A 128,301-nucleotide genomic window follows, 5' to 3' on the forward strand; every position below is an offset into this window, starting at 1 on the left:
AATAGAAAAATGAATTTTTTTTTTAATTTTTCTCTTCTTTTGCAAATTTAACACGAAATAGGTTCAGAAATTTCTTTCCGTACAAGTGCTACTTGGAGAAACAAATCAAAAGCTCTTACCACCTAGAAGAATATTTGTAACGAGGGTTAAGAGAAAAGGCATTTTCAAGTTTTCTTCAATTTAGAAAGTGTCACGACCCGAACTCAGCACCTGGGTCCGGTACGCGACCGGCCGCATGAGCCCTAGAGCAGTGCCCTAAAGATCATGCAAGGCCTAAGATGAACAAAAATCCGATAATTCCACAGTTAATCACTTAATTCAAATAGATAAATCCAACATGTCCAGATAATCAATTTGGTTCAATTACAAGATTTTCAAATGCTCATGACATCAAAGAAAGATAAACTAACTAACAAGCTAATGATTTTGATACTCGCGCTCCGCGCCCAACCCATCCATGTCTATGCATCCTGCAACTCTAAAAAGAGAGAGAAAAAGGGGGGTGAGCTTTACAGCCCAGTAAGAATCCCTACACATCCATACCAACACAATAGTAATATGAATTCGAAAAATCACGATAAATCGATGCACATTTCATGAAATCATAAACGATTTCCAAAAGGCTCAAATAATCAATATGAGTATGTATGTCAAACATCAATGAAAGTCCAGCCACACAAGAATGATATAGCATATGATAACTCATAAATCTTCATTACTGTTTTCAATGCTTTTTCTTTTCATTCTATGTTAACTTGATCCGGATCAATTATCTTTCCGACTTTGGGCTACATCCCGGTCACGTTTCCGGCCCGTGATGGGGCAATCGATAGTATCACATTTCCAGCCTGTGACGGGGCAATCGATAGTATCACATTTCCAGCCTGTGATGGGGCAATCGATAGTATCACATTTTCAGCCTGTGATGGGGCAATCAATAATAACGAAATAAGCCCAAAGTCCCTGTTCATTTAATCAATTCACAAACCCACATCCATTCTCTTTTCCACTTTATTTCCGACCTAGACTAACCATGGTCACGTTTCCAGCCCGTGACAGGGCAATCAATATAACATGGTTAGTCAATACCACCACATCCATAAATTCAATTATGCAGATATAGGTTACACACACACATGCTCCATCATAATACCAATCACAAGCCAACACGATCAAAATATAATTTAATATAAAACTACTTTTGCTTTGTCTGGATCATAGCATATCAATATATATGGTGCAAAAATATTTATATCATGCAGGATTAGCGTATAAGGATTCTTACTCTTTATTGAAAACTCAGACAACTAATCACCCGCCCTCACGGCGATCTATGAACCGAAATGCGCAGGACTCTGCTCAGCGTCCTCTCGTCCAATAGATTGTTCCCCTACAAAACCAAGTCATTATTAAAATTTATCAAAGATATATGATGATCTAGAATCCCTGTTTGATCCTATAAAGGGTCCTCTAAAATCTAGCATCCCTAGACTATCTAGAGTCCTTAAAGCCATGATCTCTCCGGATCCAAGTGTAAAGAGAGCACCCAACTAGAGACAAAAACAAAAAAATATAATAAGAGGAAGGGAATGGGAAGACCCTTTCCCTTTCTCTCTTCTTCCTTCTTTCCGATGGAAAGGGGAAAAGGGCGCTCGGCAGCAGGCGGCCCACGGCCGGCAACGCCCCCTGGTCGTCGACCTGCGGCGGTGCCACGCCCGGCGATGGCCGGCCGGAACGAGAGAGAAGAAGGCCGAACATGGCTCGGCTTTCCCCCATCAGTCCGGTGGCTTGCCGGCCGGATTCCAAGGAGTCGGTGGCCCAAAGACAAAGAAGAAGGAGGAGAGGGTGCTCACCTTACCTCCGGCGAGTTCCTCCGGCAAGATCGGCGGCGAACAACCCAAGTTTCTCACAGATCCCTTTTTTTTTCTTTCTTTTTTCTTTTGAACGGCACCCGGTTGATGCCCTAGAATGAGGAGAAAGGGATCTTTTATAGATAGAGATTGATGCAAATTAGGTAGGATTTGATCTCCCTTTTCCTCTGTGCTTTTTTTTCCTCTCTTCCGATGGATTCGGGAAGCAATTGAAACAGGGGAGGGAAGACTCTGTTCGGGAGTCTCCCTCCCGTTTCATGTGTCAGGCCGACCCAGGCCTCCCCCCAAAAATGTGGGTCCTCACAGAAAGATATTAGCAAAGACCCTCATGCCTTCTGGAACTGTACGACCTTTATATTAGAAAATAAAAGAGACATTAGATTTCGGCAGGATACATACTATACCTCTAGCCCAGTTATTCGGGGACCTCTTCTCCATGGCAGTCCAATCAATTGTCTGTGTTGCATCCTAATGGAGTTGGAGGACTCCTGGGTGGGAAATTATATTACGTGGCCTGCTTTCCCAACCTCAAATGGCGCAATTTCAGAATCGGATTAATCTTCTCCCCCATACAAGACAATCAGGGATCACTGATACTCCCATCTAGAAGCTTAACAGTAACGGGTCCTTTACTGTGGATTCCTACCATAAATTCATGAACAACGGAGGGCTTCTTTGCTAGTATTATAAAGTTATTTGGAAAGCGGCTGTCCTGGAGAAGATTTAACTTTTAATTATGTGGCTTGCTTTGAAAAATCAAACAAAGTCTGGGTGATGAATGTGGGCTATCCTCTCTGGGACTGTAACGTGGAGACAGTATCATATCTACTTCTAAGATTTCCTTCTGTCAGAAGCATTTGGACCCCTATCAAGTCTTGTCTCAATATTAGAGGATGACCATTAAACATGCATGCTTTGTGGGCAATTTGGAGGAGGAAAAAATTCCAACCTAGTGCAAGAAAAGCTTGAGATCAATTTCCGATTGTAATGTTTTCGCATATCTAGCTTGAAAGTGATGGCAGGATCTTCAATGTTCAGCCTTTCTATTCTGCAAAAAATCTCCCAGATATATAATTGTGGGAGTACTTGGGATCAGAGAAGGTGACCAAGGGACAACTCGGAGTGGCCATCGTAGGATGTCTTTTGTCTTTTCAAGTTGTAGAGACTGGGTTCTGTTTGCAAATCTTCCATTGTTTCTTGTCCTTGCTGTACTTCTTGTCATACTCGTTAATTCATCTTTAATTCAATAAATTGGGGAAATAACTTACTTCCTCCTTAGGAGCTAAAACGAAACAAGTACGTAGTAGCAAAAAGCTAGATGGTTATAGGGTGCTATCGGACACGACATCGAAGCATCTTTTTAGGAGCTAAAACTCATCATCAACTGTGGCCATGGCTTATGCAACCAACCGACCGGAACGCTGGTGGCAAGTGCGACACAGACCTTTCGTGTAGTACAAGTGAAACCAGCTAGGTTTGATACGGGCGAGAGTGACAGAGATCTAGTCTCGTGCTGAACTTCTGGTAAACCTAGACAAAGTTCAAACAAAGGTTATGTCGGGAATTCACAGAGAGAGAACAAAAAAAGGGAAAAAATGGTTGGGTTTGGGACTCAGGGTTGGCAATTCCATCGCATGGTCCTGTCCTCTTTATTTAGCAACGCATATACCGGGCTGCCAATATATATGCCATGTTCCAAGGATAGTTTATTATAACTTTAAATATAATGGAAAAAGAGTAGGTACCCACCTTCCTCTAGCTGTAAAACGACCAACTTTGAGCAATCATTGTTTATCAGTTGAACAATATTTTCTTAACTTAAAAAAAGAACTTCATGAATTGATTAAACGATAATGAGGTGATCATAGGCTTTCTTTGATCGAGAATGAATACACTCAATGAAGCACGCTAAAAAAAAATTAAAAATAAAAGTGAATGATAAACTTGCAGGACTGAAATAGTATATATCAGAAAAAATCCAGATGTTTGTAAGTGATTGTTTTTCAATCTTCAATTGGAATACTTACAACAAGTCAGCGAGGTAAGTGACAATATGTGGCAGAACTACTTCTTTCTTGCCCACCCATATGGATGCATGGTTGGTTCTATCCAAAGAAACCTTAGAATAAATAGCGTCTTCTACTGAATTATTTTGGCTTCTAAAAAAACACTACTTTGGCTTTTCCAGGATGAGACTTTTTCAAAACCACTATTAATTTCCAGAATTGAACTGAGACAAGATCCCCAGCTGCTGAAACTATTCACTCTAATTTTCAGATTAATTCTCTTCATGTGTGTTAATTCTTAAGACACACTAATGGGGCATTCACATAATGGCCACGGTAGCAGCTTTAGAACGATACGGAAGCACGTAAATTATACTAGTACAGCCTATAGATGTCCTCAAACTCTATTTAAATTAAAAAAATGAATGGCTCTCTTGGTTCATTTGAAGGAGGAAACATCTGAATCTCCTATACAACTCCATAAAAAAACATCAAAGCAGAAGTAAGTCCCCACCATTTTGTCCTCATTCCTCACATGGCCAAGGGTATTTTATATGAATCGGTAAACATACATCCATACAAACAAGTGAATCCAAAAGGCTTGCTCTCTCTCTAATCTCTTCAGAAAGTCTGAAGACACATATGGATGATGACATCAACTGATGAAAATGTTGCCCTGACATGATGGGCTGGCTAGGCTCATACCAACGCTGCACCGAGCTCCCTTACCCTTCAAAACGAGCAGCAGCAGCAGCAGCAGCAGCAGCAGCAGCAGGAGCTCTCATGGACCTTGTTCTAATTCACCCTCCAGACAAGTCAATAGTATAAAGGCATCCAAGGTCACCAAAACGATCGTACACTCTTCTTCTACCCTCATCTCGCTTCCTGCACTTCTCTAGGTTGCACTCAAATTGGCTCTGGATTCAGCAACTGGCATCAGTTGGCACTACTTGAAGGTGGTCCAGTTGTTCTTGGTCAGAAGGCTCACGTGGTTGCTCTCGTGACCAGCAGGCCATTCTTTTTCTGGGGTCTTGTGCAGTGACCGAGAATGCAGAGCCTTTGAGTGCACCAAAGTCCTGTGAGCAGCTTTTCTTTTCTTTTCTTTTTCTTTAGTAAACTAGATCTGGGTATACGGCCTCTAAAGAACCCGGGACACACAGCATCTTTGTCATCTAGTTGCCTAAGACTTCGAGCTGGGGACTCCTCTTCCCTTCTGGATTCTCTGATATCAGGAACATTGGAGTGGAGATTGCGGGGGTTTCAGAGGGAAGTCACTGCCTTGAAATCAAGAGCTGTTGTTCGAACCAGGTCTCAAGACAATGTTGGTAAGCAATGGGGTCTTCTATCCTATTCTGGGCCTTGCATCTTGTGTGGCTTTCATATACTTGTCCTTTGGGGACTTGGAGTTCCAGTTCCATTTCCATTTCATGGAGCCCAAGATGAGCTTTGTGTAGAGGAAGGGGGCTCAGTTCACTGTGGATGGGAGGGCATTCTATGTGAATGGTTGGAACTCCTATTGGCTGATGGATCAGGCTGTGGAGGAGTACAGCAGGCCTAGGGTGAGGGCAATGTTCCAGAATGGGGCAAAGATGGGGCTTACGGTTTGCAGGACTTGGGCCTTCAATGATGGCGCATACAATGCCTTGCAAGTTTCGCCAGGCCGATTCGATGAACGTGTCTTCAAGGTAATCAGATTCTTTTTTTTGTTAAAAAAAAAAATCTCATTTACTATGTGAGCTTCACCAGCTTTTGTAATGGATGTAAGTAATTTCTTGATAAATTATATCAGATATTTGGAGTAGTCTGCTTTCTACCTCTGAAGATCCAATAGTAATATCAGATATATCATAAACATTTCTAGGTGTTTATACTTGATTACTTGTATTATTGTCTTGATTTCGAGTTGTTTCTTTTGATCAAAATTATATGTTTAATGGGTTCTCCGTATTTTCTGGGGCAATTGTTATTAACTTGAGCTCTAAGAGTTTTAAATAACCGAACGATTATTTGATTTGCTCTCTTGGAGATGAAAGGAAAAATCTATTCTCTTATACCTGCTTCTGTCATGTATTCTACTTCTTTATTGATAATTGCATGATAAACCATCTGTTCTGTTTCTTACTGTAAGTTTTTTTTTTTTTTTATAATACCGATTAGCATCCAATATTGATAAGTGTGGAGATGCAGGCATTGGATCGAGTCATTGTGCAGGCACGAAGACATGGCATCAGGCTACTACTAAGTTTGGCAAACAATTTAGAAGCTTATGGTGGCAAGACACAGTACGTTAAATTGGCATGGGAGGAGGGCATTGGATGGAGCTCCTCCAATGATTCCTTCTTCTATGATCCATCCATTCGTAGTTATTTCAAGACTTACCTGAAGGTAATGTATGCTCCTTGTCAGGTATCTTAATATCGGCGGTTCCTCTCGATGGCTTTTCTCCCCTGCTGATAGATAACTATTATTTGAATTTTGGTAACTCCACAAAACGTAAAGAGCTATTTAGAAGGACATGGATTGGTCTCTGATTGTATCTGCATGTAGTGGAATCACAGCTAAACTTCATGTGGTTATGTTTTGGTCGTACAATTTCTGAATTTGTTGATATGTGGCCTTTATCTGCTCTATTACGTTTTTTTTCCTTTGCTGTTTTCTTTGTAGACTATACTGACAAGGAAGAATCACTTGAACGGAATTCAATATAAAGATGATCCTACCATCTTTGCATGGGAGTTGATGAACGAACCACGATGTATGTCTGATACAACTGGAGACACTCTCCAAGTAAGGCTACTTTTGCCATCCATTGTTCATGCGGATGCATTAACAGTACTATGAGCATAAGTTGGGATATTGTGTAGAGTCAAAAATTACAGAGTGAAATCTGTTGTTGCTGGAAATTAGATCCGGGGGTGATCGCAAACCAGGAGGAGGAGCTTCTGGTGCAGACGGTGGCGGACGGCTGTCTCCGGCAGACCTGCAAGAAGCCCAGGCCGGAGGATCCGACGAAGGCCCTCCCGATGCTTAAGTCAGAGAGGATTTTTTTAGATATTTTAATGGAGAAATCTTTTTGTAGAGGAGGACACTACAAGAAAATTGGGCATTAGCGACGCTTTTTTTGGCCATTAGCGACGCTTTTAAGCATCGGTAAAAACCATCCCGACGCTTTCCCAAGCGTCGGTAAAGCGTCGCCTATGCTACAGTGGACAAAACATTTTCCGACGCTTTCAAAAGCATCGGTCATTAGCGACACTTTTTAGTGTCGGTAACGAGCGACGCGTTATAACGTCGTTAAAGTCCAACTTACCAACGCTTTAAAGCGTCGCTAATTGATAACATCCATGATTTTAACGACGCTTTAAAGCGTCGTTAGAGTATAATTTTTTTTAAAAAAAAATTAAAAAAATTTTAAAACTCTGTTTACAAAATCAAAAGCATACAAATGATAAGTGCTAAATAATGCATAAATTAATATTTTATTCATAGCACTTATCATCATTTTAATTCACATATTTTAAATATTTAACTAAAAAATTGTGTTACCTTCATCATTGCATTTTAATAAATTAAAGGTAATTAGTGTTTTACTTATTTATTTACTGATCAAAATTAATGTGTGCAGGTCAAATCGAACTAATTGGGATGATGTCTAAACTAATGTGTGCAGGTCACGTTTACAGCTGAACCCATGTCCACGTCACCCTTTAAATGCTTAAGAGAACAAGCTTCCACGTCATCCCTTTCCTCCCCTGTTTTAAGCTTCAAAATAGAGTCCAGTTTTCCCAACGTCCCAAGTTCATCTCGCGTCCGCGACTGTTCCACGTCACCTCCCAGCTTCTTCAACTTCATCCGGATTCATCCCAGCATCCACAGCTCCCGTATCCCTTCTATCCGCAAGAATTCTCCCAGCTTCTTCAAACCCATCCTCATCCTTCCCACGCTCACTCCTAACCATTTCATCTCAGCTTTCTCTCTTCCATCCTTATCCCAAACCACTTCTCCCAGCAAAGCATTATCTTCCCGTTCCGGTATCCATCTTCTTTCAACCCCTGTGATCCCAGCCGAGATCCTCTCGGTTCATGGATTGTATTCCATCTCTCAACCGAGATCCCCACGTTCACGTGCTCTTCCCCTGTTTCGGAACCAATGCCAGCTCCAACCGCTCCCGCGTCCGAATCTTCCGCGGCCAACCAATCCCAGCTCATCTTCCCCGCGTCCGTGAATCATTCTTCCCCTGTTTCAGCAACAAAACAGAGCCACGGTTAATTCCAAAGATCTTCTCCCACGGATCATTCCATCCCACGATTGTTTTCAATTTGACTCCATCTCCTAACTCCTTTCGGTTCCCAGCTCAGCTCCTCCCAATGTCCAAGCTGTTCTTCCGGATTATTCCCAGACCTATCCACGGACGAGTTCATGTGTCCGCGTTCCATTCTTCCGATTCTTCTTCCCAGACTTCACGGAAACAACATCCTCCCAGCTTATAGATTTGTTTCCTTATCCCTTCTTCGGAATAAATCCCAACTTCTCTTCCCTGATTTCTTCAACCGTTCAAATCAAGCCGAGTCCCAACATCCTTCTCATCCGAATGCCCATCCCAGCTCACGGCTCTTCACTCCTTCCCAGCCGAATCAACCAAACTTCTCCGGATTCCACGAACAAAACCAATCCATCCGTTCCCAACCTCAAATCCCAACGTCCGAGTACTCTGCGATCATCCTTATCCAGCCATCTTCCATTCCCCTGTTTTGGATTAATCTCTTCCGAAATCAATCCCAGCCATTCCGTCGTCCACAACCTCTTCCTCCGAAATCTTCTCAAACGCTCACAGGATAAGATCAAATCCCAGCTTCTCTTCCGGTTCGATCCCATGAAATCGCTAACGTCTCAGCTCATCTTCCCACGCGTCCGGCTTCACGCGTTCTTCCCAGCTCTACAACAACCATTCCGAGCTTCACGGATCGTAGCCCAGCGAATCCCTGACGGCAAAAGTCTATCCTTATCCTTCATTCAGAACAGAGGAGAGAGGGGGAGCTTACAGCCTATAAAAGGAGGGGACGTCTCTTCCTTGGGGGCATCTCATCACAGGCGGAGTCCCACGGAAACAGAGAAGGGAGAGAGGAGTTTTGGTCATTCTGGGAATGATTTCCCAAAGAAAAAAAATAAAGAAAGAGGGAGAGATGGGAGCCTGCTGCTGTGCTGCTGCTGCCGTCTCCAACTCTATGCAGGGCTGATCTCTTCTCCAGGGTCGGATGTAGTCCTAACAAAAGGGCCAAGGGTTTTTATATTTTTAATTTCTATTCTTGGAGTTGTATAAACCTTATTCTGCTTCTAATGAATATTTTATTTCATTTCATATTTAATTTCTGTGATTTTAAATATGAAGTTTATACAACTGCTCTTCATGATCATTGAAGTAAAAATAAGATAGTTCATGCTTAAGGAAGATGCGATGTGCTACCACCTTAGATTAGGGTAGACATTTCATGCTAAACTAAAGATGGATTATGCCTAAATTACTTCTGTGAAATTTAATTCGAATGCTTATTAGGCTTGTAGCCAATTTGCATGTTAATCCAAGAATAAATTAAAATATAAATAACCCTTGTTCCGATGTTAGTGGTGAATTCCTTGCCCTAGGTTCTCCTAAACTGATATCCTTTTAATTGCATTTTCTTTTATTAAATTGCTTAGTTTAATAGTCTTCACAAATTCTCTTTTTCAAATATTTTTATTTTTAAAGAAAAACAATTATACCCCAATCCCTGTGGATCGATACCCGTAATCACTATCCTACCAGATACGTGCTATTGCGTGGTCTTTAAAGTTGACTATCAATTTTTGGCGCCGTTGCCGGGGATTGGTAGCATAGTTGTTTTTCTTTTTATTAAAAAAATTTTCAAAAAAATTTTGAAAAATAAAAAAAAATAAATAATAATAATAAAAAAAATAAAATAAAAATAGTTTCTATTTTTACTTTCCTTATCTCCTTCTCCTCTCCTACTAATTTTTGATTTTTCTTGGTATCATTTGATCAGGAACCAAAGAGGAAGTTTGGGACATTCAGAAAGGGAACTATTGGTAAAGGAATGCTGTAAAGGTTTGCTTTAAAAATTGCTGGAGAAATTTCCTTTGGTAACCTCTAAACCTTTCTTATTTAAATTCCTTTTTGTGATGATTGTTTGATTTTAAATTCAGCAAAAGTGTGAATGCATGCTTGATACACATACACCAATTAATCCGCACATAGTAAGGGCAATCACCCCAACAAGATAAGAACTGGATTTCATCACCAGATTCTTGCCCAAATTAGGGAATCAATTCTCACATAGCTATCACATAAATTAAAATCAATTAGACGTTGGCCCCTAGGGACATTCGAGCTCAATAGGAAGAAGATCACCGAAAGTTGCACCAATTTCGCTCTGTGGCTTAGTTGATGTCTAGGCAAGCTTTGTCCCTTTAAGGGAGACAGTTCATCTGTTCGAGGCAAGTGGTTTTTAAGTGGGACCTTTGCAAAGCATCGTGACCCCCCCACTTACCTGGGAGCTTACCTGGTCAGCTCAGTCATTAGACCGGATTGGAGGCTTAGGTGCCCTCTTCAAACCAGTTAGGAGCTGTCTAGTGATTTTAGGGTGAACATAAGGAATTGTGTTTTTCTTTTTAGTGCATGCTTGACTGTATTGATCAGAGGAGTCTTAGTGTATGCTAGGGTGTCGTTCCAAATCTCCCGAATTAGTACCTTTTGACCCTGAAATAGAGCGTTCTATTAGGACCCTTCGAGCCGAAATCCGGACCTATAGAACCATAGGATCTACACCACTTGTCGAGATGGCTGAAGAGCAACCCAAACTGTTAAAGGAGTACTTCACTCCTTCCATTTATACCTCTCCATCTTGTATTCGACTACCTGATACCACTGCTGCTATGCAATTTGAAATTAAGTCTAGTGTCATCCAAATGCTTCCCTCTTTTTATGGACTCAATAATGAAGACCCATACAAACATTTAGATGAGTTCCTTGAGATTTGTACCACTGTCAAAATTCAGAACTTCACTGATGATGCTCTGAAACTTAGGCTGTTTCCTTTTTCCCTTAAGGATAGAGCTAAGCAGTGGCTCCATTCATTAGAAGCTAATTCCATTCTTTCATGGGCTCAAATGCAACATGAATTTCTGAAAAAATATTTTCCCATAGGAAGAACGAACCAATTTAGGCGTGCTATCACGAGCTTCTCCCAATCTGACGGGGAAGAATTTCATGAAACATGGAAGAAATTTAGAGATTTACTCCGGAAATGCCCGCATCATCAAATACCCAAATGGCAATAATGCAATGTTTTTATGACGGATTGTCTGAACGAAACCGTCAAATGGTTGATGCCTCTTGTGGGGGTACTTTCATGCTTAAAAGTGAACATGAGGCATGGCAATTATTTGAGAACCTTAATGAAAATTCCCTCCACCATGCCTCCTCCGCTCGTCAAGCACCACCGAGTTCTCAAAGAAAAGGAACCATATATGAAGTTAGCCAATCCATAGGTCTATCCGAGAAAGTAGATGCACTGTCCCGCAAATTGGACCAGCTAATGTCTAGAGAACAGTTTCCAAACTTTCCCCAAGCACAAATTTGTGCTCTTTGTTCTAGCCCGTCTCACCCTATTCATGAATGCCCTTCGGCAGCTCAATTCCCTGAATTTGTGCAAGAACAAGTAAATGCTGCCCAAACACAATTCCGACCGGGTAATGACCCATTTTCCAATACTTATAACCCGGGGTGGCGCAACCATCCAAACTTCTCTTGGAAGCAGCAAATTTCCAATACTTCCCAACCTTATTCCCAAAACTTTCAACCATTCCAGAATGTTCACCCAAACCGCCCTCCTACTCACTATTCACAATTTCAACATGTCCCTCCTCCAGCACCCCAAAGAGATATGGCTTTTGAGCAAAAGGTTTTAACTGCTCTTCAAGGACTCGAAGCCAATTCACAATTGTTGCACTCCCATACCCAGTCTATTGCTAAATTAGAAACCCAGCTAGGGCAGTTAGCGAGTGCACTAAATAAAAGAGAGGAAGGCAAGCTTCCAAGCCAACCAGTGAGTAACCCGAGAGGGCAATACATGGCTCAAGAGACTCAACCGAATAATGTTCACCATGAACAAGCCAATGCCATGACCACATTAAGAAGCGGACGCATAGTAGATAATAAGGTTGGAGAAAAAGAACAGAAAGAAAATGAAGATAAGAATATGACTGTGCCTAAAGAGAACGCGAACTCATCCGTATCACCATCTAGTCCAGTATCGACCACACCGTTTACACTGAAGGCTCCTTTCCCCCAGTGTCTGAATACACCTTCTGCCTTTGGCAAGAAAGGAACTTCGTTGGAAGAAATAATGGAGGTATTCAAACAAGTCAAAATCAACCTCCCTCTCCTTGATGCTATAAAACAAGTTCCATCTTATGCCAAATTTCTTAAAGACCTTTGTACACAGAAACGAAAATCTAGGACACATGTGCCTAAAAAGGTCTTCCTGACTGAACAAGTGAGCTCCATCCTTCAACACAAAACCCCTCCTAAGTTCAAGGATCCTGGTGCCCCTACCATCTCTTGTGTGGTGGGAGACAATCCTATTGATCGAGCATTATTAGATCTAGGGGCGAGTGTTAACCTCCTTCCTTATTCAGTTTACGAAAAGTTCGGATTAGGTGAATTGAAGCCTACCTCGGTGTCCCTACAGTTGGCTGATCGATCTGTTAAAATACCACGAGGAATAATTGAAGATGTCCTAGTCAAGGTCGACAAATTTTATTTCCCAGTCGATTTCATCGTCCTTGATATGGAACCTGTGCCCAATCTCAAGAAACAGATCCCCATGATTCTTGGTCGTCCCTTTCTAGCTACAGCCAATGCATGTATTAACTGTAGAACGGGGGTGATGGATATATCCTTTGGGAACATGAAAGTCAAACTGAATGTATTCCACGCCTCCGATCAACCTGCAAGGGAAGATGAGTGTTTTCTAGTAGACAGAATGGACGATCTTGTAGAAGAAGCCCTTCCCTATATTCTGGCAGATGATCCTCTAGAAGCATGTCTAGCCCATTTTGACATTGATAATCTTGATTTAAACAATGCCATAAAAGAAGTCAATGTCCTACTTGACAATCCGTCTCTCACAAATTCTCATTCTTGGCATGTCCGATATGAACCTCTTCCTACTCTTTCTAGTACACTACAGTGCCCCTCCATCGAGTCCCCTCCCAAACTTGAGTTAAAGCCACTTCCGGTAACCCTTAAGTATGCTTTTCTAGGACCCGAAGATACCCTACCTGTAATCATCGCAGCTGACCTATCTGACAAACAGGAGAGTCAACTTTTGAGTGTACTCGGAGAACACAAACATGCAATTGGATGGTCTGTAACTGATCTAAAGGGGATTGACCCATCTATTTGCATGCATCGCATTCACCTAGAAGAAAATGCAAAACCAACCCATGAAATGCAAAGGAGACTTAACCCTAACATGAAAGAGGTGGTCAAGAAAGAAGTAGTAAAGTTGCTAGATGCTGGAATCATTTATCCTATCTCTGATAGCAACTGGGTGAGTCCAACTCAAGTAGTACCAAAGAAGTCGGGCATTACTGTGGTTGAAAATGCAGAAGGAGAATTAATGCCTACACGCACGACCACTAGCTGGCGTGTTTGCATCGACTATAGAAAGCTTAACTCCATGACTAGGAAGGATCATTTTCCTTTGCCATTTATTGACCAAATATTGGAAAGATTAGCCGGTCAGGGTTTCTACTGTTTCTTAGATGGTTATTCTGGATATAACCAAGTGGCCGTGTATCCTGATGATCAAGAGAAAACCACTTTCACATGTCCATTCGGAACATTTGCATATAGAAGAATGCCATTTGGACTATGCAATGCACCTGCGACATTTCAACGATGCATGATGGCAATTTTTTCCGACATGGTAGAAAAATTTCTAGAAGTATTCATGGATGATTTTTCAGTTTTTGGCCCCTCATTCGATGATTGTCTCAGTAATTTAGCCCTGGTTCTGAAAAGATGTAAGGAAACTAATCTAGTGCTAAGTTGGGAAAAGAGCCATTTTATGGTTCAAGAGGGAATAGTTTTGGGACACATTGTGTCCAAAAGAGGGATTGAAGTAGATAAAGCTAAAGTTGATCTTATTTCTAATCTTTCTCCACCCAAATCTGTGAAACAAATTCGTTCTTTTCTTGGCCATGCTGGATTTTACCGTCGCTTCATTAAAGACTTTAGCAAAATCTCGAGGCCCTTGTGCAATCTCCTTGCCAAGGATACACCCTTTGTCTTTGATGAAGCATGTAAAGAGGCCTTTGAAAAACTCCGATCTTAGTTGTCTACAGCACCCATCATACAACCTCCCAATTGGACCCTTCCATTCGAACTTATGTGTGATGCTTCTGACTATGCCATTGGGGCAGTTTTAGGACAACGAGTAGAAAAGCTACCTCACGTCATCTACTACGCTAGTAAAACACTCTCAGATGCACAATTGAATTATACCACTACTGAGAAAGAATTACTAGCTGTAGTATTTGCCCTGGATAAGTTTCGGTCCTATCTCTTAGGGTCCAAGGTTATTGTGTTCACTGATCATTCTGCTCTCTGGTACCTCCTTTCAAAGAAAGATACCAAGCCTCGCCTAATTCGATGGATCCTATTGTTACAGGAATTCAATCTAGAAATTCGTGATAAGAAAGGCACCACAAACGTTGTAGCAGACCATTTGTCTAGGATCGTTCTCGAACCTCCTCATAACATTTCACCACTTCATGACTCCTTTCCCGATGAACAATTGTTTGAGGTACAACAAATGAAAGCACCTTGGTTCGCTAACATAGTGAACTATCTTGCCATAGGACAAATTCCCGATCACTGGTCCAAGCAGGACAAGGATCGATTCTTTTCGCAAGTTAAGTTCTACTTTTGGGATGATCCTGATCTATTTAAGTACTGCCCAGATCAAGTAATCCGTCGATGTGTGCCGGAATGTGAATTTCAGAGTATTCTTAATTTTTGTCATACCCAAGCCTGCGGAGGACATTTTGGTGGTAGAAAAACTGCAGCTAAAGTCTTACAGAGTGGATTTTATTGGCCTTCCTTGTTTAAGGATGCTCACAAATTTTGCCAAACTTGTGAGCGATGCCAGCGAATGGGTACAATCACTCGTAGAGATATGATGCCACTTAACCCCATTTTAATTATAGAAATTTTTGATGTATGGGGTATTGACTTCATGGGCCCTTTCCCGCGTTCTTTTGGTTTTGAGTACATTCTTGTCGGGGTTGACTATGTTTCAAAGTGGGTAGAAGCAGTTGCCACTAGGAGTAACGATCACAAGGTTGTGGTTAAGTTCTTACAAACAAACATATTTAGTCGCTTTGGCGTACCTCGAGCTATCATTAGTGATGGGGGATCACATTTCTGCAACCGATCTTTTGAAGCTTTGATTCGAAAATATTCAATCACCCACAAAGTTGCCACCCCGTACCATCCCCAAACAAGCGGACAAGTTGAAGTTTCTAATAGGGAGATAAAACACATCTTAGAGAAAACAATACGCCCTGATAGGAAGGATTGGTCTCAAAGATTAAATGATTCTCTCTGAGCTTATCGTACTGCCTATAAGACTCCTATTGGCATGTCTCCTTATCGACTGATTTTTGGAAAAGCTTGCCACTTACCCGTAGAACTCGAGTATAGAGCTTTTTGGGCCATTAAAAAGTTTAACTTTGATATGGCTGCAGCTGGTTCTAACCGGAAACTTCAACTTAATGAGCTTGAAGAGTTACGCAATGAAGCGTATGAAAATGCCAAAATATACAAGGCAAGGACTAAGGCTTTTCATGACAAATACATTAACCGCAAGTCTTTCGAGCCTAATCAAAAGGTTTGGTTATTCAATTCTAAATTGCGTCTCTTTCCTGGTAAACTTCGCTCTAGGTGGGATGGTCCCTTCTTAGTTAAGAAAGTTTTTTCTCATGGGGCAGTAGAAATTCAAAACCTCAGTGATGGTCGTATCCTAAACGTCAATGGTCAAAGATTGAAACCTTATATAGAATGTGTTGCAGATGGACAGTTGATTGAATCCTTTGATTTAATGGATCCTATTTATCAGGATGAATAAGGATGTACTGTGTCTGGCTGAAGACATTAAACTTAGCGCTTGTTGGGAGGCAACCCAATTTCCATAGATTATTTTTGCATATTTTCTTGTCGCATTTTTTTTTTAACAGGATCCCTCATATTACTGATGCAACTACGGTAAAATGCTTCTATCCTCCATATGCATCATATTTTCGTCCAAAATAAAAAAATTATATTAAACAATAAAAATAATAATATAATATTCAAAAAAAAACAAAAAAAAACATTGAGGACAATGTCTGATCTAGGTTGGGGGGTAATAGGATTTGAATTTTTAAAGGAATTTTTCGCATTTTCACATTTTTAAGTGAATTTCAAAAAAAAAAGTGAATTTAAAAAAAAAATAATAAAAAAAAACTAATTTCTATGCCTTAGTGCTGAAATGATAAACACACAAAGTATATAAAATCTAAAAAGCCCAATAACTAGTCAGGAGTAAGTCAATTTGAGTTCTTTTTATTAAAAGTTCTTTTAGTGAGTTGTAAGATAATTTTTACTTTGGAATTTCACAACACACATGGCCTACACTTCTAAGGGTTAGACATTATGTTGTTAAGTCTGGTAGCAACCTTGAGTCCTGATGAATCATACTTATCTAATTCACTTTTATCCAAAAAAAAAAGAAAAAAAAAATGAATTTAGTCAGGTACATCGAAAAGGGCTACCTATTGTCAAAGGTCAGCGGGCTTGTAATGAGGAACCCGAGCATAGGTCCGTAGGGGAGTCTTGATGCCCAACACCTTATGCCATATGGCGTGGGAGTATTGACTGAATGCTCGCTACATGGAGGAATCATTACAAGAGTAAAAGTGCATAATTTATTTATAAATACAAAATCAAAAAAAAAAATTCAAAATCAAAAAAAAATGAAAGAGAAAAAGAGAAAATAATATTGACCTTGAAAAAAGACGATAGTGTGAAAGCCGTCGTTGTAAAAATTCGAGTAAACTGGAATATTACAGATAAAGCCCATGAGGTATTAAAGTAAACATCCACAACTCTCGAAATCCTGCAAGGTAGGATGATTTTGAATCAGTGATTAGGTCTTATCTGACCAATTCTTGGAAGCTACTAGTTTTAGCAGTATTTTGAAGAATCTAAAGCCTTAGCTTGTGTATGGTCCAAACATCACCGAACACCCAAGTATAAATTAGCCTTACAACTCTCTAACGGAAACTTAATGACTTCTACTTAAGTTGCATCTTGACCTAGGATTTGGGCTGACTTAGTATTAAAACTTTGTGTGCTTTTGAAATTATTGGCACTTATGCATTTGAAATTAGATTTTATAAAACAATAAAATAAATTCTTTCGACAGCAGTTTGTGGGTATCTGAGCCGGAAACCCTCACGAGACAAAACTCGTCCACTAGGGCCACCTAGGGGTTTAAAGCCTTATTGCATACGGTAAATGCAATCGCGATTCCTGCGAAAGTGAGTTAGTTTTTATTTTGCTCGAGGACTAGCAAAATGTAGGTTGGGGGGTGTGATAAGTGCTAAATAATGCATAAATTAATATCTTATTCATAGCACTTATCATCATTTTAATTCACATATTTTAAATATTTAACTAAAAAATTGTGTTACCTTCATCATTGCATTTTAATAAATTAAAGGTAATTAGTGTTTTACTTATTTATTTACTGGTCAAAATTAATGTGTGCAGGTCAAATCGAACTAATTGGGATGATGTCTAAACTAATGTGTGCAGGTCACGTTTACAGCTGAACCCATGTCCACGTCACCCTTTAAATGCTCAAGAGAACAAGCTTCCACGTCATCCCTTTCCTCCCCTGTTTTAAGCTTCAAAATAGAGTCCAGTTTTCCCAACGTCCCAAGTTCATCTCGCGTCCGCGACTGTTCCACGTCACCTCCCAGCTTCTTCAACTTCATCCGGATTCATCCCAGCATCCACAGCTCCCGTATCCCTTCTATCCGCAAGAATTCTCCCAGCTTCTTCAAACCCATCCTCATCCTTCCCACGCTCACTCCTAACCATTTCATCTCAGCTTTCTCTCTTCCATCCTTATCCCAAACCACTTCTCCCAGCAAAGCATTATCTTCCCGTTCCGGTATCCATCTTCTTTCAACCCCTGTGATCCCAGCCGAGATCCTCTCGGTTCATGGATTGTATTCCATCTCTCAACCGAGATCCCCACGTTCACGTGCTCTTCCCCTGTTTCGGAACCAATGCCAGCTCCAACCGCTCCCGCGTCCGAATCTTCCGCGGCCAACCAATCCCAGCTCATCTTCCCCGCGTCCGTGAATCATTCTTCCCCTGTTTCAGCAACAAAACAGAGCCACGGTTAATTCCAAAGATCTTCTCCCACGGATCATTCCATCCCACGATTGTTTTCAATTTGACTCCATCTCCTAACTCCTTTCGGTTCCCAGCTCAGCTCCTCCCAATGTCCAAGCTGTTCTTCCGGATTATTCCCAGACCTATCCACGGACGAGTTCATGTGTCCGCGTTCCATTCTTCCGATTCTTCTTCCCAGACTTCACGGAAACAACATCCTCCCAGCTTATAGATTTGTTTCCTTATCCCTTCTTCGGAATAAATCCCAACTTCTCTTCCCTGATTTCTTCAACCGTTCAAATCAAGCCGAGTCCCAACATCCTTCTCATCCGAATGCCCATCCCAGCTCACGGCTCTTCACTCCTTCCCAGCCGAATCAACCAAACTTCTCCGGATTCCACGAACAAAACCAATCCATCCGTTCCCAACCTCAAATCCCAACGTCCGAGTACTCTGCGATCATCCTTATCCAGCCATCTTCCATTCCCCTGTTTTGGATTAATCTCTTCCGAAATCAATCCCAGCCATTCCGTCGTCCACAACCTCTTCCTCCGAAATCTTCTCAAACGCTCACAGGATAAGATCAAATCCCAGCTTCTCTTCCGGTTCGATCCCATGAAATCGCTAACGTCTCAGCTCATCTTCCCACGCGTCCGGCTTCACGCGTTCTTCCCAGCTCTACAACAACCATTCCGAGCTTCACGGATCGTAGCCCAGCGAATCCCTGACGGCAAAAGTCTATCCTTATCCTTCATTCAGAACAGAGGAGAGAGGGGGAGCTTACAGCCTATAAAAGGAGGGGACGTCTCTTCCTTGGGGGCATCTCATCACAGGCGGAGTCCCACGGAAACAGAGAAGGGAGAGAGGAGTTTTGGTCATTCTGGGAATGATTTCCCAAAGAAAAAAAATAAAGAAATAGGGAGAGATGGGAGCCTGCTGCTGTGCTGCTGCTGCCGTCTCCAACTTCATGCAGGGCTGATCTCTTCTCCAGGGCCGGATGTAGCCCTAACAAAAGGGCCAAGGGTTTTTATATTTTTAATTTCTATTCTTGGAGTTGTATAAACCTTATTCTGCTTCTAATGAATATTTTATTTTATTTCATATTTAAATTCTGTGATTTTAAATATGAAGTTTATACAACTGCTCTTCATGATCATTGAAGTAAAAATAAGATAGTTCATGCTTAAGGAAGATGCGATGTGCTACCACCTTAGATTAGGGTAGACATTTCATGCTAAACTAAAGATGGATTATGCCTAAATTACTTCTGTGAAATTTAATTCGAATGCTTACTAGGCTTGTAGCCAATTTGCATGTTAATTCAAGAATAAATTAAAATATAAATAACCCTTGTTCTGATGTTAGTGGTGAATTCCTTGCCCTAGGTTCTCCTAAACTGATATCCTTTTAATTGCATTTTCTTTTATTAAATTGCTTAGTTTAATAGTCTTCACAAATTCTCTTTTTCAAATATTTTTATTTTTAAAGAAAAACAATTATACCCCAATCCCTGTGGATCGATACCCGTAATCACTATCCTACCAGATACGTGCTATTGCGTGGTCTTTAAAGTTGACTATCAACACACTAAACGAGATTATACTCATGGCACAATCAAACATATTTATCTAAATATTCATATTGTCAAATTACATTCATACTGTCAATTTACATTTGCAATGTACTTCGAAAAGGATAAAAAAAATACATATAAAACTCCAAAATAAAAGCTTCAGGGATCGATGGGGTCACCATTTCTACGCGCAGATGAAGTATCAGGAACCTATAATAAAAAAACTTTAAGAAGTTAAGAATACAAAATTTATTAAGCTCTTCAAAAAAAAATATGATACTTATGTAAAATGTACAAGTAGATGTAGTAATTTACCTGAGGATGGACAAACTGATGCAATAAAGATGTAATCTGATTAATCTGATTCCTCAAAGATTGTATCTCTGTCTGGTGGCTCTGCTTCAACTCTTGTATCTCTGCCTTCAGATCCTTAACCTCTGCAGTGCTACTACTCTGTCTAGCATTTTGAGTATATCTACCCATTGCAGACAACTGAGTGGGGGTAACTCCAACGCCATAACCCCTCACTCGACCATAACGGTCCGAGCCCATCAATTCGGTAAACACCTGAGCTTCGACACCTCTGGTGTTGCCGATTGAAGATGACTCTCCGATACGCTCTGAAATAAGGGATGTAGCTCTGTCCTATATCTCTCAAAAACAATCAAATTAATTTTTGAAAAATTGAAATACATGAAAAATCATTGCACAAATTATTAATAAACACATATAACTATATCTCTCGACTCCTCTCGGACAAAGCTGCCATCTCGGTGGGTGTGAGTCATTTTATAGAACTCCACCTCACCAGGTTTCCTCCCATGGTCTTCCATCTACAACAAAAAGTTTATTGGAAGTGCTATATATCATGATACATGCTATATGATACAAGAGTTTCAAAGAGTTCAAAGAAATTTACGAATTCAGCTCTGAGCCTCGCATAACTCTTCGATCCTGATGTATGAGGAACTGTCTGAGATGCTCGTGCGGCTCGACCAATGTCAGAATATGTCTACCATAAAAAAAGTAAACATTGTAATATATTAAATGTATTAAACATTATATAAGGTATTGAGAGGGTATACACAGCCTGTCCTCTATCGGAAAACCAATAGTGAACAAGCTCCCTCCACTGATGATGGTATACATCAGGAGGACAAACACGAGCAACCTCCTCCTCTGTCATTCCCTCGCGCTTCCAGTCGGCCTTCAACTTCGACTTATATTCTTTCCATTTGCGGTTGAGGGACTTTAACACCCAATCATGGCTCTCTAGAGGGAGCACAAACTTTTTCTACACCAAAGTAAAGAATATTATAACAATATTAAATCAAAAAATCAAAATTGTAATAGTAAGCAAATTAACATACAGTACATATCAAATTAACCATATTAAATTCAATTCTTTACCTGTACAACTTTAAGAAGCTCAACTTTATAAGAAAGAAGCATATCATTCCACTTATGATAGTTGAGCGGGCATAACTGACCCCTACGCGCAACTGATCCTAGAAAACTTGATAAAAGGCTTCCAGCCCTCTTGATAGGCTGCCCTAGATCGTTGCATTCGACGACTATCTTCTCATCCTCACGAAGCTGCCACACATCCCGTGCTCGAGAGGAACCCCGTGTCATCCTCACTCTCCCCTGTTCATCTATAAAAAATAATAAAATATCCATTAAAACGTTGGAGGCAAATTAATTAAAATAATTAGATTGTAAATGAATCCAATATATGCACTTTAAATCAAATTATCCTAGATATGCAAGTCTTCAAAAACCTCCTGGCCTGGATTGTGCTGAGACTGGAACTCACGCTGAGACTCGGACTCGTGCTGCTGGGGCTGCTGGGATCGCATGGACTGAACAGAAGAAGATCTCATCTGAGACTGCTGGAACTCTACATCTCTGAATCGTTTTCCTCGGGGCATTTTGTTACCTAGTTTGCACGAAAATGAATCAATATCAGTTAAATAATAATTAAATACTAAATGAACTAGTAATAAAAAATGCATTATTCAATGTATACATCGTAAATTTTTCTTACCATTACGAAACTATACTCTCTCATTGTCCATCAGTCAGCACAATATTAAAAGACATACACTGTGTATAAGTCTCATTATCCTCCTCTTCCAACCCTTTTCCTATATCATACAAGTCCCTAGGTTTAGTCTTAATGACAAGAGACCAATCTTTATCTTTTGAGTCTTGTACAAAAAATACTTGTTGAGCTTGAGATGAAAAAATGAATGGGTCATCTTTCAATAGCACACCAGTATGTATCAACCTTGAAAAATTTACAAGTGTGAAACTATTTATGTCTTGTCTCAAACCTCTAGATGAGTTTATATCCACCCAATCACAACGAAATAGTACTACCTTAAAATTTCCATAATAGTTTAGCTCATAAATATCCTTCAGGGCACCGTAATAAGTTTTTCCGTCCGCCTCAACCATAACCCCACTGTTTTGGGTTTTTCTAAACTTCTCACGTTCTTTAGTATGAAATTTAAAACCATTTATAATGAACCCATCATATCTGTTGACAATATTGTTCGAACCTCGAGCAATGACTATTATTTCATCAGAATAATTTTTCTCCATCATCGTGGGTACCTAAAAAATTATAGAAGCAATAATTAATTATTTAATGACAATGTTCAAAAAAATTGAAAAAATACCTAATGTATTAAATGTCCAACCTGTTTGAATAGCCATTCAGGAAATAACTCAACCAACCATCTTTACTCAATTCTTGGGGTAGGACGAATGTTATTGTTGATGCTTCGCTGAGTTATTAAAAATTCTCTACACGATCAGAGTGTAGATGTTCCTCAACATGCATAAAATCAGTTGCTGTATGCTCATCACCTATTCCAGTTGTTTCTTGTCCTCCACTAAAATCTGTTAAATTTCTAATACTATGTCCAAGAGTATCTCTGAGTAAGCCCCTTATATCATCTTCTTCTACAGGATTTCTTTCTGTGTTACTGGATCCAAAACTAGAGGTGTCTTCTATATACGAGGGTTGGTTACATGGAGATGACAATATGAACTCTCCATGAAATATCCATTCAGTATAACCTCTCGTAAAACCATTCCACACCAAATGTTCTTCAACAATTTCTGGAGCGAGAGAAGAAGCATTTACACATTTTCGACATGGACATAAAATCTTCCCATTCATATTAGATTTCTTAAAAGATTAGATTTCTCAAAAGCAAATTTAATGAAATCCTGAACTCCATTCAAATATTCGTCACTGGATCTCGGCTTATTCATCCAACTTTTGTCCATTCTATTAAAATACTGCTTGAACTGCAAATTAACTAAAAAAGATATGGTGGCAATGTCACAATCCGTAGTTGAACCTAGAATAAAATATATAAAGAACAAAAGTTACTTTAGAGTTGAAAATTTAGGACATCTATGCATCCTTTTCAATAAAATCCATTGCAGTTAGGATAATAGTTAACTACTACAATCATCACAAACCACAATGGATGATTTACACTGGCTACCAGACATCAAATTGAAACCTAGTTGTACCTTTTCACCAAAAAACCTAGTTGTACCCAGACTTGCCATATAATGCAATGCTTTTTCTAGGATATGCATGCATATGAATTTCTCTAGACTCCCTGGAAGTTGGGCCTGGTGCGCTGTATTTTCATACATAACCTTGAATGACTTGGTATTTCTGTGCAGATGATCAGTGAATGACTTGGTATTTCTGTGCAGATGATCAGTGTCAAGAACATGGCAGCTATGTGGGCATGGGACAATGCAATCACCAATATAAAGAAAGCAAAAGGTCCTGCACAATGCCAGTAACTTGTAGATACTAAATTGATAAACAGACATCACAGACTGAGCAGAACAAACCAGTTGTTCATGAAACATTAGCAAACCAGTTGCGGTATCACAGAGAACACACAAAGATAAGCAAACATGATTTAATTAATGTAATTAAAAGAAGATAATCATGAATAAAAAAAACGTCTACAAGTAATTAATGGGATTCGTATTGTGGCATTAAGTACATTAATAAATAACGAAATTACTACCTATGTCAAAATTCTTGCATTGAGCACAGAAACAATTAAAACTAATAATTGAAAATTCTTTTTACTTTTCAGATGATCTATATCTTTCTCTTCACAAGAATTTTAGGGAAATATATATCTTTCTCTGCAGGCTCCAGACTTGCCATCCAGACTTGCATTGCACCCAACTTTCTGTTTTTATCAGATACATGCATCCAGGGAGTCATAGCAACAAATGAGAAAGTTTGATTGTAGAATATATGAACAAATGAGAAAGAGTGTGATCATTTTTTATTTTTTTGCCATACAGCCAGGGAGTCATTGTAATGTCCGGGCCCACAACCTACTAGGCCCAATAAGAAATGGGCCCAGTTAAGGGTTTGGGCCCAAATTTCACTGTGGGCAGTGCTGTATAAGGTTTAAAAAAAAAAAAAAAACGAAGGGATAAGACCGACAGGGGGGGGGTTACCGCGCCCCCCTGCTGGCAGCCGATGCCGGCGCGCCGGAGACAGGGGGGGCGGCGGCCAGTCCCGAAATATGGAGGAAAGGAGAGGATGGGACGTCTCAGACGAGGGTTTCATCCTCTAATCAAATATTTAAGCCTCTGCCGGCAACCCCAAATCACAGACCCCCCTAAACACCGAACGAGAGAAAGAGAGAGGGAGCCGAAGCCTAGAGCCGGAGGCAAAGAAACCCTGAAGCTCTGAGAAAGGAGGGACTACTAGGGAGGAAGCACTGCCCGACTGCAACTGACCAAGGTAAGGGTTTTTAAGGTTAGAGTTTAACAGAAGTAAAGAAACCCCTTTGTGGGGTGCTCTCCCCCTCTGTGTCAACAGTGAAACAGAGGGGAAGAGGCCGGCACAGGAGAGGGAGAAAAAACCACAAGCCCCAGGTCGGGCCGGACTCACAGGCCGCGTACTCGACGACCACCCGGGCCGAACCCAACTGGGCTCGGCCTGCGGACGAACCGGACACCGCGGCCTCGGCCGTGGGTACCCTGGGGTTCGGGGGGGCAGCCCCGGGCCGCCGGTGGGGCCGAGCCGGCAACCGGCGTGGCCACAGGGCCGCCAGCCCCGGCCGGACCACCACCTCCTCTCCGGCAAGAGGTGGTGGTGCCGGAGGGAAGGACCGAAAAAAAAAAAAAAAAAAAGAGAGAGGGGGTACTTACCGCGGACCACGGCCTTACCTCGCCGTAGTCGGAGCCGGAGAAGTTCTCCCGGAGGAGATCGGCCTCGATCCCACCTCCCGGCTCTTCTCCTCTCCTCCGGCACCACTTCGAAGGAGAGGGAAAGGGCCGGCCTCCCACCGTCGCCGCCCCGAAGGGGAAGCACCACTCCGGGCTGGTAGATCGGGAGCCTCGCCTCCCCGGCCGCCTGTGAGAGGAGGGGAAGGACCGGAAGGCGGCACCGGGAGAGAAGGAGGCCGGGGAGGGTTCGGTAAAGGTCGGAAGGAGGAGGAGGCCGTAGATCCGGCCGGAGGAGAAGAAGAAGGCCACAGATCTGGCCGGAGGAGAAGAAGGGGAGCCGGAGGGCCGGCCGGAGGCATGGGTTCGGTAGAGACAAAGGAGAGAACGAGAGAAGGAAGGAAAGAGAGGAGGAGGGGAGGAAGCTTCGGGAAGGAGAAGAAAAGAAGAAGGAAAAAAAAAAAAAGAGAAAAAAGAAGAAAAGAAGAAAAAGAAAAAGAAAAAGGGAAAGGGTTTAGCCAAATTTGACTAAACCCGAGCCCAATCAAATTGGGCTAAGTCTGGACGAGCCAGACTATAAATTTAACCAATTAAAGCCCAATTCAAGCCAATGTAATTAATTTGGGGGCCAAATTGATCCCGGATTGACCCTGACTCAGGCCCAAACGGGTCACAGTGACCCTAAACCGAAATTAAACCCAATTAAGCTGGGAATTAAGCTTAGTGGCCAATTGGAAGGCCAATTAAGACTTATGAGCCCAGCCAAGACCCCAATACAGAGGGATTAGGCTTGGGCTAAATTTCAGGTAGAAAAGGAAATAACATATTGTTATTATGACATGATTTTAGGTGATTGAGGATTAGTCACCTGAACTTGAGCAATTTGGAAAGCGAATTGAGGTAAGTAATCTGCCTTAATCTTATCGTAGATCCTGTATTACATCTTATAAGATGAACCAGTGTTTTTTATACAATTTGAATTGTATGCATGATTAGTGAAGAATGTAAGTAACCTGCCCTAATCTTTATGGATCATACATGAAATTTAACATGTTATGCATGTACTGTAGGCTAAGAATAATATGTGTATCTGACATGCTCTAGTTATACAAGATATGATGATATATGTTTTATATTCCGTTATGCCTACAAAATACTGGGATTACGTTACATGCTAAGATATGAGTTATGAAACATGAACATGAGTGGTACATGTCAGTCACATAATTCATAGTTGTGCACATATTATGTTTTCATAGCTCTTGTGATACATGCAAAATGAATGGAGTTCCATGTTATGATTTTTCTTAGCATGAGTGTAAAGAGTAATAATGATTTGCTCTAGCTGCATATTGCTTGTAAGGGGGTACCTAAGAACTACTAATGCTACGGGCCGAATGCAACTGAGCCGGCCTTGCCAGTGGCCGATAATGACTGAGCCAGCCCCGCCAGTGGCCGACTAATAACTGAGCAGGCCCCGCCAGTGACCATTAAAGAATTCGCCGTAGCATCTATGAGGTACTACCTATACTGAGCATTATTTATGAACTCTTAAGAGCTACTGACCCAATGTAACTGAGCCGGCCTTGCCAGTGGCCGAGAATGACTGAGCCAGCCCCGCCAGTGGCCGCCTAATAACTGAGCCGGTCCCGCCAGTGGCCAAGAATGACTTCGCAGTAGCATTTAAGAGCATGACCACGGTATGCCGGGGGCACGGTTTCATGTGCATGTTTTATGAAAATTTTGTGATTTGCAATACTGCTTTGTTTAAATTGCATACTTTATGAAAATGATATTTGAAGCATGATCATGAGGCTCGTTTCAGAGATTGGGTATATGAGGCGGGTGCTTCCAAATCCTGCAGATGTATTTTTGGGGAGAAGCAAAATCGGTGAGGGGTGAAGGACGCTTGCGTGAAGCCCCGGAACCGGCCAACATCTGGCAGGGGAGCCCCGTGTTTCCCCCTCATGTGGGCCCGATAGTCACGTGCCCTGCGCAGGCGGGCCGTGACATTTCTGAACGTGCTTGGCCAAAGCATACATGGTTTTACAACGGGTTTTTGTATATATCGTTATGAAATGTTGTATTTTGCTATAACCGCTATCTCCTTTAAATTGCATACATATTATGCCATGATGATGATTAGATAAATATGCATGTCAGCTTCTCAAACCCTGTATAAACATGGTTACCGTTATGTTCGATCCGGTAAGATTATGTATGATTACTTACTGAGCCGTGTAGCTCATATCTGTTCATTTACTTTTTCTTTCAGATCCTTACCACTGATAGCTGCCAGAGACACGTTAGTTTGGTATCAGGGCTTCTTTCTTTTGGGGTAAAGTAAGAATACTTTTGTGTACATAAACTACATAGAAGCTCTGTATTTGGGTACTGACCAGCATGTTGTACTATGAATGCTTTCATATGAAAAGATTCGGTTGGTTTGACTACCCTGTTACCCAGGTATGAGGCTGCGTGCTATTGTGGGCGGTAGTCGGCAATAGCACGGCCGTGTCACGGATCCGGGTCCGGGGCGTGACATTCTAGTGGTATCAGAGCAATAGGTTAATCATGAGTAAAAATTTTAAGTTTTAATAAGGGAATGGGTAGTTAAGTCTCATTCGGTGAGATTCCGCATAATTGGAAAGAAAGAAAAGATTTTATTAGTCGTATCATCGGTCAATCACGAAAATTGTTTGACACAAATATTTTGATAGGTGACAATGAGCAACAAAAAGAGAGAAGTTAGGGCTAATACACAACCATTCTAGGGGCATGATTGTGACTGGTATGGTATTAGAATTCAAGACTTAAGACTACTAAGGATTTTGGTATTTTGAATCAGAATGCTAGCAAGCCATGCCAAAATAAGAAAAAGCTATTTTGGAGATTTCTCGACGGAGTAATTTGTATTTTGGATTATGATTAAATTAGATTTTGACTGATGTTAAGTGGAATACTAGCCATGGAATATTAAAGTACATTGTGATTATTTATGTATCAGTATATAGGTGATATTGGAAGTTTAACTTGGTACTGGGTACTGTGGATGATACTTCTAGTTTGAAGTTAATTATTTTGATGACAAGATAGGGTTTATTCATAAGTTGTTTAATGCTTGGACGAGGAAAGGTTTTATATTCTTCGGGGATGAAATTTGTATGACAATTATGCATGAAACTATTATATAGAAAGAAAGTATATTTGAGAATGAGATTTAAGAGTTTCTCCTTGTTTACTTGGAATGTGAAATATTAGATCTTTGCAAATTATAATGCAAGATTAATATTTTGATTGGAAGTCATTTAGTAAATTCTGAGAATAATTTTCAATGTTGAAGAATATTTGAGGCATGTTTATGCATTTTAAATTATATGATGTCATTTATCATTTTCCAACCTATTTATGATGCTTAAGATTTATGAAAGAAAAAGAATAATGATTTATGAACTCTCAGATTGCTATGTACGGCCTTCGCCAGCGGGTTATAATAGCTCGGCAGACGGCCCTCGCTAGCGGGTTATAATAGCTCAGCATACGGCCCTCGCCAGCGGGTTATAGTAGCTTGGTGTAGACCCTGCCAACGGAAAATAATTGTTGGTAAAGATTATGGCCCTCGCCAGCGGGTTATAGTAGCTCGGCATACGGCCCTCGCCAGGGGGTTATAATTGCTTGGCTTAGACCCTGCCAATGGGGAATAATAGTTGGTAAAGATTATGGCCCTGTCACGGGTAATAATAGTGACCATAGCTGCACTATTATCTGAGAGCACGGATTTCAAAGCATGAATTATGACAAGCACGGATTTCAAAGCATGCATTATGACAAGTACGGATTTCAAAGCATGAATTATGATAAGTACGGATTTCAAAACATGAATAATGGCAAGAATTTTATATGATGCATATTCATATTTATGAACTTTCATTGCTTTATGACCTGATTTGTGTATATCATCAATTTTGATCTTAGATCTGGAATATGTTGATATAAACCTCCGTCCTCCTAAAATTGAAGCTTGAATTTCTTTAATTAATATCAATCCTTATTTGATTGAAAGAAATTGAGGTGGTCAATCGACTTTGATGAATATCCACCAAGGATGGATTAGAATTGTTATGATCTAATCTTGTGATAGATCGGTTAATCAAGAGAAGTTGATATTTTGATAAAGAAACTTGATCTTCTTATTCAGAATTGAGATGTAGATTTTTATGTATAAGAGAAAAGTTTGATTTAGATCACCTACCAAAAGAATCAAATCTGATAATGTTAGACCTTATTCTTTTGATAAAATCTAATGATGAAACCGTATCGATGAATAGAATTATCGAAAAATGTGAATTAGAATTCTACTGGAGAAAAGTATTGTTGATTCTCTGAATAACCTGGAGATAGCTATATAATTTCACTAGTGAGTTTTATTATTGTTGGCAATTCTTGGGAGATTTTGAACATCTTAAAATTAGTATTAACGGATTGATGGTGCTTTGGATGGGCTTAGACCTGGAATGTTCCTTACTCCTAGCTATAACATTTTCAATCTTTCTCTTCGAAAGGGGTTTGAGGTTTTGCTAGGATAAAGGTTGATCATTAAATTGTAGGCAAAGTTAAGAGAAGAAAGAGGATTATAGATTATGAAAAAGTATTTGATGCTAATGCTCTCACCTATTTCTGTTAAGCCGATTACGATCGTTGTGTGGACTTAATCGAGAGCAATTAATTTCTTGGGCCAAGAATCATAGCATTTAAAATCTAAGGTTGGAAGATTAGACCTCTTTTGAAAGAGATCAAAGAACTCCTACGTGTCATAGATGGAAAGGATCAAGTTTTGGAGATGCCATGACTTTGTAAGTCAAAATCTTGTCAGTAGGTACTCTGAGAGAAAGACTAACTGAATCTCGAGGATGACTCAATGGTTGACTACTTTAAAAAAAAAAAAAAAAACCAGAACCTAAAGTATGTTTAATTTCGAGGACGAAATTTATTTTAAGGAGGGTAGGATGTAATGTCCGGGCCCACAACCTACTAGGCCCAATAAGAAATGGGCCCAGTTAAGGGTTTGGGCCCAAATTTCACTGTGGGCAGTGCTGTATAAGGTTTAAAAAAAAAAAAAAAAAACGAAGGGATAAGACCGACAGGGGGGGTTACCGCGCCCCCCTGCTGGCAGCCGATGCCGGCGCGCCGGAGACAGGGGGGGCGGCGGCCAGTCCCGAAATATGGAGGAAAGGAGAGGATGGGACGTCTCAGACGAGGGTTTCATCCTCTAATCAAATATTTAAGCCTCTGCCGGCAACCCCAAATCACAGACCCCCCTAAACACCGAACGAGAGAAAGAGAGAGGGAGCCGAAGCCTAGAGCCGGAGGCAAAGAAACCCTGAAGCTCTGAGAAAGGAGGGACTACTAGGGAGGAAGCACTGCCCGACTGCAACTGACCAAGGTAAGGGTTTTTAAGGTTAGAGTTTAACAGAAGTAAAGAAACCCCTTTGTGGGGTGCTCTCCCCCTCTGTGTCAACAGTGAAACAGAGGGGAAGAGGCCGGCACAGGAGAGGGAGAAAAAACCACAAGCCCCAGGTCGGGCCGGACTCACAGGCCGCGTACTCGACGACCACCCGGGCCGAACCCAACTGGGCTCGGCCTGCGGACGAACCGGACACCGCGGCCTCGGCCGTGGGTACCCTGGGGTTCGGGGGGGCAGCCCCGGGCCGCCGGTGGGGCCGAGCCGGCAACCGGCGTGGCCACAGGGCCGCCAGCCCCGGCCGGACCACCACCTCCTCTCCGGCAAGAGGTGGTGGTGCCGGAGGGAAGGACCGAAAAAAAAAAAAAAAAAAAGAGAGAGGGGGTACTTACCGCGGACCACGGCCTTACCTCGCCGTAGTCGGAGCCGGAGAAGTTCTCCCGGAGGAGATCGGCCTCGATCCCACCTCCCGGCTCTTCTCCTCTCCTCCGGCACCACTTCGAAGGAGAGGGAAAGGGCCGGCCTCCCACCGTCGCCGCCCCGAAGGGGAAGCACCACTCCGGGCTGGTAGATCGGGAGCCTCGCCTCCCCGGCCGCCTGTGAGAGGAGGGGAAGGACCGGAAGGCGGCACCGGGAGAGAAGGAGGCCGGGGAGGGTTCGGTAAAGGTCGGAAGGAGGAGGAGGCCGTAGATCCGGCCGGAGGAGAAGAAGAAGGCCACAGATCTGGCCGGAGGAGAAGAAGGGGAGCCGGAGGGCCGGCCGGAGGCATGGGTTCGGTAGAGACAAAGGAGAGAACGAGAGAAGGAAGGAAAGAGAGGAGGAGGGGAGGAAGCTTCGGGAAGGAGAAGAAAAGAAGAAGGAAAAAAAAAAAAAGAGAAAAAAGAAGAAAAGAAGAAAAAGAAAAAGAAAAAGGGAAAGGGTTTAGCCAAATTTGACTAAACCCGAGCCCAATCAAATTGGGCTAAGTCTGGACGAGCCAGACTATAAATTTAACCAATTAAAGCCCAATTCAAGCCAATGTAATTAATTTGGGGGCCAAATTGATCCCGGATTGACCCTGACTCAGGCCCAAACGGGTCACAGTGACCCTAAACCGAAATTAAACCCAATTAAGCTGGGAATTAAGCTTAGTGGCCAATTGGAAGGCCAATTAAGACTTATGAGCCCAGCCAAGACCCCAATACAGAGGGATTAGGCTTGGGCTAAATTTCAGGTAGAAAAGGAAATAACATATTGTTATTATGACATGATTTTAGGTGATTGAGGATTAGTCACCTGGACTTGAGCAATTTGGAAAGCGAATTGAGGTAAGTAATCTGCCTTAATCTTATCGTAGATCCTGTATTACATCTTATAAGATGAACCAGTGTTTTTTATACAATTTGAATTGTATGCATGATTAGTGAAGAATGTAAGTAACCTGCCCTAATCTTTATGGATCATACATGAAATTTAACATGTTATGCATGTACTGTAGGCTAAGAATAATATGTGTATCTGACATGCTCTAGTTATACAAGATATGATGATATATGTTTTATATTCCGTTATGCCTACAAAATACTGGGATTACGTTACATGCTAAGATATGAGTTATGAAACATGAACATGAGTGGTACATGTCAGTCACATAATTCATAGTTGTGCACATATTATGTTTTCATAGCTCTTGTGATACATGCAAAATGAATGGAGTTCCATGTTATGATTTTTCTTAGCATGAGTGTAAAGAGTAATAATGATTTGCTCTAGCTGCATATTGCTTGTAAGGGGGTACCTAAGAACTACTAATGCTACGGGCCGAATGCAACTGAGCCGGCCTTGCCAGTGGCCGATAATGACTGAGCCAGCCCCGCCAGTGGCCGACTAATAACTGAGCAGGCCCCGCCAGTGACCATTAAAGAATTCGCCGTAGCATCTATGAGGTACTACCTATACTGAGCATTATTTATGAACTCTTAAGAGCTACTGACCCAATGTAACTGAGCCGGCCTTGCCAGTGGCCGAGAATGACTGAGCCAGCCCCGCCAGTGGCCGCCTAATAACTGAGCCGGTCCCGCCAGTGGCCAAGAATGACTTCGCAGTAGCATTTAAGAGCATGACCACGGTATGCCGGGGGCACGGTTTCATGTGCATGTTTTATGAAAATTTTGTGATTTGCAATACTGCTTTGTTTAAATTGCATACTTTATGAAAATGATATTTGAAGCATGATCATGAGGCTCGTTTCAGAGATTGGGTATATGAGGCGGGTGCTTCCAAATCCTGCAGATGTGTTTTTGGGGAGAAGCAAAATCGGTGAGGGGTGAAGGACGCTTGCGTGAAGCCCCGGAACCGGCCAACATCTGGCAGGAGAGCCCCGTGTTTCCCCCTCATGTGGGCCCGATAGTCACGTGCCCTGCGCAGGCGGGCCGTGACATTTCTGAACGTGCTTGGCCAAAGCATACATGGTTTTACAACGGGTTTTTGTATATATCGTTATGAAATGTTGTATTTTGCTATAACCGCTATCTCCTTTAAATTGCATACATATTATGCCATGATGATGATTAGATAAATATGCATGTCAGCTTCTCAAACCCTGTATAAACATGGTTACAGTTATGTTCGATCCGGTAAGATTATGTATGATTACTTACTGAGCCGTGTAGCTCATATCCGTTCATTTACTTTTTCTTTCAGATCCTTACCACTGATAGCTGCCAGAGACACGTTAGTTTGGTATCAGGGCTTCTTTCTTTTGGGGTAAAGTAAGAATACTTTTGTATACATAAACTACATAGAAGCTCTGTATTTGGGTACTGACCAGCATGTTGTACTATGAATGCTTTCATATGAAAAGATTCGGTTGGTTTGACTACCCTGTTACCCAGGTATGAGGCTGCGTGCTATTGTGGGCGGTAGTCGGCAATAGCACGGCCGTGTCACGGATCCGGGTCCGGGGCGTGACAGTCATAGCAACCCCTGAAAGAAACAAGAAACTGAAGCTTGTAAGTCCTACTTACTCCGGAGTTAGGGAGCATATAGTTCAAAGATTGCGAAGCTGACAGGACATACAAAAGATATAGTACAGAAAGTTTCAAAGCATTTAGTCCAGAGTTCGAAGCTGACAGGACTATGAGTCACAACTTTTCTATATCGATAGCTAGTCATTTTTTAAGCTCATTGGCAATAAAATTATATATAGTTTTAAAAAGCAAGATTTGTGACTTCATGCTAATATAAAGTTCATGTGGACTCAAAAGGCTTGGACTCTAACCTGAAATGGAGGATGAGTGGATCCTTACCCCCCACCTCCAAAGCAATAAGCACGGAAACCAAAGATTGAACCACTGAAGTTGTTGGGTATGAAAGGATATGCCCAAACATCCTAGATACTGCCTTATTTAGTCTCTAAATTTGGGTTCGAGGGAGATTCTAAATGCTATGTCCTCCAAAGAAGATCTAGATGTCTGAGTTACCATACTTATGATTTTATGTGCATGCTGAAACTAGAAAATGCAAATTTATAACATCAATACTATATTATACACTATCCAAATCACATATATAATATATAGATATTCATATTAATATTTGGAAAGTAATTAACTCTTTTTGTTGGAATTCTGTCTCAATATTTGCTAGATTTATTTTACTCAAACATTCCAGCATCTTTTTCCCCTCTGCGATCACCTCCTCAATCATTTAGCTTCTAATACATAATCTATGAGCAGTAATTTGAAAATATGCAGAAGAAAACCACCTTACCCTAGTTATACATCAACCAAAAGCACCAATAGTTCTTCAAATTTTAAAAAAAAAACAGAAGCTACGAACTAGTAGAAAGAAAAACACAACATATATATGGACTAGCATAGAAGAAATCCCAGTGACAATGTGAGCAAACCCATGAATGGCGCACCAACATGAGCTATAACCGACGGAGACGACGAGTACTTGTAGTAGTAAGGGTAGTAAGGGAGGATTGGATTGGGAGGGGGAGGCGCAGGGAAATTGCTATAAGGCAGAGGGTAGTAGTATGGTACATAACCTGCCGGTGGACGGTAGTATCCAGAATTCGGCGTCCCGGAACCTGATGGTGGAGGGTAGTATTCAGAATTCGGCGTCCCAGGTGGCGGAGGAGGATAGCTGCCCTCAGGCTCTGCCGGTGTGGATGGCGGTGGCAAGCACGAATTTAAAGATCCAGAACATCCAGAATTTAAAGATCGAAGCAAGAGAAGAAGATCCCAAACCTGGCCTTGTCCCTGTCCTTGCCGACTCCAAACTTCAAACGCCGCTTGAGTGCTCTGCGGCGGAGGAGGAGGGAGATGTCCACAGAGAGGAGGCCAACGGAGAGGGGGAGGAGGGGAAGGAGATGCGGTGGAGGAACGCGATTTGGGATCGCTCAGCAGAGGGGAATGGCTGAGATCGGCGGAGGGAGGGGGGAGTCGGTCGGCGTGAGCTAGCTAGGGATAGTAGGAATTTAGGGCTATGGAGGGAGAGGGTCGATCGGGTTTTGTTGTGGGAGGAATGAAGTCCGACGACGCTAATAAGCGTCGTCGCATTTATCCCTTATGTCGACGCTTATAAGCATCGGTGATTAAACAATGCGACGCTTATAAGCGTCGCTAATGGACCCAAGGCTCCGACGCTAGTAAAAGCGTCGGCGGAACGTTTTTTACCGATGCTTTTTAAAAGCATCGGCATTTACTGTCGCAAGAAAAAAAATTGCCGACGCTTTTATCTAGCATCGTCAATATAGAGTCGGCAAAAATCTTTTTTGTTGTAGTGGAAGAAAGTCCCCTCTCCCCCCAGAGTTCCCCTCTCTTTATAGGAGGGGGTGTGGCAGTTATTCATCATCGGATGTGAATGCGCAAATCTTGGGTTAAATAGGTTACCTTAGATGGCACGAAAATTCAGGTTAGCTGGCAGTTGGTTGAGATTGCAAAGATTCAGGTTTGACAGCTATTGTAGCGGAGACTGCGGAATTTGATCCCGAATATGGAGGATTTGGTGACCCCTTCTTTATGCAGACGCTCCGATTTAGAGATCGGCTTGACTTTCGGTGGAGTTGGGGTCGATCTTAGCGTTTGACTATGTCTTTCTTGGCCTCGAGGTCAATCAAGCTTTGCTTTGCCGAGACCGTGCTTACCGAGATCACGCTCGCCAAGACCATGCCGCCGAGACCATGCTTACCGAGATCACGCTCACCGAGACCATGCCCGCCGAGACCATGCTTACTGAGATCACGCTCGCCGAGACCAGGCCTGCCGAGATCACGTTCTCTGAGACCATGCTCGCCGAGACTAAGCTTGTCGGACTAGACTTACTGTCATATTCGAGTGCTTTAATTATATACGTTGGATGATCCACTTTTTCCCCCATCACTACCCCCCGACTTTCGAGTTTGAGCCGTTTTCGAGCTCGGGCGAAGGAAGTAGTCAGTTCTGTCATGTTGATGAGATTAGGCGGTTTCAAATTATTTTGCCGTTTCGAAAGAAGGGGAAAAGACACTTTTGGGTATTTTTAATGAAGGCACGAGGCGGTAGTTTTTTTGAGACGATTTTGAGCTGCGGCTTCATAATGGGACTTCAGTGCTCGAAAGGACAGCTGCCACTAATCCGCTTTTAAAGCAGCAATCCAGGTTGATATGACGGGCTGATTTCCGAGGCCGGCACATGGCGTAATCCAGGCGAGAGGCGCGGCTTGCTCTCGTTGATCTGATCCATTGGAAGAGTCTATATAAAGCCCAAACCAGCCCTAAGAACCTTCATTTGGTTGCCATAGTCTTCGTCTTCTCCTCTCTTCGTTTTCTCCTTGCCCTGATTGTTGTATAGTCTTCCCTAAAGGTGCTTTGGGGTGTTTTCTGGCAATTCTTCTCGATCCTTCATTTCTAGCCATTAGAATTTTCGGCGATGACCACGGTAGGTTTTCTTTTCACGTTTGCTCGGAGGCCTACTTTTTCTTCTCTCTCTATTTCTTCATCCTTCTTCCTCTTCTCTTTTTCTCTTCTTTTTTTTTTTTACTTCGTAAGTGGGACAATGTCGGGTGGTGCTTCATCTTATGCTGGGGCTCCTTCTCGTGGGAAAGAGGTCGAGCCAGAGGTGGGCCATGGCCCAAGCGGAGTCGGGTCAACCCTGACTAAGGAGGAATTGGGCATGATTCGAGCTCAATTTTTCTTTCCGTGCGAGTTCACTCTCGAGCTCGCGGGGCCGGAGGACCTGGTTACAAGACCCCCCCAAGGTCGGATCGGAGTGTACGTGGAAACACTCCGGACCGGTCTGAGATTCCCCCTGCACGGGTTCATGAGCGAGCTCCTAGCGATGTATTGTCTCATCCCAGTGCAGCTCGCTTCTAATTCATGGAGGATAATTATTGGTTTCTTGTCTCTTTGTCTTGCTCACGCAATACCAACCTCAGTAAATGTCTTCGGCGGGTGTTATATGCTGAAATCTAACCCGTAGATGGAAGGATAGTTATACTTTGCTCTTCGGGGAGGTAAGCCGTTCTTTCAAGGTGCTCCTTCCCCCATTCATGGGTGGAAGGAGAAGTTTTTCTTTCTCTCCTCTAAGCGTCCGTGGGGGTTCAACCCATCGTGGGACCTGCCACTACTCAAGGCCAATAACATGACCTCTAAACTCACCGTGAACGAGCAGAAAATTCTTGATGCTCTTTGCAGTCTAAAGGGGGACATTCTTCTGACCAACATCTTGAGCGAGGAGACTTTGATGAACGTCGGCCTAAGATCGGCGCATCCTGAGGGTAAGGACGGTTGTACTGCTCCTCCCTTCATTCCGTCGTCCTTCGTTTCATTTCTTCTTTCTTATTCTTTTTCTTCCCCCCTTTCTTTTTAGGGTTGGTCTGAGACTTTACTTGAGTTTTTTTTTCTTTTCAGAGATCACAGGGATGGTGTCCAGCAATGTTGCCCTCCTCGCTAGGTAAACAAAAGAGCAGCCGAAGCTGGCGGAGCTCGTCCCTTGCCTAGGAAGAGACCTAGGCCGGCCACGACTTCAACCCCTGCGGAGGCCGGGGACCTTGAGGCTGGGACTTCCAACCTCGTTCGGAAGAACAACAAAAAGAAGTTCGGGGAGTCTAGATCAGAAGAAGCTCCTCCCGGCAAGCACGCGGCTTCTACTGAGGCCGTAAAGGAGTCAGTGGCTCGTGCTTGCTCGACCTCGGGCTCTCGCAAGGTCGTTCGTCCGCGGCGCTCGAGACCTGAGCCGGGCAGCGGTCTCGGGGTCCCGAGTTCTTCGTGTGCACCCCCGCCAGGCTCTTCAAGACTTAACCCTCCGAGCTCTTCAGGGGTTGAGGGTCGTTCCGAGAAGAGGCCCTACTCCCCCGAGTGGCTAGTTTTTGAGGACGACTTGGCCCTCCATAACAGCGAAGTTGCTCGGGAGGTCGTTCGCTATGCACTGCTTCCAGCTTGCTGAGATACGTCTCGCGCGATGAGACAATCGCAGCAGAATACCGCATGGGGCGTCGTTCATCGTATGAACGTGCCAAAAATCATAGAGTTCAAAAATTTTTCTGGATCCAAATCCAGAAGATCCTCGAACTCAAGAGGGAGGAAGATTAGGATCTGAAGGAGGTTGATTAACATTCATGTAAATAGAAGCAAAATTTAGAGATAACGATTTGAAGATCTCATCTTCAAAATTTCTGTAGGTGTAGAACACCGCAGTCTGATGATCTTTATAGGTTCCTGGTTAAGCCGCACACGCGTTCGGCCTCTGCAGGTATTCACACGAGGATCTAATCATCTGATATAGGGTCTTACCGGAGTGCTAGCTCCTTGCAAAGACCTCCCATGACTATCAAATAGATTGGAAGATAAAAATCTGCAGCATACCTCTTTGAAGAAGAACCCTTTCTACTTCAATCTTGCTCGCGATGGAGGAAGGGAAGGATGATGCTTTTACCGTGGAACTTCCTTTCCTTGCACCCGTGGAAGAAGAGGATGAAGAACACCCCTTGCTGCCGTGGAGAAGGAGAAGAGGAAGAAGGGGCTGACATGAGGAAGAACACCTTCTTCCTTAGCATGATTTGATCTCTTCCTTTGCTTCTTCTTCTTCTTTTCTTTCCAACACTTGGAGGAAGAAGAACCCTTTCACCTTGCTGCCGTGAGGAGAGAAGAGGGCCTCCTCTTGCTGCCGTGGGAAAGGAAGAAGGGAAGAGGGTAGGAGGCGTGGAGAGGAAGAGGAGAACCAATACCTATAACGCCTCAAGGGTCCTTTAAATTGTTGGGAATTGTATCCTAAATGTCAATCGTCAGCATGTTAATGATTGAATTTTGTAAATGAATTGACAAATTAATAAAGTTTTTTTTGGCATTATTCATCATTTTACATCTTCAAATGAACTCGTATATGATGAAGTCCTTAGGACTTATTAATGATAAAGGAGGATTTATCATCGAGTCCTTAAACCAGTTCGCGACCAAATGATATGTTGTTACAAGAACGAAAACATTATCGAGATTAGATCGTTGTGTGACATATACATTGGTTGTCCTCTTAACCAAGGAGTGTGAAGACACTGGTATGCCACACAGGTGAAGTGTAGAAGTACATTTTACTGAACGTGACCAATTCCGGAACACTCTACTGTCGAGAGATGTTCCGAGTGGATATGGGTATAAGTATCCCTCAGACCTGAGATCACCAAAGTGATTAGCAAGCAACTCACTGTATTTTGGTATCGGATTACCTGAATTTCTAATTCAGTGACGGAAGGTCACTGGGTGCAGTCAAGTACTTGCGTAATCAGCTGTGAGTCAAGATGGAATTGACCCCTCCTGAAAACAGGAGATAATGTCTTGTGATTAATTCAGCAAAACCTTGGCCAGGATAATCCCAGTGAGGAGTCACGGGATATCTAAAGTTAATCAAATAATGGATGTACTAATTATAGGGTGGACAGTGAGCTCTAAGTCATCCTGGCATTAGGAGTCAAAGGGATAAATTATACAGTAACCATAGTCCAGACTCCAGGGTTCCAGAATATTTGCTTCGCATATATATTCGGCCTATCCGGACATCGGGTACCATTGCTAGATGGTTACATCGATTAGTGTAGGAAGTCATTCCTATACTACCGGCTTAGGGTCGAATCTATAAGGTCACACGCATAGAAGTTTCCTGATTGATCAAGAAGGCTGATGAATGATTAAGAATCATTCGAAGGATAATTTGGTCAATTTGATTGGCAAATTATCTTATAAAATAATTAAAGTAATTATTGAAGGATTAATTAGTAATTAAATTACTAATAAACTCAATTTGATTGAGTAATTGTGCTAAGGATGAGCCAAATTGAATTGGATTCAACTTTGGGCTTAATCAGGGTTTTGACGTGATTGGATTAGGTCAGAACCAAAAGGACTTAAGCTGATCAAATTAATTTTAAATTAATTTATGCTTAATTGGGGATTGACCTAATTAGATTAGGTCCAACACAAAGTAATTAATTCAATTTGATTGAGTTTGGATAAGCCAAAATTGAATTGGATTCAATTTGAGCTCAATCAGGGCATGACCTGATTAGATTGGGTTCAACCAAATTGCTTTGTTTTAATCCGGGTTTGACCAAATTTGATTAGGTGCAACCCAAGGGGATTAGGCTCAGATGATGTGGCAATTAGTGATGACATGTAATTGGATTTCATGAATTTTAAATAACCCAAAAATTAATGCATGGCGCATGAACCCATTGCTTGACACTTGACGACATTGCTTGGTGTTTGAATTTAAATTCAAATATTAAGCAATGTGCTAAATGATTTTAATCACTCAAACCATCAGCCAGGGTGGCGTATGAGTTTTTGAATGGATTAAATTCGAATTTCAAGAGGTGAGTTCGAAAATATGAAGTCTTTTGCCTTGCCGCATGGAATTCTGCATCACTGCCCCCTTGCGCATGTGTTTAAAGTTTGAATTTAAATCAAATTTGGTTGAGATCTGATTTGGGTTGTTCCTATTCCATTGCATGCGCCAACTAAAGGAGGATTTTAGGAGCTAATTTTTGAATTTTGAATGAAATTCGAATGCCATTAAAAGGGATCAAAAATGGGCGCCGGCTACACATTGCATTGCAGCCTTCTTCCTCACACGCCTCCTTCTCCCCTTCCTTCTCCATTTTAGCTAGGTTTTGCAGGGTGAATATATGGAAGATTTAAGATCAGATCTGAGTCCTCTACTTCCCCTACAAACCTCATCTCCATCTGCTTCAAGACGATTGATCAAGAGTTGATTGAATCCCGACGAGTGGATTTCAGCCTTCAAGTGTTCTGCAGCTGCTAGCACTGTTGCGGAAGAAGATCCTTCAGGGCTTCACGTGTACTTCTCGTAGAGGCCATTCGTGTGCGTGGCTACGAAGTCAAGGATCAGATCCACAACTTTCATCCATCATAAAAAGGTATTAATCTAGCATTAATCATTTATTATGGTGTCAAGGTCTAGGTCCGATTCTCCGAGGTTTTACCCTCTTTTGGGGCTCCTCACGAAGATATCTCCAGAATCCATTCGATGGATATTCGGAGATTAATTGGAATAGAGTTCTTAAGTTTCAGATTTGATAGTTAATCATGCATAAAAATTTTGGCATAATTGTTTAAATGATTCCGACATAATTCTATATGTTCTTAATATGTTGATTTCTAGATTTCATCTTGTAAGCATGCATGAATTAAATTGTTTGATTCATTTTTCCGCTGTATTTTTGAAACTTAAAAAGAACTACATGTGGCCTGATCCCCCTTGTGAAGGGGTACGTAGGCAACCCGATCAGGTTCAGCCATGGTTTTCGAAAAGAAAAAAAATTCAGCATGCTAAACACCGAAGAACCAAGGATTAACTTTCAGTGGTATCAGTGTTAGGGTCCCACATATGCCATAAAAATTTTGAAATAATTTTCAGATTGCAGCAGAAAAATCTATGCGGGATCTGTTCATCGTATGAACGTATTTTAAAATCTTTCGTTTGTAGATGGATTAGAATTAAATTATTTTAAACCATTTTAAAATCAATAAGAAGATCAGATCTTCACCTTGTGCGGGTAGATGGTCTCCGCAAATCTGATTTACGTGGTATTTGATCAAGGCTCAGTGGAAGCCGCACATGCATCCGGCCTCTACGGGTATCCACACGAAGTAATGAGTCGATCGAAGCCTTTGGATCTCTCCGGGGTGCTAGCTCCCTTGCAGAGAAGGCTATTGATGGCTGAAGTCCTTCTTTCCAATCAACTCTTGAATGCCTAAGGGAGGAGGAAGAAGAAGGATGGATTAAAGGAAGGAGACAAAAACCCGCAGCCTTTCCTTTTTTCCTTTGCGTTGGAACCGAGGAAGGAGATGAAGGAACCACGCTTCACAATGTTTTCTTCCCTTCTTCTTGTGGCTGAAAAGAGTTATGGAGAGGGGCTACTTGCTGCCGAAATCCCAAAGAAAATTGGCTTGAAGGAGGGGTCGAAATCCCTTCTTTTTTGAAGGCCAAATGGATAAGGATGAGCTCCTACATTTTAGGAGCTCATCCTTATCACTCTTTTGAAAAGAGAGGAGGGGCGTACACCCCTCCTTTTCTTCTCACGCAAGAAAGGGGAGGGGTGTACGCCCCTCCCTCTTCTCCCCTCTAATCCCACACCCTACTTAATCACATTAAGTGGGGTGGGTTTAGCCACATAGGCTGGGACCCAATCCTTTTGTAGAAAGAATTAGGTGAACTCAATCTTCCTTTTCATTTAAATCCTAATCTAATTGGGATTTAATTGAACCATGACTCAATTGAACTCTTCAATCCTAATCCAATTAGGAGTCATAAAATTAATTAGATTAAAATTAAAATTAATTAGGACTTAAGAAAATCCTAATCTAATCAGGACTTGTTGAAATTTCAGCCCTAAGACAATTAGGACTTTAGAAATCCTATTCCAAGTAGGACTCTAATTTAATTTAAAATTCTAATCCAATTAGGACTTCATGAATTCCACTCCAAGTAGGACTCATGATCAAGTCCAATTAGTTAAATCCAATTAATTAAATTAAATTGCAATCCGATTGCAATTATTCCTTCTTCTAACCACTAACTCTTAGCGGGTTAACCATTTATCAATCTAATTGATTATTTGTGATTCCTAATCACATTCAACCATCGGATCGGTCAATACCTCTAATGTGTGTGACCCCATAGGTTCTATTCTGACTGGTAGTGAGATATATTGCGATCTCTATCACAATATCATTGAAAACTCCTTTCAATGGGTTGAAACAATTTCAACTCAACTCACCAGGGATTATCGACCATCAAGATGATCTCTGTGAGTCTCACCATCCACCAGTGACACCTAGCAGTATGTAGTGGCCACCTAGCAGAATAGAATGATGAACCTCTAGGTGCAGTTATCGTATGATACAGTCCTTCTACAGACCGGAGGTCATGGATAACTCGTCAAACCCCGTCGTCTGTCATATGTCTAGATTTATTCGACTTGAGTCCGATAGTGAAAAACTCTTTCTGCATTGTATATTATTGCCCCGGCCAAGGTCTTAGAACTCAGTCTAATAAATTACATAGGATCTCTCCTCTTCTATCAAGATCGATAGATTCCACGTAGGTGCGTACCCTATTCCTACAGTGAACTTACTGCAGCCAATCTACACTACAAGGACCCATATGATTAGAGACCATGTGTATGTGCAGTCAAACTACAGTAACCTCGCTGTGAGTAGCCGAAGCACCGCAGGTCAAAGGACCAGTCAAACTACTGCAACATCAAGTAAGTCACTGACGAGTGGATAGACATTCAAGTGACTTCTTGTCTTGGTCACGCTCAGTACCCTTGTTCTCTAACAAGCACTTGCACTTTCACTTCAGTGTTCCTACACTGTGGACTCGAGTCTCGTCCATCCATAAGGAAAGCGATCTGTGCACCGATCGGATCGATCACCGTCCTCGTGATGATCCATTGATCAGGAGCATTTAGAAATTAATCACCAATGATACATGGCTCAAATTCTCAACTCTTGAGAATATGTATCATCATCTTATTAATTTCTTGGACGATTCATAGACACATAAACAATATGAATGTAAAGATGTCCATTTATTATTCAATAATAATAAAGTCAAGTTCAAATTTATGTCCCAGAATTAATAATGTGCCCGCCCGATTGGCTTCTAGGGCATACATCTAACAATCTCCCACTTGCACTAAAGTCAATCAGACATATATCTAAGTCCCATCTTCTCAAGGTGGGCTTCAGTCTTCTGCTGATTTAACTGCTTAGTGAGTGGGTCCGCCACGTTGTCCGTGGAGTCTACTCTCTGCACCTCGACATATTTCTTTTCGAGGTAGTCGCGTATGAGGTGAAAGTGCCGCTCTATGTGCTTGGACTTCTGATGAGACCTTGACTCCTTAGCGAGAGCTATGGCGCCATTATTATCGCAGTAGAGTGTGATGGCATCTGATGGCATTACATCTAGTTCTGCAATGAATTTCTTGAACCAGAAGGCTTCCTTTGCAGCTTCAGAGGCGGCGATATACTCAGCTTCCATGGTAGAATCAGCAATGATCGGTTGTTTGGAACTCTTCCAATTTACCGTACCACCATTGCACAAGAACACATATCCAGATGTAGACTTTCTATCATCAATATCAGTCATAAAATCTGAATCTGTATATCCTTCTATCTTTAACTCTGATGCTTCCCCAAAGACCAAGAACAAATCTTTAGTTCTTCTTAAGTACTTAAGAATATTCTTTACAGCTGTCCAGTGCTCTTCGCCTGAATTTGACTGATATCTGCTAGTGACACTCACAGCAAGGGCTATATCAGGTCGTGTACACAGCATGGCATACATGAGGCTCCCTATTGCAGAAGCATAAGGGATCCTGCTCATGCGTTGAATCTCTTCAGATGTGTTGGGGCACATTTTCTTGGAGAGATGAATCCCATGCCTAAGGGGTAATAGACCCCTCTTGGAGTTTTCCATACTGAACCTCTTCAGTACCTCCTCTATGTACATTTTCAGTGATAGGCCAAGCATCCTCTTAGATCTATCTCTATAGACCTTAATCTCCAAAATGTAGGATGCTTCCCCAAGGTCTTTCATGGAGAACTCTTTTGACAACCAGACCGTGACCGAGGTTAGCATGGGAACATCATTCCCAATCAAGAGGATGTCATCCACGTACAGTACGAGGAACACGACAGCACTCCCACTAACCTTATTGTAAACACACGGTTCTTCTTTGTTCTTGATGAAATCAAACGATTTGATCGCATCATTGAAACGAGTGTTCCAACTCCGAGATGCTTGCTTTAGTCCATAGATGGACCTTTGCAGCTTGCAGACCTTGTGATCTCCATCACTGGAAGTGAAACCCAAAGGCTGCTCCATATAGATATCTTCATCAAGATATCCATTCAGGAAAGCAGTTTTCACATCCATCTGCCATATTTCATAATCATGAAATGCTGCAATGGCAAGCAATGTTCGAATAGATTTTAGCATGGCTACAGGTGAAAAGGTCTCCTGATAGTCAATGCCTTCGCGCTGACTATACCCTTTCGCCACTAGCCTTGCCTTATAGGTCTCTACCTTTCTATCCGAACCTATCTTCCTTTTATATATCCATTTACATCCAATAGGTATTATATCTTCTGATGGATCTACTAAGGTCCAGACTTGGTTGGAATACATGGAGTCTATCTCTGACTTCATGGCTTCTAGCCATTTCTTGGAATCGATATCAGATATCGCCTCGTTGTAGGTATTGGAATCCTGTATATGTTTCCTATCTCCCATGAGGAATATTTTCTCGGTGTCCTCTACTAGTATACCTAAGTATCTATCGGAAGAATGGGAGACCCTACTAGATCTACGAGGTGGAGGAGGTACTATGTGTACTGGCTCTATATGAATAGATTCTATAGGATCCATTACTCGTTGCTTTTCAGAGACGTTCTCTTCAAGCTCAATTTTCCTCCCACTGCCTCTATCAAGGATAAACTGTTTTTCCAGAAAGACGGCATGTCGGCTCACAAACACATTGTGATCCTCTGAGATGTAAAAATTGTATCCTAATGACTCTTTAGGATATCCAATGAAACGAGCACTTATGGTCCTAGGCTCTAACTTATCCACCTGTTGTCGCTTGACATGGGCCGGACATCCCCAAATCTTGAGATGACCAAGACTCGGTTTCTTACCATGCCATATCTCATACGGTGTGGTAGGAACGGATTTAGAGGGAACTCTATTAAGTAAGTAAATTGCGGATAATAAGGCATCTCTCCAAAGAAACATAGGTAAATCAGTGAAGCTCATCATGGATCGGACCATATCTAATAGAGTCTGATTCCTCCTTTCTGACACCCCGTTGAGTTGAGGTGTGCCCGGAGGCGTCCATTGTGAGACTATGCCATTCTCCTTGAGATAGTCCCGGAATTTTCCATTAAGGTATTCCCCTCCTCGATCTGACCGAAGAGCCTTAAGGGTTTTTCCGGTCTGTTTTTCTACTTCATTTCTGAACTCTTTGAACTTTTCAAAAGACTCAGATTTGTATCTCATAAGATACACATACCCATATCGTGAATAGTCATCGGTAAAGATAATGAAGTACGAATAACGACCCCTGGCTGACACATCAAATGGGCCACACACATCAGTGTGTACCAGGATAAGTATTTCAGTGGTCCTCTCCCCATATCCTACAAAAGGTAATCTAGCCATTTTTTCTTGAAGACAGGACTCACAAACTGGATATGACTCAGAAGTCAATGGGCCGAGAAGCCCATCTTTCTCCATTTTGTTCATTTTGTCCTCTCCAAAATGGCCAAGCCTGAGGTGCCACAAATACTTCTGGTTTATCTCATCTCTGGATCTTTTAGATCCTATGGCACTCACTACTTGCTCAGACACATTCACAGACACATCAATATGCAAGTGATAGAGACTATCAATCATGAAACCACGTGCAACTAATTTATTTCTGAAATAAATAGAACAGCAGTCTTTGTCAAAGGTCAAAACATGACCATCCTGTGCTAAACATGAAATAGAAATCAAATTTCTGCTAGCAGCAGGGACATAATAACAGTCTCTAAGCAATAAACTAAATTCAGACGGTAATCGCAGAGGATAGGTGCCCACAGCTACAGCAGCAACTCTTGCCCCGTTGCCAATCCGAAGGGTTACTGCACCTTCCGCCAGCCTTCTACTTTCCTTTAGACCCTGCATAGTAGTGCATAAATGAGCACTAGAACCAGAATCTATAACCCAACTAGAAGTAGAAGAAACCGTAAGGTTAGTTTCAATTACGAGCAAGTCTAACATACCTTCAGAAGGTGTGTCCTTTTTGTTCTTCAGGCTCTCGAGGTATGAAGGGCTGTTCCTTTTCCAATGGCCGTTGACGTTGCAGTGGAAACATTTTCCTTTGTCATCAGCCTTTTTCTTATGAACTTCCTTCTTAGACTTCTTGTCTTTCTTTTGCTTCTTAGCAGGCTTCTTTTTCTTCCAAGTAGACTTTCTATTGGAACCAGAAGTCAGCTCAGCAGCCAGAACAGAGCCCCTTGAACCTTTCAAGGCTCCCTCAGCAGTTACCAACATATTCAGTAGTTCAGTCTTCGTGCATTCAATTTTATTCATATGGTAGTTTACTATAAACTGACCAAATGAATCAGAAAGGGATTGCAGGATCAGATCTATCTGCAGTTCCATGTGCATGGACATACCGAGCTTCTCAAGCTCCTCGAGGTCCTTGATCATAGTCAAACAGTGATCATGGACAAACTGCCCCTCGCGCATCTTTGCCTTGAAGAGCCTCTTGGACACTTCAAAGCGTGCAGTGCGGCTCTGCTCACCATACAACTCTTGCAGATGAGCCAGTATTTTCCTAGCAGTCTTCATGTTCTCATGCTGGCATTGAAGTTCATTAGTCATGGATGCTATGATGTAGCACTTGACCCTAATGTCGTCATCTGTCCACTTTTGATGCGTCTCATGCTGATCATCAGTAGGATGTGCTGGTAACCTAGGGATATCATTCTCGAGCACATACCCTAGTTTCTCAATTCAGAACAATTCTCAGGTTTCTAAGCCAGTCTTTATAGTTGGTTCCGGTCAGTCGGTTGGTCTCAAGGATACGGGTCAAAGGGTTTGAAGCTGACATTGTGATCTGTAGAGAGTAAAGATTCTAGTTAGACTTTGTACTTGAACTTAATTTATTCTAGGAACTTTTAGAATAAATGTGCTTGTACTATTTTCTCGAATCCCTCATACTCTCCTGATGGAGAAACAAAAATCCTACGCGACTAGGATTTCTAGTGGGTACTGCGGTCTCACCGATTTACATGCCGCCTCACCTAAGAGTATATAAATGGATGAGTATACAACTCTTGTACAATGCTTCTCAAGCAAATTGCAGTAGTACTTGGTCTCTAAGTCATGAAGACCTCACCTAACAGTTATTGGCCCCATTACTTAGTTAAGTCAAACCCACCGTATAACCGCAGAAATAAAGTCGTCATTGGGTCCTCACCTAACAGTTATTGGTGCCCAATCCCACCTTTACCCCGCAACATCTCATGTCTAATAGAGAGGTCCAGTCCTCCGATGCAACTTGCCCACTGTGTCCAGCCGAGACAAATCAACATCGAAAAGACCTTAGCAGCTCTACTACGGTGGAAAACCTATGGACTTAATATTGCATAATCAAGTCTTAGTGTTTGCAACTTGAGTTCTTCATAAGAGGTAATCGAACAATTGGCCAGGTAAGCAGGTGGGAGGCTCCCCTTACTCAGAGAGTAAGGTCCTAATTAAGTAACCACCTTATAGGCTTGCCTAGACACCAATTAGATCAATTAATCAAATATGACTAACTCATGTCGGTTCACCCTCGACTGATTAGGGAGGTTTCGATTTAGGTCTCACTCGATCGCGTATTCACATCTCATGTAAATATAAATCTACCCGCATAAACATAAGCATTAAACATCCAGGCATTTATCAAAAATAAAATTAAATGGTGATGATCATGGATCCAGGATGGGGTCATTTTACAAGCACATGCACGTCAATTGGTTTGATCGTCTTCAACTCTTGACTCGATCTTGATCCCTTAGGTCCAATTGTGATCAACTCCTTGATCCATCTTCAATCAACCCTTAATCTCGATCCGCGCATGTTGAGCTTGTTGATGTACATATCGATCAACCATCGACGTGCAACACACATCACAGATTACATCCCAGATTGCTTTAAAAATTCAAATAAAAATAAAGAATAAATTACAACCCTTTTCATGAGACACGCAGGTCTCTAATACATGAATTTAAGATGCACACAGGCATCTGAAAATTAAAATTACATGCATCACAGAACATCGCAGAATATTTCAGCACATTCAAAGGGTCCATCCATGATCATCACCATACGCATCACATGCATAAAAAATATTTTCAGATCTGTAATTTAATTGATTATTCCATCTCATGACTTGCTGATCATGCTAGATTTGATTCTAAACATTTGTAATCACATTATCAAAGCATTAGAATCATTAATCTAAGCATCTAAAAATTAGTATGCAGAAAAATCAGCAAGCTGAAAATTCTGCATACATAAATTTCAAAAAGCATAATCCCTTAAATTTCAGATCTAAAATGCCTTAAAAAATTTAATTCTAATCTTAATCTACATGACCATGGCTCTAATACCACTGTTAGGGTCCCACATATGCCATGAAAATTTTGAAATAATTTTCAGATTGCAGCGGAAAAATCTATGCGGGATCTGTTCATCGCATGAACGTATTTTAAAACCTTTAGTTTGTAGATGGATTAGAATTAAATTATTTTAAACCATTTTAAAATCATTAAGAAGATCAGATCTTCACCTTATGCGGGTAGATGGTCTCCGCAAATCTGATTTACGTGGTATTTGATCAAGACTCAGTGGAAGCCGCACACGCGTCCAGCCTCTACGGGTATCCACACGAAATAATGAGTCGATCGAAGCCTTTGGATCTCCCCGGGGTGCTAGCTCCCTTGTAGAGAAGGCTATTGATGGCTGAAGTCCTCCTTTCCAATCAACTCTTGAATGCCTAAGGGAGAATGAAGAAGAAGGATGGATTAAAGGAAGGAGAACAAAAACCCGCAGCCTTTCCTTTTTCCTTCGTGTTGGAACCGAGGAAGGAGATGAAGGAACCACGCTTCACAAGCTTTTCTTCCCTTCTTCTTGTGGCTGAAAAGAGGTATGGAGAGGGGCTACTTGCTGCCGAAATCCCAAAGAAAATTGGCTTGAAGGAGGGGTCGAAATCCCTTCTCTTTTGAAGGCCAAATGGATAAGGATGAGCTCCTACATTTTAGGAGCTCATCCTTATCACTCTTTTGAAAAGAGAGGAGGGGCGTACACCCCTCCTTTTCTTCTCACGCAAGCAAGGGGAGGGGTGTACGCCCCTCCCTCTTCTCCCCTCTAATCCCACACTCCACTTAATCACATTAAGTGGGGTGGGTTTAGCCACATAGGCTGGGACCCAATCCTTTTGTAAAAAGAATTAGGTGAACTCAATCTTCCTTTTCATTTAAATCCTAATCTAATTGGGATTTAATTGAACCATGACTCAATTGAACTCTTCAATCCTAATCCAATTAGGAGTCATAAAATTAATTAGATTAAAATTAAAATTAATTAGGACTTAAGAAAATCCTAATCTAATCAGGACTTGTTGAAATTTCAACCCTAAGACAATTAGGACTTTAGAAATCCTATTCCAAGTAGGACTCTAATTTAATTTGAAATCCTAATCCAATTAGGACTTCATGAATTCCACTCCAAGTAGGACTCATGATCAAGTCCAATTAATTAAATCCAATTAATTAAATTAAATTATAATTCGATTGCAATTATTCCTTCTTCTAACCACTAACTCTTAGCGGGTTAACCATTTATCAATCTAATTGATTATTTGTGATTCCTAATCACATTCAACCATCGAATCGATCAATACCTCTAATGTGTGTGACCCCATAGGTTCTATTCTGACTGGTAGTGAGATATATTGCGATCTCTATCACAATATCATTGAAAACTCCGTTCAATGGGTTGAAACAATTTCAACTCAACTCACCAGGGATTATCGACCATCAAGATGAGTCTCACCATCCACCAGTGACACCTAGCAGTATGTAGTGGCCACCCAGCAGAATAGAATGATGAACCTCTAGGTGCAGTTATCGTATGATACAGTCCTTCTATCATGGATCCCTACAGACCGGAGGTAATGGATAACTCGTCAAACCCCGTCGTCTGTCATATGTCTAGATTTATTCGACTTGAGTCCGATAGTGAAAAACTCTTTCTCCACTGTATATTATTGCCCTAGCCAAGGTCTTAGAACTCAGTCTAATAAATCACATAGGATCTCTCCTCTTCTATCAAGGTCGATAGATTCCATGTAGGTGCGTACCCTATTCCTACAGTGAACTTACTGCAGCCAATCTACACTACAAGGACCCATATGATTAGAGACCATGTGTATGTGCAGTCAAACTACAATAACCTCACTATGAGTAGCCGAAGCACCACAGGTCAAAGGACCAGTCAAACTACTGCAACATCAAGTAAGTCATTGACGAGTGGATAGACATCCAAGTGACTTCTTGTCTTGGTCACGCTCAGTACCCTTGTTCTCTAACAAGCACTTGCACTCTCACTTCAGTGTCCCTACACTGTGGACTCGAGTCTCGTCCATCCATAAGGAAAGCGATCTGTGCACCGATCAGATCGATCACCGTCCTCGTGATGATCCATTGATCAGGAGCATTTAGAAATTAATCACCAATGATACATGGCTCAAATTCTCAACTTTGAAAAATATGTATCATCATCTTATTAATTTCTTAGACGATTCATAGACACATAAACAATATGAATGAAAAGATGCCCATTTATTATTCAATAATAATAAAGTCAAGTTCAAATTTATGTCCCAGAATTAATAATGTGTCCGTCAGATTGACTTCTAGGGCATACATCTAACAATCAGAGCCAGGTTCGTGTTTAAACTTTTATGTTTTAATTCTTGTAATTAAATCTGAAATCATTAACATGTTTAGATTAGATCTAAAGTACTTTTTATAATTGATTTAATTGCTGATTATGCATGATTAAGTAGATCTAAAATTTTGGATGCATATGATGCATGTTTGTGTTAGGATTAGTAACATGAATAAATCTGAAATCATAATATTGTTTAGATTAGATCTAAATAAAGTTTATGATACATATGATCTCTGATTTTAATGAACAAATTAGATCTGAAAATAAAAGTAAAAAAAAAATACATAAGATGTATGTTGTTTGTATTAATTCATGTTGTTATGTATATGTGATGCATGAACATAAATCATAATGATTTAAACATGAATTAAAATTGATTACATGTGATTAATTACAAAAACTCAGATCTGAAAATGTGTTTTAAGAACTGAAAGATTGAAATTAATATGTAATTAAAAAGAAATATGCAATGATCAAAACTTTCATAAGTCTAAACTTAATTGAGAATTAAGTTGTTGCCCAAGAAGACAACCCAAGAGGAGGGGTGAATTGGGTTTTAATTAATAATTACAAATTAAAACTAAATGAGTAACTAATTAAAACTTATTGCAAGTGGATTAATTAGTTGCTATATGCAGTGGATGAAGGGAAAGGAAGAGACAATGAAACAATCACAAACACAAGCGATTTTATAGTGGTTCGGAGCTAACCCTTGTGGTGCAAAAATAAAATTGTTCTCCCAAGTGTAGGAGAATCGCACAAGTAGTAAATTCTCGGGAGTCCGAGGTCGAATCCTCAGGGAACGATCTATAGATTATTAGCGTAATTTTTAGATGTAATTTTCAGTTGAATAAATATGTGGATTAAGATGATGTTTGCATAAAGAAAATAAATCAGTAAACAGAGAATTGAAATTTGGATAGATTAAGATGGTGTAGGGATCTGGAATCCCCTTCGATGATATTATTTTCAACAATTAAATTCTGCGATTCTTGATTAAGGGTCAATCAGATAGAATAGTTCTAATCATGGAGTATATAATTTGAAAACATGAATTCAAGATCTAAGTATTTATCGTGCCGATTACGTCTACGACAAATCAAACATCAAAACAATCCATGAATCAAAAAAATATAAACCATAAGAGATCTATCGCATAAATAAGCATGCAAGAATCAAAAACATATTAATAGGTGTAAAGCAAAGAGAGCAATGTTCAGAATTTACTTGAAAGAAAATAAGACATCAAAAGTTCCTCCATCACCCTTCACCTAAAGGATTAGCCGGCCATAAACATAAAAGAAACTCCCCTGTTCCTCTTATTTCTTTTTTTTTTCTTTTTATTTTCGGAAACAGGGCATCCCCTGTTTTCCTTTCTCTCTTTTTTTTTCTTTTGAATGGCAGCGGGCCTCTCTCTGTTTTCCTTCCCGAATAGCCGAGACCTCCCCAGCCGAGCGGACTCCCTTCATATAGATCCTCCTGCGATGGTTCCCCTGATCGCGCGTGGAGAGGAGCTCAAAACGGACGCCGAGGATTTGGGACTCAGATGATGTGCACGTAACAACCACAGTTCGCTGGGAGCTGATCACATGCGGACTCGGAATGGACTGCTGGCCGTAGGATGAGATTTGGATGCGCGAATCTGAGGAAGGCTGAAGATTGTGGGATGCTGGAATCACGAGCTTGGGATGCTGGATTCGGATGATGTGCTGGTGGGGAGAAAAATCCGGAAATGCGGAAGGCTGGATGCAAACGGCCGGATGCTCACGGAAAGAAGCTGAGAGCTAAAGATGAAGCTTGGACGGCTGAAGGAGATTGGATCGCATGCAGGCAGATTGAATGCTGAGAGTTGGAACGTGGAAGCTGAGAATGCTAGGAGATGCTTCACGGACGGTTGGAAGGCGCGTATGGATGAACTCGGAAGCAAACGGATGGGGATACTCTCGAACGGAAGGAGGATTGGAACCGACAGCTGCTAAATCAATGGGAGAAAAACTCGGAAGCTAATCCACACGCGGAAGGCACTCGATCTGATCCGCGGATGTGGGGGGAAACTGCAACTCGGATGCTCTATGGAAGCTGGGAGACTTCACGGGAGATTCGCACACGGACGCGATGAGAGATCACACGCTGGGCTTGTAGAAGACTGAAGCTGCGATGAAGTGGACAGCTGAACTTGACCTCCTTCTAGTGTGCAACTGGGGTTGACACAAGCGGTTGGCTGATCACCTGCAGTGATGCATATTTTTGGACCCAATGTGCATTTTAGCTTGATTTCCGATCACCTGCACCCTACAAAAATATAATATTAATACAGCACTTCTATCATTATTTGTTAGCAATAATACTAATTTAAGTGATGTGTAGATCGCACTTGTGTGCTCTCATCACACCCCCCAACTAGCTTATTGCTAGTCTCTAGCAATTAACAAGCAATTGATAAAATGGGAGTACAAAAAGTGTTGGTTGGTCCTTTGATATTTTATTAGAACTAATTGCATAAAATTAAGATAAGTACTCACTTTCGTAGGAATCACGATTGCACTTAGCACGTGCAACAAGCCGTTAAACCCCTAGGTTACCCTAGTGGACGAGTGTTGTCTCGTGAGGGTTTTCGGGGATGCTACCCACAAACATCATACGTGATATAACATGACATGAGATCATAATAAAAAAATGTGAAATAAATTTTAAGCTAATACACATGTAATTAATCGATATATATTTTCAAGCATTGCAACTATCAAAGCAAGGAAATATAAAAGTGTAGTGTGCATCAAATCGCATGACTTTCTCAGAGTACTAATACCTCCACCACAACAGAGCACCGCATGAGTTTTAGGTGCACTACTCAAGTCCACAAATGTTTTCTACACTTTATTAGAACCTGATCCATCAAATTTTCAGAATATCACATGTTGTCTAAATTTGTCAAGAATGGTTCGCATGTAAAGAAAGAGCTATCAATCTCAACTAAACAACCCGGGTACACAGAGGTCCAATACAATGGAGTCAAACCAGCCATTACCACATGTCACTAGGTTCAGCCTAACCAACTCATTCATGCTTATTTTTATTTATTTATTTATTTATTTATTTTCAATACACATGACAACTACAGCTATCCAACCCCATTAGGCTCTAGTAAGGTCCATGTAGCGAGCTTTCAGTCAATGACCCCCGATCCAGTTGGCTCAAGACATTAGGTAAAACACCCCTCGGACTTAATTACTCGAACCAGACTACGCCACGAGGCCAGACTTGTCATCATGAGTATTTTTTTTTTGAATAATAATTATGCAAGAAAAGAAATGATAGACTGAACCATATAAATATTTTTATTATACATGTGACTGCATCGTGACTATAGGTCAACCAAAGTCGGATCATAAGGCACTTAAGTAATCTAGTCGAGATATTCAACCTCTATCTTTATGTGAAAACCAAATCCTGAACCTTATGGTACGAACAAGGATACTCATACTTCTTTTATGGATAAGGCTAACAAAAATGCAGTTAACAAATATGAACTCCTGAGGCCTTCCTATTGTCATTAAGTACACGTGTGGGGATCTAATAATAGGTCTCTGATCAGTCATAGTATGCATGTGTTCCTTGCCTTAATAGTTGTACACACTCAACATGAAAATACATGTGCATTTGCTCAGAAAAGAAAGTAATCAAATGCAAAAAAAAGTTTTTTTTTTTTTTGTCAAAATATTTTCCTCCCCCCAACTTAAACATTGCATTGTCCTCAATGTAAAAAAAATGCAAGAAAACTATATATGAGAGACAATAGAGAAAATAATAGAGAGAAGAAGAATACCTTGAGCTGTTGATTTCCAGAAAAGAAGACCTACAAAATAAGAAGAAAACCAGAAATAAAAGAAAAAATAATAATTCTAACTACACATACCTTGGCCTTCATGTTCAGTCATAAGAAGGCTCCCCCAAGGAAAAGGAGTCCTCTTCATCTGCAAAATTTTCAAGAAAAGGTTTTAATCTATGTCCATTAACCTTAAAAATTTTGCCATCCTGTGGATTCTCAATTTCAATTGCCCCGTGTGGAAAAACAGTTTTTACAATGAAAGGACCTGTCCATCTTGATCGTAACTTTCCAGGAAACAGATGTAAGCGAGAGTCATACAAAAGAACTTTTTGTGCAGGCTCAAAAGATTTTCTTAGAATTGAGTTATTATGCCTAATTTTCATTCGTTCTTTACAAAGTCTAGCATTGTCATACGCATCCCGACGAATTTCATTCAATTCACTTAATTGTAATTTTCTAGCGAAACCAGCATCTGACAGTTCAAAGTTTAATTTTCTAATGGCCCAATACGATTTATGCTCTATTTCAACAGGTAGATGACATGCTTTTCCATAGACTAGCCGATATGGGGACATACCAAGAATAGTTTTATAAGCAGTACGGTAAGCCCACAATGCGTCAGAAAGTTTTAAAGGCCAGTCTTTGCGTGATGGATTCACCGTTTTCTCTAAAATTCGTTTAATTTCTCGATTGGCTAACTCTACTTGGCCACTAGTCTGTGGGTGATAAGGAGTTGCAATTCTATGAGTGATACCGTACTTTCGCAATAGGATCTCAAAAGACTTATTACAGAAATGTTTTCCTCCATCACTAATTATAACCTTAGGCATCCCAAATCGTGAAAAAATATTTTCTTTTAGAAATTTCAAAACAGGTTTGTGATCATTAGTTCTACAGGCAACAGCTTCTACCCATTTGGACACATACTCTACACCAACTAAAATATACTCATATCCAAAAGACGGTGGGAATGGGCCAATGAAATCGATGCCCCACATGTCAAAAATTTCAATAGCAGTAATGGGCTGAAGAGGCATCATTTGCCTACGAGTTAGACTTCCATCACGTTGACATGGGTCACATGTCCTACAGAACTCGTGGGCATCTTTAAATAGTGTAGGCCAATAAAAACCACATTGCAACACCTTAGCTGCCGTTTTCTTAGATGCAAAGTGTCCTCCACAAGCACTGGCATGACAAAAAGAGAGTACACTTTGTATCTCATGTTTTGGAATGCATCTTCTAAAGATTCGATCATTGCAATACTTGAACAAATAAGGAGCATCATAATAATAATTTCTTACTTCACGCAAGAAATTATTCTTATCATTCGATCCCCAATGCTCCGGCATCCGGTTAGTGACAAGAAAGTTTACAATATCAGCATACCATGGCATAGTAGAAAGTGCAAACAATTGCTCTTCAGGGAACGAGTCCTTGATGGACAACTATGGCACCGAATTATTAAAAACTAGCCGTGATAAATGGTCAGCAACCACATTCTCTACTCCCTTTTTATCTTTGATAGTGATGTCAAATTTTTGGAGTAAAAGAATCCATCGTATTAAGCGTGGTTTGGCATCTTTCTTATCCAATAAATATTTTAGCGCTGCATGATCCGTAAAGATAACAATAGGAGCACCAAGGATATAAGAGCGAAATTTGTCTAATGCAAATACTACTGCAAGCAATTCCTTTTCGGTGGTGGTGTAATTCATTTGCGCATCATTTAAAGTTTTGCTTGCATAGTAAATGACATATGGCTTATTATCCTTGCGTTGTCCTAGGACAGCTCCTATCGCATAGTCACTAGCATCGCACATGATCTCAAAAGGTAATGACCAATCGGGTGGTCGCACGATGGGTGCAGTGCTAAGCATAGACTTCAATTTTTCGAATGCCTCTTGACAGGTTTCAGTCCAATTGAATGGTGTATCAAGGGATAGGAGGTTACATAATGGTCGGGCTATGACACTAAAGTCTTTGATGAACCTCCTATAAAATCCAGCATGACCCAAAAATGATCTAACATCTCTAACCGTTTTGGGTGCAGGTAGCTTGGCGATTAAGTCAATCTTGGCTCTATCAACTTCCATGCCCTTCGATGAAACAATATGTCCTAGGATAATTCCCTTCGGCACCATGAAGTGGCATTTCTCCCAATTCAGTATCAGGTTCTTTTCTATACACCGAGCTAAGACAGCTTGTAAATGTAGTAAACAATCATCAAAAGAATCGCCAAAAATAGAAAAATCATCCATAAACACTTCTAAAAATTTCTCGTTCATTTCTTCAAAAATGCTGAGCATGCATCTTTGAAATGTTGCAGGTGCATTACATAACCCGAACGGCATCCAACGGAAAGCGAATGTACCAAAAGGACAAGTGAAAGTAGTCTTCTCTTGATCTTCTGGTGAAATCTCGATTTGGTAGTATCCGGAATAGCCATCGAGAAAACAATAAAAATTATGTCCTGCAACTCTTTCCAAAACTTGGTCTAGGAAGGGTAAGGGAAAGTGATCTTTCCTAGTGACCAAATTCAATTTTCGATAGTCAACACACATGCGCCAACTCGTGGGGATACGAGTCGGGACTAACTCACCCTGCTCATTTTTGACTACCGTCAGACCTACTTTTTTGGGCACGACTTGAGTAGGACTTACCCACTTGCTATCGGAAATTGGGTAAATAATACCCACGTCAAGCAACTTGAGGACTTCTGCTTTAACCACATCTCTCATCGTAGGATTCAACCTGCGTTGCATTTGCCTTGTGGTTTTAGCATTGTCCTCCAAATATATCCGGTGCGTGCAAATTAAAGGGCTAATCCCCTTCAAGTCTGCAATAGACCACCCTAAAGCTCCTCTATGATTCTTTAGAACACCAAGTAATTTTCTTTCTTGGGCATGATCAAGATCAGATGAGATGATTATAGGAAAAGTGTCATCGGATCCAAGAAAGGCATACTTGAGTTCCTTCGGTAAAGGTTTCAACTCGAGCTTAGGTGCTTGTTCATGGGATGGTACTATCTTTGTTCCTCGAGATGGCAAATGTTCAAATTCTTCTTTTCTCGGTCTCCACCCATTGATCATCATGACATCCGAGTTATCTAAAATAGGTGGGACCGTATCATCAGTAGTACCTTCAGAACACCAATCTATCAAACCATTGTCGGCCGATTCAGTAAATATTTCTTTTAACAAATATTCTTCCGCAATGGTTTCAACCCATTCAACTTCTTTACTTTCTTCATGTTCACTGGGTTGTTTGCCTATACTAAAGACGTTCAGTTCCAAAGTCATATTGCCAAAAGAAAGCTTCATGACACCATTCCTACAATTGATCAATGCATTAGAAGTTGCAAGAAATGGGCGTCCTAAGATGACCGGAATCTGAGATGGTGAATTGGAAGCCGGATGTGTGTCCAGTACGATAAAGTCAACAGGAAAATAGAACTTGTCTACTTGGACCAACACATCTTCGATAATCCCTCTAGGAACCTTCACTGACCTGTCAGCTAATTGTAAGGTCACAGTTGTTGGCTTCAACTCACCCAAACCGAGTTGCTCATATACCGTATATGGCAACAAGTTTACACTCGCTCCTAAATCTAGTAATGCTCGCTCAATCCTAAAATTGCCAATGATGCACGAGATAGTTGGGCAACCTGGATCCTTATATTTAGGAAGAATGTTATGCTGTAAAATTGCACTCACATTTTCAGCCAGAAATGCCTTCTTCTTGACATTTAAACGACGCTTGACAGTGCACAAATCTTTTAAAAATTTTGCATAGGAAGGCACTTGTTTGATTACATCAAGAAGGGGTACATTGATTTTTACTTGCTTGAAAAGCTCAAGAATTTCAGAGTTTGGTTCAAGCTTTTGCAAGGGCTTTAATCTTTGTGAAAATGGTGCAGGAAAAGGACATTCAATTTTTTCAGTAGATGTTGGTGCTTCAGTTTCTTCATTATCCTTTTCTTTTGTTTTGGGAGGGTCAGAATCATGTATGACTTGTGTTTGTTCTGGGACTGGTCGGTCAATAATCTTTCCACTTCGCAAAGTTATTATACTCTTTGCTTGCTCTTTATGCGAAGTTGAAGATGATGCATTACTACCACCATAGACTTGAGGATTAGGTTGTGGTTGAGCTGGTAGCTTATCTTTCTCTTGAGCACTTAAAACAGTGGTCAGCGTTGTCAGTTGATTTCGTAATTCATCATTGATTTTAGCTTGACCTTGCATGAAAGATTGTAAAGTTTCTTCGAGACTGGGTTTTTAAGGGGGTGCGTGTGCATAATGAGGTGGCGGAGGTGGAGGAGTTGGGTTATATACTTGTTGAGGTTGGTCATTCCTCCACCTAAAATTTGGATGGTTCTTCCATCCAGGGTTGTAAGTACCCGAAAAAGGATTATTGAAAGATTTTTGATAGGTATTCATAACATTGGCCTGATCGTGCAAGACTTCCTTGAATGCGGGTATTGTGGGGCAATCAGTGGTGAGATGGTCAGGCATCTCGCAAATCCTACAACACTCGCTGTTATGTTCTACGGTCTTGACGGGTTCAATCCTTCTAAGTTCAATTTCCTCTACCTTCCTAGTAAGGGCTGCCATTTTAGCTTGAATATCATCTTGAGTACTAAGGTTATATAGGCCCCCATATCCAATGTTAGTAGGCTTAGGCAAAGGTTTATTCACTCTATCTCCTATATCTCATAATTGTGCAGTCTCTGCGAGAGAGTCTAAATAGTCCCATGCCTCATCGGGTTGCTTTTCCAAAAATAGACCATTGCACATAGTCTCTATAAATTGTTTTAATTGTGGAGACAATCCCTCGTAAAAGAAACTAATGGTTCTCCATGTTTCAAACCCATGATGAGGACAAGAGAGTAGCAAATTTTTAAATCTCTCCCAGCATTCATAAAATGTTTCATGGTCTTTTTGTTGGAAATTACTAATGTGCCTTTTCAAAAAATTAGTCCTTTGTGCGGAAAAGAACTTTTTTAAGAATTCTCTTTGCATATCATGCCATGTTCCTAACGATCTTGGTCTCAAGGAGTTCAGCCATGTTTTGGCTTTATCCTTGAAGGAAAAAGGAAACAAGGTTAATTTAAGGACATCTTCCAATACATTTGGCACTCTAAATGTGATGCCAATTTCCTCAAAATCCTTAAGGTGAAGATAAGGGTTCTCGGATTCCATTCCATGATACTTTGGCAGCAATTGAATTACTCCTGGTTTGATTTCAAAGTGTCCTACATTTTCAGGAATAATCATGCATGAAGGTTGACTAGTCCTAGTGGGATGTAAGTATTGTCGAAGTGTCATAACTGGGGGTCTACCTTCATTACCATGGTGACTTCCTACATCATCATCAGCCATCTCACCAGATCTGAGATTTTGCGAAAAAGTTTCAATAATGTGATCTAAGGAATTGTCAAAAGGTTGTCGACTCAGACGTCCAGTGTTGTCCCTATTCCAACCTAGCATACAAAATTTTAGAGTTTATTTATTTGTTTGTTTTTTTTATTTTTTTAATTAATTTTTTTAATGATTACCCTTGATCTTTTCTTAAAGTTCTTATCAATTTTCAAGTAGCAACAAGGGTTAATGAGATATGATGATAATAAAATTCTGTTTCTAAACAAAAAATTAAACACAGAAAATTCAAAGCAGACAGCAGCAAAGTTTATATTAATTTAATGGTTGAAAAAGTATCAAAATGTCAATCAGACCGTTCAGATGAAAGAAACATGTGTCCTACAGCAGACGACAAAATTTGAGTGCAATCAGACGGTGGATTACGCAGATATCAGAGTTTGATGTAGACTGTGCAGGGAATAAAAAAACAGCAATAAAGATTTTTTTTTTTTGAAAGAAAAAAGACTAAATACTAGGATACTAATTAAATCTAAAATTATACTAATAAATCCGCCGTTCTCCGGCAACGGCGCCAAAAACTTGGTGCAAAAATAAAATTGTTCTCCCAAGTGTAGGAGAATCGCACAAGTAGTAAATTCTCGGGAGTCCGAGGTCGAATCCTCAGGGAACGATCTATAGATTATTAGCGTAATTTTTAGATGTAATTTTCAGTTGAATAAATATGTGGATTAAGATGATGTTTTGCATAAAGAAAATAAATCAGTAAACAGAGAATTGAAATTTGGATAGATTAAGATGGTGTAGGGATCTGGAATCCCCTTCGATGATATTATTTTCAACAATTAAATTCTGCGATTCTTGATTAAGGGTCAATCAGATAGAATAGTTCTAATCATGGAGTATATAATTTGAAAATATGAATTCAAGATCTAAGTATTTATCGTGCCGATTACGTCTACGACAAATCAAACATCAAAACAATCCATGAATCAAAAAAATATAAACCATAAGAGATCTATCGCATAAATAAGCATGCAAGAATCAAAAACATATTAATAGGTGTAAAGCAAAGAGAGCAATGTTCAGAATTTACTTGAAAGAAAATAAGACATCAAAAGTTCCTCCATCACCCTTCACCTAAAGGATTAGCCGGCCATAAACATAAAAGAAACTCCCCTGTTCCTCTTATTTCTTTTTTTTTCTTTTTATTTTCGGAAACAGGGCATCCCCTGTTTTCCTTTCTCTCTTTTTTTTTCTTTTGAATGGCAGCGGGCCTCTCTCTGTTTTCCTTCCCGAATAGCCGAGACCTCCCCAGCCGAGCGGACTCCCTTCATATAGATCCTCCTGCGATGGTTCCCCTGATCGCGCGTGGAGAGGAGCTCAAAACGGACGCCGAGGATTTGGGACTCAGATGATGTGCACGTAACAACCACAGTTCGCTGGGAGCTGATCACATGCGGACTCGGAATGGACTGCTGGCCGTAGGATGAGATTTGGATGCGCGAATCTGAGGAAGGCTGAAGATTGTGGGATGCTGGAATCACGAGCTTGGGATGCTGGATTCGGATGATGTGCTGGTGGGGAGAAAAATCCGGAAATGCGGAAGGCTGGATGCAAACGGCCGGATGCTCACGGAAAGAAGCTGAGAGCTAAAGATGAAGCTTGGACGGCTGAAGGAGATTGGATCGCATGCAGGCAGATTGAATGCTGAGAGTTGGAACGTGGAAGCTGAGAATGCTAGGAGATGCTTCACGGACGGTTGGAAGGCGCGTATGGATGAACTCGGAAGCAAACGGATGGGGATACTCTCGAACGGAAGGAGGATTGGAACCGACAGCTGCTAAATCAATGGGAGAAAAACTCGGAAGCTAATCCACACGCGGAAGGCACTCGATCTGATCCGCGGATGTGGGGGGAAACTGCAACTCGGATGCTCTATGGAAGCTGGGAGACTTCACGGGAGATTCGCACACGGACGCGATGAGAGATCACACGCTGGGCTCGTAGAAGACTGAAGCTGCGATGAAGTGGACAGCTGAACTTGACCTCCTTCTAGTGTGCAACTGGGGTTGACACAAGCGGTTGGCTGATCACCTGCAGTGATGCATATTTTTGGACCCAATGTGCATTTTAGCTTGATTTCCGATCACCTGCACCCTACAAAAATATAATATTAATACAGCACTTCTATCATTATTTGTTAGCAATAATACTAATTTAAGTGATGTGTAGATCGCACTTTTGTGCTTTCATCACCTTGCTCCTACGTCCACTCCCCAAGCCTCATTTGGGAGTTCACTATAATCCCTCGGATTACAGCCGGTTGTTTTACAAGTTCACAACCCAACTTGTTGTTTTACGAGATCACAACGAACTCGGTCGGTTTTCACAGGCTCACCGACTAGAACTACCCGATTGTTTTTCCGGGATCACAATCAAACCCTTACACCGTTGGTTTTAACCTCGGCTCACCAACAAACCTTGACACCCTTGATTCAATCCCCTGATTGAATCAAGTAAGAAACAAATAGTTTGAAACAAGAACAAAAGGAAGCTTCTCAAAAAGCGTATTTAAACAATATAAGCAAGAAAGAGTTAGAAGCCCTCAAAACATATTTTGGAGGTGGAGGAAGGGGCTTTTCAAACTCTTTGACTCCTCTTGAATTTGCTGAAGATTTGCTGTCAGAAGGAGAGCCTTGAATGTGAGGAAGACGGTTGGAGAGTAGACTTCAATGCACTTCTTCCTTCTTTTTCTTGTAATTACTCTAGAGAGCCTTTGGTTGGTGGAAATCCCTTTTGCTTTGAATGAAGTCTCTCTTTCTTACTCTATTACTGTTCACTCAGGCTATTTAAGCCATTCCCAAAGAAAAATAGCCGTTAGACATAGATTGAAGGCCGTTCTGCACATTCTGCAACTCCTGACAAAATGTCCGTTGGGATCGGAGTCGACTCGCTCGATCAGGAGTCGACTCGAGTGTTGCTAGAGTCGACTCATGCTTTACTGGAGACGACTCGGCCACTATTCAAAATTCGAAATAAAGTGCCGTCCCGTTCTGGAGTCGACTCGGCTGAACCTGGAGTCGACTCGCCAATTGTCCGGAGATGACTTTTCCTTCTGGAGACGACTCGATCTTCAGGGTTTCATAACTCATCCTCTCGGTTTTGCTTCCTCGAGTCGACTCGGATTTCCTTGGAGTCGACTCGGCTCTCAGAGCCTGAAAGACAGGTCTTCTGTCTTTGAACTTGATCTGTCTCGGAGTCGACTCGAACTTTGCGGGAGTCGACTCGGCTCTCAGACACGAAATACCGATCTTCTGTCTTTGGAGTTGAACTGCCTCGGAGTCGACTCGGACTTTGCGGGAGTCGACTCGGCTCTCAGACACCGAAGTACCGGTCTTCTGTCTTTGGAGTTGAACTGCCTTGGAGTCGACTCGGACTTTGCGGGAGTCGACTCGGCTCTCAGACACCGAAGTTGGCTCTCTGACTTTTAGCCTTGCATTTTTCTGAGAGTCGACTCTTGCTTCCTTAGGAGTCGACCTGCCAACCGTCGGAGTCGACTCGAGTTCTTCGGAAGTCGACTCGGCTCTCAGAGTCCAAAATGGCTTCTCTGTCTTTCTGTCTGTTACTCCATGGAGTCGACTTGTACTATGCTGGAGTCGACTCGGCAAGCATCGGAGTCGACTCTAATTCTTCAGGAGTCGACTCGGTGACAAGTTCTGAGATGTGTCTTTCTGTTCGGCTGTCTGTTCTCAGTCGGAGTCGACTCGTAATGTGCCGGAGTCGACTCGAGCTTGTGCCAGTGCTTTTGATACGCTTGGAGTCGACTCGTACTATTCCGGAGTCGACTCGAGATTCAGACTTTGGTTCAAATTGATTTCCATACTTAGCCAAAGTGTATTGAACCAAAGCTAGAGACACTTAAACATAAATTCACAAATATTTGACTGAAACACTGGATTGAATTCATTAGTATAACATAAGATATACTCAAATGCTTTGAGCTCATCAAAATCAAATAGGGTTATAATCAATCACTCCACAATCTTCCCCTTTCAAAAAATTGTTCTCCCAAGTGCAGGAGAATCGCACAAGTAGTATAACTCGGAAGTCCGAGGTCGATTCCTCAGGGAACGATCTATGGATTATTAGCTTAATTTTCAGATTAATTGATTCAATAAACTTGTGGATTAAGATGATGGTTTGCAAATAGAAAATAAACTAGTAAATAGAGAATCGAAGTTTGGATAGATTAAGATGGTGTAGGGATCCAGAATCTCCTTTAATAATATCAAGTTCATGCAATAAATTCTACGATTCTTTTGTTTTCTTTTAAAAATTATAAGCAGATAAAATTTAATTATTGAGTATGTTCTTGATAACATGAATTCTCTTTTTAAGCATTCAACGTGCCTTAGAATGTCTACGATGAATCAAATAATTGAGGAAAACATGTATCAAGAAGCATAAATCATAAAAGAATTTTCAACATATAAGAATCATAACATAATCAAAAGATAGATCGTATAAAGCAAAGGATTAGAATTTACATCATGAACTTGGTACACCAAAGGATCTTCCTTCACCCATCACCAAGTACTTTAGCTCATCATCTTCCTCTCTCTTTCTCACTCTTTTTTTTTAATAACAGAAACAAAGGCATCCCCTGTTTCTCTCTACACTTTTTTTTTTCTTTCCACAACAGCAGCTCGGCTCCACTCTTCTGCCTTCCCTGTTTTTTTTGTGTACCCCGGACGAGAACTCCTTCTCCCTTTATATAGATCGTCCCCACCCCGGCGATGGATTCCCTGATTCTGCGTGGAGAGGAGGAGGAATGGGTGCCTGGGATTGTGCGCGGGAGACTGAGAAGGCGGAAGAGGCGGACACGGAGGGGAGCTGAGAATGCATCGCGTGATCACTGGGATTGGATCTCCGAGAGCTGGCCGTGGGATTGCTGGGCGGATCACGGAGGAGGGGGTCGGTGGCTCCTTGATGGCGAGAAACGGGAGAGGATGATGCGGCGGGATCACTGGGGTTGGATCTCCGAATGGCCGCGTGCTGTTGGATGCGGGATGCTGAGAATCTGATCCGAAGGAGCTGGGACGCTGGAATGGAGGGGGCGAATGGCGCCGAGATGCTCACGATCGTTGGAAAGGAGGAGAAAGCTGGGCGCTGATCACGGGACCTGCGGGAGGAGCGGACGGATGAAGCCGCGGATGCTGGAGGAGGCTGATCGCGGGCTGCAATCACGGACTCATAAACTGGTTCTTTGCTGGGATGAGATGCGGAGGAGCTGGTAGAAGGGGGATCTTGGGAGGTTGCACGGACACGGGATTGCTGAAGAAGATTGCCGCGGGATGCTGGGATGTGAGAAATCAGTGGAGGAGGCAAATGGCGTTGATCGCGGGCGGATGAAGAGGAGGCAGACGGGTTGCTGGGAGGTGATGAAACACGTGGAATGTGAGGAAGACGCACGGATGGTTGGGTGTTCTAGGATGCAGATGCGGCAGATGGCTGGGTGGAAGCTCACGAACGGCTGGGGCTCGGGAGATGATCGCGGCCGGATCACGGTGAATGGGGCGTCTGATGCGGGTCCGGAAAGTTGGTTCGGATGCGTGGGATGCTAGGAAGCATAGATGGATCTTGGATCCACTGCTGTGAACCCCACGGGCTTTTGGATCCTCTTGGATGATGAAACTAGACCCTTGGCGAATCCATTATGCAGTGCCTCCAGATGACTGCCAAGTGTTGCTCGAGTGCAAGTGTACTTGATCAGATTAATTATGCTCCAGCATGATCAGGTTCGGGGTTATGCATCATCCCAATCTGTACCAAATACGCATCTTAACTCTGATTTACGATCAACTACATCCAACAAAAATATAATATTAATATAGCACTTTTATTATTATTTGTTAGCAATAATACCAATTTAAGTGATGTGTAGATCGCACTTTTGTGCTCTCATCACACCCCCCGACTAGCTTATTGCTAGTCTCTAGCAATTCAGAGTAAATAATAACATGAGAGTAGAAAAAGTGTTGGTCAATTCTTTGACTTTTTATTAAAGCTAAAGACATAAAACTAAGATATGTACCCACTTTCGTAGGGCATCACGATTGCACTTAGCACGTGCAACAAGCCGTTAAACCCCTAGGTTATCCTAGTGGACGAGTGTTGTCTCGTGAGGGTTTGTAGAGATGTTACCCACAAACATCATTCATAAAATGATATGACATGAGGTCCTAAATTCTAAGCTAATACCCATGTAATTAATATATATTTTCAAGCATGGCAACTATCAAAGCAAGGGGAAATACGAAAGTGTAGTGTGCATAAAATAGTATGACTTTCTCAGAGTACTAATACCTCCACCACAACATGGTACCGCTTGAATTTTAGGTGTACTACTCAAGTTCACAAGTGTTTACTACAGTTTATTAGAGCCTGATCCATCAAATTTTTGGAATATCTTATGTTGTCTAAAATTGTCAAGAATGGTTCGCATAAAAAGGAGCTATCAATCCCAACTAAATATCCAAAGTACACAAAGGTCCAATACAATGGAGTCAAACCAGCCATTGTCACTGGGTTCAGCCCGACCAACCCTATTCATGCTTTTTTTTTTTTTAAATATGGTGATTACAATAGTCCAACCCCCTTAGGCTCTAGCAAGATCCATGTAGCGAGTTTTCGGCCAATGACTCCTGATCCAGTTGGCTCAAGACATTAGGTGAAACACCCCTCAGGCTTAATTACTCGAACCAGACTATGCCACGAGGTTAGACTTGTCATCTCCTCATTTTATTATTATTATTATTATTTATTTATTTATATATTTTTTTTTTAAAATAGAGAAGGTAAACTAGACCACATAATGTGACTGCAACGTGACTATAGGTCAACCAAGGTCGGAACATAAGGTACTTAGATGATCTAGCCGGGGTATTCAATCTCTATCTTTATGTGAAAACCAAATCAAGAACCTTTTAGTACGGACAAGGATACTCGTACTTCTTTTACAGATATGGCTTAATAAAAATGCATTAAACAAATGTGAACTCCTGAGGCCTTCCTATAATCATTAAATACATGTGCGGGGATCTAATAATAGGTCTCTGATCAGTCATATACGCATGTATTCCTTGCCTTAATAGTTGCACAAACTCAATATGAAAATACATGTGCATTTGCTTAGAAAAGAATGCAAATTTTTTTTATTTTTTTTTAATCAAAATACTTCCCTCCTCCCAACTTAAACATTGCATTGTCCTCAATGTAATAGATACAAGAATTCTATAATGAAAGACAGTAGAGAAAATAATATTGAAGAGAAGAGGAATACCTTGAGCTGTTGATATCCAGAAAATAAAACCTACAAAACTAGAAAAATAATCCTAACTAATATACACGTACCTTTGCCTTCATGCTCAGTCATAAGAAGGCTCCCCCAAGAAAAAGGAGTCCTCTTCATCTGCAAAATTCTCAAGAAAAGGTTTTAACCTGTGTCCATTTACCTTAAAAATTTTACCATCTCGTGGATTCTCAATCTCAACCGCTCCATGTGGAAAAATAGTTTTTATAATATAAGGACCTGTCCATCTCGATCGCAACTTACCAGGAAACAGATGTAAGCGGGAATCATATAAAAGAACTTTTTGCAAAGGTTCAAAAGATTTTTTTAAAATTGATTTATCATGTAAGATCTTCATTCGTTCTTTGCAAATTTTAGCATTGTCATAAGCATCTCTGCGAATCTCATTAAGCTCGTTTAATTGCAATTTTCTAGTTAGACCGGCATCTTGTAAATCAAAATTTAATTTTCTAATTGCCCAATACGATTTATGCTCTATTTCTACAGGCAGATGACATGCTTTTCCGTAGACTAGCCGGTAGGGAGACATGCCAAGAATGGTTTTTTATGCAGTACGATAAGCCCATAATGCATCTGATAGTTTCAAGGACCAATCTTTTCGTGATGGGTTCACCGTTTTCTCTAAAATACGCTTGATCTCCCTATTGGCTAATTCTACTTGGCCACTAGTTTGCGGGTGATATGGGGTAGCAACTTTGTGGGTGACACCATACTTTTTTAATAATGTCTCAAAAGGCTTATTACAAAAGTGTTTTCCACCATCACTAATTATGACCTTAGGCATCCCAAATCGTGAAAAAATATTTTCTTTTAAAAACTTCAGGACGGGTTTGTGATCATTGGTCTTACAAGCAACAGCTTCTACCCATTTGGACACATATTCGACACCGACTAAAATGTACTCATATCCAAAAGATGGTGGGAATGGGCCCATAAAATCGATGCCCCAACAATCGAAAAATTTGATAATAGTAATGGGTTGAAGAGGCATCATTTGCCTACGAGTTAGACTTCCAATACGTTGACATGGATCACATGTCCTACAGAACTCGTGAGCATCTTTGAATATAGTGGGCCAATAGAAACCATATTGCAAGACCTTTGCAACAGTTTTTTTCGAGGCAAAGTGTCCACCTCAAGCATCAGTATGGCAGAAAGAGAGTACGCTTTGTATATCATGATCCGGTATGCATCGTCTAAAGATTTGATCATTGGAATATTTAAATAAATAGGGTTCGTCATAGTAATAATTCTTTACTTCGCGCAAGAAAATTTTTCTATCTGTCGACCCCCAATGCTCCGGCATCCAGCTTGTAACAAGAAAATTTACAATATCTGCATACCATGGTATACTAGAAAGTGCAAACAACTGCTCTTCAGGGAATGAGTCCTTGATGGAAAACTGTGGCACTGAATCATGAAAAACTAATCGTGATAAATGGTCAGCAACCACATTCTCTACTCCTTTTTTATCTTTGATAGTGATGTCAAATTCTTGGAGTAGAAGTATCCATCGTATTAAGCGTAGTTTGGCTTCTTTCTTATCCAACAAATATTTTAGTGCCGCATGGGCCGTGAAGATAACAATAGGAGCACCAAGGATATAAGAGCGAAATTTATCTAAGGCAAATACTACTGCAAGCAATGCCTTCTCGGTGGTAGTATAATTCATTTGAGCATCGTTTAAGGTTTTGCTTGCATAGTAAATGACATATGGCTTATTATCCTTGTGTTGTCCTAGGACAGCTCCTATCGCATAGTCGCTAGTGTCGCACATAATCTCAAAAGGTAATGACCAATCGGGTGGTCGCACAATGGGTGCAGTGCTAAGCATAGACTTCAACTTTTCGAATGCCTCCAGACAGGTTTCAGTCCAATTGAACGGTGTATCAAAGGATAGGAAATTACATAATGGTCGAGATATGACACTAAAGTCCTTGATGAACCTCCTATAAAATCCGGCGTGACCCAAAAATGATCTAACATCTCTAACCATCTTGGGTGCAAGTAGCTTAGCAATTAAATCAGTCTTAGCTCTATCTACTTCCATGCCCTTCGATGAAACAATATGTCCTAAGACAATTCCCTTTGGCACCATGAAGTGGCATTTCTCCCAATTCAGTATCAAATTCTTTTCCATACATCGAGCTAAGACAGCTTGTAAATGTGACAGGCAATCATCAAATGTGTCGCCAAAAATGGAGAAGTCGTCCATGAACACTTCCAAAAATTTCTCGTTCATGTCTTCAAAGATGTTGAGCATGCATCTTTGGAATGTTGCAGGTGCATTACACAACCCGAATGGCATTCGTCGGAAAGCAAATATGCCAAAAGGACAAGTGAAGGTAGTCTTCTCTTGATCTTCCGATGAAATTTCAATTTGATAATATCTCGAATAGCCATCGAGAAAACAATAGAAATCATGCCCTGCAACCCTCTCCAATACTTGGTCTAGGAAGGGTAGAGGAAAGTGATCCTTTCGTGTGACCAAATTCAGCTTTCGGTAGTCAACACACATGCGCCAACTCGTCGGAACACGAGTTGGAACTAGTTCCCCTTGTTGATTTTCTACTACCGTCAAACCCGATTTCTTAGGAACGACTTGAGAAGGGCTTACCCACTTGCTGTCGGAAATTGGATAAATAATACCCACGTCAAGCAACATGAGGACTTCTGCCTTAACCACATCTCTCATTGTAGGATTTAACCTTCGTTGCATTTGCCTTGTGGTTTTGGCATTGTCCTCCAAATATATCCGGTGCGTGCAAATTAAGGGGCTAATTCCCTTCAAATCGGCAATAGACCACCCTAAGGCTCCTTTATGATTCTTTAAAACATCAATTAATTTTCTTTCTTGGGTATGATCAAGTTCAGACGAGATAATTATAGGGTAAGTGTCCTCGGGTCCAAGAAAGGCATACTTGAGTTCCTTCGGTAAGGGTTTCAATTCGAGCTTGGGTGCTTGCTCATGGGATAGTACTATTTTCACCTCTCGAGGCGACAACCTCTCAAATTCTCGTACTTTTGGTCTCCACCCATTGATCATCTTGATATCCAGATTATCCACAATAGGTGTGACTAACAAATCATCATCATCGGTTCCATTAGGACACCAATCAATTAAGCTATCATTGAATGGGTTGTTAATTGCTTTAGCTAACAAATAATCTTCTGCGATGGTTTCAACCCAATCAACCTCCTTACTCTCTTCGGGATCATTGGGTTGTTTGCACACATTAAAAATGTTCAATTCTAAGGTCATGTTACCAAAAGAAAGTTTCATGACGCCATTCCTACAATTAATCAATGCATTAGAAGTTGCAAGGAATGGACGTCCTAAAATGACCGGAATCTGAGACTGTGAATTCGAAGCCGGATGTGTGTCCGATACAATAAAATCGACAGAAAAGTAGAACTTGTCTACTTGGACTAATACATCCTCGATAATCCCCCTTGGAATTTTAACTGACCTATCAGCTAATTGCAAAGTGACGGAGGTTGGCTTCAACTCACCTAAACCAAGTTGCTCATATACAGAATATGGTAATAAATTCACACTCGCCCCTAAATCTAACAATGCTCGCTCTATCCTAAAGTCACTTATGATGCATGAGATGGTTGGGCAACCTGGATCTTTATATTTAGGGAGAATGTTGTGCTGCAATATAGCACTCACATTTTCAGTTAAAAATGCCTTCTTCTTAACATTTAATCGGCGTTTGACAGTACACAAGTCCTTCAAAAATTTGGCATATGAGGGTACTTGTTTGATTGCATCAAGAAGAGGTATGTTGATCTTTACTTGTTTAAAAAGCTCAAGAATTTCAGAATTAGGTTCGAGCTTTTGCAACGACTTTAACCGTTGTGGAAAAGGTGGAGGAAAAGGACATTCAACTTTCTTAGTAGAAGTTGGGACCTCAACTTCTTCTTTGTCCCTTTCATCGGCATTGGGAGCATCAGAATTAGAAGTGACCTGCGGTCTCAATGGGATGGTCTGATTAATGACTTTTCCATTACGCAAAGTCATGATGCTCTTTGCATGTTCTGTATGCGAACTAGAAGGAGCCGTATTATTACTACCGTGCACTTGTGGGTTAGGTTGGGGTTGAGCTGGAAGCTTATCCTTCTCTTGGGTACTTAGGACGGTAGTCAACATTGACAATTGGTTCCTTATGTCTTCAAAATTTCGAGTATTTTGAGCATTGATATTAGCTTGACCTTGTAGAAAAGTTTGTATGGATTGCAAGGATCCTCGATATTTGGCTTTTGAGAGGGTGGTGATGCAAAAGTAGGATGTGCAAGTGGAGGAGCTGAATGGTGTGACTGTTGAGGATGATCATTTCTCCACCTAAAATTTGGATGATTCTTCCAACCAGGGTTATAGGTATTCGAGTATGGATCGTTATAAGGCTTTTGGTAGGAGTTCATAGCATTTGCTTGATCGTGCAAGACTTCTTTGAATGCCGGTATGGTGGGACAATCTGTAGTAGTATGACCCGACATATCGCAGATACCACAACACTCGTTTCTAAGCTCTATAGTTTTGATAGGCTCAGCCTTTCTAAGCTCAATTTCTTCTACCTTCCTAGTGAGGGCTGCCATTTTAGCATGAAGATCATCCTCAGTTCTGAGGTTGTAAAGGCCTCCCTGTACAGAGCTAGTAGGCTTAGGCAAAGACTTGTTGTTTCTATCCCCGTTATCCCAAAGTTGGGCAGTCTCAGCAAGGGAATCCAAATACTCCCATGCCTCATCAGGGTGTTTTTCTAAAAATCTACCATTGCACATGGTCTCTACAAACTGTTTCAACTGTGGAGATAAACCTTCATAAAAGAAGCTAATGGTTCTCCAAGTTTCGAATCCGTGATGAGGGCATGAGAAAAGAAGGTCTTTAAATCTTTCCCAACATTCATAAAATATTTCATTATCTTTTTGTTGGAAATTGCTGATATGTCTTTTCAAAAAGTTGGTCCTTTGTGTGGGGAAGAACTTCTTTAAAAATTCTCTCTGCATATCTTGTCAATTTCTTATTGATCTAGGTCGCAAAGAGTTTAGCCATGTTTTGGCCTTATCCTTTAGAGAGAAAGGAAACAATGTCAACTTGAGGACATCCTCGGTGACATTTGGCACTCTAAATGTAATGCTCAATTCTTCAAAATCCTTTAAATGAAGATACGGACTCTCGGACTCTAACCCATGAAACTTGGGCAGCAATTGGATTACCCCTGGTTTGATGTCAAAATGTCCTACATTATCAGGAAAAATTATGCATGAAGGCTGACTAGTCCTAGCCGGTTGTAGGTATTGTCTTAGAGTCATAACATGGGGTTCTCGTTCTCGATTGTGGTGACTCCCCGCATCTTCATTTAAATCAGCCATCTCACAAGGTGTGAGATATTGAGAAGGAATTTCAGGGGTATGTCCTAAGGGATGATCTAAAGTTGTACGACTTAATCGACCAGTGTCGTCCCTATTCCACTTTAGCATGCAAAATATTTCCCTCTCTTTTTTTTTTTTTTTTAATTATAAGTACCAACTAAAGATAACCTAAAACGACACCCTAAAACAAAAATCTATTCACAATCAAACATGCAACAAAACATTACACCTCAATTTCTAATATTTTTCTTAAATTTCTAGACAGCTCCTAACTGGTTTGAAGAGGGCACCTAAGCCTCCAATCCAGTCTAATGAACCGAGTTGACCAGGTAAGCTCCCAGGTAAGTGGAGGGGCCACGATGCGTTCGCAAAAGTCCCACTTAAAACCCACTTGCCTCGAACAGATGAACTGTCTCCCTTATAGGGACAAAGCTTTTCTAGACATCAACTAAGCCACAGAGCGAAATTGGTGCAACTTTCGGTGGTCTTCGTCCTATTGAGCTCGAATGTCCTTAGGGGCCAACGTCTAGTTGATTTTAGTTAAGCTTAGGATATTTATGCACTGGGGTAATTTTTGGGCTAAGGACGAGTGATGAAATCCCAATCTTATCTTTTTAAATGGGTTCTGCCCTTAAAAATATTTTATGCTGATGCCTTATACTATATGCAACAATCAAGAGATTATTTTTTTTTTAATGTTTTATGACATGACATTAAATTTCATTGAATAGGTGATCAAGCAAATTATTTATTTATTTTTTAAAAAAAAATTTTTGAGTTGAAGTCTGAAATTTGAAATTTGAAATTTAAAGTTTTTAAAATTTTAGGTTTCCCTCTTTTTCTAATTTTGAATGATCACACTTGATCTTTTCTTAAAGTTATTTTTTTTTTTAAATTATCAACAAGGGTTAATAAGATATGATAACAATAAATTTCTTATTCTAAAAAAAATTAAATGCAGAAAAGTTAAAGCAGAAAGCAGCAAGGTTTCGTATTAAAAAATATGTCTTGCACCAGCTGACAAAATTTGAGTCCAATCAGACGGCTAATTTCTATGATATCAGAGTTTGATGCAGACTGTGTAGTGAAATCAGATCGTTCAGATTATTAAAAAATATGTCTTGCACCAGCTGACAAAATTTGAGTCCAATCAGACGGCTAATTTCTATGATATCGGAGTTTGATGCAGACTGTGTAGTGAATTAAAAACAGTAGTATTTTTTTTTTTCAAAAGAAAAATACTAACTACTAAGGTAAAAATTAAATCTAAAATTATACTAATAACTCAGCCGTTCCCCGGTAACGGCGCCAAAAACTTGGTGCTTTCAAAAAATTGTTCTCCCAAGTGCAGGAGAATCGCACAAGTAGTATAACTCGAAAGTCCGAGGTCGATTCCTCAGGGAACGATCTATGGATTATTAGCTTAATTTTCAGATTAATTGATTCAATAAACTTGTGGATTAAGATGATGGTTTGCAAATAGAAAATAAACCAGTAAATAGAGAATCGAAGTTTGGATAGATTAAGATGGTGTAGGGATCCAGAATCTCCTTTAATAATATCAAGTTCATGCAATAAATTCTATGATTCTTTTGTTTTCTTTTAAAAATTATAAGCAGATAAAATTTAATTATTGAGTATGTTCTTGATAACATGAATTCTCTTTTTAAGCATTCAACGTGCCTTAGAATGTCTACGATGAATCAAATAATTGAGGAAAACATGTATCAATAAGCATAAATCATAAAAGAATTTTCAACATATAAGAATCATAACATAATCAAAAGATAGATCGTATAAAGCAAAGGATTAGAATTTACATCATGAACTTGGTACACCAAAGGATCTTCCTTCACCCATCACCAAGTACTTTAGCTCATCATCTTCCTCTCTCTTTCTCACTCTTTTTTTTTTTAATAACAGAAACAGGGGCATCCCCTGTTTCTCTCTACACTTTTTTTTTCTTTCCACAACAGCAGCTCGGCTCCACTCTTCTTCCTTCCCTGTTTTTTTTGTGTACCCCGGACGAGAACTCCTTCTCAATATAGATCGCCCCCACCCCGGCGATGGATTCCCTGATTCTGCGTGGAGAGGAGGAGGAATGGGTGCCTGGGATTGTGCGCGGGAGACTGAGAAGGCGGAAGAGGCGGACACGGAGGGGAGCTGAGAATGCATCGCGTGATCACTGGGATTGGATCTCCGAGAGCTGGCCGTGGGATTGCTGGGCGGATCACGGAGGAGGGGGTCGATGGCTCCTTGATGGCGAGAAACGGGAGAGGATGATGCGGCGGGATCACTGGGGTTGGATCTCCGAACGGCCGCGTGCTGCTGGATGCGGGATGCTGAGAATCTGATCCGAAGGAGCTGGGACGCTGGAATGGAGGGGGCGAATGGCGCCGAGATGCTCACGATCGTTGGAAAGGAGGAGAAAGCTGGGCGCTGATCACGGGACCTGCGGGAGGAGCGGACGGATGAAGCCGCGGATGCTGGAGGAGGCTGATCGCGGGCTGCAATCACGGACTCATAAACTGGTTCTTTGCTGGGATGAGATGCGGAGGAGCTGGTAGAAGGGGGATCTTGGGAGGTTGCACGGACACGGGATTGCTGAAGAAGATTGCCGCGGGATGCTGGGATGTGAGAAATCAGTGGAGGAGGCAAATGGCATTGATCGCGGGCGGATGAAGAGGAGGCAGACGGGTTGCTGGGAGGTGATGAAACACGTGGAATGTGAGGAAGACGCACGGATGGTTGGGTGTTCTGGGATGCAGACGCGGCAGATGGCTGGGTGGAAGCTCACGAACGGCTGGGGCTCGGGAGATGATCGCGGCCGGATCACGGTGAATGGGGCGTCTGATGCGGGTCCGGAAAGCTGGTTCGGATGCGTGGGATGCTAGGAAGCACAGATGGATCTTGGATCCGCTGCTGTGAACCCCACGGGCTTTTGGATCCTCTTGGATGATGAAACTAGACCCTTGGCGAATCCATTATGCAGTGCCTCCAGATGACTGCCAAGTGTTGCTCGAGTGCAAGTGTACTTGATCAGATTAATTATGCTCCAGCATGATCAGGTTCGGGGTTATACATCATCCCAATCTGTACCAAATACGCATCTTAACTCTGATTTACGATCAACTACATCCAACAAAAATATAATATTAATATAGCACTTTTATTATTATTTGTTAGCAATAATACCAATTTAAGTGATGTGTAGATTGCACTTTTGTGCTCTCATCACTTGTATTATCACAGTTAATGAGAATTTTATCTTGTTTAATGTCATAATCTTCAAGTTGTTGTTTAATTCACAAGATTTGAGCACAACAACTCTCGGCAGCAACATATTCGGCTTCCGCCGTAGATAATGCAACCGAGTTTTGTTTCTTGCTAAACCAAGAGATTAAATTTTCTCCTAAGAATTGACATGACCCGCTGGTGCTTTTTCTATCAAGTTTACAACCAGCAAAATCTGAATCTGTATACCCTATTAAGTTTATGCTAGATTCTTTAGAGTACCATAAACCTATATTTTTCGTTCCTATTAGGTATTTAAAGATTCTCTTGACTACAATTAAATGTGATTCCTTAGGATTAGATTGATATCTAGCACACATGCATACACTAAACATGATATCAGATCTACTTGCAGTGAGATATAATAAAGATCCTATCATACCTCTATACATCTTTTGATCTACTGATTTACCTGATTCATCTTGGTCTAGTTTGCATGATGAACTCATGGGTGTGCTGATTGACTTGTTTCCTTCCATATCAAACTTCTTAAGCATCTCCTTGATGCATTTGGCTTGATTGATGAAGATCCCTTCTTCAGATTGTTTAATTTGGAGCCCGAGGAAATAGTTCAGCTCTCCCATCATGCTCATTTCAAATTCACTCTGCATTAGGTCAGCAAATTCTTCGCAAAGGCGATTGTTAGTAGCACCGAAGATAATATCATCTACATAAATCTGAACTACTAACATATCTTTGTTCTTCCTTTTCAAAAACAATGTTGTATCAACGTTCCCTCTAGAGAATTTATGATCAAACAGAAATTTGCTAAGTCTTTCATACCATGCTCTAGGTGCTTGTTTCAAACCATAAAGTGCTTTGTTTAATTTATACACATGATTGGGGTATTGATGATTTTCAAAACCAGGAGGTTGTTCTACATACACCTCCTCATTAATATACCCATTCAAAAAGGCACTTTTTACATCCATTTGAAATAATTTGAAATCTTTAGAGCATGCAAATGCTAGTAACAATCTAATTGCCTCAAGTCTAGCTACATGAGCAAAGGTTTCATCAAAGTCTATACCTTCTTCTTGATTATACCCCTTTACTACTAGTCTAGCCTTGTTTCTAATCACGATTCCATTTTCATCAAGTTTATTTTTATATATCCATTTGGTTCCTATTATTGAATATCCAGAGGGTCGTTCAACTAGGTTCCATACCTTGTTTATAGTGAATTGGTTTAGTTCTTCTTGCATTGCATTTATCCAATTTACATCCTTTTCAGCTTCTTCTATGTGTTTAGGTTCAAAGTGTGAGACAAATGCTAGATGATTATTTAAGTTTCTAAGAGATGCTCTAGTCCTAACAGGTTGAGATGGATCATCTAAAATTAATTCCTTAGGATACCCATGAGCGTACCTCCAAGCCTTAGTCAGCCCATGATCCACAATTGCCTCTTGGCTTGATGATGCATTTCCAATTAGTTTTTGTTCATCTTCTTGTAATGTCATCTCATCAATCTTTTCTTCAAGAATTTCTGCATCATCATCAGGAACATCTCTTTTGCTAGAAGAGATATCATTAGTATCATCAAAAACAACATGTATAGACCTTTCAATAACAAGGTTTCTTTTGTTAAATACTCTATATACTTTACTTGATGTAGAATATCCCAAAAAGATACCTTCATCAGATTTAGAATCAAATTTACCTAAGTTATCCTTGCCATTATTATGAATGAAACACCTACATCCAAAAACATGAAAATAGTTTACTTTGGGCTTTCTATTTTTCCAAAGTTCATAAGGTGTTTTCTTTATAATGGGTCTTAATAGAACTCTATTTACAATATGACATGATGTATTAATGGCTTCTTCCCAAAAATACTTAGGGAGGTTACTTTCACATAACATGGTTCTGGCCATTTCCTCTAGGGTTCTATTCTTTCTTTCTACAACTCCATTTTGTTGTGGTGTCCTAGGTGCAGAGAAATTATGAGTTATCCCCTTTTTACTACAAAATTCATCAAATAGATGATTTTCAAATTCCGTTCCATGGTCACTTCTAATAGCTATGACTGAAGCATCTCTCGCATTAGTTACTTCCTTATGAAATTTCTTAAATACAGAAAACGCTTGATCTTTATGAGCTAAGAACATGACCCAAGTATATCTAGAAAAATCATCTACAATAACAAGACCATATTTGTTTCCACCTAGACTTGTGGTTCTAATTGGTCCAAATAGATCCATGTGTAGTAGTTCAAGAGGTCTAGAGGTAGAGACACAATTTATGGATTTAAAGGAGTTCCTTGATTGTTTGCCATATTGACAAGCTTCACAGATTTTATTTTTCTCAAATGTTAGTTTTGGCAAACCTATTACAGAATCTCTTTTAACTAACTTAGATATTGTATCCATACTTGCATGTCCTAATTTACGGTGCCATAACCAACTTGCATCATTAACCTTAGTATCACTAGCAACTAACACTACAAGAAAATTCATCTTTCCCGACGCTTTTTATAATCTTTACCGATGCTTATAAGCGTCGGCTAAAGTTCCCTCCACGCAAATAGAAGCGTCGCAAAAGCGTTGGCGATAACGGAGTGGCAAAAGTTTTTGCCGATGCTAACTGAAAGCGTCGGCAAAAACAGAATCGCCGACGCTTTTAAGTGTCGGCAAATGTATTTTTAACGCGTCGGCGTAGGCTTCAAGTTTACCGACGCTTTAAAGCGTCGGCGTAGGGCGTCCCACAATTTTTATTTACCAATGCAAAGCGTCGGGATTGCTATTTTTTTAAAAAAAATAAAAATACGAATGTAAATTATAAAAAATTAAGGGTTCATATCATAGAACCCTTAACCATTACTAACATTAAAAAAAAAATCTGAACGAAGTAGGATTTGTATGAGAAGGGGTTAGGTACAATTGAGTTGGGGTTCATGTTTCTGAACACTGTCACATCCAAACAGGTTGAATATGAAAGTATGGTGCACACGGAATTACACCACAACCCAAAACAATGCAGGAGAAAATTGACAGGATGCAGGACCCTGTGGTGATTGAGTTCAGAATAATAAGAATGACAGATTGTCAGCTGCATATGGTTTCTGATGCAACCTGTTCAAATTTGACAACGACTCCATGCTGCTAACCAGGCTGAATTTGTGAAAAATGGGCACTTCTTGGCACCAGTATGCAAGATGTGACCATTTTATTTAGAATTAAATATGTGGAAGCAGGATGTGAGCCTAAAATGAAAAAAAGTTATCCACATTCCAGACCATTTCGAGGACAAACATCGCTTATACACCTAGGTAAGCATCATTAAGCTGCTAACCCAGTCCACCTCACTACCATTTGCATTATATAAGAAACATAAAGTTACTATATCATGATTATATTACAGCTCTGTAGTATAATTTTGAGCATTGCACCTTAGTAATGTAGTCAAGTGAAAGCATAGGCCCATCATCCTCCACTAGCTGACCACATCTCAAGCACAAGCCTTTATAAAATCCAGGATGTGGAGGGCATGAATCCTCATCTGCCAGTTTCTTAGATGTACCTGTAGTAGAATATTCAGTTTGCTTGCGTAAGCTTTAGTTGACTATAAAGTGTAAGTCTTGCTCATCACTATGTAAAAACTTTAACAATTACTAAGATGTAGAAGCATAGATGACCCAAAGTTTAATTACAGCAGCAAAATAATAGTTGAAGGTTGCTAAAGCACTAAAAGTAGAATTTATAGTAAAAAACTAAAATGTAAAAGATCATATAAAAGTAATCAATTTTGAGGCGGTAAAATAAAGCACAATGCCAAAGTGCCTTTCTGATGCTGTACACTGACAAGTTGTTACTAAATTAAGAAATTTATCTATTCTTGGCATGCTCAAATGCTATACCATAAGAATCAAAAAAAGGACGTAACCAAGATAGTGTCGAAGTTCTTTTGACAAAAATTGCTTTCTTGAAGATGAAGTATCCTTAGAAATAGCCAGCACCATGATAGTGATATTATAGAACTCGAAAACTATTCAAAAACATATTTACCAGAAACCTTACATGCTAAGAAATGCATCTTGGAAAATGACTCAATCTAGTTCCCCAAATCATGGAACACCTGGGACATGCTTTGGGAATGCTCAGCAGGCCATGGCTATAAGAATATCAAACAGTGCTGAGTACCGTTTCCCTTCTGACTCAAATATTTTTCAAATCTTTTTATGATTCCTACGTTACATACAATGACTGTTTTGAGCGGCTCGTTTTCAAATCACATATAGCTTTGACCTGTTCTGATTTCTTAATCAGGTGACTAAGTCTGGAAGCCTGTGGTGAAGTGTCTTTGACCACCATTATATCTGAACTCTGAAACCCAATAACTGAAAAAGTCACGGAACAGTTACTAAACAAATGTTGAAAGATAAGTTCGTTTACTGCAAAATTTTTAACTTTCACTTTTTTGGTTGGACAATTTAGTGTTCTACAATGAACTTAGTTATGCACTTTCAGACAATAGATGTTTTTGTACTTCCCAAGATTCTGCACTTAAGAGTGGCACACAAAATAGAATGGATTATAGGACATTGTCAAAACACAAAATATTAGTTAGTAATTGTTTGACCATCCTCTGCCAAATTCTTGAGCAAACCTTCAGTCTTCATAAAGCTAAGGATTATAGCCTCCGCAAAGTCTAACAATGTGAAAGAGATTGGTTCTTATCGGGCTCCTAAATATTTAAATATTATGATTAAATTTGAAGGAGCTTGAAGTAATCATGGTTTTGAGGAAGCTCATTCACAAACAGGAAAGTGGGATAATTTTTGTTCTACAAACAAGTTGGATCTGCATTACTTCCAACACGACAGGATCCATATGCTGCATACAATATGATAAAAAATCAAAAGAAACAATTTATCTGGTTATTCTAATAAGGTGTTACACAAAAATTGATCCATCATGTCAACTATTTCAACTACATCTACTGGTCTTTTGGATTTGGGCACCATGCGTGGACCTATAGAACCTAGAACTTGAAAACTCTATCTAGGGTCCTGCAGCCACTTTGAAATCTCTGCAAAAACCATTTCCACACCTGCTAGCTTAGTACCTCTTTTTGCTTTTTGTTTTTTTTTTTTGGGTGTGTGTTTCTGTGTATATGTGTGTGCGGATGTCCACTTCCCTGCCTATATTTCCACAAAACCACAACCATAAATAAGTTTCCTCCAACTATTTGGGATGGATTTACATGCTATTACTTCCCTGTCATCTACTTCCTTATTACAAAAGTACTTCCAATTTTTCAGTAAAGGCAGTATTCTTCTTTGAGAGTTTGACATGTCACGAAGTTATAAACCCACATTCTCAATTTTTTGCAAATCTCCGCATCAATTACAAATATGAATAGTAAACACCTTCGGCTACAGGTCATTTCGCTATGGCCTTATTATGGTCGGCCAGGTAAGGAAAGATAAGTATAGGACGAGCAGGAAAAGTAGACAGGGAATTGAAAAGCACGACTTCCAAGAGGCTTAAGCAGTATATGCAAAATGAAAATTATTAATTGCAAAGATCCCATTCCTATCTTTACAATTAGCATTCTCAACATTACTATATGTAGCTGAAATAGCTGCAACATGTACTTTATATTTCTATTCTAATCAATAAGTTGATTCTCCTTCCATGATTAAACTCAATTCTTGACTAAAATTCCTATATTTGGTAAGTAAATATAGCTGCAACATGTTTGGTAAGTAAAGATTCCTATATTTGGAAAACAGAATTTTTTTTTTGCTTCACAATCAAGATACTAACCAATAATACCAATATTTTCTTGATTTCTCTCGATCATCACTGATCCCTGAAGCTCTTTTATGCCCTCCAAGCTCTCCACTTTACGTCTTTTAATCCTGCATATGCATGTAGGAAACAAGAACAAGCATAACCCTAAATGTCAAAACCAAAATGATGCAAAATACTTAATTAGAAAAGTAGTAACTATTAGATTTTTTAAACATGATGCAAAAAATAATATGAATCCCCAGAAAGAAACATTCATACACTGCCACCCCAATAATTAAGCCATCCAGTGTGTACTATGACTAAAGCAACTCTATTCAGCATTCAATTTGCAGATCGCTGTCCCCTGATTTAAAGACTCCAACCAGAAAAATGAATCATCAAATCATATGACTATTTCAAATCTGACCCTTAAAAATGTTGACAATAAATGAAGTAATGTGGACCGATGTGCTGATAATATTGGTAGCCACAAATGCTTATGGAGCCTAATAGTTGCAACCCACAGGAAAATGCCCTAAAGTAAGAAGGTTGTGTTGGGAACCCGCCCATGCCGCTGATATTTCAAAACAAAAATCAGATGGCAGCGGAAAGGGGGCATGTGCGGGATCAACGTTCATCGCATGAACGTTGTTTCGAGACCTTTTGTAATTAGGTAAGAATTAAAACTTTTAAAACCATTAGGAAAATCAGATCTTCACCTTGCGCGGGTAGATGATCACCGCAAATCTGAATTCGTGGTTTTGGAAGAGGGTTCGATTGAAGTCGTTCAAACGTCCGGCCTCTACGGGTATCCACACGAAGTAGAGGACCGATCAAAACTTTCTTGTCTTCCCGGGGTGCTAGCTCCCTTGCAAAGACTTCTTTTGATGGCTGATCTCCTCTCTTTTAATCAACCCTTGATTGTGCTTGAGAGGAGGAAGAAGAAGGATGAAGAAGAGGAAGAAGATGAGCCCCTACGCAGCCTTCTTCTGTTCCTTGCGTTGGATGAAGGAAGGGAAGGGGAGGAGGCCGCCAACACTTGGAGATCTTCTTCCCTTGCTTGCGGCTGCAACTAAGGAGAGGGAGAGGGTGGCCACGGCACAAGGAGGAGAGGCTTCAATCTTGAGGGGGGCCGGCCCTAGTCCTCCTTTTAAAAGGAGTGGAGCTCCTAACAATTAGGAGCTCCATGATAACTTACCAAAGAGGGGGCGCCGGCCCCCTCTCTTCATGTCGCCCTAGCCAAGTGGAGAGGGGCTGATGCCCCTCTTACTTGGTTACTCTCTCATAGTTTAATCCTAATCTAATTAGGATTTAGCCAAATTGGGTTCAATCTATGCTAGTCCTAATCCAATTAGGACTTGAATGATCCATGACTCAATTGAACTCTTCAATCCTAATCCAATTAGGAGTTATGTTGATTCATTAGATTAATAATTAATTTAGACTTAAGGAATTCTAATCCAATTAGGATGTATTTAATTTTAGTCCTAATCCAATTAGGACTCTATTTGAATCCGAAGTCCTAATCCAATTAGGATTTCTAGGAATCCTACTCCAGGTAGGAATCCAATTTTAATTCAAAATTCCTAATCTCATTAGGATTGTAGGAATCCTATTCCAAGTAGGAATTCCAGTCCTACTCCAACTAGGATTCCCAGTCCTAATCAAATTAGGACTCTAGGAATCCTACCCGAAGTAGGACTCTTGTTTCAAGTCCAATTAATTAATTCCCTTTATTCCTTCTTCAACTTCATATCAATCAAATTGATTACTTGTGATTCTTAATCACGATTTCAACCATCAGATCGGTCAATACTTCTAGTGTGTGTGACCCCATAGGTTCTATTCTGACTGGTAGTGAGATATATTGTGATCTCTATCACTATATCACTGAAAACTCCTTTCAATGGGTTGGAACGATTCCAACTCAACTCATTAGGGTTTATCGATCATCAAGATAATCCCTATGAGTCCCACCATCCACCAGTGACACCTAGCAGCATGTAGTGGCTACCCAGCAGAATAGAATGATGAACCTCTAGGTGCAGTTAACGTGTGATACAGTCCTACTATCGTGGATCCCTACAGGACGGAGGTCATGGACAACTCGTCAAACCCCATCGTCTGTCATATGTCAAGATTTATTTGACTCGAGTTCGATAGTGGAAAACTCTTTCTCCACTTTATATTACTGCCCTGGCCAAGGTCTTAGAACTCAGTCTAACAAATCACATAGGATCACTCCTCTTCTATCAAGGTCGATAGATTCTTTATAGGTGCATACCCTACTCCTACAGTGAACTTACTGCAGCCAATCTACACTGCATGGACCCATATGGCTAGAGACCATGTATGTGTGCAGTCAAACTACAATAACCTCACTGTGAGTGGCCGAAGCACCGCAGGTCAAAGGACCAGTCACACTACTGCAACATCAAGCAAGTCACTGACGAGTAGATAGACATCCAAGTGACTTCTTGTCTTGGTCACGCTCAGTACCCTTGTTCTCTAACAAGCACCTGCACTATCACTTCAGTGTCCCTACACTGTGGACTCAAGTCTCGTCCATCCAGAAGGAAAGTGATCTGTGCACTGATCGGATCGATCACCGTCCTCGTGATGATCCATTGATCAGGAGCATTTAGAAATTAATCACCAATGATACATGGCTCAAATTCTCAACTCTTGAGAATATGTATCATCATCTTATTAATTTCTTGGACGATTCATAGACACATAAATAATATGAATGAAAAGATGTCTTTTATTTATTCAATAATAAATAGTCAAGTACAAAATTATGTCCCTAGAATTAACAATGTGTCAGCCAGATTGGCTTCTAGGGCATACATCTAACAATCTCCCACTTGCACTAAAGCCAATCAGTCATATATCTAAGCCCCATCTTCTCAAGGTGGGCTTCAGTCTTTTGCTGACTTAGCTGCTTAGTGAACGGGTCTGCCACGTTATCCGCGGAGTCTACTCTCTGCACCTCTACATCATAGTCGCGTATGAAATGGAAGCGCCGCTCTATGTGCTTGGACTTCTGATGAGACCATGGCTCCATAGCTAGTGCTATGGTGCTAATGTTATCGCAGTAAAGTGTTATGGCATCTAATGACATTACACCTAACTCTGCAATTAACTTTTAATCAGAAGGTTTCCACTGCACCCTTAGATACGGCTTAACATTCAGCTTCTAAGGTAGAATCTATAATGATCGGTTGTTTGGAACTCTTCCAATTTACTGAATCACAATTGCACATGTTCTGATGTAGACTTTCTATCATCAATATGTGTGCATCCTTCTACCTTTAACTCTGATCTTCCCCCAAAGACCAAGAATAAATCTATAGTTCTTCTCAAGTACTTAAGAATATTCTTCACAGCTGTCCAGTGTTCTTAACATGGATTCGACTGATATCTGCTTGTGACATTCACAGCAAGGGCTATATCAGGTCGTGTACATAGCATGGCATACATGAGGCTTCCTATTGCCGATGCATAGGGAATCTTGCTCATGCGTTGAATCTCTTCAGATGTGTTGGGGCACATCTTCTTGGAGAGATGAATTCCATGCCTAAGGGGTAAGAGACCCCTCTTGGAGTTTTCCATGCTGAACCTCTTCAGCACCTCCTTTATGTACATCTTCTGTGAAAGGCCAAGCATCCTTTTAGATCTATCTCTATGGACCTTTATTCCCAAAATATAGGATGCTTCCCCAAGGTCTTTCATGGAGAATGCTTTTGACAACCAGACCTTGACCAAGGTTAGCATGGGAATATCATTCCCAATCAGGAGAATGTCATCTATGTATAGTACGAGAAAAACGACAGCACTCCCACTAACCTTTTTGTAAACACACGGTTCCTCTTCGTTTTTGATGAAATCAAACGTTTTGATTGCGTCATCGAAACGAGTGTTCCAACTCTGAGATGCTTGCTTTAGTCCATAGATGGACCTTTGCAGCTTGCAGACCTTGTGATCTCCATCACTGGAAGTGAAACCCAAAGGCTGTTCCATATAGATATCTTCATCAAGATATCCATTCAGGAAAGCAGTTTTCACATCCATCTGCCAGATTTCATAATCATGAAATGCTGCAATGGCAAGCAATGTTCGGATGGATTTTAGCATGGCTACAGGTGAAAATGTCTCCTGATAGTCAATGCCTTCGCGCTGACTATACCCTTTCGCCACAAGCCTTGCCTTATAGGTCTCTACCTCTCCATCCGAACCTATCTTCCTTTTGTAGATCCATTTGCATCCAATAGGTACAATACCTTCTGGTGGGTCTACTAAGGTCCAGACTTGGTTGGAATGCATGGAGTCTAACTCTGACTTCATAGCTTCCAGCCATTTCTCAGAATCGATATCAGATATCGCCTCATCGTAGGTTTTGGGATCCTGTATGTGATCCCTATCTCCCACTAGGAACATTTCCTCGGTATCCTCTTCTAGTATACCTAAGTATCTATCGGGAGGATGGGAGACCCTACTAGATCTACGAGGTGGTCGAGGGACATCCTGTACTGGCTCTTTATGAATGGGTTCTATAGGATCCATGACTCGTTGCTTTTCAGAGACTTTCTCTTCAAGCTCAATTTTCCTCCCACTGCCTCTATCAAGGATAAACTGATTTTCCAAGAAGATGGCATGACGGCTCACAAACACATTGTGATCCTCTGAGACGTAAAAATTGTATCCTAATGACTCTTTAGGATATCCTATAAAACGAGCACTTATGGTCCTAGCCTCTAGTTTGTCCGCCTGTAGTCTCTTGACGTGGGCCGGACACCCCCAAATCTTGAGATGACCCAGACTTGGTTTCTTACCATACCATATCTCATACGGTGTGGTAGGAACGGATTTAGAGGAAACTCTATTCAATAAATAAATTGCTGTGAGTAAGGCATCTCCCCAAAGGAACATAGGTAAATCAGTGAAGCTCATCATGGACCTGACCATATCCAATAGGGTCCGATTCCTTCTCTCTGACACCCCGTTGAGTTGAGGTGTACCCGGAGGTGTCCATTGTGAGACTATGCCGTTTTTTTTGAGATAGTCCCGAAATTTTCCACTAAGGTATTCTCCTCCTCGATCTGATCGAAGAGCCTTAAGAGGTTTTCCAGTTTGTTTTTCTACTTCATTCTTGAACTCTTTGAACTTTTCAAAAGATTCAGACTTGTGTCTCATAAGATACACATACCCATACCGTGAATAATCATCGGTAAAGGTAATGAAGTAAGAATAACGTCCCCTGGCTAGCACATCGAATGGGCCACATACATCTGTATGTACTAGGGTAAGTATTTCAGTGGTCCTCTCCCCATGTCCTACAAAGGGCAGTCTAGCCATTTTTTCTTGAAGACAGGACTCGCAAACTGGATATGACTCGGAAGTCAATGAGCCGAGAAGCCCATCTTTATCCATTTTGTTCATTCTGTCTTCTCCAATATGGCCAAGTCTGAGGTGCCACAAATATCTTTGGTTTATCTCATCTCTGGATCTTTTGGATCATTTGGCACTCACTTCTTGCTCGGTAACATTCACAGATACATCCATATGTAAATGATAGAGACTGTCAATCATAAAACCACGTGCGACTATTTTATTTCTTAAATAAATAGAACAGCAGTCTTTGTCAAATGTAAAAACATGACCTTCCTGTGCTAGACATGAAACAGAAATCAAATTTCTGCTAACAACAGGTACATAATAGCAGTCTCTAAGTATTAAACTAAATCCAGACGGTAGTCGCAGATGGTAGATGCCCACAGCCACAGCAGCAACTTTTGCCCCGTTGCCAACCCGAAGGGTTACCGCACCTTCCGCCAGCCTTCTACTTTCCTTTAGACCCTGCATGGTAGTGCACAAATGAGCACTAGAATCAGAATCTATAACCCAACTAGAAGTAGAAGAAACTGTTAGATTAGTTTCAATTATGAGCAAGTCTATACCTTCTGAAGGTGTGTCACCTTTCTTGTTCTTCAGGCTCTCGAGGTATGAAGGATAGTTTCTCTTCTAGTGGCCTTCGACATTGCAGTGGAAACATTTTCTTTTATCGTTAGCCTTTTTCTTTTGAACTTCCTTCTTTGGCTTCTTGTCTTTCTTCTGCTTCTTAGCAGGCTTCTTTTTCTTCCAAGTAGACTTTCTCTTGGAACCAGAAGTCAACTCAGCAGCAAGGACATTGCCCCTTGAACCTTTCAAGGCTCCCTCAGCAGTTACCAACATGTTGATTAGTTCAGTCTTAGTGCATTCAATCTTATTCATGTGGTAGTTTACTATAAACTGACCAAATGAATCAGGAAGTGACTGTAGGATCAAATCCACTTGTAATTCCTTGTGCATGTCCATACCGAGCTTCTCAAGCTCCTCTAGGTCCTTGATCATGGTCAGACCGTGATCATGGACAGACTGCCCTTCGCGCATCTTCGCTTTGAAAAGTCTCTTGGACACTTCAAAACGAGCTGTGCGACTCTGCTCACCATACAACTCTTGCAGGTGTGCCAGTATGTCCCTAGTAGTCTTCATATTTTCATGCTGGCATTGGAGTTCATTAGACATGGATGCCATCATATAGCATTTTACTCTAATGTCATCATCCAACCACTTTTTATGCATCTTACGCTGAACATCAGTAGGACGTGTTGGTAGTGTGGGGATATCTGAATCGAGTATGTAGCCTATTTTCTCACAGTCCAAAATAATTTTGAGGTTTCTAAGCCAGTCCTTGTAATTGGTTCCGGTCAGTCGGTTGGTCTCAAGAATACGGGTCAAAGGGTTTGAAGCCGACATTGTATCTGCAGAGAGTAAAGATTCTAGTTAGACTTTTGTACCTGATCCTAATATGTTCTAAGGTCTTTTAGAACAAATGTAACTCCCACTATTTTCTCGAATTCCTTACACTCCCCTGGTAGGAAAACGGAAATCCTACGCGACTAGGGTTTCTAGTAGGTACTGCGGTCCCATCGATTTACATGCCACCTCACCTAACAGTTATTGGTGACACATAGATGGATGAGTGTACAACTCTTGTACAATGCTTCTCAAGCATGTTGCAGTGTAACTTGGTCTCTAAGCCATGAAGACCTCACCTAACAGTTATTGGTCCCATTTCTTAGTTAAGTCAGACCCACCGTATAACCGTAGGAATAAAGTCGTCATTGGGTCCTCACCTAACAGTTATTGGTGCCCAACCCCACCTTTACCCTACAACATCTCATGTCTATAGAGAGGTCCAGCCCCCCGATGCAATTTGACCACTGTGTCCAGCCGAGACAAATCAACATCAGAAAGGCCTTAGCAGCTCTACTACAGTGGAAGACCTATTGACTTAATATTGGTTAATCAGGTCTTAGTGTTTGCAACTTGAGCCCTTCATAAGAGGTAATCGAACAATTGGCCAGGTAAGCAGGTGGGAGGCTCCCCTTACTCAGAGAGTAAGGTCCTAATTAAGTAACCACCTTTCATGATTTCCTAGATACCAATTAGATCAATTAATCTAATATGACTTGCTCATGTCGGTTCACTCTCGACTTGATTGAGGAGGTTTTGATTTAGGTCTCAATTGGGTTTGCTACATCACATGTAAACCTATCTACCCGACTCGCATTCACATCACATGCAAACGGTACATCACAGGCAGTTATAATCGCAGCATCAAATAAAGTTAAACTTTAAATAGGTGATGATCATGGATTCTAATTAGGTCATATTACAAGCACATGCACATCAATCGATCAAGTGGTCTTCAACTCTTGAATTGATTCCAAGCCTCCTTGATTCGATCCTTGATCAACTCTTGATCCCATCGCCATCAACGGCTTAGATCACCTTTCATCTCATGCCTTTGCTTCAACTTGATCGTTGATGTACATCACATCACAGAAATACAACCAGATGTAAAATAAAAATAAAAATAAATTACATCTCCTTTTAGGAGGCACGCAGGCCTCTCAAAACATCAAATGAGATGCATGCAAGCATCTGAAAAATTACATGACATCGCAGATCACATCGCAGGTCATTATATTTGATACTAAAAGGGGTTGAATCCTATGATCATCACCGTATGCAACAATTATAATTTTCAGATCTGAAAACTAACTGATTATATCATGACATAGGTCGCTGATCATGCTAATCATGATTCTAAACTTTGTAATCTCATTAACAACGCAATTAGAATCATCTTTTTATCACATAAAAATCAGCATGCAAAAAATCAGCACCCTTGAAAAATCTGCATGCAGAATTTTTCAGCATGCATGATCATTTAATTTTCAGATCTAATAAGCCTTTAAATATTTAATTCTTAACTTAATCTACGAAGCCTAGGCTCTGATACCACTGTTGGGAACCCGCCCATGCCGCTGATATTTCAAAACAAAAATCAGATGGCAGTGGAAAGGGGGCATGTGCGGGATCAACGTTCATCGCATGAACGTTGTTTCGAGACCTTTCGTAATTAGGTAAGAATTAAAACTTTTAAAACCATTAGGAAGATCAGATCTTCACCTTGCGCAGGTAGATGAGCACCGCAAATCTGAATTCGTGGTTTTGGAAGAGGGTTCGATTGAAGCCGTTCAAACGTCCAGCCTCTACGGGTATCCACACGAAGTAGAGGACCAATCAAAGCTTTCTTGTCTTCCCGGGGTGCTAGCTCCCTTGCAAAGACTTCTTTTGATGGCTGATCTCCTCTCTTTCAATCAACCCTTGATTGTGCTTGAGAGGAGGAAGAAGAAGGATGAAGAAGAGGAAGAAGATGAGCCCCTACGCAGCCTTCTTCTGTTCCTTGCGTTGGATGAAGGAAGGGAAGGGGAGGAGGCCGCCAACACTTGGAGATCTTCTTCCCTTGCTTGCGGCTGCAACTAAGGAGAGGGAGAGGGTGGCCACGGCACAAGGAGGAGAGGCTTCAATCTTGAGGGGGGCCGGCCCTAGTCCTCCTTTTAAAAGGAGTGGAGCTCCTAACAATTAGGAGCTCCATGATAACTTACCAAAGAGGGGGCGCCGGCCCCCTCTCTTCATGTCGCCCTAGCCAAGTGGAGAGGGGCTGATGCCCCTCTTACTTGGTTAACCTAATCCTCTTCCAAAGAGGATTAGGTTCCTCTCTCATGGTTTAATCCTAATCTAATTAGGATTTAGCCAAATTGGGTTCAATCTATGCTAGTCCTAATCCAATTAGGACTTGAATGATCCATGACTCAATTGAACTCTTCAATCCTAATCCAATTAGGAGTCATGTTGATTCATTAGATTAATAATTAATTTAGACTTAAGGAATCCTAATCCAATTAGGATGTATTTAATTTTAGTCCTAATCCAATTAGGACTCTATTTGAATCCGAAGTCCTAATCCAATTAGGATTTCTAGGAATCCTACTCCAGGTAGGAATCCAATTTTAATTCAAAATTCCTAATCTCATTAGGATTGTAGGAATCCTATTCCAAGTAGGAATCCCAGTCCTACTCCAACTAGGATTCCCAGTTCTAATCCAATTAGGACTCTAGGAATCCTACCCGAAGTAGGACTCTTATTTCAAGTCCAATTAATTAATTCCCTTTATTCCTTCTTCAACTTCTTATCAATCAAATTGATTACTTGTGATTCTTAATCACGATTTCAACCATCGGATCGGTCAATACTTCTAGTGTGTGTGACCCCATAGGTTCTATTCTGACTGGTAGTGAGATATATTGTGATCTCTATCACTATATCACTGAAAACTCCTTTCAATAGGTTGGAACGATTCCAACTCAACTCATTAGGGTTTATCGATCATCAAGATAATCCCTATGAGTCCCACCATCCACCAGTGACACCTAGCAGCATGTAGTGGCTACCCAGCAGAATAGAATGATGAACCTCTAGGTGCAGTTAACGTGTGATACAGTCCTACTATCGTGGATCCCTACAGGACGGAGGTCATGGACAACTCGTCAAACCCCATCGTCTGTCATATGTCAAGATTTATTTGACTCGAGTTCGATAGTGGAAAACTCTTTCTCCACTTTATATTACTGCCCTGGCCAAGGTCTTAGAACTCAGTCTAACAAATCACATAGGATCACTCCTCTTCTATCAAGGTTGATAGATTCCTTATAGGTGCATACCCTACTCCTACAGTGAACTTACTGCAGCCAATCTACACTGCATGGACCCATATGGCTAGAGACCATGTATGTGTGCAGTCAAACTACAATAACCTCACTGTGAGTGGCCGAAGCACCGCAGGTCAAAGGACCAGTCACACTACTGCAACATCAAGCAAGTCACTGACGAGTGGATAGACATCCAAGTGACTTCTTGTCTTGGTCACGCTCAGTACCCTTGTTCTCTAACAAGCACCTGCACTATCACTTCAGTGTCCCTACACTGTGGATTCAAGTCTCGTCCATCCAGAAGGAAAGTGATATGTGCACTGATCGGATCGATCACCGTCCTCGTGATGATCCATTGATCAGGAGCATTTAGAAATTAATCACCAATGATACATGGCTCAAATTCTCAACTCTTGAGAATATGTATCATCATCTTATTAATTTCTTGGACGATTCATAGACACATAAATAATATGAATGAAAAGATGCCTTTTATTTATTCAATAATAAATAGTCAAGTACAAAATTATGTCCCTAGAATTAACAATGTGTCAGCCAGATTGGCTTCTAGGGCATACATCTAACAGGTTGTATGGTATTGTACAGCTTGATTCAAATATGGTAAGCAACAATGACGAGATAATTTTTTCAGAATAATTATAAAAAGATCATAAGAGTATGCAATAGAAGCGGGACTCCAAAGGCACATAAAGCAACACATCTTCCTCTTAACAAGAAAACTATGTCCAGTGCTACAAAAAGGAAATAAGCAAGGTGGCTAAGGCCAATAGACTGCCTATAAGCACTTTGACATTCCTGAATTTTACACTCAATGAAAGGGTTATTGCCCCAACCCTACATTAGCTAAATGATGGCAATGATCTAGATGATTGGTTTGACTTGACTGATTGAACATGCATGACATCATGACTCCATAGTGTCATTCGACTCATTCATAAGTATTATACAACCTGATCAAATTTGGGTAGTGGATATTTTTTTTGAGATCAGAATAGGCTGTGGAATATGAAAAAAAATGTAACAAATAGTATGCAGCTTCATAACCTATACACATTCATCTGTTTTTGTAATACATAAAGATGTCATTAGGAAAAAAGAAAACCAGCACAAAAAAAAGATGCAATTGGAAAGGCCAGCAGTAAGCAAGTCCTATCAACAGCTAACCTCATGCTTCCTGGTGGTATAGTTTATCACAGTACAGTATCACTGAAGGCATTTCCAGGAAAAGCTGTCTGCTGAGGAGCCTTTTAGATAAGATTTCTAAGTAGAACAAACACAAACCTGGCATTCAAGAAATTTATGAAAATCAACTTACTAGAAATTTATGAAAATGATGTAGAACAAACAGAGATCCAGGAAAGAACAAACTCAAACCTAGAAATGAAAAGGAAAAAACCAAAGAAAAGCAATGGTTGAAGATAATTAATTCTTCAATCAAATAACAATTGAAGATTTTGATTTTTGAAGTTCCAAACCATATAAAGACCAAACATTCTAGTTCCAAAGAGCATGACAACAAGACACAACACCATAGCGATCACTAAATAACAAAGATCTGCTAACTACGTAATGGAATCCCATAATTCCTCGAGTACTAAACACAGGTTTAAGGTACAATCAAAAACTTTGTTCCATTACAATGTCAACCCTCAGTTACAAGAAGCACAAAATTTGTAAGAACAGTGAAACATACAAATTGCAACCAGAGCCATTTCAGTAGTCTCCTAACTTAATCCACTGGACCAGCTTCAGTATGGTGACTAAGTGTCAAAAATGTACCTTAATAGTTGCAGAATCAGATTTCACCACTTGTCGATTAAGTACTTGCAGAAAGACGTCTTGTAAGTTCCTCACTCGACAAAACATTTTAACCTTTCAGAATACCCAGATAATATTTATAGCATGGTTAGTGTCTTTATGCAGCAGACAGTGATACTACCTGTGCCAATCAAATTTGTACTTTATGGCATCGATGGATTTGAAAAAGCTCACAATTAACTACAATTTATCAACTGGAGTGTGTAACAGGACTAGATACAGGCAAAATTCCATTTGAGAAATTAATATGCGATCCAGCACCAATAGGAAGCATAAATGGAAGATGGATACACAACCATGTACAGAAGTGTGCAGATCATTAAATGCATGCCTATTTTCATAAGATTTTTCAATGCAATTTCCGACATAAACAAAAGTAATAGTATCCAAATTTGAGAAAAGATTACTTAAGGCAGCTAATCTTTACAGTGCTTATTCCCCAATAAAGGTATGGATAAATCCCTAGAAAGTGTGGCAGTGATTACAGTAAGTTGCCCAGAGCACAAGGTTTTGGAGCTAAGAATGAGAGAGAATGAAGTGATACTTTACTTCCTAATTGCTTATGACTCAACAAAGGAGGAATAGAGAACAGAGGAAAGCTTTTTGTTTTTATGCAGGAAGGAGAGCAAAAGGGAAAGAAGTGGTACCAGAAGAGAGGGTTGGGGTCTCGTCATATAGCCTTGGAAGCGTGCTACGATCCCTACCATTTCTCCTTCTCTTTTCCTCCTTTCTCTGCACCTCTCTATCTATGCAGATTTTTCATTTCATCTTGTATGGACTGAAGTATTCATTCTTTTCCGCTCTGATTGCGGCCTCACAAGCAGCACATACCAACAACTGCAATTTCACAAAGACAACCAAGCAATAACCTCAAACAAGGGTTTGTCGTACGTCACAAAGACAAGAAACCCTAAAAGAAGCTGAGAACTAGGGTTCTTGGAGCATCAAGATAAAGAAAAAGAGAGGCAGAGCAAAAAACCTATTCGATGAGGCGATGAACGGGGCTTCCGTTGGACGTCAAATTCGTCGTCTCCTTATAGGTATTCCTGAAGAGCCAGAGAAGATCGTAGGTGAACTTGGCCGGCATCTCGTACACATAAACCCTAACCACCGACAGCCCCGACCACGGATCCGCAGGATCCCCATAAAGCCTCCCTGTTTCCTTCCCCCAGATCTTGTCATCGAGCGCTTTTACCGCGGCTCCGCCCGCGTCGGCCGCGACGGAGGAAGATCCGGCAGAGACAGGGCGCCGGGAGGTGAGGAACTTCTTGAGAGAGGCGACGAAGGAGTAGAAGAAGAAGATGGAGGCGAGCACGAGGAGGGAGAGGGTGGCGACGAGGAACGAGGGAGAGGAGGAAGAATTCTGGCTGGCTGCCGACGACAACCCACACCACACATTATTAATATGTACGGTTTGATGAGAGCACAAAAGTGTGATCTACATGCTGCTTAAATTAGCATTACTGCTAACATATAACGATAAAATCACTAAGTTAATACTATATTTTTGTTTGGCACAGGTTAGTATAAATTAAAGTCTAAATGCGCATTTGGTAGGGATTAGAGGGATGCATCATGGCCCCAAACCGCGCGGGCCCAATCTTGCTATGATCTGATCGAGTACATGTGTACCCAAACATCCGAGCCTGCATGCGATCTCCTAGTGATCATCGCATTCCCTCCTTTCCGAATTAGCACACACACTCTTTCGGAATAGAGATTCCTACTCTCACTTCATCACAAAGAAAAAGACCTTTTTAACCTCCACTCCTATGAAGAATAGCTGAAAATACTATTCATTCCTGAAGTTACTGTTCATGCTGAAATTACTGTTCATATGAACAGTGTTCCGAGATGAAACTATCCAGATGAACAGTGCTCCGTGAAAACACTGTTCATATGAATAGTGTTACGTGAAAACACTGTTCATATGAATAGTGTTACGTGAAAATACTGTTTATATGAACAGTGTTACGGGAACTTTTTTTTTTTAATAGGGTGTTCACTGATCTTCTTCCTCCCAGCAGCTTCTTCAGCCCGTAGCTCCATTGCAGACTAGCTGCCATTCCGGATTTCAAGCAAATGAAGATCCCCAGCAATCACGCGTCAAGTTCTTCTTCCTCCCGTCGATCCAGCAGCCAGCCAGCCCCTCTTCCAAGCCTCCCAAATTAGCAAGTCGCTTCTCATCCCGCCTCTGCACCCACGGATCCACGTCCTCCCGGAATCCCTCCTCCGCAATCCGCCCAGCGATCCCGTGATCCACGCCTCCTCCCAGCAAAGAGCCCAGACGACTCCCTTCTCCGTGATCCCGTGCTGTGATCAAGCCGCTGTCTCAGCCTCCCAAATCAGCAAGTTGCTTGCATCCCGCCTCTGCACGCACGGATCCACGTCCTCCCAGAATCCCAGCCTCAGCCCGCGTCTCCTTCCGTCTGTGATCAAGGAACCGCAGCCAACGTCCTTCCCGAATCAGCATCCACCGCGTCCGTGGTCAATCTCCTCAACGATCCGCCCAGCCACGGCATCCTCGCATCCGGATCAGCGCCTCCATTTCGGAGACCCAATCCCATCGATCACGCACCCCGGACGTTCCCTCTTCCGCATCTGCAATCGGCCGCCCGTGATTCCTCCCCTAATTTCAGCACCTCGCGACTATAAGAGGAGGGGTGGAGAGGCCATCGAGGGGGGAGAGGAGCTCGGTTGGGGGCCAAGTGACAGAGGAAAGAACAGAGCCATGCTCTGTTCTTGAAGGAAAAGAATAATTAAAAAAAAAAGAAGAAGGAGGGTTTTTCCATCGTGGGAGAGAAAGGAATTTTCTTATTTTTATTTTATTTTTTTTATTTGCAGAATAAAGAAGCATCAAGCTTCATGTCCAATCTTCCTTTTTACATTTTGTAATTAGTTTTCTTTTCATGAAGTCAAGCAATTTCCTTTCGTGCAATCCTTGTTCTAGGTTCCGTTTAATTTCTGTTTTTTATGCAATACATTAAATGTTCCTTTATGCAATTTGTGTTCGCTTCAATCTTCTTGTCTCCATCCGTTTTAATTTATGCCAAAGCTTTTCTTTTCCATTAAATATATAAATGTTTTTCGAATTTAAATACATGTCTTTCCGTTAATTTCAATTAGTAAATCATTTCATATCCCCAACATAATGTTTTTCTTTTATTATTCAAAAATCGATTTTGAATCCGAGTGAATGTTCTAATTTTTATGCAACTCCAATCGTCTCCCTGTGGATCGACCTCTTACAACCGCTATTCTTTGAGTAGGAAAGGTAAGAGTAAAGAATTAAATTTAAATTTTGTTCGTCGGTTCTAACAACGATCTGTCTAGCATATTTTTAGGTAGACAGGAAAGGACGAACACGGTTCATCGCCGGAGAGGAGGAAGGAGGAGGGGAAGGGCCCGCATGTTCTACCACAACGCTAATTAGCGTCGTCTATGGCCGACGCTTCATGGCCGACGCTTTTACAAAGCGTCGGCATATGTTGGGGCTGAACGAAAAATTGCCGACGCTTGTAAAAAGCGTCGGCAAAAAAGGGTCTGTAAAACCCCATTTTCTTGTAGTGTATAAACAAGGACTGTTTTTAGCAAGATCATCTAGATCTACTACATAGACATTTCCACGTCTTATTCCTTTGAATACTAAGCTATTATCAATTGAGTTGGTTATGATGCATAAGGATGGTTTAAACAGAACATCAAAACCCTTATCACATAATTGACTTATGCTAAGTAAGTTATGTTTAAGACCATCTACTAATCGTACATTATCAACAAAGGTTGAGGAGGTGATTTGTACTTTACCTATACCAACAATGTGACCTTGGTTATTGTCTCCAAATGTCACTGCACCTCCCTTTTTAGGCTCAAGGGTGAAGAATTGGTCTTTGTCACCCGTCATGTGTCTTGAGCAGCCACTATCCAAGTAGCAACAGTTTTTGTCGACCTTGGCTGCAAGACACTCCTACACAAGGAAATCATACAATTTTAGGTACCCAAGTTTTCTTGAGTCCTTCATGGTTAGTAATGTTGGTTCCTTTTGGAACCCAAACCTTTTTAATTTTTCTTTTAGCTTTTCCTTTTCTATGATTACACACATTAGCTTTATGTCCTATTTTTCCACAGCAAAAACAGGTTATATTCTTAATTTTGCTTTCCCCTACTTTTACAAAGAAATTACTAAGGAGCTTTTGCTTATTTTTAGGTTTATACCCTAAACCAGCTCTATTGAACACAGCTCGTTGAATATTAAGTATCATTTCTAATTTTTCAGAACTATATGTAAACTTTTCTACAAAAGGTTTGTATTTTTCAAGTTCTTGTGCCAACTTTTGTTTTTCTTTTTTTAGTGCGTTTAAGTCTTTTGTGAAATTATCTCTAATAGTTTGTTTATCCTTTTTAAGTTCAGAAATTTTCTTGGTTAGTTTTTCGTTATCTTTAATTAAGGTATTCATTTTTTGAATTAACATTTGCTTGCTTGTTTTAAGTTCTAAATTTTCTTTAATGATAAAATCCTTATCCTTAACTAATTTATCGTATTTATGGAGGTGAGATTAATTGGTTAGTTTTAGCTCTTTATTTTTAAGATTTATTGTTTTATATTCATCCATTAATTCATTAAACGCATCATACAATTCATCAAAGGTAAAATCTAAATGCATTTCAGATGTTACCTCATTTTCGTTTGCCATAAAACAGAGGTTGGCCTTATCCTCTTGTTCCTCATCCGATGATGATGATGATGAATCGGAATCCGATAGGGTGGAGACGAGGACTTTTTTTTCTTGTACTTGCCGGCCTTCTTGAGCAAAGGACAGTCCGCTCTGAAATATCCCGGCTTCTTACATTCATAGCATCTGATTCCCTCATTTTTCCTTTCCTTACCTTTATCCTTGTAATAGGAACTTGAGGGACCTCTCCTCTGATGAAAGGACTTCTTTCGGTTGATGAATTTTCTGAACTTACGCACGAGAAGAGCCTCATCATCATCTTCCTCATGATCTTCTTCTTCACTGCTGCTACTGCAAGATAAATCCTTGTTAGAAGAAGTAGATTTGAGAGCTATTACCTCTTTCTTATGAGAGGATTCTTCTTCGCTGTGTTGTTTCATTGTGAGCTCGTGCGTCATTAGGGATCCAAGAAGCTCCTCAAGTGGAAGCTTGTTCAAGTCCTTGGCTTCTTGGATTGTCGTAACCTTGGCCTTCCATGACCTTGGCAAACATCGAAGAACTTTTCTGACAAGGTCACTGTTAGTATAATTTTTGCCAAGGCTTTTTAGGCCATTAACAATGTCAGTAAATCTAGTAAACATACAAGTGATAGTTTCATTGGAATCCATCTTAAATAATTCATACTTATGAACTAGTATATTTATTTTGGATTCTTTTACTTGATTTGTGCCCTCGTGGGTCACTTCAAGTCTATCCCATATCTCTTTTGTAGAATTGCAAGTCGAGACTCTATTGAATTCATTTCGGTCTAAAGCACATTCATTGCTTTGGCATTTAGTTGTGCCTTCCTTATATCATTGTCATCCCAATCCTTTTCAAGTTTGGGTATAGTAACACCCTCTACAAAAATTGATGGGATGTATGGTCCATTAAGTATGGTGGTCCACATCTCATAGTCTTGTGCTTGGATAAATATTCTCATCCTAGCCTTCCAATATGAGTAGTCGGTTCCATTGAAGAATGGAGGTCTATGGGTGGACTGGCCCTCAATATGAGAAGATCCAAATGGGGTTGTCATTTTGATCTTTTACTCTTTTGGTAGAAGAGTTCCAGCTCTGATACCACTTGTTACCCAAGAAGACAACCCAAGAGGGGGGGTGAATTGGGTTTTAATTAATAATTGCAAATTAAAACTAAATGAGTAACTAATTAAAACTTATTGCAAGTGGATTAATTAGTTGCTATATGCAGTGGATGAAGGGAAAGGAAGAGACAATGAAACAATCACAAACACAAGCGATTTTATAGTGGTTCGGAGCTAACCCTTGCTCCTACGTCCACTCCCCAAGCCTCACTTGGGAGTTCACTATAATTCCTCGGATTACAGCCGGTTGTTTTACAAGTTCACAACCCAACTTGTTGTTTTATGAGATCACAATGAACTCGGTCGGTTTTCACAGGCTCACCGACTAGAACCACCCGATTATTTTTCCGGGATCACAATCAAACCCTTACACCGTTGGTTTTAACCTCGGCTCACCAACAAACCTTGACACCCTTGATTCAGTCCCCTGATTGAATCAAGTAAGAAACAAATAGTTTGAAACAAGAACAAAAGGAAGCTTCTCAAAAAGCGTATTTAAACAATATAAGCAAGGAAGAGTTAGAAGCCCTCAAAACAGATTTTGGAGGTGGAAGAAGGGGCTTTTCAAACTCTTTGACTCCTCTTGAATTTGCTGAAGATTTGCTGTCAGGAGGAGAGCCTTGAATGTGAGGAAGACGGTTGGAGAGTAGACTTCAATGCACTTCTTCCTTCTTTTTCTTGTAATTACTCTAGAGAGCCTTTGGTTGGTGGAAATCCCTTTTGCTTTGAATGGAGTCTCTCTTTCTTACTCTATTACTGTTCACTCAGGCTATTTAAGCCATTCCCAAAGAAAAATAGCCGTTAGACACAGATTGAAGGCCGTTCTGCACATTCTGCAACTCCTGACAAAATGTCCGTTGGGATCGGAGTCGACTCGAGTGTTGCTGGAGTCGACTCATGCTTTACTGGAGACGACTCGGCCACTATTCAAAATTCAAAATAAAGTGTCGTCCCGTTCTGGAGTCGACTCGGCTGAACCTGGAGTCGACTCGCCAATTGTCCGGAAATGACTTTCCCTTCTGGAGACGACTCGATCTTCAGGGTTTCATAACTCATCCTCTCGGTTTTGCTTCCTCGAGTCGACTCGGATTTTCTTGGAGTCGACTCGGCTCTCAGAGCCTGAAAGACAGGTCTTCTGTCTTTGAACTTGATCTATCTCGGAGTCGACTCGGACTTTGCGGAAGTCGACTCGGCTCTCAGACACGAAATACCGATTTTCTGTCTTTGGAGTTGAACTGCCTCGGAGTCGACTCGGACTTTGCGGAAGTCGACTCGGCTCTCAGACACCGAAGTACCAGTCTTCTGTCTTTGGAGTTGAACTGCCTTGGAGTCGACTCGGACTTTGCGGGAGTCGACTCGGCTCTCAGACACCAAAGTTGGCTCTCTGACTTTTAGCCTTGCATTTCTCTGAGAGTCGACTCTTGCTTCCTTAGGAGTCGACCTGCCAACCGTCGGAGTCGACTCGAGTTCTTCGGGAGTCGACTCGGCTCTCAGAGTCCAAAATGGCTTCTCTGTCTTTCTGTCTGTTACTCCATGGAGTCGACTCGTACTATGTTGGAGTCGACTCGGCAAGCATCGGAGTCGACTCTAATTCTTCAGGAGTCGACTCGGTGACAGGTTCTGAGATGTGTCTTTCTGTTCGGCTGTCTATTCTTAGTCGGAGTCGACTCGTAATGTGCCGGAGTTGACTCGAGCTTGTGCTAGTGCTTCTGATACGCTTGGAGTCGACTCGTACTATTCCGGAGTCGACTCGAGATTCAGACTTTGGTTTAAATTGATTTCCATACTTAGCCAAAGTATATTGAACCAAAGCTAGAGACACTTAAACATAAATTCACAAATATTTGACTGAAACACTGGATTGAATTCATTAGTATAACATAAGATATACTCAAATGCTTTGAGCTCATCAAAATCAAATAGGGTTATAATCAATCACTCCACATAAGTGTTATGAAATAGAATTGTAACTCAATTAATTGACATTGCATAATTCTTTGGGCATATGGGTTAGCTTGAATCAAGTTCCTAAGATTGGGTTAGACCTAAGGTTAGAATCATATATGGACTAATAGAATTAATTGATCAAATCTAATTAAGTAGTAACTAGATTAGGTCAAGAAAATTTTAGGTCAATTTACAATAGTTGTAGATGGATCAAGTCCATATCTTTGATTAGACCAAGATGGAACTTGATTTAGGCTCAGAGGTGTAGCTCGAGTCATTTGAGTAATCAAATCGAAATTGATTAACCAGTCGGTGTCTAAGGTAAGTTTGGCAGTTTTGACCGGTGGTTTTTAATTGGGAGCTACTCGCACTGATTCGTCTGGTGCTTTCGAAAAATTGCTCTCCCAAGTGCAGGAGAATCGCACAAGTAATATAACTCAGAAGTCCGAGGTCGATTCCTCAGGGAACGATCTATAGATTATTAGCGTAATTTTTAGATGTAATTTTCAGTTGATTTTCAAAAGTTAAAAGCAGAGGATTAATAGATAATTAAACAAAGTTCAAGAATATAGAGAAGGCTAGGGATCCGGAATCCTCCTTGACAATATTACTTTCAATAAATAAACTCGGCGATTCTTGATTATGGATTAATTAGATAGAATAGTTCTAAGTATGGGATATATACTTTGAAAACATGAATTCAACATCTAAGCATTTATCGTGCCGGTTACGTCTACGACAAATCAAACATCGAAACAATCCATGCATCAATATATATAAACCATAAAAGATCTATCTAATAAATAAATATGCAAGAATCCAAAACATACCAATAGATATAAAACAATTAGAATAAAAGTTTAGAGTGTACTTGATGAAAGCAACATGACAAGGGTTCATCCATCATCCTTTGCCAAAGAAATTAGCTTTCCATTACAAAAATCAGCCTCACCATTTTTTTTTCTTTTTCTTTTCCGAAACAGGGCATACCCTGTTTCTTTTTTTTTTTTTTCTCCTTCTTCTTCCCAAATGGCTGGAACTCCTCCTCTGTTTCCTTCCTTCAACCGCAGCAGCCCCCGCCTCCTATGTTCTTCTTCTTCTCCCCCAAATAAGCCTCCCTTGAACCGATCCCCCATCTCCTTTTTCTAGCTTTCCCGTCCTATCAAGCGGACATAATCTTCCGCGTGAGAAGATTAAGGCAGAGGAATGGGGCTGGGAGGTGATTGCGGCCGGCTCCGACGCTGAAAACGGACGCTGGGCTGAATGCACGTGGAAATGGAAGAATCACGGACCGCTGAGGAGCTCTGTTCACGGAGGCTGATTGCTTGCTAATCTGGAAGAGGCGGATGAATGGGCGTTGGGCTCGGCTGAGAGGAAGGCTGAGACGTGGATCCGGAAGCAAGGGATGCGGGTTCATCAAATCTGGGAGGTGGATGGGACACGGAAGGAAGCTGACGTGTGGAGGCTTGGCATGAATCCCGATCTTCTTCCAATGGATGCACAGAGACGCCCGGGAGCTGATCGCGGATGCTGGGAGATCGTTGCAAGAGGATCGTGGATGCTGATCTCGGGTACTGTGGGAGGAGTGGTCGGCGGGGTAGAACTGGGATGCGGATCCGGGAGCAATGGACGCGGGATGCTGGGACGCGAGTTCCGACTGTGATGCTGGGAGGTGATCGGGATGCTGGGAATGGATCACGGAAGCTTTGAAACGTGGATGGCTGAAAATCTGGATGGCTGGGAGACGCGTGAGGCGGATGAAATCTGGATGAGGGGATGCGGGAGATCAGATCACTGATCCGCTGCGGGTTTTTGGATCCTCTCGGATGATGAAACTAGGCCTTTAGCGGATCCATCTTGCGTTGCCTCCAAACGGCTGCCAAGTGTCGCTCGAGTGAAGTGTTGGTCAGATTCAATTATGCTTCAGCATGATCAGGTTCGAAGTCGACCAAATGCACATTTAAACTCTGATTTACGATAATCTGTGCCAAATAAAATATAAAATTAATGCAGCCCTTTTATCATTATTTGTTAGCAATAATATTAATTTAAACAACATGTAGAACGCACTTTTGTGCTCTCATCACACCCCCCAACTAGCTTATTGCTAGTCTCTAGTAATTAACGAGCAAACGATAATGAGAACACAAAAGATGTGGTCTAACCTATGACTTTTTATTGAAGCTAAAGACACAAAACTAAGATACGTACCCATTTTCGTAGGGCATCACGATTGCACTTAGCTCGTGCAACAAGCCGTTAAACCCCTAGGTTACTCTAGTAGACGAGTATTGTCTCGTGAGGGTTTGTAATAATGTTACCCACAAACATCATTCATAAAATGATATACAATGAAATCTAAGTCAATACACATGTGATATATATTTTTCTCAAGCTTGGCAACTATCAAAGCAAGGGGAATACTAAAGTGTAGTGTGTATAAACAGAATGACTTTCTTAGAGCACTAATACCTCCACCACAACATGGTACTGCTTGAATTTTTAGGTGCACTACTCAAGTTCACAAGTGTTTACTACAGTTTATTAGAGCATGATCCATCAAATTTTCAGAATATCTCATGTTGTCTAAATTTGTCAAAAATGGTTCGCATATAAAGAAGGAGCTATCAAACCCAGCTAAACATCCAAAGTACACAGAGTTCCAAATTAATGGAGTCAAACCAGCCATTACCACATGTCACTGGGTTCAGTCCAACCGACCTTATTCATGCTTATTTTTATTTTTAAACAAATATGACGATTACAATAATCCAACCTCCTTAGGCTCTAGTAAGATCCATGTAGCGAGTTTTCGGCCAATGACTCCTGATCCAGTTGGCTCAAGGCATTAGGTGAAACACCCCTCGGGCTTAATTACTCGAATCAGACTACGCCACGAGGTCAGACTTGTCATCTCTTTGTTTTTTCTTTTTTTTTTTGCAATAAAAAGAGGAGGTAAACTAAACCATATAACGTGACTGCATCGTGACTATAGGTCAACCAAGATCGGAACATAAGGCACTTAGGTGATCTAGCCAGGGTATTTAACTTCTATCTTTATGTGAAAACCAAATCATGAACCTTATAGTACGGACAAGGATACTCGTACTTCTTTTATAGATACGGCTTAATAAAAATGCATTAAACAAATATGAACTCCTGAAGTCTTCCTATAATCATTAAGTACATGTGCGGGGATCTAATAATAGGTCTCTGATCAGTCATAGTATGCATGTGTTCCTTGCCTTAATAGTTGCACAAACTCAATATGAAAATACATGTGCATTGGTAATAAATCAAATGCAAAAACAAGTTTTTTTTTTTGGCAAAATATTTCCCTCTCCCCCACTTAAACATTGCATTGTCCTCAATGTAATAGATACAATAAATATTTATATAAGAGACAGTAGAGAAAATAATATTGGAGAGAAGGGGAATACCTTGAGCTGTTGATATCCAGAAAATAAGACCTACAAAACTAGAAAATAATTCTAACTAATATACACATACCTTTGCCTTCATATTCAGTCATAAAAAGGCTCCCCCAAGGAAAAGGAGTCCTCTTCATCTGCAAAATTCTCAAGAAAAGGTTTTAACCTGTGTCCATTTACCTTAAAAATTCTACCATCCCGTGGATTCTCAATCTCAACCGCCCTATGTGGAAAAACAGTTTTTATAATGTAAGGACCTGTCCATCTCGATCGCAACTTACCAGAAAACAGATGTAAGTGGAAATTGTTACGGGGGAACTTAGCCACCATGCCCCACGTGACCGGCATGCGCGCCCAGGAAGACTACGGCAGTCCCTTGATCCAGCAATCCGACCCCGAGTCGGACATCTTCGGCTCCGCAGCCCGACCCCGAGTCGGCTGCCCCTTGATCCAGCAATCCGACCCCAAGTCGGACATCTTCGCCTCCGCAGCCCGACCCCGAGTCGGCTGCCCCTTGATCCAGCAATCCGACCCCGAGTCGGACATCTTCGGCTCCGCAGCCCGACCCCGAGTCGGACATCTCTCGACAACGACAGGCTATTCTCCAGAGGCACGCCGCAGCCTCCTGCTCCACTACTCCCTGCAATGGTTGTATCTGGCGCTGCTCCACGATCCCCTGTAACAGCCGTACAAGGCGGAGCTCCACTACGCCCTGTCACGGCCGTACCCAACGCTGCCCCACGACGCTCTGTAACGGCCGTGTCAGTGGCAGCTCCATCGTGCCCCACGATGACGAACCCCCCTGAAAGACCCCCCAGCCTGGTATATATGCGGCTGGGGGGAGAAGGGGGGTAAGCAAGAACTTCCAGAGCATTCTCCTACTTGCTACTATTATCTCTCCTTCTCCTCCAATCTCCTCTGACTTGATCGTCGGAGGGCCCCCACTACCCCAGTGGTGGTGCGAGGCTTGCTTGCAGGTTTCCCGGTGGAAAGTGGAGCGCAATCAACACCAACCAAGGCAACCCAAACGGAACTCCGTTCACACCGCTGTGCCAATCGTTCTCGGTTTGGACCACCAGCAACAGTTGGCGCTAGAAGGAGGGCCCGAATCTCAGAGCGATCGTAATGGCACGGCGAGGTGGTCGTGGAGCTTCCAATGCCTCCGGTCGCGGGGCCTCTCGCGCCTCCGGCCGGGAGGCCGCTGCGTCTCTAACACATTCTCAGCAACACTCCACCGTTCCACCCCCCATTCAGATGGTCGAAGCCGCTCAGTTCGACCAGTTAGCCCAGCAGGTTCGCACCCTCGCGGAGGCAGTGCAGAACCTGCAGGGTGTGATGTCTCGGGCGCCGCAGCGGGCCCAGGAGCCGCTGCTCCCTGAGCGCTCACCTGTCCTCCTCAACCCGCGCTCCTTCCTCTTCCATGGGGAGGAGCGCCGGCGCGAGGAAGATTCTCGAGCACGGTCCATTCTGCCGGGACCTTCCCATCGGAGCTGCGCGGGGTACGAGAGGCGGGCCCGGGCGCGTTCCCAGACCCCCCAGTCCTCAAGGAACCCGCGCTCCAGTCGGTCCCCCTCTCGGTGCACCTTGTCTCCCACCCATCGGTCGCGCTCCCTGGACCGGCGGGTGGACGATCTCCACCGACAACTCCAGGTCCTGAAGGGCCACTCCAAAGATTCCTTCGCCGACTTGGAGATCTCCTCCCAGCCGGCGCTTGCCTCGAGGATCCTGCGGACCCCGAATCCGCCGGGGTTTAAAATGCCGGCGATCGAGCCCTATGACGGGGCGGCGGACCCGCGGGATCACGTCGAGAGTTTCAGGACCCTTATGCTCCTCCACGGAGCATCAGATCCTCTCCTCTGCAAGGCCTTCCCGGCGACCCTCCGTGGCCCGGCAAGGGCGTGGTTCGCCGGCTTGGAGGCTAACTCAATCCAGTCCTTCGACCAGTTTACTCGCCTCTTCATCACCCATTTCGCCGTCAGTAGCCGGCGGCGACTGGTCTCCGACTCCCTCTTTGATGTCCGGCAAAACGAGGGAGAAAGCTTGCGGGATTATCTTACCCGCTTCAACAAGGCTACGCTGGAAGTCCGGAACCTGAGCCAGGAAGTGGCTCTTTCAGCCCTGAAGCGTGGCTTCCGAAAGGGCAGACTCACCTTCTCCCTGGACAAACGCCTGCCGCGGAGCTTCCCGGAGCTGTTGTCCCGGGCGAACCAGTATGCGGACGCCGAGGAGGCGGCCGCCCACCGGAGCAAGGAGGCCGCCGAGATCCCTCCAAAGCTCGGGAAGAAAAGGCGAAAAGAGGCACGCCAGAGGAGGAGCCCGACGCCTCAACGTCGGCGCAGAAGCCTGTCGCCGGCGAGGAACCACGGCGCCCTACGCCCTCGTTCTCCGTCCCGACGTTTCAACCGGTACACTCCTCTCCTGACTCTCCGGGCCCAGATCCTCATGGAAATCAAGGGGCGGGAGGACCTCCCGGTCCCGAGATAGATGAAGAAGATTCCTGGGAGGAGGCCCTCTCGGGCGTACTGTGAGTACCACCGGGACCACGGCCACGACACCGAAGACTGCTTCCAGCTTCGGGACGAGATCGAGGCTCTCATCCGCCGAGGGCGTCTCGGTCGATATGTGAACGACCGACGTCCCCCCGCAGACCCGCGTCCGGCCGATCCGGCTCCTCAGGAGCCTCGGGAGCAGAATCGACCCGTCGCGGGCGTGATCCACACTATCACCGACGGCTGCCCCCGGCCCGAGAGGAACGCAGGGGGCTCGACTGAAGCGTCAGGGGCAGCCGTCGCAAAGAGGCAGAGGGTCGGTAATGTAATCACTTTTTGTGATGAAGATGTAAAGGGGGTTCAGACCCCCCACGATGACGCCATGGTGATCTCCCTCACTATGGCAAACTATGATGTAAGGCGTGTTCTTGTGGATAGTGGAAGCTCAGCTGATATTTTGTTTTACGAGGCCTTCCAAAAGATGAGCTTGTCCAGACAATTGTTGCACAAAACATCCACCCCTCTCATAGGATTCACTGGTGACGCTATCTCGGCCGAAGGTGTCGTTGAGCTGCCTGTGACTGCGGGCGTTGCACCCGCAGAAGCCACGGTGCGGCTCGGGTTCTTGGTCGTCCGTGTTCCCTCGGCCTACAACGCTATCCTCGGACGACCCGGACTGAACGCCCTTCGCGCGGTGGTCTCTACGTACCACTTGCTCATGCGGTTCCCCACGGCGGTCGGGATTGGAGAGGTCCGAGGTGACCAACCGACCGCAAGGCAATGTTTCCTAGCAACTCTCAAAGGGAAGAAGCCCGTATAAGCCTTAAGCGTCGAGTCCCTCGACGCCAGAGACGAGGTGGCCTTGCGGCACGGGGAACCGGCCGAGGGTGTGATCGAAGTTCCCCTCGAGGAAGGTCGCCCGGACAGGACGATCCGGGTCGGCGCCAATCTCGACCTGGGAGCTCGGGCCCGGTTGGTGGAATTCCTCCGAGCCAATGTCGATGTGTTTGCCTGGTCGGCGGCCGATGTACCTGGGATCGACCCGGAGGTCATTTCTCACGCCCTCAACGTCGACCCGACCCACCGACCGGTAAAACAGAAGAAGAGACACTGTGCCCCGGATCGGATCCGAGTGGTCGACCAGGAGGTAGACAAACTCTTGGAGGCAGGATTCATAAGGGAGGTCAGCTACCCCGAATGGCTGGCAAATGTCGTACTTGTCCGGAAGGCGAGCGGAAAGTGGAGGATGTGCGTCGACTACACCGACCTGAATAAGGCATGCCCCAAGGATAGCTTTCCGCTTCCGCGGATAGACCAACTGGTCGACGCGACTTCCGGATATCAGCTGCGGTCTTTCATGGACGCCTTCTCCGGCTACAACCAGATAATGATGGCTCCACAGGACGAGGAGAAAACTGCCTTTATAACAGACCGGGGGCTGTACTGTTACAAGGTAATGCCCTTCGGTCTGAAGAATGCTGGCGCCACTTACCAGCGCCTCGTCAACAAAATCTTCAAAGAGCAAATCGGCCGGAACATGGAGGTGTACGTGGACGATATGCTGGTGAAGAGCCGCCATGCAGACCAGCACATCGCGGATCTGGAGGAGACTTTCGCCACCTTGCGGAAGTTTCACATGAAGCTGAACCCAGCGAAGTGCGCCTTTGGCACTTCGGCCGGGAGGTTCCTCGGTTTCATTGTCAACCAGCGGGGGATCGAAGCCAACCCGGACAAAATCAAGGCCATCCAAGATATGTCCCCTCCGACCAAAGTGAAGGAGGTTCAGGAGCTCGCTGGGAGGGTCGCCGCGCTCGGACGATTTGTGGCAAAATTGGCCGAACGCTGCCAACCTTTCTTCAAGGTGTTGAAACGCCCGAAAGACTTCCTCTGGACGGCCGAATGTCAAGCAGCATTCGACCAGCTCAAGGAATACTTGGCGTCTCCTCCCCTGCTGTCTAAGCCGCAAGAAGGGGAGATGCTCTACCTCTATCTGGCGGTCTCCCCAACCGCAGTCAGTGCGGTACTGGTTCGGGAAGAGGCAAAGCTCCAGAAGCCTGTGTACTACATCAGCCGGGTCCTACAGGATGCCGAGACGCGGTATACGAAGGCTGAAAAGATCGCCTTCGCGCTGCTGACCGCGACCAGGAGGCTTCGCCCCTACTTCCAGGCCCATTCTGTCACCCTCTTGACCGATCAACCGCTGCGGTAGATCCTCAGCAATCCTGAGAATGCGGGACGGCTGGTGAAGTGGGCAGTAGAACTTGGTGAGTTCGACATCCGCTACCAGCCCCGACCCGCCATCAAGGCCCAAGCGCTCGCGGATTTCCTCGCTGAGTGCACGGTGCAGGAGGCGGAACCTAGGTCGCCGGAAACACCCAGCCTCGACCTCCCAATTTGGACGCTTCACATCGATGGGTCGTCGAACCCCGAAGGTGGAGGGGCCGGGCTGGTCCTCACCAGCCCTGATGGAGTGATAGCCGAGTATGCCTTGAGGTTCGGATTTCCAGTGACCAACAACGAGGCGGAGTACGAGGCCCTAGTCACGGGACTCAAACTCACCAAGGAGCTCGGCATCCGGCGCCTGAAGGTCTTCACCGACTCCCAGCTGGTGGTCGGGCAGGTCCGTGGGGAGTTCGAAGCCCGGAACCCGACCATGCAGAATTACGTCCGGAAGGTGCAAGCACTCATTTCCGACCTCGGCAGTGTCGACATCCAGCAGGTCCCAAGAAGTGAAAATGCCAGGGCCGACAGGTTGTCCCGCTTAGTGAGCGCAGACGCGCACAACTTGTCGAGGGCGATCTACCTGGAGACCCTGGCTGCCCCGAGCATCGGCGAGGCTGGAGCGGTGATGGCGATTGATCCGGAGCCGTCTTGGATGGCCCCGCTTGTCGCCTACCTCGCCGAAGGGATCCTCCCTGAAGACGAAGATCAAGCTCGGCGACTTGTTATGAAGTCCGCCCACTACGTACTCTATGAAGGGAGGCTGTATCGGACCTCGTTCACCGCCCCCTCTTAAAGTGCCTCCGCCCCTCGGAAGCGGCCTACGTCCTCGGCGAAGTCCACGAAGGCGTTTGCGGATCACACTTGGGGGCTAGGTCCTTGGCGCACAAGATCATGAGGCAAGGCTATTATTGGCCTACCTTGTTGGAGGACTCAAAGGATCATGTACGGAAATGCGACGCCTGTCAGCGCCACGCCAACGTCCAGAGAGTCCCTTCTGTCCCCTTGGCACCAATCACTGCACCCTGGCCCTTCGCCCAGTGGGGAATGGATATCCTCGGACCATTCCCCGTCGCTTCAGCTCAGCGAAAATTTTTGATTGTTGCAATCGACTACTTCACCAAGTGGGTGGAGGCAGAGCCGCTGGCCACTATCACGGAGGCGCAAGTCCGGAAGTTCGTGAAGAAGAACATCATTGTTCGATTTGGGGTACCTCGGGTCCTCATCTCGGATAATGGCCGACAGTTCGACAACAAGCATTTCCGTGACTTCTGCGAAGAGTTCGGGATCGAGCATCGGTTCACATCTGTGTCGCATCCCCAAACCAACGGCGAGGCCGAGGTCACAAATCGGACAATCCTCCAAGGAATCAAAGCGCGAATCGGTCGGACGGGGCAAGCTTGGGTCGAAGAACTCGAGAATGTCCTTTGGGCGTATCGGACCACGCATCGGATTCCTACCGGGGAGACGCCTTTCAGCCTAACCTATGGCACGGAAGCCGTTGTCCCCGTGGAGCTCGGACTCCCCTCACCTCGGGTGGCCGCGCACCGACCCGAGGCCAATTCGGAGCAACTCCGAGGGAACCTGGATCTCTTGGAAGAAGCGAGGGAAATGGCGCAGGTTCGGATGGCGATGTATCAGCGGAGGGTGGCCCGATATTACAACTCCAAGGTCCGACCGAAGCTTTTCAGAATCGGAGATCTGGTGCTAAGGCGAGCTAAAGCATCTCAACCTGCGGAAGGTGGGAAGCTAGCGCCAAATTGGGAAGGCCCGTATAGGGTTCGCTGGGTAAACCGACCTGGCTCCTACCAGTTGGAGGCCCTAGATGGTCGAGAAATTCCAAGAAGCTGGAATTCCGCTAACCTGCGGATGTATTACCAGTAGAACGACAATGCCAGAAAGACAGTTCAAAAATGTATAACACTTTTCATTTCAATAATTTCTGGTTACAACGGCGTGCTCGTGTGATTACAAGGAATTCCCAGAGGGGAATTAGGGTGTAAAGAAAGTAAAGAAGAGGTGGAGACTCCGAGGAGCTGGAGATCTGGGATCCCGAAACCTCCATCCGAAGCGGCTGCAATCCCACCGGAAGTGGGTGCTTCCAACCGGAGGCGCCATCGACGTCTCACGAAAAAGACGAAGAGCCAGCGCGGATGAAGAAGAAGTGGACGAAGGAGAAGTCCACACTGCTCCTACCCAGAGGAGCCATCCACGCCTCACGAAAAAGACGAGGAGCCGCCGCAGACGAAGCTCCCGCTGCCTCCAGGGGAACGCCACCTCCAAGGGATATTCCGGTCCTTCCCAGTGTTAGGGGAGAGAAGGAATACAAGGGAGAAGAGCATATGGAGGCGCGGTCCCGGATCAAGCGCCTGGTGCGGAGCTCAATCGGGAGGCCGAACTTCAAGGAGGGGAGACGTAATCCCGGATGAAACGCCTAGAGCGGAGTTCCGCCGGGGAGAACCTCCTTGTTGATCCCAGATGAAACGGCTAGTTGGCGGAAGTCGCGAAGGGCGCGCCTCCCGTTCCTTCGGTAGGGGTCTCTCAACCATGCGCCGGAGAGGAGGCCCACGATCTATGGCAACCTGAACAGCTCCGGCTTGACAGGCTCCATCGCACCTGCACCTATATTTATAGCCAAACTGTGGCCCCCCGGTCGTTCCGATGCGGGTGGCTCCAATAAATGCGGGCGCATTGAATCCGGAGCCGATCCGGCTCTCGAGACGTATCTTCCCGCGATTTCCTAAGCGTTATTCTCCTTAATCGCATTCTTTGTGCAGGACACTTCGGGTGGCCTGTACCCCTAGGTCCACATATCTCCGCTCGCGCCCAGGCCGCATCCGCCTCGAAGAACGCGCGTATCGCGGCCGCTTAACTGACACTCCTCGCAAGCAGCAACTGGCGGTCCGATTTCCCAGGTAACCCCTCAATTAGCATTTAATGCCCATCTGGTGTTCCCCAGGCGACGCTTGGAGAGGAGGAGAAACACGATCGCAGCTGGCCACGGAGAAATCCCGTCGGGCGGCAAGCGACAGGCGCACGACCAGCGAGCGGAATTTCCCGAGGCTTGGCCCTCGGATGCCAGGTTAACCCGATGATCATCCCGGGAGCAGACTAGCCTGAAGCCCCGACCGGTCGCCTCGGCTTGCGCCAGCCTTGGCCGACCAACGAGCGGAATTTCCCTGAGGCTCGGCCCTCGGATGCCAGGCTAACCCGATGATCATCCCGGGAGCAGACTAGCCTGAAGCCCCGACCGGTCGCCTCGGCTTGCGCCAGCCTTGGCCGACCAACGAGCGGAATTTCCCTGAGGCTCGGCCCTCGGATGCCAGGCTAACCCGATGATCATCCTGGGAGCAGACTAGCCTGAAGCCCCGACCGGTCGCCTCGGCTTGCGCCAGCCTTGGCCGACCAACGAGCGGAATTTTCCGAGGCTCGGCCCTCGGATGCCAGGCTAACCCGATGATCATCCCGGGAGCAGACTAGCCTGAAGCCCCGACCGGTCGCCTCGGCTTGCGCCAGCCTTGGCCGACCAACGAGCGGAATTTCCCGAGGCTCGGCCCTCGGATGCCAGGCTAACCCGATGATCATCCCGAGAGCAGACTAGCCTGAAGCCCCGACCGGTCGCCTCGGCTTGCGCCAGCCTTGGCCGACCAACGAGCAGAATTTCCTGAGGCCTGACAACCCTCAGATGCCAGGCTAACCCGATGATCATCCCGGGAGCAGACTAGCCTGAAGCCCCGACCGGTCGCCTCGGCTTGCGCCAGCCTTGGCCGACCAACGAGCGGAATTTCTCTGAGGCTCGGCCCTCGGATGCCAGGCTAACCCGATGATCATCCCGGGAGCAGACTAGCCTGAAGCCCCGACCGGTCGCCTCGGCTTGCGCCAGCCTTGGCCGACCAACGAGCGGAATTTTTCGAGGCTTGGCCCTCGGATGCCAGGCTAACCCGATGATCATCCCGGGAGCAGACTAGCCTGAAGCCCCGACCGGTCGCCTCGGCTTGCGCCAGCCTTGGCCGACCAACGAGCGGAATCTCCCGAGGCTCGGCCCTCGGATGCCAGGCTAACCCGATGGTCATCCCGGGAGCAGACTAGCCTGAAGCCCCGACCGGTCGCCTCGGCTTGCGCCAGCCTTGGCCGACCAACGAGCGAAATCTCCCGAGGATCGGCCCTCGGATGCCAGGCTAACCCGATGATCATCCCGGGAGCAGACTAGCCTGAAGCCCCGACCGGTCGCCTCGGCTTGCGCCAGCCTTGGCCGACCAACGAGCGGAATTTCCTGAGGCCTAACCCTCGGATGCCTGGCTTAGCGCCGGAAGAAGTTCCTGAGGCCTAACCCTCGGATGCCTGGCTTAGCGCCGGAAGAAGTTCCTGAGGCCTAACCCTCGGATGCCTGGCTTAGCGCCGGAAGAAGTTCCTGAGGCCTAACCCTCGGATGCCTGGCTTAGCGCCGGAAGAAGTTCCTGAGGCCTAACCCTCGGATGCCTGACTTAGCGCCGGAAGAAGTTCCTGAGGCCTAACCCTCGGATGACTGGCTTAGCGCCGGAAGAGGTTCCTGAGGCCTAACCCTCGGATGACTGGCTTAGCGCCGGAAGAAGTTCCTGAGGCCTAACCCTCGGATGCCTCGCTTAGCGCCGGAAGAAGTTCCTGAGGCCTAACCCTCGGATGACTGGCTTAGCGCCGGAAGAAGTTCCTGAGGCCTAACCCTCGGATGACTGGCTTAGCGCCGGAAGAAGTTCCTGAGGCCTAACCCTCGGATGCCTGGCTTAGCGCCGGAAGAAGTTCCTGAGGCCTAACCCTCGGATGACTGGCTTAGCGCCGGAAGAAGTTCCTGAGGCCTAACCCTCGGATGCCTGGCTTAGCGCCGGAAGAAGTTCCTGAGGCCTAACCCTCGGATGCCTGGCTTAGCGCCGGAAGAATTCCCTGAGGCCTAACCCTCAGATACCTGGCCTAGCGCCAGAAGAATTTCAAGAGTCGGGAGTCAGCGAGACGCTACCAAGAGTTAAAAAGAAGAAGGACGAAAGTGAAATGAAGAAACTCTATTAATGCTGTTGTGGGGGGGGGGAGGGGGCCTTGAATTTAGTCCCACATCGGCTAGAGCGGAAAGGTTTCGTGCCTTATAATGAGGAGGGCGAAGCCTTTTCCTCATGAGGGCCCTTTTGTGGGACAAAACCGTGAGGGCAATCCCCCCGTCAGCGCTGGACGCGCGGGCCGGAAACGTCTCCCTCCGTCAGCGCTGGACGTGCGGACCGGAGTGCCCAAAGCGGACAATACCTCGTGGGGGACGCGGTCTCTTTCTGCTCGGCTCGGTTGGGACTAAGGCTGTTGCCGGGGTGAAAATCCTGCAACAGATGGCGCTAGAAGGAGGGCCAGCCTCCTCTCTCCATTGACTACCCTCCAGGACTGTGGGGGCCCGTTGGGGTAAAACCTGGCCGGAACCTTCCCGCTGGGGGGGCTATGTTGTGGGGGGGAGGGGGCCTTGAATTTAGTCCCACATCGGCTAGAGCGGAAAGGTTCCGTGCCTTATAATGAGGAGGGCGAAGCCTTTTCCTCACGAGGGCCCTTTTGTGGGACAAAACCGTGAGGGCAATCCCCCCGTCAGCGCTGGACGCGCGGGCCGAAAACGTCTCCCTCCGTCAGCGCTGGACGCGCGGACCGGAGCGCCCAAAGCGGACAATACCTCGTGGGGGACGCGGTCTCTTTCTGCTCGGCTCGGTTGGGACTAAGGCTGTTGCCGGGGTGAAAATCCCGCAACAGAAATCATATAAAAGAACTTTTTGCAAAGGTTCAAAAGATTTTTTTTAAATTGATTTATCATGTAAGATCTTCATTCGTTCTTTGCAAATTTTAGCATTGTCATAAGCATCTATGCGAATCTCATTAAGCTCGTTCAATTGCAATTTTCTAGCTAGACCGGCATCTTGTAAATCAAAATTCAATTTTCTAATTGCCCAATACGATTTATGTTCTATTTCTACAGGCAGATGACACGCTTTTCCGTAGACTAGCCGGTAGGGAGACATGCCAAGAATGGTTTTGTATGCAGTCCGATAGGCCCATAATGCATCTGATAGTTTTAAGGACCAATCTTTTCGTGATGGATTTACCGTTTTTTCTAAAATACGCTTGATTTCCCTATTGGCTAATTCTACTTGGCCACTAGTTTGCGGGTGATATGGGGTAGCAACTCTGTGGGTGACACCATACTTTTTTAATAATGTCTCAAAAGGCTTATTACAAAAGTGTTTTCCACCGTCACTAATTATAACCTTAGGCATCCCAAATCGTGAAAAAATATTTTCTTTTAAAAACTTCAGGACAGGTTTGTGATCATTGGTCCTACAAGCGACAGCTTCTACCCATTTGGACACATACTCGACACCAACTAAAATGTATTCATATCCAAAAGACGGTGGGAATGGGCCCATAAAATCGATGCCCCAATAATCGAAAATTTTGATAATAGTAATGGGTTGAAGAGGCATCATTTGCCTACGAGTTAGACTTCCAATACGTTGACATGGATCACATGTCCTGCAGAACTCGTGGGCATCTTTGAACATAGTAGGCCAATAGAAACCATATTGCAAGACCTTTGCAACAGTTTTCTTCGAGGCAAAGTGTCCACCACAAGCATTAGTATGGCAGAAAGAGAGTACGCTTTGTATATCATGATCCGGTATGCATCGTCTAAAGATTTGATCATTGCAATATTTAAATAAATAGGGTTCGTCATAGTAATAATTCTTTACTTCGCGCAAGAAAATTTTTCTATCTGTCGACCCCCAATGCTCCGGAATCCAGTTTGTAACAAGAAAATTTACAATGTCAGCGAACCATGGCACAGTAGAGAGTGCAAACAACTGCTCTTCAGGAAATGAGTCCTTGATGGAAAACTGTGGCACCGAATCATGAAAAACTAGCCGTGATAAATGGTCAGCAATCACATTTTCTACTCCCTTTTTATCTTTGATGGTGATGTCAAATTCTTGGAGTAGAAGTATCCATCGTATTAGGCGTAGTTTGGCCTCTTTCTTATCTAGCAAATATTTTAGTGCTGCATGGTCCGTGAAGATAACAATAGGAGCACCAAGGATATAAGAACAAAATTTGTCTAATGCAAATACTACTGCAAGCAATTCCTTTTCGGTAGTGGTGTAATTCATTTGAGCATCGTTTAAGATTTTGCTTGCATAGTAAATGACATATGGCTTATTATTCTTGCGTTGTCCTAGGACAGCTCCTATCGCATAGTCGCTAGCGTCGCACATAATCTCAAAACGTAATGACCAATCGGGTGGTCGCACAATGGGTGCAATGCTAAGCATAGACTTCAACTTTTCGAATGCCTCCTGACAGGTTTCAGTCCAATTGAACGGTGTATCAAGGGACAGGAGGTTACATAATGGTCGAGCTATGACACTAAAGTCCTTGATGAACCTCCTATAAAATCCGGCGTGACCCAAAAATGATCGAACATCTCTAACCATCTTGGGTGTAGGTAGCTTAGCAATTAAATCGATCTTAGCTCTATCAACTTCCATGCCCTTCGTTGAAACAATATGTCCTAGGACAATTCCTATTGGTACCATGAAGTGGCATTTCTCCCAATTCAATATCAAATTCTTTTCTATACATCGAGCTAAGACTGCTTGTAAATGTGACAAGCAATCATCAAATGAGTCACCAAAAATGGAGAAGTCATCCATGAACACTTCCAAAAACTTCTCGTTCATGTCTTCAAAGATGCTGAGCATGCATCTCTGGAATGTTGCAGGTGCATTACACAACCCGAATGGCATTCGTCGGAAAGCAAATGTGCCAAAAGGACAAGTGAAGGTAGTCTTCTCTTGATCTTCTGGTAAAATTTCAATTTGATAATATCCCGAATAGCCATCGAGAAAATAATAGAAATCATGCCCTGCAACTCTCTCCAACACTTGGTCTAGGAAGGGTAGAGGAAAGTGATCCTTTCGTGTGAGCAAATTCAGCTTTCGGTAGTCAACACACATGCGCCAACTCGTCGGGACACGAGTTGGAACTAGTTCACCTTGTTCATTTTCTACCACCGTCAAACCCGACTTCTTAGGAACGACTTGAGTTGGGCTTACCCACTTGCTGTCGGAAATTGGGTAAATAATACCCACGTCAAGCAACTTAAGGACTTATGCCTTAACCACATCTCTCATCGTAGGATTTAACCTTCGTTGCATTTGCCTTGTGGTTTTGGCATTGTCCTCCAAATATATCCGATTCGTGCAAACTAAGGGGCTAATCCCCTTCAAGTCGGCAATAGACCACCCTAAGGCTCCCTTATGATTTTTTAGAACACCACGTAATTTTCTTTCTTGGATATGATCAAGTCCAGATGAGATGATTACAGAAAAAGTGTCATTGAGTCCAAGAAAGGCATACTTAAGTTCGCTCGCTAAGGGTTTCAATTCGAGCTTGGGTGCTTGCTCATGGGATGGTACTATTTTCGCCTCTTGAGGCAACAACCTCTCAAATTCTCCTACTTTCGGTCTCCACCCATTGACCATCTTGATATCCAAACTATCCACAATAGGTGTGATTGACGAATCATCATCATTGGTGCCATTAGGACACCAATCAATCAAGCCATCATCGGATAAGTTGTTAAATGCTTCAGCTAACAAATATTCTTCCGTGATGGTTTCAACCCAATCAACCTCCTTACTTTCTTCAGGATCATTGGGTTGTTTGCACACATTAAAAATGTTCAGTTCTAAGGTCATGTTACTGAAAGAAAGCTTCATGACGCCATTTCTACAATTAATCAATGCATTAGAAGTTGCAAGGAATGGACGTCCTAAAATGACCGAAATTTGAGACTGTGAGTTCGAAGCTGGATGTGTGTCCAATACGATAAAATCACCAGGAAAATAGAACTTGTCTACTTGGACTAATACATCCTCGATAATCCCCCTTGGAATTTTAACTTACCTGTCAGCTAATTGCAAAGTGACGGAGGTTGGCTTCAACTCACCTAAACCAAGTTGCTCATATACAGAATATGGCAACAAATTCACACTCGCCCCTAAATCTAACAATGCTCGCTCTATTCTAAAGTCGCCTATGATGCATGAGATGGTTGGGCAACCTGGATCTTTATATTTAGGGAGAATGTTGTGCTGCAAAATAGCACTCACATTTTCAGTTAAAATGCCTTCTTCTTAACATTTAATCGGCGCTTAACAGTACACAAGTCCTTCAAAAATTTGGCATATGAGGGTACTTGTTTGATTGCATCAAGAAGAGGTATGTTGATCTTTACTTGTTTAAAAAGCTCAAGAATTTCAGAATTAGGTTCGAGCTTTTGCAACTGCTTTAACCATTGTGGAAAAGGTGGAGGAAAAGGACATTCAACTTTCTTGGTAGAAGTTGGGACCTCAACTTCTTCTTTGTCCCTTTCATCGACTTTGGGAGCATCAGAATTAGAAGTGACCTGCGGTCTCAATGGGACGGTCTGATCAATGACTTTTCCATTACGCAAAGTCATGATGCTCTTTGCATGTTCTGTATGCGAACTAGAAAGAGCCGTATTATTACTACCGTGCACTTGTGGGTTAGGTTGGGTTTGAGCTGGAAGCTTACCCTTCTCTTGGGTACTTAGGACAGTAGTCAACATTGACAATTGGTTCCTTATATCTTCAAAATTTTGAATATTTTGAGCATTGATATTAGCTTGACCTTGTAGAAAAGTTTGTATAGATTGCAAGGTATCCTCAATATTCGGCTTTTGGGAGGGTGGTGATGCAAAAGTAGGATGTGTAGGTGGAGGAGCTGAATGGTGTGACTGTTGAGGATGATCGTTTCTCCACCTAAAATTTGGATGATTCTTCCAACTAGGGTTATAGGTATTCGAGTATGGATCGTGTTGCCCAGATAGACAACCCAAGAGGAGGGGTGAATTGGGTTTTAAAATAATTATTACAATTAAATGGTTTGTGTAATACTAATTAACACTTTTTGCAAGTTGATTAATTAGATGCTATGTGCAGTGAATGAAATGAAAGTAAGAGACACAAAGGCAATCACAAACACAATAATTTTATAGTGGTTCGGAGCTAACCCTTGCTCCTACGTCCACTCCCCAAGCCTCACTTGGGAATTCACTATAACCCCTCGGATTACAGCCGGTTGTTTTACAAGCTCACAACCCAACTTGTTGTTTTACGAGATCACAACAAACTCGGTCGGTTTTCCCAGGCTCACCGACTAGAACCACCCGATTGTTTTCCCGGGATCACAATCAAACCCTTACACGTTGGTTTCAACCTAGGCTCACCAACAAACCTATACACCCTTGATTCAATCTCCTGATTGAATCAAGTAAGGACCAAATGGAAAGAAGGAATAAAGAGAAAAATACAGCTTCTAAGAAAGCAGATATTCGGCAATATAAACAATAGAGAAGTTAAGAGCCCTCAAACTAGTTTATGACGATGTAGAGGAGGGCTTCTCGAACTCTGGGTCTCCTCTTGAATGTCTTGAAGACTTGAAGGCTGAAGGAGACTTCTTTAATGCTGGAAAGAGTTGGTTGAATGGAGTTAATGGCCCTCTTCCTTCTTTTCCGTTGAAATCAGTTTGCAGATGAAAGTTTCTTGTTTTCTTAGAGTGGAATCTCACTTCTCTGCTTTGCTACAGTCCTCTGTGGCTATTTAAGCCATTCCCCACGGAAACTAGCCGTTAGACACAATCTACTAGCCGTTCTGCACATTCTGCACATCCTGACAATGTTTCCGTTGGGATCGGAGTCGACTCGCGCGATCTGGAGTCGACTCGGCTGCAGCAGGAGTCGACTCATGCTTTTCTGGAGTCGGCTTGGCAACTGTTCCGAATTTGAATTAAAGTGAGCTTCTCGACTGGGAGTCGACTCGACTTAACCCGGAGTCGACTCCCCAAAATCTGGAGCTGACCTGGCACTTTTGGAGTCGACTCATTCCAAGGAATCCATAGAGGTATTCTTCAACTTTGCTCACTCGAGTCGACTCGAAAATTCTGGGAGTCGACTCGGCGCTCAGAGCCCGAACTCCCGATCTTCTGTCTTTTGGCTCGTGCAGTCTTGGAGTCGACTCGGACTGTTTCGGAGTCGACTTGGCTCTCAGTATCCGAAAAACAGTCTTTTGTCTTTTTGGAGTAGCGCTGCCTTGGAGTCGACTGGAACTATCTTGGAGTCGACTCGCGTCTCAGAGACAAAAATACTGTCTTCTGTCTTTTTGGGGTCGCGCTGTCTCGGAGTCGACTCGGGCTTTGCGGGAGTCGACTCGGCTCTCAGTGTCCGAAAGTTGCTCTCTGACTTTTGCCTTGTATAACACTGAGAGTCGACTCTCGCTTTCTTTGGAGTCGACCTGCCAAGTATCGGAGTCGACTCGTGTTCCTCAGGAGTCGGCTCGGCTCTCAGGGTCCAAAATGACTTCTCTGTCTTTCTGTCTGTAACTCCCTGGAGTCGACTCATACTACTCTGGAGTCGACTCGGCAAGCATCGGAGTCGACTTGCGCTCTTCAGGAGTCGGCTCGCTGACAGGTTTTGAGTTGAGTCTTTCTGTTCGTCTGTCTGTTCTCAGTCGGAGTCGACTCGTAATGTTCCGGAGTCGACTCGAGCCTGTGTCAGTGCTTCTGATACGCTTGGAGTCGACTCATAATATCCCGGAGTCGACTCGAGTCTCAGACTTTGGTTCAAATTGACTTCTTAACTTATCCAAAATGTCTTGAACCAAATCTAGAGACACTTAACCATAAATTTACAAGATTTTTACTGAAACACTAGATTGAATTCATTAGTAAACATAAGATATACTCAAATGCTTTGAGCTCATCAAAATCAAATAGGATTATATCAATCACTCCATAATCTCCCCCTTTTTGATGATGACAAAACATTGAGTATATGTAAAGTGAATTGCTCAACAAACAAAAAAATTTATAATAAAATTTTAAAATGAATTCAAGTGTCTGGCTATTTAATTTATCCAAACTTGAAAGGTGTGAAAAAATAAATTTTGGAGTTAAAGCTCCCCCTTTCATTTGGAATTATATAAGCATTCGTATCATGCAATCAATTGTTTGGCTTATATATATTTAATGATTTTGCTTTCTTAAAAATTCAGATTCTCCCCCTCAATACATGTATTCAACTTTGTTTTGATTCTCTAAAATTTCTTTTAGTGTATGAAATCTTTTGAACTTAAATTTTTAGTTTTTAGAGGAAAAATCTGCCAATTTGTTCTTAAGTATGATTCAACTAATCTCCGAATATCTCTTGAATAGATTCTGGAGATTACTCCATTAGGAGCCCCAACAGAGAGATAATGAGCCTCGAGGTATCGAATCCACTAAGAACAAATAATTGTGTGTTTTAAAAGTTTTCTTTTTATTGATTTTCATTGATTCCTTTTACATATCTATTAAAGATATTTCTCCCCCTTTTTGTCATCGTATCAAAAAGGAAGAAATCACATCACACAAGCAATTAGAGATGAAATTAGCACAATATTGAAGAAAATTGTCTACTCATTGTATTGATGTATGTGTAGGTACATTTGTGAATACAAAGAGTAAAGCAGTAAATACATGTCAAAATAAACAAAATAAGCTAGGGCTTCCTCGAGGATGTGGCTCCTCTGCTCAGTCTTGATTGTTCCATTAGTAGACTGACCCCATCAGTGACGTTCCCTAGCTGTGTGATGATCGCCGAGGTGGCTCTACTGTGCGTCGTGGAAAGCTCAGTCAGAGTCTCCTGGAGTTTGTCCAACTTGGCGATCAACACATTCGCCAGTCGCTTGGCCCCCTGACTCTGAGTGCCCAAGTCATGTCGGATGTCATCTCGCATCTTCCGTGTGTTGCTTGTGACATCGCTCATGTTGGAGAATTGGGCTTGTATCAGGCTTCTGACATTGTAGATCTCCTCCCTCAGATGAGCCGTCATCTCGGTCACGACTGATAGTGACGGAACCAATGCAGAAGAAGGGGCAGTGGCTGGACCTCGGAGCTCCCTCAGCAGGTCATCCCGAAGATCCCGTACAATCTCCTGTCGTAACTCCCGGAGCTGCTCAGGAGAAATCCGGACCTCTGTCGGCTGAGTGGGTGGTGCTGAGGAGGAGGGTCCGGCTGAGGTGGATGGTGCTGAGGTGGAGGAAAAGGTGGAAAAGTCAGAATCAGGATCAGGACTGGGGGAGTGTCTAGTAGTAGGTGTGGAGGAGGATGGTTTCCTGACCCAGGTTCCCTCTACCTTATAAAAACCCATCCTGTGAAGGATTCCCTCACCCATGCGATCAGTGTATCGCAGGGCACGAGAGGGTTCCCCCTCAGGAATGGGAATCTCAGACTCCCTAAAGATAAGGGTGTATAGCATCCCATATGGAAGGGTGAGCCTAGGTTTATCTAGTGGCTCACATAGGTATTTGTAGATCAGTTTGGGAAAGTTAATAGGGGTGTCTTGGAGAATGTAGTACATGAGGGCTAGGTCCCTCTCGGACACAAAGTCAAAACGGCCGGTTTTAGGAAATAGGGTCCCGGAGATAATACTCAGGAGGAGCCACATCTCAACAGAAAGTGAGCCAGCGGACACCTCATCTAGTGGGGACTGGGGTGGACTCCCTAAAATGATCGTAAGGGCCTCAGTCCTATCCTCAGGGTGTGTAGGAAATACCCCAACTTGGGGAAGATGTAGGATTTGTGCTATGAAATCCTCAGAAATGAATAGAGGGACACCCGCTACGGTTCCCTGTATTCCACCATTTCTCCTATGCACTGTCCCATAGAACTCCCTAACTAGCCCTGGGTATGTGGAGAGATCTAGTGAACAAAAGAACTCTAAACCTTGGGCCCTCAACCTATCTCCTATGGTGAAGCCCTCCCGGGAGAGATAGTCGAAGTTGACATATCTCCCGGTGGAGACGCCTTCCCGGCGCACGGTCGCGAGGGAACCGGCCTCGGCGGGGAACGAACCGGAGGTTGTGGCCTCACGGGATCGTTCCGAGCCTTGGACCGTCGCTCGGCACCGGTCGCGGGTTGGGGCCTCTTCCGGCTTGGGACAATCATTTCCGAGGCATGCTTGACCTAGGGATGGGGAATAAACCTAATGGACGGAAGAAGGTCGACGGAAAAGCCCTAACGACGGTCAGAGACGATGTCGGAGACGGCTCTAGGGTTTGTGAACAGTGGAGGCGGTGAATAGAAGTGTTGATTAAACGCTTGGATTAGGGTTAAAAACTCAGATCCCGACCTCGAGTCGACTCCAGTAAGTCGCGAGTCGACTCGACCTCGAGTCGACTCCAAAATATGCGCGAGTTGACTCCTCTAGTGCTGTCATCGACCTCGAGTCGACTCCCGTCTATGTGCGAGTCGACTCCCCTTATGTTGCCATCGACCTCGAGTCGACTCCCGACTATATGCGAGTCGACTCCCCGTCATGAGCCAACTCTGAAACGTATCCGAGTCGACTCGAACTCTGGCACGCACCTAAAAATCATGCTATTTTCGTACCAAACAAGGGACAATCACTAAGTTATGATCTGATTTGATGATCATACATGAGAAACTCTACATTTAACACAATCTAATCATCAAAATCAATGAAATAGAAGAGAACATCACTAGGATGGATCAATCACTCCTAATCCTCTCCTAAGCACACTAAATCGCTCTTCACTTAAGGGTTTTGTGAAGATGTCAGCTAGTTGATCATCTGTGCAAATAAATTGAAGTGTAACATCACCATTCAATACATGATCTCTTATGAAGTGATGTCTTATTTCAATGTGTTTGGTTCTTGAGTGCTGAATTGGATTCTTAGTTAAGTTAATAGCACTTGTGTTATCACAATTAATGGAAATTTTATCTTGTTTAATTCCATAATCTTCCAATTGTTGTTTGATCCACATGATTTGAGCACAACAACTTCCGGCTGCAACATATTCAACTTCAGCAGTAGATAATGCAACCGAGTTTTGTTTCTTGCTAAACCATGAGATTAAATTTTCTCCTAAGAATTGACATGACCCGCGGGTGCTTTTTTTATCAAGTTTACAACCAGCAAAGTCTGAGTCTGTGTATCCTATTAAGTTCAGGCTAGATTCTTTAGAAAACCATAAACCTATATTTTTTGTTCCTATTAGGTATTTAAAGATTCTCTTGACTGCAATTAGATGAGATTCCTTAGGATTAGACTGATATCTAGCACACATGCATACACTAAACATGATATCAGGTCTACTTGCAGTGAGATATAATTAAAATCCTATCATACCTCTATACATCTTTTGATCTACAGATTTACCTGATTCATCTTGGTCTAATTTGCATGATGAGCTCATGGGTGTGCCGATTGACTTGTTTCCCTCCATATCAAACTTCTTAAGCATCTCCTTGATGTATTTAGCTTGATTGATGAAGATTCCTTCTTCAGATTGTTTGATTTGAAGCCTGAGGAAATAGTTCAGCTCTCTCATCATGCTCATCTCAAACTCACTCTGCATCAAGTCAGCAAATTCTTCGCAGAGGCGATTGTTAGTAGCACCGAAAATAATATCATCAACATAAATCTGCACTACTAATATATCTTTGTTTTTCTTATTTAGAAACAGTGTTGTATCTACATTTCTCCTAGAGAACTCATGTTCTAGTAGAAATTTGCTAAGTCTTTCATACCATGCTCTAGGTGCTTGTTTCAAACCATAAAGTGCTTCGTTCAGTTTATACACATGATTAGGGTATTGATGATTTTCAAAACCAGAAGGTTGTTCTACATACACCTCCTCATTAATATACCCATTTAAAAATACACTTTTTACATCCATTTGAAATAATTTGAAATCCTTAGAGCATGCAAATGCTAGTAATAATCGAATTGCCTCAAGTCTAGCTACAGGAGCAAAGGTTTCATCAAAATCTATACCTTCTTCTTGATTATAGCCCTTTGCTACTAGTCTAGCCTTATTCCTAATTACAATTCCATTTTCATCAAGTTTATTTTTATATATCCACTTGGTACCTATAATTGAATATTCAGAGGGTCGTTCAACTAGGTTCCATACCTTGTTTCTAGTAAATTGGTTTAATTCTTCTTGCATTGCATTTATCCAATTTACATCTTTTTCAGCTTCTTCTATGTGTTTGGGTTCAAAATGTGAGACAAAAGCTAGATGATTATTTAAGTTCCTAAGAGATGCTCTAGTCCTAACAGGTTGAGAAGGATCATCTAAAATTAATTCCTTAGGATGCCCGTGAGCATACCTCCAAGCCTTAGTCATCCCATGATCCACAATAGCCTCTTGGCTTGATGATGCATTTTCAATTAATTTTTGTTCATCATCTTGTAATGTCATCTCATCAATCTTTTCTTCAAGCATTTCAGCATCATCATCAAGATTAGCTCTCTTGCTAGAAGAGATATCACTAGAATCATCAAAAACAACATGTATAGATTCTTCTATAACTAGGGTTCTTTTATTAAAAACTCTATAGGCTTTACTAGTTGTAGAGTACCCTAAAAATATACCCTCATCAGATTTAGAGTCAAATTTGCCTAGATTGTCTTTCCCATTATTATGAACAAAACACCTACAACCAAAGACATGAAAATAGTTTACTTTTGATTTTCTGTTTTTCCAAAGTTCATAAGGTGTTTTCTTTATAATGGGTCTCAATAAAACTCTATTTAATATATGACATGAGGTATTGATGGTTTCTCCCCAAAAGTACTTAGGGAGGTTACTTTCACATAACATGGTTCTAGCCATTTTCTCTAGAGTTCTATTTTTCTTTCCACAACTCCATTTTGTTGTGGTGTCCTAGGTGCAGAAAAATTATGAGTTATCCCCTTTTTACTACAAAACTCATCAAATAAATGATTTTCGAATTCGGTTCCATGGTCACTTCTAATTGCTATTATTGAAGTATCTCTAGCATTTGTTACTTCCTTATGAAATTTCTTAAATACCAAAAATGCTTGATCTTTATGAGCTAAAAACATGACCCAAGTATATCTAGAAAAATCATCTACAATAACTAAACCATATTTGTTTCCACCCAGACTTGTGGTTCTAGTTAGTCCGAATAGATCCATGTGTAGTAGTTCTAGAGGTCTAGAGGTAGAGACACAATTTATGGATTTAAAAGAGTTCCTTGATTGTTTGCCATATTGACAAGCTTCACATATTTTATTCTTTTCAAACTTTAGTTTTGGCAAACCTATCACGGAATCTCTTTTAACTAGCTTTGATATTGTGTCCATGCTTGCATGACCTAACTTACGGTGCCATAACCAACTAGCATCATTGTCCTTAGTTTTATTAACAACTAAACATGGGTTATGTTTGGCTAGATCCTCAAGATCTACTACATACACATTCCCACGTCTTATTCGTTTAAAAACTAAACTATTGTCATTTGAGTTGGTTATGATGCATAAGGATGGTTTGAACAAAACATCAAAACCTCTATCACACAATTGACTAATGCTAAGTAGATTATGTTTAAGACCATCAACATATCGAACATTATCAATAAAGGTTGAAGGAGTAATTTGTACTTTACCTATACCAATGATGTGACCTTGGTTATTGTCTCCAAAAGTCACAGCACCTCCCTTCTTAGCTTCAAGTACCAACAATTTTTGTCGACCTTGGCTGCAAGACACTCCTACACAAGCAAATCATACAATTTTAGGTACCCAAGTTTTCTTGGGTCCTTCATGGTTAGTAATGTTGGTTCCTTTTGGAACCCAAACCCTTTTAATTCTTCTTTTAGTTTTTTCTTTTCTA

General features: G+C 42.4%; 2 protein-coding genes, 2 long non-coding RNA genes, 1 other non-coding gene and 3 pseudogenes across 6 annotated transcripts; 3 read left to right on the forward strand and 5 right to left on the reverse strand.

Annotated features, from left to right (window-relative positions):
* Nucleotides 1–305: 305 nt before the first annotated feature.
* Nucleotides 306–2,289, reverse strand: LOC148715306 (uncharacterized). The gene is made up of 3 exons (XR_016397565.1): nt 1,854–2,289; nt 1,286–1,390; nt 306–478 (listed from the first exon to the last, which is right to left on the reverse strand). It is a non-coding gene; the product is annotated as an uncharacterized LOC148715306 (long non-coding RNA).
* Nucleotides 2,290–4,395: 2,106 nt separating this feature from the next.
* Nucleotides 4,396–9,405, forward strand: LOC149768776 (uncharacterized). The gene is made up of 4 exons (XM_089925996.1): nt 4,396–5,562; nt 6,065–6,262; nt 6,542–6,664; nt 7,548–9,405. The coding sequence occupies exons 1-4, from the start codon at nt 5,401–5,403 to the stop codon at nt 8,100–8,102; spliced, it is 1,038 nt and encodes a 345-aa protein (XP_089782122.1). The 5' UTR covers nt 4,396–5,400; the 3' UTR covers nt 8,103–9,405.
* A 10,869-nt stretch (nt 9,406–20,274) lies between these two features.
* On the reverse strand, nt 20,275–21,912 carry LOC149768777 (uncharacterized). The gene is made up of 4 exons (XR_016397591.1): nt 21,776–21,912; nt 21,370–21,614; nt 20,879–21,253; nt 20,275–20,792 (listed from the first exon to the last, which is right to left on the reverse strand). It is a non-coding gene; the product is annotated as an uncharacterized LOC149768777 (long non-coding RNA).
* A 35,052-nt stretch (nt 21,913–56,964) lies between these two features.
* On the reverse strand, nt 56,965–60,724 carry LOC149768778 (uncharacterized). Its single transcript, XM_089925997.1, has one exon. It carries the CDS (start codon nt 59,758–59,760, stop codon nt 56,965–56,967), a length of 2,796 nt encoding a protein of 931 aa, XP_089782123.1. The 5' UTR covers nt 59,761–60,724.
* Nucleotides 60,383–60,480, forward strand: LOC149768779 (small nucleolar RNA R71; annotated as a pseudogene).
* A 134-nt stretch (nt 60,725–60,858) lies between the features above and the next one.
* On the reverse strand, nt 60,859–73,778 carry LOC149768780 (uncharacterized; annotated as a pseudogene). The gene has a single exon (XR_016397599.1). The product of XR_016397599.1 is annotated as an uncharacterized LOC149768780 (transcript).
* On the forward strand, nt 73,125–73,233 carry LOC113463300 (small nucleolar RNA R71). The gene has a single exon (XR_015973840.2). It is a non-coding gene; the product is annotated as a small nucleolar RNA R71 (small nucleolar RNA).
* Nucleotides 73,779–95,596: 21,818 nt separating the features above from the next.
* LOC149768781 (uncharacterized) lies at nt 95,597–120,240 on the reverse strand (annotated as a pseudogene).
* Between the last annotated feature and the right edge of the window lie 8,061 nt (nt 120,241–128,301).

The sequence above is a fragment of the Phoenix dactylifera genome, chromosome 1, assembly GCF_051530095.1.
Source record: "Phoenix dactylifera cultivar Ajwa chromosome 1, Ajwa_hap1_PhDact_Kaust_v1.1, whole genome shotgun sequence".
Taxonomy (NCBI): domain Eukaryota; kingdom Viridiplantae; phylum Streptophyta; class Magnoliopsida; order Arecales; family Arecaceae; genus Phoenix; species Phoenix dactylifera.

Excerpts from the sequence above, each read along its gene's own strand:
- LOC149768776 (XM_089925996.1), top strand. The coding sequence starts at position 5,401 with ATGGATCAGGCTGTGGAGGAGTACAGCAGGCCTAGGGTGAGGGCAATG. Across the intron at positions 6,263-6,541 it reads ATTTCAAGACTTACCTGAAG|ACTATACTGACAAGGAAGAA; the intron begins GTAATGTATGCT and ends TTTTCTTTGTAG. Across the intron at positions 6,665-7,547 it reads CAACTGGAGACACTCTCCAA|GTCACGTTTACAGCTGAACC; the intron begins GTAAGGCTACTT and ends TAATGTGTGCAG.
- LOC149768778 (XM_089925997.1), bottom strand. The coding sequence starts at position 59,760 with ATGCAAGGTCAAGCTAAAATCAATGATGAATTACGAAATCAACTGACA.